Raw genomic sequence first — 144,179 nt, 5'->3', positions numbered from 1 at the left:
TTTGTGTTGCAGGCTTTGTGGTGTCTTGATCTTCCTCAACCACACTGGGTGGGCACGACAAAGTGCAGCTTCAATCAGATAAGGACCAGAACAGCGGTGGCAGAGAAACACGTAGCGCCTGCAACTGGCTGGCAGGCGGGCCAGGAAGTTGCATCATTAGTGTAAATTCAACCACCACACCAAAAACATGACTCTGTTTTACTTGGAAAACAAGGCTGTGTCAAATCTCTTCTCTTCCTCCTCCTCCTCTTCTTCTGCTGTTGTCTCTTGTCTGCACTCTGTACGATCCCACACCCTCCCCCATCCCAGGCCTTCACTCTGTCACATTTGTTAATTCTCTGCTCAAAGACATGCTCTGGAGCACGCTCGGCGGCGTGCGTGCCCACAGTGGCGCGTGCATGCCCCGTACATCACTGTTAGTCTCTGCTGCATGTCTCCCACACGCCACTGGCAGCCAGCACAGAGCGGCGTGACCTCCCACTGCCCTAAGGCGCTTTGTGTGTGAACATACATGTATGTGTTTGGATGTGTCTGTGTGTAGGAGGCGGGGGAGGAGACGGGGGTTTAGCAGACGGGTAATGGGGGTTGTCACACCAGGGAGTCGGGGATTGACGGTTGTCTGCTCCTTCATGTCCTCCAAGAGAGAACCGGTGCTATTATGAACATCATTCCTTCCCACCACTTCGCATCGCAAACCTTTAAGTAATGGACCTGCAACACAATGCTAATTTTTGTTAAATTACTAAAATCATGATGAACCTATTGATTTTGTCACACCATTTTCTATCTTGCCATTGTATATTGGAAAGATAAAAACATGTTTTGAGCTAATTTAAATATAAGAAAATCAGATGTTGAACCATTTGTAAAGTTTGATTTCCACATCATTTCACTTGCTGTGTATGTTGTGTGAGTTATTGAGCTGCAGGGTATAAATTTCATGATGCTTTTACAGTCCCATTTTATTTATTTGTTTCAAATAAATGAACTAATTAACCATGTAGGGATGAAAGTTTAACCTACTAACGCATGAGTTTTCAAATAATGACGAACTCACTTAATCCAGAAAGTACAGTTTTGTATTTGTTCCCTCTTGTGTTCATAAGGATCATTAAACTAATTTTAATATTGGACAAAGACAAGACAACCTCAGTAAAACAGTTTTGAAATCAGAATTGTATTGATTAAGTGGGAAAAAAGCCATCATGTCCAACTTGGCCCAACGCAAAAAAACAGATTTTCTTCCAGTTATGGAAAGTCAAAAAAGATTCTGAAGCTGCGAAACGTCCGAAGAACATAGCACTTCTCCTTCTATGTTACTCTTCTGAAATGCTTTATTTGTCATGTTTGGTTTGCAAAGGACTCTGGTGCAGAGATTGAACATTTGATCAAATGAAAACCAAGGACAAATGTACTTACATGGAAAACACACGACAGGCACACAGCAAACACAAACAGAACTGAGGTAGGCAATGGAAGGATCCAATAAGAAATGACTGAATGTCACTGGGGACAAATACTGGGGAGCTTGATTACTGCACAAAGGACAGAAAGCTGATTGGAACAGAGTGCAGGGGTGAAGACAGACCAGGCATGCAGACTGAGGAGAGAGGAAGAGAGAAATTGTAGGTGAGAAGCAAAGAAAGGGGAAAATAAATAAATAAATAAAATGGCTAACTAAGATTTAAACCATCCAAAAGTAAACATTAGATTGAGGGGACCAATATAAAATAAGGCATGGACAGCAGAAACAGAAAACAACTAATAATTAAAAACCAAAACAAAAAAAAATACACACATTTCAAAAGGTTTCACTTTTGTCTCATCGGTCCACAGAATATTTTCCCCAAAGTCTTGGGAAGATGCTTTTTAGAAAACCTGATCTTTTGATCAAACCTGATCAAAAGTCAAACCTTTGGCTTTTGTGATCTTTTTGCTCAGCAGTAGCTTTGGGGATTAGAGCTCACTGATGGATGACATTTTTGCACAAATGCTCAATATAATATCTATTTCTTGAACTCCATCATGAACAATAGCCTTAACTGAACTTAACTTATTGTATGGGAACAGACAATTTTTTTTTTCAGATCTAGATCTGAAAAAACAACAGTATAGCTAACTCACCTGGACCTCCATAATCCAAATCCATCTAGAAAGCAACTTCTCTCCTGGCTGCCCCAAACAACTCAGTCCAGTGCCTCCTTCACCTGCCAGCTCAGTGTCAGATTTTCAATTCAGTTTATTTTTCAAAGAATGTGGATTTTCCTTAGGGCAAATTTTTTTGTTTCCCTGCAAGTGGTTTTCTTCAAATAAAAAAACAAAACAAAACACATGTGTATATGTTCACCATGAACTGTCTTTGTTGTGAATCCCACCAACAGGTGAACCTCGTCAGCATTTTCACGGTCGCACATTTTTGGCTGCATTGTTTGTCAGTCAAAACCAGTTCAAAATGTAAGGGACTTTCCCACAACTCTTAGCAGACACCTGCAGTGCTTTGGATGTTGTTCTTTCTTTTGTGAGATCACATTTGAGTCATTGTTGCTCCATTTCGGCGGCTTTGTTAGTCTGGAAGCTCCTGGGAAAGTTTGTGAGGAGGAAAATACTTTCCTACAGCATTTTATTTCATGCTAACCTCAGTTGGAGCCACTCCATGCATTCAGCATGCTGAGGGGAGGGAACTTCCATCAACGCAGAATGACCATTTGCAAAGCTTAGTATAGGAATAGGTGACATTGTGTGCAATATTTGAGCCACACTTGCATCAAAACAGAAGTGTGACCTTTGAAGTATGTATTTTGTTTTTGATGTGACCTTATTTAATATGTGCAAATTGAGATGAGGGGGTTAAATTCAGTTGTTCATTGTTTCTGTGGGTTGGTTACTTTTGCCATGAAGTCAGCATCCTGATTTTTTAAAATTCAGGTTTCAACTTACCGTCTCAGTAGTTTGCCCATAATGTTTAAATTGGAGCCGTCAATTGTCGCACTTCTAAGCAATCAGTCTGCAGAGGTGAATGAAACATCATCAGCGCAGACAGAGGGTTTCCATATTTATAAGAGTCATTATCAGCTTACGGTGATATTTATCACATTTTCTGTGACATTTTGTAGCACTGATGCACATATTGCTGTCCAGTCTGTATAGTGTTATCCTGATAACATGAAATTTAGCGATATAGGGCAGGTTTTTAGGTAAACATGATCTATTCTAAAATCTGTGTGCCAAAATCATAGTACAGATTTTAAATCTCTTCCAGCAATATGGAGTTGTAAATACTAGTCTAGGTGATGTCTGTTATAAAAGACACCCCCAAAATCCCAGCTCGTTGCCCATTCTGGATACCCTGAATACAGAGGCAGGGTCACCAGGAGGACAGAAACCAACATGGTAGCTGGAGGTGCGTGTCATCATGCAAGGAAGATGGCTAGTGTGTTGGAGGGTGGGCAGGCTGGATTGTGATTCTGTCAGAGGAGAGGTGGGGGTGGTGCTGATATGAATAACACCACATAGAAAGTAAACATTTATTCTGTACACCCACACTGGCAAACTGGAAAAAATTGTGGGAGGAAGAAGATTTAAAAAGAGAGAGCAAGAGACAAAAAAAAAAAAAAAAAAAATTAGGAGATGCTTTACTGTGAAACATACCAAATATTTTAGGTTCCCAAAATAGGCACAGAGGGAAGCAAAATTTCAAGCTGGCATTCCTGTTGGTAGACTTATGAATGAAGTATTGTTTGGATCGCTTGTTTCTATTCTTTGCTCTTAACATCCTGATGCATAAACCCAAGGAAGCCTGTTCCCCTATGTGAACTTTACACCCGATTTAGACAAGGCTGTAAAAAAAACTCAAAAGTCTGAATGAGAGCAGTTAACTCCACAGAAAGGAGAAACATCAAAATGAGCCAACACTGCAGGATGCCATGGGGAATGCCACTGCAGGCTCCTCACTGAAAGGAAGGCTCTGCAACACGCTTACTAGCGCTTTTTTGGTTTCCTGGGGAGACAGTACAGTCTGTGGGCGTGAAGTCTGTTTTAGGACTGTAGCATCCTTTCCTCACGCTGTCTATCTCCTCGGATTTAGCTACAGTAACTAAAAATGGCTGATTTAAGGCATCAGGGTTGCTTTATTTCTAGCTGTGTGTTAGTGGATGTGTTTATGCTGCATGGAGGGAAGGCTAAGCTTTCCAGAAACTCAGTTGATGCGACCTACATATTCATTATCTTGCACCATTTTTTTCACATCGACACATGTGGAAAATCACTCACAGGACAAGAACAGTGACCGGTGTCAGGCAGCAGGCGAAGGCTACTTTACATTAGCCGCACTGTTTTCTTTGTCTGCATTCAACCGTCTTCTTCCAGAGCAGATGGCATACTGCTCTCACACATACATGTGGACATAAATAAATGTGTAATCAACCTTTTGGCTTGCAATTTACATGATGAATATATTAAAAGAAACAACTTGAATTGTAAAATCAGGCGTGCATTGCAACACGAAAATATGAAGGAAATCAAGGCAGTTGCAATGTAATTTTAATGCAGATTTGCATTGACTAGGTGTAAATGTTGTACCTTGTGGCACTTAATTGGTTTTAAGTTCTCCTCTTGGATGCAACAGGTTTTTTAACTGGATCAGGTGTGAAAAAACAACTCATTCAGGTCAAGTTAAGTGTCAGTTTGGAGATGTGCTTTATGTGAACACATACATTCGGATTTAGATTTAACGCAATGTTTTGTTTCGACTAATATGTTTCTTCTAACTGGGCGCGATCTTTGGAGTAACCCTGCCAGAGTCCTGTCGTCTTGGTTTAAGGGAAATAGATGTAGCTCAACAGCCTTTTATCTGATGCACATCTTAAAACCAAATAAAACTCTTTGTTTATGTGTTAAGTCACCAATTTCTACATTACGCTGTTTGGACACAAAATAGTGTTAAGCGAGTCAGCACAAATACATATCTTAATTACGCCATTTTAGTAAACATAAATAATTGAAGTAATCAATATTTTATAACAGCAACCTAATTCTGACCCTTGAAGGCTTCTGTCCTGCAGCATCGATATATGTCTCTGCTTCACGTGTATAAAGCCTGCTGGACTTCTGCCCTTGAGAGATCTTTTGTATTTCAGTGGAAACTTCATATGACATCTTAGTGAATAAAATTTAAAATAAAAATCATCAGGAAAAAAAAAAGAAACAGAACAATTTAGTAGTTACATATTACTACTACCTTACTTTAAAGAAGTGCACGTTTGTATTTATGCTGGATTTTTTTTTTCACAATCTACACATGTTCCAGCTTGCAGTATTTTCAGACATGGCCACAATTTGTCTGGAAGAATCTGTGAATGTCAAGTATAAAATCAACCGTGGACGACCCTTGAACCTGACTCTTTGACTTTATCCAGAGATAATATCTGACACTGGGATCGTGAGTGATTGGGTTGATGTCTGCTTACAAAGGACGAGGAAGAGTGGGGGAGGGTTGCAGACAAGCAGGAGACGGGCGAGGCGGGGCTAATTTTCATATTCATATCCCTGCATATCAAATGAACCAAGGATGCAAAACAACATTTCATCAGTCTTGAAGTACAAGGTAATCACTTTGCAGAAAACAATATGTTAGATGTAATTTTATTGAAAAGTGACATATTCTAAGACCGTCCATCTGAATATATCTTTATCTGTAGCAGCTTGTTGTATGTTACTTCAGAGAAACAGCAAGGATTTAACTTTAAATTTATCTTCAAATTTTTCTTTTGCAACAATTATAGAACCCATTTAGCTGACTTACGCTGCTACTCTGTTAAACAGGCTGAAACACAGAAGATTAGATTCACCTACTGGAGTTGGAGAACAGTAATTCATGAAAGAGACTGAAATACATGGCACCATGTATTATAATAAACAAAAATGTGTAAAATATATAAGAAAAACAAACCAAATACCATAAATTGTGTACAATTATGTGAATATAAGGTAGAAGAAATCCAGGTTCTTCAGAGTCCAATCTGGCTACAGACAAACAGGACTTGTAAGGTTTATAAATAAAGTTAATGGCAAATACTAACTTGAATTGAAGCATGGCAATGTGTACCTTATCAATCCATATAAATCCAAAACGAATCCCCAATTCTAAATAAATACATTACCATTTATAGTGGAATACTTATGTACCATGTTTGCACATTGAAGAAAGCAACAAATAATCCATAATTGTCACATGATGCATTACAAGTGATATTGGATCTGCTAAAAGTCAAGCATTATTAGCTAATGCTAAACAAATAATTCAGACTCACCAATTCCAAGATAATGAAAACATCCCGCTAGTCGTCCAGTCTACAGGTTTCACATAGTTTGTCACAAAAAAAGAAAGAAAGAAAGAACCTGGTATCAACATAATTCCCCTGGTCATCTGATTGCATCTTGTATTTTTCCTCCAATTGGTCAACTGTGGTCACATGACTTCCATGAGGGGCGAAGTATAATTCAAGAGGCATTAACAGACTGCAAAAAGTGGGAAATTAGAGGAACACATACGGGTCAAAGCGGAGTTTGAACCCATCACCAAAGCTCAACCCTTTTAATTGTTTTTTTGTGTTCAATCCACAAATAAATAATAACAGAGAGGAGCCTGTCAACATCTCCACTGCTTGTAGTCGATGTGTGAGATTAATTCTCACTGATGAGATGATAAAGTGCCAACACAAAGCAGGTCCCACCAAGGAGTACAGCAGCTGTAGGTGAGAACAGTTGGGTATCTGTTCTGTTTAATTTCACATCGATTAGAAATCTGATCATTCAATTATCTTTCTGTGCTGATATTCAAGAAACCAATTGGTTTCCGACAAACAGAAGAAAACAAGAACTTTAAACTAAAAAGACTTAAAATGTAATCATCTATAAAAACTGTTTTATGACAAAGAACACTTTTTATAGGGACTTGTTAGTGAGCATGTAATTAGTTCTGTTGAGTCCAGTTTATAATTTAGCAACTACATGACAAACAACAGTCTTGCAATCTACAGAGAAAACGTTGGTCATGGAACAACACAGAAAAATGAATCTAATAATTCACTGCCAGGGCATTGATATTTAACGACAGCGTTGACGATTTTGGTGAACAAAAATTTCCAGATCATCAAGCCTCATAATTATCTGTGGTTTTTTGATTCACCATTTTGATTTCCCAACCATGACATGATCCCTTTGTCTTGCTTTGCTTAGAAAAAGAAAACGGTTTAACACACAATTGCAACACAACAGGAGACATCTGCAGACATTTCTTAGCTCTCCGAGTTCTCTCCATTTAACCATTTCAGATCAGTAACCAGGAGGCATCCTCTCCACATCACCTCCCTTTCACTCTTTCTCCACTGCTGTTTTTTTGCTTTTTTGTCTTCTTTTTTTTTTCCAGTTATTCCCCCGCCTCGTCCTCTCCTCCCTCTCCCTCTGCAGAAAAGCCATCCCCAGGACAACTATTAATCAGAGGCAGAAATGATAGATGTTTTGCTCACCAGCACTGCCATCTATTTTGCCTAAGCACAAACAGTTGATGTGCTCTGCATATTTATTTCAGCGGGGGAAAAAAAAAAGAAAAGAGGAGTGACTCAAAGGAACACACATATTTGCACGCTGACAAATGCACTCACACAAACACACATATTCTTGTCTTCTGTAAACAACCTCTGCCAACGTGATGCAGAATCAAGACTTAACAGATTCAGCTCTCTTGAGTATCTGCTATTATAGTGTGTCATTGCACCTTCCAGTTTCTTCTGCAGGCTGATGATCGAGCTCCACAGTGAACACTGGTCACTGCCGGCATAAGACCTCTTAAAAAGACTGTAACTCGAAGCAGGCATGACTCACAGAACGGCAAAACCAGTATATAAATAGTGCAAACCAGACTTGAGCCTCCAATGAATCATTCAGTCTGAAGTGTTTTGCAAGTTGACCTGTTCTAACTTTTTCTTTTGGTGAAAAAAAAAACAACAAAAATTATTAAAAACAGAAACATCCACCCAGAAAGGTAAAATTGATCCTCAGAGGAACATTTGTTTGAAATCGTTCCCTGACAATGACACGTTTCACATGAGTAACAAAGTCAAGCCCAGTTTCTGAGATTTCAAGGTTGTTATGTTAGTATTTCTTGTTTACTTGACAATAGACTCTGCTGGCCAGAGATTTACATAGACTCATGACAATGAATGATAATAATTTGGAGCTTTGATTATGATTTTAGGGAGGCGTGATTGTAGAACACAAAACGTCAATTTTAAAGATCTTGAACATAATGTAGATTTACTCTAATGCATACAAGTTAATAAAAACTAGACAAATGTTTTCAAAGATATTTAATGTTTGATGAAATGCCCTCTGTGAAATTAAAAAGAAACTAAACTTTTTTTCTGGCCATCAAATCCTGTGATGATAAGAGCTTCTGGAGCTACTTAAAGACTTCAAAATAAATAAGTGAAATAATAGTTTTAACCCTTTGCCATGACTGACACTCTTTCCTGTTGCTCTCTATTTAAATCATTCATTCGGTGTTTATTTCTCATTTGCTCCTCTTCTTCAGAAACTAGTCAGTCATCCAGATTAAATAGAAGCACTGGAACGAAGTCACTGTCTTCTGTGAAACCAAACAGACTAAATCAATTTCCTACTCAAAATGATCTTATTGTTTATTTGTTAATTTTGCGTAGTGCACCAAATGGACCTGAGCAAGCTTTGATCAGGACAATGATCCCAAACACACTGTGAAACTGGTTTTGAAATTAATAAACCATACAAATCTTTAGTGGCTGATGACTAAAATAGAAAACATGGAACATAGAAAATGTGCTGAATATGCCGAAGAGCCAGACTTGAAACTGTTTAAAAAAGCTCCATCAGTTCTGCGAAGAAGAAGTGTATGAGTTCTCCTCAAATTGCCAGGGATCATTTTTAGATATTATTGGGACGGTATGTGTGGAGTTGAGTTATAAACCTAGTGTACCCAAAGACTTTTCCAAAAATAAAACAAAGGTGAATTAAAATTTTGTGAAAAAAAAAAAAACTTTTGAAAATTACACATGCTGATTTACAGCATGTGTAATTTTTTGGCTCTTTATGCCAAAAGTGCTTCATGTTTTTAAAATATTCAGATTGCATTCTGTGTTTTGATGGTGAAAGTAACATGAAATAACGCTGTTGTTTGCTGGCTCTTTTCTTTTTTTTTTCTTTTTTAGATTCATAGCTGGGATGCATTTGGAAAAACATTAGGGTTAGAGATAAAATGTTATACTTCCATTGGCGAGGTTACAGTAATAAATCCATGTACTGGTCAGCGTTAATGTGATGTTAAAAATCAGCTTCCATTAGGAAACATTAGTCCACAATGGACCGATTCTACTGTTGTATCTACAACACAAGCTCTTTCCTACATACAAAGGACTAGACGGCTCGTAAAATCTGATTCCCCGTTCACTTCTTTCAGCTTTAAATTAAATGCACATATATCATTTAATGGAGTTAAATAATATTCTCCAAATTGTGTGCAAAATGGAAAGAAAAACAGAATGAAGTATACGGTGCAGAAACATTTCCATGCTTCCTTAAAACCCGGTGTCTAAATATAACCCCTATTTATAATAAGAAAATATCACAATCAGAAAACAGACATTAAAATATTCATGTTGTCTACTTACTGCTTATATTACAACTGATGCCAAAAAACAAAGAACACAATGAATTATGGGGGAGTTGTAATAAATATTAAAAGCTAAATAGCACATTTAACAGCTCCAACAAATCCTTTTTTAAAACTTGGAGAGAAAATGGCACCAAAACAAGTCTGGGCACAAAAGGCAGATCAACAAAACTCACAAAGCAGGTATGGAGGGAATTACAGATAATCTTTTTCTAGAACCTCTAAGCATGTGGAAGAAGTTACTTTAATCAGAGACACATTTTGCATTGATCCACATATAAGTATCTGATGGGTGATATTAAAAGAAAAAGCTTGTGGCTTGGGCTTGTGGTACACCAGTGACTTTTTCTTAATGATGAAGCTCGGTATTTTTATAGGTTTTGTTAAAAAGGAAAAATAAAGCTTAACTAACTCTGGAGATTTACACACAGGACATAAAAGATTTTCATTGTTTGCAGATGCACAGAGGGATTAAAACCCCCTGAGTGAGGTATAAGCTTAACTCTCCCACCCCCCCAACAAAAACATCCTGACCAAAGTAAACCATGGTGGTGGCAGAATAATGCAATGGGATTTAAAATCTTTATTAATTGGAAGAAAGATTTTTCAAGGGTCACTTGTTTTCTATTTTATAGAAGTTTTCAATATAATCTCAGCAACAACATCAGGATATTTGCCACTTATTAAAAAAAAAACAATAATTGCTTTTTTGTAATTATTTTAATTATTGATTATCTTCTGGTCTGGTATTGAGTAAAGGTCCATACATAGTTGTCCAATTTGTGTTTCCTTTACTTGTGAGTAGTTTTACTTTCCATACTTGTGTTTCATGGTGAGGATAGTACATGTGTTAAATGTTGAAAATGTTTGTGATTTTCATCACATCAATGGTAATAAACATAATTAAAACGATTTATTAGCATTTATGCAATTTAGCCATATTTTCTTAATGTCTGTGTGACCTTTCACCTTCTGTACCTTCTGAAAATTATTGTACTGCATTGAACAATTATCACAAAATATAATACAGGGATTAAATGATTGAATGATGCATATCTTGACTTTGCTATAACGATTTATGACTTGTGAAATTTTCTAAATAATTCTGATTTAAATCTAGTCTACAACTTCCTTCCTGGCTTTTCTGTTGTTCTCCTCGGTTTTCATGCTGCTGCTTGTTCACACAAATTAACTCAACATTTAAAAAACATGCATTTTTCCCCCATTTTGTTACTTTGAGTTGGTTTATCACAAAATCCCAATAGAGCAAAGAGACACACGCACATTAATATATTGATAGGACTTGTAGTAATAGTGTAATAACCACTGAGCTTGTAGCTTTTTCTTAGAATAGAATAGAATAGAATAGAATAGAATAGAATAGAATAGAATAGAATAGAATAGAATAGAATAGAAATAGTCTTCTTTGGGAATACTCATTGTACCAGCAGCAAAGAGAGAGGAGAAATGGAAGGAGTCACACAAAGTAAAAAAAAAAAGTAAAATTAAAATTAAGAAATTTCACAGATGTAAAACTGAAAAAAATCACGGAAAGCTTCAGAAAAAAAGCCTCTAAGTAGTTATTAAAAAACATCCTCAGATTCAAAGAAATGTGCAACTGAATGTGATAAAATTCTCGATTTTCTATGTCTACTTGCAGTAAGCTTATTTTGCTTAGTTCGAATTACATTGGTTACATTGGACCTTGGGGTTGTGTGTTACATTTCAGTTTGGCATAAGTAGTGAGGATTAAGTGAGAGACGCATCGGACCACATGTGTTTTTACAAGAAAGTCCCAATCTCAACTAAAAGATATATCCATTGATGAACGGTCAAGGCAACACGGCACACCATGGAGAAGCGATTCCTTTCTGCCTGCCTTCCTGTATGGTTTTGCTTCATGAGGAGCTGCCTGCTTGGGAATTAATTGAATAGGCAGTTTTACATGCATCCACAAAGAATATGACACGCCGTGCGAGTCGAGTAGTATCAGTTTTCTGGGCTGGGGGTTGGGTGAAGCAGGAGAACAGCAGGATGGCAACCTGGTAAGGTCAAGGGAGAATGTGAAGGAGAACGGATAGAAAGCTGAAAAGATTATTAAATGAGCGTGTACCTCTGAAAAAATAAATGTGTCCAGTTCCAACATAGAATCACTAAGAAGCTCTGCTTTGTTCTTATCTACATTTCTATTTATATACAGACTGTATAAAATGTGGAGAACTGAGTGAAATACTACCTAAGTATCAAGGCTTTTGATATATAAAAAAATAAAAGGTACATAAATGTAATTTTATATGTAATGATTGTGTGGAGTTGTTTCCAGCAGTCAGTACTTTACCTGCAAAAGTAATAGACAATGGTTCTTACTGGAGGGTTGAGCTTATAGTTAGTTGATCAAAAGAGGACTTCTGCCTCCTTAAACAACTTTAATGTAAAAAAAAAAAACTGGAATGGAAAATGTGGGCAAAACAAATTCGGTTCAACGAGTTGCATGACGATTCCAGCTCACCAGAAATAAATGTTAGAAAATTGGCAAAACTCAAAATGTCCTTATGGTTTAGAAAACATGACCTTTATTTTTTTTTCTTTTCCAGACTGCATGCTAACACAGAAAAAAATGATGTACAAATTGTATTGTGATTTAATATTCTTGTTGGTAGATTGATGACATTGTAAACAGATGAGAATGCATTTAAGATGTGCAAAAAAAAAGAGAATTGAGACTGATGATGTTTTTTTTTGTTTGCTTTTTTTTCTGTAAAATCCAGACCTAATATTTCCAGGTTTAGTTGTCAACATTTTAACCAATGCTTGTTTGAAAGTAAGATATGCCTCAGTTTTCTTTAATCTATTTTAAGCTACTAAGATGAGGTTTACACCCTGGCATCATCCACTCCATAACTGCTTTGGGATCCCATTCGTAAACGCCATAAACATGATCGAAGACAAGCCTTGTTTGTTTTGGTTAATGTTGCTCCAAAAACATTAACACCATATTCGGAAAAGTAGACAGAAAACTAAAAGCTCCTGTCTTCAGCTTGATGGCTTCCATTACTGCTGATGGAAGCCATCACACCTTGGTTGCTGCTATGATCGACACAAACTACCTTCGGGTCACAGCTCCTGAAAGCTGTTTCAGAAAAGGTGGTCCAACCTGATCACAAGTTCTCAACCTCCAGAAGAAGAGCAGAGAAACTCTTTAAGAGACTTGAGATCTCCAGCCTGATTGGCCAGACATTCAAAGAATAAAATATATCAGTATAGTAGAAAATTGTGAAAAGTGCGACAGTGCAGTTGAAAAAATGAGATTTTTTGCTTCAACATTACACAATACGTTTCACTTAAATTTTCCCAGAATACGTCTGTAGAGGTGTATTCTAACCAGTGGTAACTTTACGTAGCCCAATGATCTGGCATCTGACTAAACATTTGGTAAATAACTCACTAATTCACTTTACCATTTTATGCTTTAGATTGCCATATGATATGTCCAATGTGGGGTAAACAGTTTTGTCTCATTTTAGGACAAAGGTCTGGACACATCGTCGCCTTTAATGACCATGATCTAATTTACATGACAGAAAATCTTCTAAAAAATTGTCACGCGGCACAGACGACAAGACTAAACTGGACATCATGAAAAATCTTTAACTGAGGCAGCAAAACACAGCGCATCAATTATGAGGACACAAACCTCAACTAGACTCCGGAGCTCTGCTCAGGATGCCCAGATTTGTCCAACTAGATACATCAGAAATAATTGCCCAGTTGTCCTGCATTCTCTGGCAACACTGAATGAGGATGAGGAGACATGACGTGATACAATAAGACAACAGTCACTTCCCTGCCTTCACAGGTCAGTGCTCGAAACCAAAGGGATCAAGGGTAATTGTTTACTATATTTTTCAGACAAAGACTATTTCTTTTTGTCCAAATCAAGAACTCAGTTTGGTCATGTGAAAAGCAAAGCTAATATGATACGCGTCTGTCTACACATCAGGTTCTGCTACTTGGAGACTAAACTCTTTACGGTACTTGTATCAGTAACAAAAGTGATCAAAAGTTTAGAAGGCACGGGCACCTGCCTGCATGATGCCAGTCACTGGCTGCAAACAAGACACTGATAGCAGACACAGCGAGCCTGTTAGCAGTCTGCAGTGGTTCAAACTGTCAAATATGTCAAAATGTCACAAAACTTAGACAAAAGTTTAGCAGAGCAGAACCAGAAAAAGCTTGTTTAAGTGACACTTGCACAACAAAAGTGTTTTACGAAGAAAATAGATTGGAGCGTGTAGGTGCATTTCATAAAACCTCACTTTTCATACTACATGAAAAAAAAAGAAGAAGAAGAAGATTTCGGTGGCCTCTGTTTTAATATGATGCGGCAGTGTTAGGTTAACAACAGCTGACCGACGGGAGCTATAAACACAGAGGGGATGGGAGAAACGTTGTATGAAGGGCTGAAATGGAGTGAATCACCTTTACGGGGTCCTGCCTCGGCGCTCTCGGGTGATTGAACAGATCAGCCGGGTTCAGCCTGACAAGAGGAAAAGAGATGTGACGACAGGAGAAAAGGCAGGAAGGGAGATTTATCAGTGTATGGCGATATTATCCTCCTACTGTACGTTCCCAAAGAGGTAAATCACAGCGTGAGCCCCCGCAGGGTGAAAGGTGGAGTTTAATGACAGCGTCACAGTAAAGCCTCCACCAACCTAATGTCATCTGTTTTCATAGATGGGAAGAGAAGAAGGTCAGAGGCTGATTCTGGCTATGTGACTGAAGGTTGCCTTGTGTCTATTGAAAAAGTTGCCAGTATCTGTGTTTGCAGAGTTAAAAAAAAGAAAGAAAAAAAAAAACAAAGCTGATCTGTAATTTGTGTTTTTTCATGAGTGTTTTGAATTAACACGCAATCAATTTCCAGACAGTTGCTTTGAAATGGGCTGAACTGAAGCTCAAGCACTGATGAGATGTTGGTGAAAAGGTGTTTATCCTTTGACAAAACAAGTGCAGGTAAAAAACCTTTGAAGCATTTGAAACCTGAGCAGGTCCAAGACAACCAAGAGTAGCGACTGCTTGGAGCCTCCAAACCAGTAGGGGGATCCAAAGAGATCTTGACTTCTCACATAGAAATAGATTTCAACACTTCAGATGTCAAATAAATTTGCTAATAAATTTGCTCAGAGATGTTGAGCTTCTAATTTAAGGTTATTATTAAATGAGCTAAACAATACAGAAAAAAAAAGAAAAAGAAATGGTCATGTTATAATTCAGTCACCACATTTTTTGCAGATACATTTCAGCAAATAACTGGCAACTCATGATGCTTTTTCTAGAGCAAGAGTCAAATCCTGCTGAAGGCTAATTTCATCACATGAAAACTAAAAATATTTGAAAGCTAAAGTATTTACAAGTTTGCAATTTCCAGTGAGACGGTACAATATATACTGAACTGCAACTAAAATTATTAGAAGTACCAACTAAAAACCTTTATTTAAAGATGTTCTAAGTGTATTATTTGTTAATATATCTATTAAAAACGTGAATCTATCTATGCAGTCCTATAGTGTTTTTGGTTTTTTCAGAAAGCTGAAAAAAGTGAAAAATTTTCATTTTCCTTCAACATTTACAATTTGTATAAAATTATTAGACACACTGAACATGTTAACCTCAGCTCCATAAATGCATTTCTATGTTGTGATGTGAATACCTGAATTACCATCTGTGCTCACAAGTAATTGAATCATTACACTAAATAAAGTGACTAGACAGTATTTTGACAGGAAATGTTTAAACTCTCCAAATTTTCAATATTGGTAGAAAATACATGAAAACCTCATAGCTCAGGATTTCCCTCAGTGCATTATAAGCCTGGCGGGCCATCAGGCTTTACTTGTGCCCCCACCAGTCTAAGCATTGCTTATTTATTTAAGTTTTTTAAATGTTTGTATATTTTTTATACTTTATAGTCAGTATTCAAGCTTTAATCTTCCAGTAACACATAATTATCAATTGCTATTCTCAAATTTCCAGTCAACTTCAAACATTTTTTAATTCAAAAACATGGCGGACCGCTGAATCAATGACTGCCCTCGTGCCTCAACCACCAGGCTTAGTAAGTTTTCTGGGGGAAACCCTGATAAGCCTGTTTTATTGGAATCTCATATCACTTCCTAAAGATTAAGACAAGTGCACAATTGTGTCCCTGACGTCCTGAAGTGGATCAATGAGAAATCCACTTGTGTTTGAGAAAAGAAAACTGCAGTCAAATATGCACGTCCACGACATGTTGCTGAAGTGTCTGGTAACATACCACAGATATGAATAATAACCAGGAGATGCGGACGTGAACATTTGTACGCTTGTGGTGAGGCTGTGTGGTAGCATAGCAACCAAATACCAAGTCCTTTTCTTCTCTGTCTGCAGGAAACATGTGAAGAAGCTTTGTTCATGATCCAAACCAGCTCCACAACATGATGACAGTCATACATCAGTTCATACATGACACATGTTGGCTGGAGCTGCGTGCGCCCTTCCTCTCCCAGAGCATCAGTGACACACTAGTCCAGGGAGTAAATTTGCCCTCTTTGTTTTGTTTTGAGGGGCTTTAATTTTGCTGCTGTTGGAAAAATTACCCATAATTGCAGCCTGCAAACGCTTATCCCTCTCGTTCTCCTCTCCAACTACTCTCTAGTGTACACTAGCAGCACATGCACACTCACAAACACAGGGAGTAAAATGGTTGCTGCTGAAGGGTAAAGCCACATTTTCTCACCGTCACACTTAGACACGTTGCAACACAGACACACGCACATTGTTGCATACAGACACACACTATCTTCACATGTCCACCCTGAGGTTGATAATGAGACTGGGGCAGCATGATTTATGTTTCCTCGTGCAATCTAATTGATTTGATTAATCACATTCTTTCCTGGCTAATTAAATTACCGCTAGAGATTACAGAATATTTAGCCACAAACACGCCCAACAGCCACGCTGTTTGTTTTAAACCGAGTTGCATTATGTATTTCTGAAAAGCACCAATCAGTGAATTTCACTGCCACTAAATCATTATGATGTGCATTACAAAATGTAATCACAAGATTTCTGCAAAAACATTTGTCCCAAAAGAAGCTCTGCATGCCAACAAGGTCTGTGTGTTAGGATTATGAAATTTCACAAAATTGAAACAGTGTTGTGTTGCATCTTTCATTTTTTACATTTGATGCACAAAAACAAGTATTTTTCGGTTTTCAGTTTTTAAATCGAGTGTAATATTTTTTGTTTTTGACATCATAATCAGATTTAATTATGGTTTCCAATCCAAAAACACAATTTTGAAATGTTTATTTATTTGATAAAAACTTTTGAATTGTAAATAAATAAAGTTACATTTCAATTGGCACAATTTAAAGCATTAGAGATGTAGAATTATAACTTAAATAGAACCAGACTGGCAATCTGAAGTGGACAAAAACATCTGATAGAAATTCAGGGCCTGACCAGAAACAAGATCCCTGACATCTATCTGTATGGAAAATGTTATAAGGTCAATTTCAAAGCTTCGGGTCGGTGAAACAAAGTATGAGACATAATCCTCAAAGGGAGAAAAGTTAAAAACAAAACCTTACCAGAAAAGACCATGCTTCTAAAATCACTTCAAGAGCGCTTTTCAATGAGGTACAAAAGAACCCAAAACATCATTTGACCTTATCTGAAGGACACTCTTCCTTCAGATAAGGTCAGTGGTCATGATTTACCAATAAGAAAGAGAAAAGGCGTCTGTGGGAAGAAAACCTCTGTGGACACAAAAGAACATAAAGATCTGCTGCAACATAATTGTCCAACATCCTCTGATGACCAGTTATGACTTTTAACAATAACTAGAACTACTTTTGAGGGATTTGTCTCTTTATGTCTGCAGTAAAACGTACAACATTTTGTAAAAATAACATCAGATGTGGTGGTGATAATGTGATGTTCTGATATTGCGCTGATGCTTCATCACGAACTGAACGAACTGATTTAATTAGTGGAACTTGAAATGTGTTTTTGACTAGGCCACTCAGAAACAATATATATTTGTGAAACTATTTTTTTTGAAGTAGCTTGTTTGCTTTCATACACATCAATTATTTATTTTTTCACTTTGTTTGGACACAACTTTAGGGTTCAATTTAGAGTCAAATTGATTTGAATCAAATATTTTTTGAGCAGTGTTAAAATCTATGCACATACATTTGGGAAGACGATAATTTGTGTAATTTGTGCATAATAAACTCATAGTCATAATGGTTTTGACTTTTGGTAATACTGTGGTCGATTGGCGTCTTTGTTGTAGTGGCATAGATATGGTTTTGATGAGTAATGATCTCCTAATTCAAAGATCATGTGCAAAATGTTCAGAGAATATTTAATTTCTTTTTAACTTAATGACAAGGATGCCAATCGTTAGTCTTCCCTCTCAGTGCACTCATAGTTTCTGCCACGTGAAGACATCAACCACCAGAAAGGTGGTGACTCGAATGCAGAAAAATGAAAATAAATTCAGTGGAGCAGGCGGAGGAAAGAACAAAAAGAAAGAGCTGGGAAAAGAAAAAAAAGGAAACTACAATGAATCAGGACTTGTGAAGTTTAGAGCTTCAGCAGTGGGACCTTATAAATTGGGTGAAAGATGGTAAAGATAGAGCACCTAAACAGAGAGCTGTGGATTGGGGAAGATTGAAAGAGAGAGCAAAGCCAAACAGAAGACAGATTGAGCTGCACATACTGGAGAGGAGAAACAGTAGGACGGGAAGAGAGAGCAGAGAGGGGCGCAGGAAGGAGAGAGAAAGAAAAATAGAAGGGAAAGAAAAATCTAACGAGAGAGGTCATGGAATGGTTACGAAACCAGCGCTGACCTAATCTGGCGTGTTCATGACCAATTTTTTCCCCTCTGGAGTTGAAATACAAACTGGAATTAGACTGAACTGTATCCTAGGATGTGCTCAAAGCAATTGGAAAACACTGATGGGAGCATTTTGTATTTAGGACAGATATAGGACTGAGGAGGACCGAATCATTCAACAAGTGACAAGGCTGGATCACTGATATCTGCTTATCATTGAGTGTCATTAAACGCAGGACGAAAAAAATCTTTGGGCAACTTCCCCTCTGAAAGCCATGGATTGTATTGAGTCACAGAACCACTGGATGTGGCTATGTTTGTAGTAACACTGGCCTTCAACTTTAATCATTACCTCAGCAGCAGAATGAGGAAACCTCTTCACTGTGAACACAGCAAACAGACACCGTTCCTCAATGAAAAACGTCATCCTAAGCAAGATGGTTTTGTTAGTTCTTGGAACCAACTGAGCCACACACAGTTTATCTTTAATATGCACCCCCACTGAAAGCTCATATTGCTGACAACCAGATTTGTATTTTTTTTTTTCATCTTTACTGACTAGAGTTTATAGAGCAGAACCCAAGTACTTTTTATAGACAGGACGACTTGTTTGAGCAAACAAATTAAATGCTTTATTGGCTTCTTTCTTGTTTCAGATCTAGCATGATTTTTGTCACTCTAGCTGTCAGATCTACTCAACTTTAAAGTTTGTGTCATCAAATGACTTGCTGGATGGGAAGTAGGAACGAGACTAAGTGTGATTGAAGTCTTTTGACGGTCGATGAGCCACTGAGAAAACTTTCGACAGTTCTGCTTTGGTGGTCTTTGAGTTGCGCTATCGAATGTCTAAAGATCCGGAATCATAACCTTGACACACTGTTCCAAGTTGAGCCCACATCCTTCACAATTGTTTCAGGATTTATCTATTTCAGGTGGACATACAGTTCACCTCAAATGTTCACCTTCTTCTCCCATCATGCCGAAACGAAATTTTATTCAACATGTGTTAAGACTCGCTTCAAAGTTCTGCAAGACAGCAATACTTCAATTATACACAGTCCACAGTGTCAGCAATATCCATGACTACATATGCAGAACAAGCTTTTCCACTGAAGAGCACACTAATTTCAAGGACACTGACAGGCATGGGCAGCTCTATCAAAGAGGATTAAGTAATGTTCGGTGTCCTCACCTTCTTTTTCAGGTCTGCATCCAGCCTGAGCATTTCGCCAGAGTTGAATGCTGTGGCTCACTGTGTTCATTTACTGACTCAGATCTTGTAAAATTAGAGCTTCTGGGGTGGGTCCTCCTGATGGAGCAAACGGAGCAAAGTGACTGCAGCCTGCACTTAAAAAGTAAAGTTGAAATAATTTTCTGACTATTTGTATTTATTCTCTTAATGTACATCACTTTGGTCAACCGTCTGTTGATTTTGCATCTACTTTATTAAAAAAATCTGACTGGATTCCTATAACCTACCAGGTTTAACAAAGTAACATGGCCGTGTACGTTTTGAGTGTAAAAACCCATTAAGAAAATACCATTTATGAATTTGGCCATGTAAAATTAAACTGAATAAACCAATTTCATTAAATGAATATACACACTTAATCACTTAAGCTTACTTGCTGTCACTGCTCTTGCTCAGACCGCTTCCAAAGCAGATGATAACTGCAGGCTTATGCCAAGGATTTACTTTTAGGGGAAAAAAAACTACAAGTCCCAATATTAGGTTTGTTTTTCACTCACCCTTTCCAAAACATCAATAAATAGACAATTACTAACGACTTAAACATTGAAAATCTAAAGGAGCTCTCTACAGCTATAAACTAATATGTTTTATTTTGACTATCAGCCATTCAGGTTGGACAATAAGAGTTAATATTCTGACAGCATGTGGAATCAAAACTAAAACACAGATGGCTACAATTTCATGCATTGTGGTTTATCCACTGCACAACTTGAAAAATGGGATTGTCTTGTATGTGTCGGTATTGGTCATACCGACACATACAAGACAATTTTTAAGTTGTAGTTTGTCACCAAACGCCTACATTCAGAGAAATAATCCAAATCAAAAGTCTTGCCATGCTCAATTAAACTTGTTTAGCGTGCCTTGGATCTCCAAAGCATTCCTATTGTCTTAATTAAGCCATTGGTATTAATTTCACTTATTGCTATCATCACTTTTAAGTTTCCTTTTTAATGTATTTATCAGGTTTCACAAGGTCAACACACAATAATATATATTTTATTTTAGGTGATGTCATAAAAGCCACCTCACTTTGGCCAAAAGCCACAGGTTGCGGATCCACTTGATCGGTTTTCACAGAAACTTAACACACCATGATCCTGACTGCTACCATTCCTGTTGCAACAAGGGAATTAAAGAAAATGCTCCTGATATGTAATATATGTTTTTACCATGACTGCAAAGTCAACGCAACATGTTAAGCAGGTTATCGTAACAGTGACACATTTTGGAGAGGGACCAGATGTTCTCTGTTCGTGTGTCATCCCAACCTCTGATCACGTTGTGATTACATCGGCTGAGTGATCATACCAGGCCGGTGTCATATAAGCCCAGCGCTGTGCCTTGCTGAAGAGCTGCTGTTCATTAACAAACTCGATGGCAGGTTTTTCTGTTTTCACATGTGTGAGAAGAGAAAAGGAGAAGAGTTTTGTTTGCATGGCCATCACGTGTCTGGCATTGCAGAGGGAGAGAGGTTCTTGTGCGAATGGGGCTGAGTGTGTGCAGCAGTTTCTGGGAGACGGTTAAGAGTCTCAGCATGTTCACAGACAGTCGGAGGGGAAAGCTGTAAACTGTTGTCATGCTTCCCTCTGTTCTCGATCGACCAAAACTGACTCCACAACTGCACCAAAGCACAGATTTGAGTGACTGCTTTAGGTCTGCTTAATGAAGACGAAACAGGTTGGTTCTATCTGAAAATAAAACACAGATTAACTGCAACGCCTGGGTAAGATGTCAGAGTGAATTGATCTTTTATTGCTGTGACATAATTTTATACCAAAAGGTGTAAAAACAAGATTTAATTTGAATACATTTCTGTTCGATTGGATCCTGTTAACAAGCAATTGTAGAAAATAATCACACAGTTATCTTTTAAAACAAATGTAACTAATGCATTTGGATATCCACTTTCTTCAGGTTACATTTCCAGGAACATCAAGTAATTCAGGATTTCTGCTCTTCTAGAGAACACGCATGACATGACAGAGGTCAGCAGCTTTGAAGCCAGCAGCCATGTACAGTGAGTTTGTTGACCATGAAATGACTGACGCAGCGGCTTTAGGCTTCCTGAAACCGTCAGGATTCCGTGTCACATGGAGATTATGAGCTGGTTTCTGCAGTTTCACAATATCCTGGAGGATACTTCCAGAACACCGGGCTCTCCATGTTTGTTCAGGAGCTGGAAATGAAAAGGTGCTGCCAGCATAGTTATAGTAAACAGAAGAGAGGATGGAGAACCGTCTTGCAAGGCTAGGTCAAGAACCGTTAAAATTAGCAATCAAAGCCTCTTCCTAACCAATGCTCCATGAAAAAAGACGAGTTGGAGTTACTTAAAACAAACGACAGGATACTGAACCGCTGTGTGATTGTCATAATGGAATCATGGATTCATGCGCTCATCCATGAAGCCACTGCTCAGTTTGCTGTATGGAGCCTGAACGACAACAGCAGAAACGTTAACCCCAGTAGCATTTTGCTTGATCTGTCCTGTTTGATCAAAAGATTCTGTAAAAATTATCTTTTTTAGGCTTTTTTACACATCTTAACTTTGGATGCCAATAGATCTGTTCGAATCCATTCTGCCCTCCAAATAACAGAACAGAAAAAAAAAGCATCATATACCCTCCAAGGAGGGGATGGCAAATTCTGTACAGTTTGATTAAAATATTTTCACCATAATAAAATGTGCAGACTCTTCACACAAAAAAAACTGCTTTGAATTTCTGTGCAAAGCTCTGTTTACTGCAGGGAAAAGGCCAACTAACTACCATCAGGTTTTCTGTCTTCTCCCTTTCAGGGCCTCTTCAACCCCCACCCCTTGTTCTTACACACAAATGCACCAGATCGCTCTCTGTCTGACACACACACACACACCGAAGTACTGACGTTTGCTGTGCAGTCTGTGTGTTTCGGCACACATGCACCCACCAAACAAAGACACACAAGAGCACACAGAATTGCATGCACACGCGCGCGCACGAGCACATGCACGTGCTTATACACAGCAACACACATGAACATTCCTACCCGCTCGGCTGAGACGGTATGTGAAGAAACCACAGGCAGGGAGAGGTGGAGAAGCCTGGGCCTCCACTCATGCTGATTACTGCAGGAGAAAAGAGGAGCGAGGAGGCTGCTGCCAGCTCCTCACACAACAGCTTTAACACAAATACACATACTTTGCAAGAACTGCGAAAGTCACACATGCACACAAAGAAGAAATTATGCATTCTTCTCCTCTAAGCTGCAATAAAAAGGGAGGACACTAAAAACAATATCAATCAGTGACGCACCCTGACTTTGTCCAGGAGTAAGCATGCAGAGGCATGTTATATGAAATCTTTTTATTTGCATAAGTAGTACAATACACATTCATACTTTAACACATCCTCCTCTTCTTCTTTACCCATCTGCACGTTTTACCTTCTGTGATAAAGGCGCCTCAGAAACTCAGTTGCGCCTCCACATTTGTCTTGTCAGACACCACAGAGTAATTTACTCACATACTGCAGTTCCTCAGAAATGTTACTCCATGAATGACCCTGAAGGTAGCAATTAGAACAAATAAAAATAGGGAAGTAAAGCTTATTTGATGTCATTGCTAGATTCTGTGTCTATTCATTGCTCATAGTAGAGTTAAAGGGATCCCTCTGCCTTTTTTTTAAAGTTTGACATCTGTAGAGTTATGACCTAACGGTTCCTTTCCTTCAGTTCACAAATCTCCAAAGAAGTTTAAAATTCCCCAAGCAATAGAAACATATGACAGTAATGTAAAGCTTGTGGCTTGGTCCATTTCAACGTTAGATTACTGCTGTAAAACCGACATGAAATACAACAGTTTCATCTAAATGCTATTCATAAACTTTCAAATAGCCATTTATTATTATTATTTTTTTTTTTTTGCATTTCATTTTAATTCTTTAAAGGTGGTACAGTTCTTGAGAAGGAAGGTGTCATTTCTTTATGTTCTCTCACCAAAAATCTTCCACCTGAAACATCAAAAACAGAATATGATGAAGCTAAACGGGTCGTGAAACTGATGCAAAAGAAATTTGTTATGAAAATCATGCAGAGTTTTGATTGGCAAATTTGGAATTCATATTTAATGCTTGTTTTCAAATTAACACACAGGTTGGCGCATCCATTGTTGGAAACATTCAAAAGAGTGTCAACGTCAAGTTTATTTATAAAGCACTTCAAAAACAGGCGTAAAACTACACCAAAGTGATGTTCGTAAATTGATAAAAACAGAGTGTCAAACACTACTTCAAATAAATGATCCAGGCTATCGGCAGATCTAATCTGGAAAGGTAAATTGTTCCATAAAGTCGGAGCAACAACAGAAAAAACCCGATCTCCTTCCCTCTTTAGTCGAGTCCGAGGAATTGTCAATAACAGCTGATTAACCAAACTTTGTGATCCTCCGTGTCGACACTTCTGAGACACTGTAGACAAAATGAGGCTTGCATTTTCATTAAGGAATAAAAGTAAAAAATACTGTCAACGTTTATTGAAAGGAATTAGTTGCCTTATGTTCTACATTTATTGCAGAAATTTAAAGTAGCTGTGTTTATGGGTTAGATGAAAAATTAAATCAGAACGGGGTTATGTGTCATCTTTCAGTTTACATTAATGCTTTATGGATTTATTACACTTATATTGAATACAGCTACTATCCGTCTTAAAGATCATGGATAAAATATTGCCAGAGGCTCAATCTGGTGCCGTGCATTTCCTCTCATTTGAGATTAATGTTCCTGTACATAGTACTAAATAAATAAATTCAAACAGTTCAAGTGAACCGCATTTCACTGCATGAGTCTTGCACTAACTTAAGCCTAGTGAAGCTGAACGCCAGGCGTAGGCATGGTGTCTTGTTTTCCACTACTGGCCTAAAGTGTACTTCAAATTGGTTGCAGATGGCAGGCCAGCAAGTTCTTCAAGATAATAGCAGACTTCAATTTCAATGAACATTTAAAGACAAATTGCTGTCAGTGGAAAGGTGTAAAAAAAAATTCATTCGGATAAAATTTTATGAAATTTCAAGTTCTGGAGCTGCTTGGCAGAAATAAGCAGTGAAACTGCTTGATCTGATTCATAATTAGCTCAAACAGCTTCTGATTCTCCAACCTGAGACAAGTCTGAGTAACAAAAGGGAATGTAAAGGTATTCCCATTCCTTTAATGGTTTTTACATTTCACATTGCAACCCAAATTTTCAAATTCTTTAACAAAAACCATCTAATACACAACCTATTTGGGTCAGTCCACGGTGGATCTACTGCATCTTTCCTCGCCTCGAGTTGGGTCTTCGTTTGTTTTACACATAAAATCCAACTACAGACTAATATTCTTGCCAATTCTTTACAAAATAGGTCCAGTTCAGTCTGGCTGATTAGAGAATGTCTGGACACCAATTTTTAAGTCCTGGCACTGATTCTTATCTGTATTAAGTTGCAGACGTTGACTGGGCCATTCGAGCACTGAATATTGTTTCATTGAAACCATTCTGTTGTCTGTTCAGAGCCAATGTCCTGCTGGAGAATAAACATCTGTCCCGGTCTCAAGTTTTTTCACATCCTCCAACAGGTTTTGCAGCCTTGCCCTGCATTCGTTCATCTGCTTAGCGTCTCTGATGAGCAACTCTCTGTCCTTGTTGAGGACAAGTGTCAATACTAGCATTATTCTCAGTTGGAATGGTGTGTTCCAGGCTAGGCGCAGTCTTCTTTCTATTAAATATAAAAATTCAGCCACCTGATTTCCATTTGTTTAATCAATGAACGTACATCACAGCATTGAGTCTACATTGGTAAAAGTTTACTGAACTGCTACACAATTATGTAGCTCACATCATGGAGTACTGCAATCTCCAGCCATTGGAGTACATACTGATGATGTACAATGATAGGTTTATGTGTCACTAAATAAAAACAGTCCTCTATAGCCACTGAGGGAGTGTGGTTGTATATCAATACCTGGATGGGTCAAAGTTTCCTCCTGTTTAATGCAGAAAAGATTTAAGTTCTTGTTTTGGTTCCTAAAACAGGTTTTACTCACTGTGTGCTTATAGTTTGATGGCCATAGATGCTTCTCCAGCCAGTGCAAAACTAAATAAAGTCTAGTTAGAAGTTTTTCTATCCACATTTATATAAAAAGGAGACGTTCCTCTAAGTAACATTTCACTGGTTTCACTGAACTACTTTTCTCCTAAAAAATATTTGTTGTTTGAATTACCGCTCCGGCTCGCTGTTTGTAAAATATTGTAGAATATTTTTAATGGCCTATGACTAAAGCAGGTTTTAAGTTCAAAGAGTTGCTTGTCAGGTATGAACCATCATGAGCCATTGGGTCATCGGCGTGCTGTTTACACAGTCTTGCCAGGACCAGAACCAAACAACTTTTAGGCAGCTCTTAGTTTGTGCTCTGTTGTTTTTGTAATGATTAACTTATTTTGAATCCTCTACTTTCAATTCCTAGTCAGCTACTTGACATTATAATCTAATCATGATTGAATCACCCCCAAAAAAACCCAAAAGTTGGCTTTGCCTTTTTAATATTTTGAAAACAATTTATGACTTATGAAGTTGGAAAATTGTTGGCAGATGCTGTTCTGTCCACTTCTAGAGACTGATGGAGAAAAATACTGAATTAAAGAGCTACATTTGTGCTGTCATCTGCAGCTCTGTGGGTTTTGTGTGCGAGTTAGGCAGGAGGTCAGCATCATTCAGGGTAACACGACTGAAAAGTAGCTCCTCTCATTGCTTTCCTATCACTCATGCATGCCACCATTTGCATGGATATTGCAGATGCAGAAATGCATATGGTTGAGAGGTTTCTAACTCCCAAATCCCCCCACCTCTGTCTGTCTCCTTCATCTTCCTTTTTCTCTGTTTCTCGCGCTCTCCACCTGGCTCAGCTTCACGTCGCCTGACTACAGCCATCGGAAAATCAGCAAAATCTCACATTGCATCTGATATGCTTTGTTTCTTTGTTTGAAATATATTAACACTCCCTTCTTTCTCTCCTGATTCTTTTGGTTTCTGGTTCTCTTTAATTTCTTACTCCCTCTCTCCTCCGACGAAGCCTTTATTGTAAGTCCTGTTCTTTTAAAAATTATTATTAGCAAGCCAGAAGCGTGACATTTATGTGGACGCCTCTCGGAGGTCGCCTTTCCTTTTTGTCTATCCGTGGAGAACCGTGGCTCCACACGAGGTCAGCTCTTGCCCTCTGTCACCATTCATAATTTTCATATCAGTCAGCAATGAAACTTAATATCCCCGTATCTTTCAATCGACAATTCTTGAGTTTTAATAATGAGGGGAAATTGCCAGTCGAGGAAGCTATTTGCAGTGAATTCTCTGAATGGACCTGCATTAACAAGATTCATTAAGTCACAGAAAGTAAAGCTGGAAAATATTTGTTTTATGAAAATATTCAATTTGTTTTTGCCAGTGATGATCATTTGTCCTGGTTACGCATTGCCTGCAGCCTTCACTGCTCACTTGCAATGCTGTGAAGACGTAGCCTTCCATGGCCAGCAAATGCTTCCGCTCCCACCTTCTAATTCTCCTCTGGAGAGCCACTTGCATGCAAGCTGAACCAGTGCATGCTCACTCTTACAGGAACAAATCCAGCTCCTGAATGATCTCCATAAAGATACACCAGCAACACTGAGTACTGTCTCCACTGCCAGCCATAAATAATGAGATTTGGCTCAATTAGGATCCTCTTGAGGTGTAAAACAAGCGAAGAGTCTGCAGTTAGTCTTTGGTAATCCACACACAGCTTCTGCTCGGCCTGCGAGTGGATTACAACCCAAGGGTCACTGTTTATCCCTTACGTAAACTCACTGAGTGTGTGGCGCTCGGTGCAAAGCAGACACCTCCTGGCCTGATAGCATCTGATCTCCAGACTACTTGACGAACAACAGGACACCATGGCTTCCAGCGACCGTACCATCACTGCCAGTGCTCCATCTATCTTCCGGCTCTCTGGATCTCTATCTTTTTTTCTGCTCAGATGTGTGGACTTAAAGGGCAATTCAATCGCAATCGTATCTGTTGAGGAACGGTTTATGCTGCTGCGTCTATGATATACAGCAGGGGGCTGGCTGCACAGCATACGTGTGTGTGCGTGTTTTCATGTTCTGAAGATTTTGAGAGTCCAAGAATCTCTGAAAATGTCTTATTGCGTCAGAGTCATGTTAAGATAAATCTCTTTCAACCAGCTGAGCACAAGTTTTTTTTTTGTTTTTTTTTGCAATAGTTCTGGTCAATTACATGTTGTGAAGTAGAATGTAGGTCTTTGAATCGTTCATCCATTCTTTATACCTGCTCCTCTATGCCTACATGACTGCAATATGGGTTGGTAATGGGCAGGCTGCTCAGAAAAACATACATAAACTCACACAGGGCAACTCAGGGTAACCAATTAGCCAAGAGGTCACGTTTTTGGACTTTGTGACGGTGCCGAAGTACACAGAGAGAATCAATGGTTGCTGAAGGAGAATCTCCACACAAATAAGGCAGCAATCACATACTGGATCTTCTTAATTCAAGGCAACGGCATGCAGAACCGCCACCAGGAGGCCATTTTGGATTTCAGTATTCTGAAGTTGTGAAAGTCACAGTGCATTGATTGCATCATCAGCACTGACATTTATTCATTTGAGTTTATTTTCAAAACACAATTGTCATCTCGAAACACTTTAAAAACAGATTTTTTTCTTAAATTTCATGTTAAAAAAAACTGTTAAATTATACAAATTCAAATTCAGTTGCATAGAGTATCCCAGTTACAGAACAATGCAGTCAAGTGGAGCTTCTTTTGCAGACTTTTGAAGTTTTCTGCAAAAGGACTTTTAGCCAATTAGATATAGAGGCTAGCAGGGGAATCCTTCATATAGAGCAAGCATGTGGTAAAGGTGGGAAGGAATGACTTAGACTTGGAAGAAAAATGCACAAGAAAAAAGCACAAAGTGGTTCAGTGTTTTTTAATAACGTGTAAAAAAAATGAGATGTCGCAGCTCATCAGTCAAAGTTTCCTCCTCCTCCAGACGTGCGAACTCGTAACAGTTCTGCTATGATCACTGTTAACTATGCTACTGTACGCCACTTATGAAAAAACACTATGACTTATGCTGCAGGAAGATGGGGTTTCACAGGAGTTCGTGTACTGTGTGTAAGTGTGTGTGAGTCAACAATTCAACTTCGGTTTGACCATGCTAGGCCCTTAAGACGGAGTCACCTATCTATCTGATCAACCCTTCCTCAAAATCCAAATGCCCTTCTTAAAAATTTTTTTACTTAGAAGATAGTTTAATGGCTACGATAAATTACAGAATTTAATATAAATCAGTTTGCATGTTATAGGTGTCCCTACTGTTGATAAATCAAAAGAAAATTATTTTTGAAAAACATGTAAGAAAAGTCAAATGAAGAATTAAAAAAATATATATTATTCAAATGTCACTTTATTTCCAGTGTATTTTGTTGCAAAATATACCAACAAAACCACATTTCTGGACAAATTTGATCTTGATTCTATCGTTCAATTCCTAAACTTATTTTGTAGTGTACTCTGTCCTCATCCACTGATGCATCCTCTTACCTCAATTTCTGTGCAACCTTTACGGACAGTATTTGCTCTGTCTCAGCAACTCGTTGACAAAGCAAGGCACTCACTGAATGTCACAAACAAACCAATCAAGTGGAACCGGTGAAAGCAATTTGCACTCTTAGCATCGAGTCACAGTTGTTTTTGCTTTAAAAATGCAACACAAACGCACCAGTCGCAAATATTACTGAAAAATGTATGTGCGGATTGCTGTAGATCAGCAAGTAATTTAGATAGTTTTGAGAAACATGCTTTGTTTGACATCACTGCTTCTTGTCTTCATTTAGGAAATGTACAAAGGCTCTTCAGGGTTTCTCCAACTAGAAGAATTGGGATTTCCTTGGCCTAAACATGACTCCTGGCTAGGTAAGATGTGTCTTATATATCACCTGAGTTATTAGCCTCTGAATGTGATACACTAAAATTTAGAAAAAATATAACTTTTGTTTTCTATGGTACCAACAAAAATGTTTTAACTTTTTGGCAATTCGCTCAAGAGATCATGGAAATATAAGAGGAGAGAAGATGAATTATACCTTGCATGATATTAGTGCAATATTTTAGTAAAGCCAGCAGTGGAACAAAGTTTTGTTCCTGTTGTGCATCCAAATTAGCAATGACTGCAAAATACTAGTCCTATTTCATTCAGCCTGTATGTCAAACAACAACTAATCTGTCTGGCTGCAATTTTTATAAATATAAAAATAAATAAATAAAAGACACAATGGATTATTCACCAGATGCAGGCACAATACACAAGAAGCCACTATCAGCGCAGCAACAACAAATATTTCTTCAGGCGAAGACTTTGTGAATTAGGCAGATAAAAAATTCTGGCATGTTTGCGTTTTGCTATGTTGCAAAAATTTTTACAGAACTAGCTTCTCAGCTTAGTCAGAAAAAATAGATAATACAATTTTTTTGAAGGTGTGTGTATAGCAAACATTTGAAATAGCTGAGACAACCCTTAACATTGAGCATTGAGGATCGCTTTTTTGGTGTGTGACTGACAGAGCAAGTAGTGGAAAGAGACGGGGAACTTCCCCTCAGACACTGAAGAACACCTGAACCCATACATGACAGAACCTCCAGTCTTACATACAGAGAATTAAATGTCTTTAACAGAGGTGTGGTCCGTCTGTCTGTGTGTCTGTTGGTCCTCTGGGCTAACATTTTATGGCGTGTTGGTGAGGCGGACTCAGGCATGGTTTCACTTGGTGGAGCCGGGCCCCGCTGCTGACAGCAGGTTTTATTTGATGTGGATGTCCCGTGTTAGGTTTCAGCGCCTGCTCCGGCATATGATCTCAATTATGACCAGAGGAGGGACGCATGCCGGTGGATGACTGGTGACTCTGGGCAGACAGGAAGGGCGGTGGGAGGGGTACTGGAAGAAGAGAGGGAGGAAGGAATAAATGTGAGACCACTGGCTTAGGTGGACAAGTCTTCTTTCTACTTTATTGTCTATTTGCACGGGGACAAGTGTTAAGTATAAACAAAAATAGAACACTTTAGCATTTATAGCCTTCACTAATTAGTAATGCACTTCCCCAGATGGGCATTTAACAACATGAAACAATTTAAGTCATGAAAAGAATATTAAACAGAGGAGTTTGAGTGCTAAGTGGAGAAAGTGAATGGATTTGGGAGTAAAAATAAGAAAAAGTTTAATCTTTTTTTCTTTTTTTTTTCAAAGATTCAACTGAATACATTGACACAAATTGTTTTTCCTTAGCTTTGTGGCTATACCAGAGTACCCAAACACCTCATTTTAAATTTGGCTCATTGCAAAGTTGTCAATTAACAGATCTCAAATGGCTTTAACGACAAAAAGAACATTCGTTTATAAATGTTCTGTACTAGAAGTGAAAAGGTCACATAGAAATGAAAATACGATAATGAAGGATGAGTGCAGACTTTTGCATGAAACAGTATGTTACCTTGAAAAATGCTAACATAAACGTTTTATTTCTTGCAACATGTTCTGACTCCTTGTTTTACTTTACATAAATTTATTTTTGCAGTTCAGTTTAGTTATTGACAGTTAAGAAAGCAGCTTAAAGACTAGAAAAAAAAAAAAAAAAACTTTTTCCATAGGTGCAAACCTATCGGTGCATAAGTTCAGTGATTCAGTCTCACGGTACCGCTACGAGGAGACAGCAGATGTGCCATATCAGAGCAACATATTGTTGATATCAGGATATCAAGTTCTGTCCTGTGGAATCGGCTCCCAGTTTTAGTCCGTGAGGATAAAAACTGCTTATATCACAAATCATCTTATAGTTAGAGCAGATTAAGTTATCCTTTGTTGTTATTCTTCTACAAGCTTTTGCTACCGAAGAACAAACTGAACTCTTTTTCTGCTCTTCTACATTCTTCTTCTCTCAAATTTTGCAATTTTCCTGTTATTTCTACATTTAGCTTTACGCTCTTTCTGTTTTTTATCCTGTCAGGCACTTTGCTTAACTACGACACCTTCTTGGAGGGTGGCTTCGCCTGAGCCGCTGACGCCAACAACTTAACATCCTCATTCTGTAGAAGATGTTTTACTGTGTTTAACCCTGTCACAAAGAATTTATGAGTGGGAAAAAATTGTATTTAAAAAAAAAAAACAATGACATAGGTTTGACATTTTTGTGACTGTTTTTTACTGGTGCAAAACAAAATATACTTACAAAACTCTGCGCTCAAGTTTCCTTTCAGAATGAATTCTAAAAAGGATTTTCTCCGTTTTAGCTGATTGGTCAGTACCATGTCAATCACAAATCTAACAATCCAATCGGATTACATAATTTGGCAGTCTCTTTGTCTCACAGAGACCAAGAGGCAGTACTCAACAACACCAAGAAACCATTTTCATTGGATAAACTTTCTCTTTCTCTCCAAATGTCAAGTTTCACTTCAGCAGTTTTACAGTTACAGTGAAGTTAGTTTTTAGTTAAATGTGTGACAGACATGATGTGATTCTCCAGAGGCAGCAATGGTTTTTCATGCCATGTGTTGTCTCAGGGCACTTGGTGAGACTCCATGTACTCGCTCTGGAATGCACTGGTTCGCGTTGGGACCGTCAAGCGATTCCAGTCGGTCGAAACACATTAACAAAAGAATGTGATCGTCCAGGTGACCCCAACACTAAGAATCAATGCTGCACGTGATTCTGCTCTCAGCTAACGAGGCACTCTTGATTGATTCCATGACAATTTCATGAATTTCCTATTTTACAATAATATTTATGCAAACTCCAGAAAATCCGAATGTAGTTATATGTCACAAATTGAATCACCTTTGAGGACAATCTTTTAAAACTTGGAGCATGTCCAAGATGGCTTTTGTTTTACGCCTGCTGTGAAAAGGTCAAAAACATAAATAACTTGAGTCAAAGTGTGCAATAAATGCCTTCATGATGACAAAATATACTAAATTAAAGAAAATTTCAGGATGAGTAATAATAGACACTAGAGTAACACTACTGTGTTACCATCTACAAAATACTTTAAAAGTTTTAGATTGACGTTTTGTTAAGTTATTCTCAGTAATACTCCTAGCAGTCGTAGAAAGATCTCGTGTCACAGCGGGTTTTGGGTTGTCATCACCGCTTTATAGCACAAAAATACAAAGGTGATTATACCTGACTCAGGTATTATCTGTTATGGTTGTGTCATTTTTTGCACCCAAATTCAGGTCAACCTTCTTCCAAAAAAGAAGGTCTTGATATAAAAAAAAGGGGGATAAACAAAAACAGAAAAAATAAAGGTTTAAATCAGAAGAATATGGGGCAGCTGGAGAATTATCTGAGCAGGGAAACTGAGGTAAGGTCAGTAATAAATATATAGAGGGAATAAAATTGTACATATAAAGGACCTTACTAAATGGGTATTCAGAAAATTAGATCAAATTGCATAACACATTTAGGACCCATATGGGTCCCACATTTTACCCAGAATGAAACCTACAGTATCTTGAGGCCATTGCGTAATTCATGGCGATTCCCATTTTGAACCCATTTTTATCTTTACAGGTCTCAAACTTGGATAGTCATATTGAGTATGTCCAGTTCACTCCAAATGTCCAGTTGTACTTTTGTAGCTTTACACTTGCAGTAAAGTCAGTTTTTAGTTAAATAAACTGAGAGGCTGAAGCTCACAGCTGATGTGGGTGGGTCAAACACCTGGTGGACATCCAACCATCTTCAAAAACAGTCTCTCCAATAAACATCGGAGAGTTCTTCTAATGTTAATGTTAAACCTAAAACTTCAATGAGATTTGCACTGGGTGGATAAATACAGAAGCTGAGAATGAATTACATGGGAGATGGAGTAAGTAGGCAAATCAAGCCATTGAATTCCACCCAATAATGAAAACCAGCAGGTAAATAGCATTCACTTAGACCTCTACAATATGTTTCCTTCTTATACCGTATTACCTTTGTAGCACTAATTTTGCCCAGGAATGCTTTACATGTCCCATTCTGAGTATGTTTCACAAAAAAAAAACAACAAACATGTAAATTGTTTCCAGTAACAGTAACTATACCATAAGTCAGAGTGTTAAAAAATTAGCAATTATCGCTCATTTACAATACTTCTATAAGTGTATGCCACCGTTCTGAACAAAAATAGCCTCAGTAATACAAAGCCCACTGTGGACAAACTCGAGTTCCCACCAAGCATCAAATTCCAACAAGGTAGCGTAATATTAGACACCATTTTATCATTGCTGTGTCATTAACAGCACAATCAGGAACCTATTTTGGCAACATGGAAATAACACTTATAGAAATCTCTCATTATATCACCTCCAGGGGGGCCTTAAAATTTCATTCCAACACTGAAAATGTGTTTTATATTATTAAATGTTCATTTGCATCAGACCTTTTTTTTTTTTTTTTTTTTAAAGAACGCTCACATATCAGGATCCAATCCAAACCACGCAGAGCGTAATTCTTCCATAAGTTCCTTAGTATACACAGTGTTGTGTCAGTAACAATTGTTACTGGCACCAATCTGTTTAATAATATGATGCAGTCGCATAGGGAGGAGTGGGGAGGTAAGAGGGGGGAGGTCGTATTTATAGGTTTAAATGTTTTGGGGGCCGAGTCATTCTATAATTCCTCCTTATCGGCCACGGGCTTTAGTTATTTACTTTAAAATGAACTAATTTCTTATTCCAGCGGAGGGGGGACAAGCCTCTGACTTCAACAGCTGCTTCATGACCCAAAAAACTGTCAGTCTTTCCCTGGAATAAATTGTGGAATGTTCCATTCAGCGCCGCGGGGGTGGCGCTAAACTAAGACCGACGCAAACCCGACTCGAACAGACTCGTTATCTTGCTTTATCGCGCTGAGCATAATTGATCAGGTCTGCTGAGCGTCTTTTTACGCCCGGTGAAATAAGAGGCGCTTCTGACCGGAACCGGTTCGGGTCCTGTCTCGTTGCGTCCCCCCCCGGCTCGGGGAGCAGAGGTTCGTGGAGGCTCATAGTAGAATCAATTCACAGAGAGGGGAGCTTGAAACCGACCTTCATGCCTGCGCGCTTAGTTTGGAGAGAGCGGAGTGTCGGACTGCTCGCAGTTTAATAGTCCAGGTAGCATCCGTGCTGTACATACGCGTCTGTGTCCGCATGTGCACCTTGCATGACTGCTGCGACTGTGAAAGGCTGAAAGATGGGGTGGGAGGGTAAAAGTGGCCGGGATTGATTGATTCTTTGTTTTGTGCGGTTTCATGACAAATATCGTGGTGAAATAAAGTTGGTGGTCCAACAAAGTCCGGGGATGGAGGGATGGATGGATGGATGGATGGATGGATGGATGGATGGATGGATGGATGGATGGATGGATGGATGGATGGATGGATGGATGGATGGATGGATGGATGGATGGATGGATGGATGGATGGATGGATGGATGGATGGATGGATGGATGGATGGATGGAAACAAAGCGCTTCACACACATATAGAGGGATGTTGATGGAGATGGTTTAACTATGTCTCATCCTCTTACAACAAGTAAACAAAACTTTCAGCCATGCCAAAAACTGATCCGACTCTAATTCAGAGTCACTTTTGCACTTCTTACTCACACTTTCCATAAGCCAAAGAACTACAGAATTGACTGGTCCATAACTAGCAAACTCTGATATCTCTTTCTTCTTCTTTTTTTTCAAAGCAAGAACTAAATCAGACTTTCTGACTTCAGATTTAGGTTACTCCGTATTTATTTGTAGTATTACGACAGGCAAACTCATCAAACAAATAAAAGTAGACCCAGGTACTTTTATTTTCCTAAAATTCAATCTAGACACATTAGGCATTTATTGCAGAGGGCCCTGCAAAAGATAGGGAGGGGATATGAAGAACAGTGGAGTGTCCCTGCTCGAGGGACTACATGATGCAGTTATTTCTTAATATTGTGATATCAATGATATTAAGTTTAAGTCTCATTTGAATAACTACTTTTTAGCATCACACTTCAGTATGAGGCACTAAGAGAGTGTAACAAAACAATCATCTTATGTAGAAATACCAAGGCTTCAGGACATTTATGCAAAAAAATTCAATAGAACGTTCAACATGATCTAGTTGCTTTCATTTAGAACGGCTACAATCTGCTAAAATACAATACAATGCTGCTAAAATAATATAATCTCTTAATTATTAAATTTGAAATAATGTTTTAATAGCATTTAGCTACTGTTTTGATTTAGATGTGTAGACTAAGACAAGAATGTAGACTATAAACACACACTGAAATGAGTCATTTTTATTTTAAATATGATACATTCTTAACATTCTGCTCTTAAAGTAACATGAGAAAATAATTTTCTCATTAATTGCCCTGGCTTCCTCTTGAGTTCAGAGCTTATTTAAAAATATTGGCCCTTGCTTGTAAAGCAGTAAACGGTCAGGCACCAGTCTGCCTGTCCAATCTCACTGAACACTCAGTCTGTCATTATCTATGTTCACAAAATCAACATTTGTTGATTATTACACACAACAGACTGATGACTAAAGGAGGTCAACCTTTACAAGTTGTGTGCGGCTGATTGACTCGATCCTTTAAAATATCAACGACCCATCGTTTGAGATTTCCCTGGGGCCTTTTACGTACATTATTGTTTTTAAAGTGAAAATAATCATGCAGAATCTTATAATTTCACTTCCTGTTGTATGCCGTGCCTTTGTGCAAAATGTGTCATGTGATTTTATGTATTTATTCTCTGTTGTTCAGCAATATATTTGTAAAAACCTTTAAATATAAGAAGCTGATGGAAGCTGCATAACTCGCTGGGAGCAGCTAGCTACCCAGGTTTGCTGGGTTGCTACCAAATGTAGCTTTAAAACGGCCTTTTGGGTGGTTCTCATTACTTTGGGTGGTTTTATTATTATTGTATGTGTTTTCCGCAACTGGGAAAATCTTCAAACAGCTAAATTGATCTTCCTTGTAAAAATGGGACATGGATCTCAGGTCAGCCAGGTGTTGGCAGAGCACAGCAACAGGTAGGCCTTCTGGTCAGTGTCTTATGGATCTCAATTGAATGTCTTTTAACTGTGAAGGAAGTGTGATTAGCTGTTTTGAAACTGTAATTTTGTCCATCTTGATAACGGTGACTGTCGTCTCAATGCCTCCTTTTCCCTGCAGTAAGCTCTGCATCAGGTGTGAGCATCAAGGGCAGTGGAAGACTGCTAGACTGGACATTTGCATGCAGCGAGTGAATCAATGTCAGTTGAACCTTTGGGTTGGTGCCCGCTTTAATACTGTGATGATGATCGTAACTCCATATATGGCGCTACGCTGTACCTCCGTCCAGGATCGGTTTCAGAACCACAGCAGGAACAGGACACCGAACAACACTCCTGACCACCGACAACAACTTTTTGAACTGCATGCTGCCATCAGAGAAGCAGTACACCTTTCAGGTGGTGAAGTGGTGCTAATTTGTATTAGGATGTTGCACTGTGCTTCGTTGCTCTTGTGTTACGCGTTGTTCTGTTTGTGTTCTAATCTGTATGGGTTTTCGATTAGCCACACAAGGATTTTTAGCATTGACATGTGGCAGATCTCAGGAGAGCGCTGTCTCGTTTTGCCACCTGCTAATAAGTACAAAAAGAAATGAAAACAGAGAGAATTGAATTGGATTTTGAGTATCAGGACCCAGTTTGTATACATCTTAATTAAAACCAACCAACGTCCGTCTCATCTTCAGGTCCCATCGTTGCGTTACGGTTTCATCATTTTTCTCTTAGTGTAAAATTTCTGATAAATTATTCACAAACATACACTACAATGTCCAATCAGGCCCCCTGATGAACTCCCCCTCCCCTTTCTTTTAACAATCTCACACTCCTTTTTCATTATTCTACTCATTTCCAAACACACACGCATACGCACACAGCTGCTGTTTTGTGTGTGTGGTTCACCTGTGTGTGTGTGTGACTTGTTTAATGCACTGCAGGTTGCCTCCTGCAGCAGGTCTGGCCAGATAAGAGCAGCACACAACTCTGTGCGGCTGGGAGGGAGGAGAGCTAGAGAGGAACATTGCCTCTTCACTCACATAAACCATTAAATTGTAATAATGGGGCCACCAGCGCTCTAACATGGTTCCATAGCGCCCCCTGAGGGTGATTAAGTGAGCGGCATGTGAAGCTGACCAGATGTGTGGATTTGAGATGTAGGAGAGCATGCAACGAGGGAGAATGATTCAACTGCCGTATGCGAGTTAAAATAACATAAAGGAATCGCAGTTCTCAAAATAATGCTTCAAAAACCTCCATGAGATAATCGAAATGAAAGGTAAATGAACAAGTTATGTAGATGAGCGATTCACATTCAGTGGGTGTATTTACAGTTGTAACTCTCATCCGGTCATAAATGTCAGCTTGCATGACACGTGTTGTCCGAGTCTCTGGCTGCAGCGGCCATAAAATCCCTGTTTGTCTTCTCCTCCGTCAACAGAGAGCGGCTGATTGTAGGAGGCAGAGGAAGAGTAGGACAACACTGCCTATTTGCATTCAGTGAGTCAACACATCAGCACAGACGGTACAACCCGAACCTGTAGTTTTTATAAACCCTTCAGAAGGATGTATTTCACCAAATCACATCAGGCTCTGTTCTGGATCTCTCTAGTTCATTATGTATGATATCCCATCACAGGCAAACCCTTTGAGAGTGCACAGAGCAAAGGCCAGTCTGGTCAAGTTACTAAAATGATGCTACAGCAGGTAATTGTGTTCTCTCCACATAAAGTGTCTGAATGTACAGCAGACAATTTTAAGCTCCAATCCTCTTCTGAATGAAGAGTTCAAAATGCATATTTGACCTTTTTACTCACACGGGTTTGAGAAGTTAACCTGCTGTAGGATTTTTTTTTTCCAAAACTTGTTGATGAGGTTGGATGATGGGGAGCTTTTCATCCAGAGAGTACCTCACTTAGGAGGATTTCTACATGTTTCCCAGAACCCACTGAAAGAACCAACCACGCTATTTCAGGCAGTGGCACTGGTAAATATTTTACAACACATAATCAGTTTCTTCATGTCCTCCTCCTCCATGTTACTGGAAGGTAAGTTTGCAGATATTCTGTATTTTCCTGCTTACTGTATATTTCTGGTCTTGGACGGATGGATGTTTTCATTTTGCCCAATTTTTGCATAATAGTCCTTTGTGACATGAACATCTTGTTCCATGTAAGCATGATGATACAGTGACACATCATGCACAGTGACCAGCTGAAGTCTCTGCCCCACTTCTGAATGTCTGTCATGACACCAAGGGGTAATGTAATGTAACACCCTCTCATGGTGCGGCTTTCACCCTTTGATTATGTGTCACAGCAAAAGGCATGTTTTGATATTTTGCTTCTGTCTTTGTGTCTTTCACACAGCCAACCAGCATGTTATGCTAATTGGACACATGCGCTGGAAGCTCTGTTGTGCTGGCCTTGTTTTGAGCTGTTTGATTAGGAATTCATTGTATCTGGTCTGTGTTTGATGCCGTGACAAAGAGGCAATTTTTTTGACTTTGTTCCGTTATTTCTCCTCAAGTTGTCGTTAATCTTTTTAACAGGTTGGGATTCTCTACATTTACAGTTTGTTGTCTGCAGCGTAAAAATTGAAATCAGGATTCCCACTCCCTCTTTGTGTCCTTTCCAGATGGAGGCCAGTGAATGCAGCATTGACGGCATTTATTTGAGTTTTGGTTGCTTTCTCACTCACTATATGTTCAACTGTTATGTTTTCTGTGAAAATGTCTCTCTCGACCGCCTTAGCGAAGATGTATATCAAAACACTACAAACAAGTTCACGAACCCTTCATGAACTCCAAATCTTCCTTTTCTGATGATTTGACTGGAAAATTGTCCACAGTTTCTTCTCTGGTCTGAACTTGTTTTGAACTCAAACGGGAGAGTTTTGCTTTAGATGTTCTCATACATGATAAAAACAGACAACACGAAGAGCGAAGCACTTGTCAGACTTCATGAACTTTGCTGCCCCCAAGTGGATTTTTTTATTTACTACGCCATTTGAATGCATTTCTGGCTGTTTGTTTTCTAAATAAGACAATTTAATTTGACAGATTACATTTTCCTACATTATGTCCTCGTGCAATAATTTTGTTGCTGAATGATTTTCAGATTTGCTTTTTGGATTTTTCTTTTTCTAATTTGTATTTTTGCAGAATGCTTTTATTACTTCAAATGAATGTTACTTCCAAATTAATATGTTCTCATATAGTGGACAAGCAGTTCTGATGAATTTTGAGAAGCTGCTAATTTTAATGTTTGAGGTGAAGGTAAAGGCTAAATTTAAGTTTCAGAGTTACACTGTTGTACTGCTTGCACATTGTATTGAACAACTAATGATCTTCTTTTAATACATAGTAAACATCTTAAGAGATTGGAGTTTTGAAACTTTTTCAACAGGTAAATCAAAATAACATTATTTTTAATTTTTAAAAAGTCTGCACAGTGCATTGCAAACTGCACTACATTATAGGATGAACATTTTACTTAGGCATAAATAAAAAAAAATCTATTATTAAATTCAATTGTTTTTTGTAGATTAAAATCCTAGGACATTCACAGTGACTAATAAAATAACTACAGCGGGGTGAAATGCTACTCTATATTTTAATGGAAACACTGACTGAAGCAAATTTAATTGACAAAATTACCTCAAAAATCTTGCAGTGACTCAGGCTGAACTTGTCGAAAGTTTGAGAACCACAACAATCTAGGAGAATGACTCAACTGCAAGAGAGGAATCTGAAAGTTGCAAGTTTGATTCCAGATTCTTCCCCTGCTACACATCAAAATGCTCTTAAGCAAGATAGTTAATACTATGCTTTGTAATACCAGGGCCACCAGTATGCAAGTGAGGGTGGCTCTAAATGGTCTTTGAATGGGTTTAGAAATTATGCATTACTTTATTTAAAAGAAACTCCAAACAAGCAAGTTAGATCTTTGCAGGGGCCTTTTTAGTTTTTTATGACATTATATTTAGACACTGTCCATCTACTCTTGATGTGTTTTTAAAACCCGGGACTTCTTCTTGGTTCTTGCAATTATCTGAACTTAAATGAGAGAAAACCTCCAATGACTTTTAAATCACAATACAGGGACGTCTGGCTTCCTGGAAGCATCACCAAATTAGGACTGAGTAAAAACTTTTGCACAGAACCATTTATTTCTCACATTTATGTAAGCAATGAATATATTGCAGGTGATAAGAAGTAGTTTAAACTTTGACAAAGGAAAAGCACAGACACTGAATCTATAATGTCAATCATCCATTTATTAAATATTCTTCTTACTAACAAAAACAAAAACCTCCGCTTGCATATTTTATTGAGTTACAGTGAAAACACTTTATTTCATCATGTTGTATCGTTCCATTGGAAATGAACAGTGAAAAGAAACAAATACAGTTTGAAATTCATATCCTGTAACTTTGAGCTCGAAGCTGCACATATACTGATCAGAAAGCTTATTTTAAAACAAGAATCTTAGCTATAAATCATTATTATACATTTTAGGTTAACTGTAAATATGAACACATAAAACAGAAACAAATTAAAAAAAAGTCACAAGTCCACAATAGAGAAGTGTCATTACTGGCATGGCGAGTGCTTAGAACAAACTATCATCTAAAAAACAAACCAAAAAATAATGATTTATCACTTGCATGCATGGTTAATTGTCATACATAGCGGGGGGGGGGGGTTAAAAGAGAGCATTACAGGACACCAAAAGCACGGAGAGGAAAAACAAAATATCTTCTCTAAGACTGTGCAATTCTGTTCAATAACAAAGGTCTATGTTCAAAGCTTTGCATTACACATTATTACAGGGGTTACCCTTCAATATTCAATATGTGCTCCTAGGACATACAAAATAGTCAGCTATTGGAAAGCACATGGCACAGGTAACAGCTACAAAGTCTTGAAGTGATGTAAGAGCCATAGTAATCATAATAATCATAGCTATATTAATACAGTATCTGGTGCCGTCTTGTCCTGTGTTTCTCTATAAGGTCTGTGCTGTAATGGTCATACATAAAGAGCATTTACACTTGTGTGATGCATTAAATGTCCACGGCACTTCAGTAACACTTCAGCGGATTACTTACGTCGATGATTCAGGATAAATAGGGGAGAAAATAAATAACAGCTTCAGCCTTTCTCGTTTCCAGTCAGCACGCCCAGATGCTGTCGTTTGAATTTGTTCTCCGCAGATGAATGAGTGCTGTTGCAGATTTATCCAAACACTCACACGCAGGAATTAGATTACAGAAAGACGCTAATTTAGTTTTTGTCTCCCCGGTAAGGATTACTCACCTGAGAACGATGTCAAGAAGAGGATTTTCAATTTCAGAGCCGTTTGCAAAGGCGATATTTCTGAAGAGCTCATAACGCTGATTATGTAAACAGATCATAAACTGCGTATTTGTTACTGTGTTTGTTTCCTGCGGTGCTGTCAAGTACTTTGCTCACCTTTCATTCATCTTCCTCTCTCCCACCGCTTCTCATCTCTCGAGTCTGAGCGAGCCATTTTAATTAATCCCAACTCTTGCAAAAGTGAGATAAATTAAATCTAACACAAATCTCTGCGTTTGTCCAAACTCAACATTAGAAATGACAGGGGAGCTCTCAGCTGTAATCTATCCTCTCTGCTCGTCTCATGTGTGGATGTGAGACGAGGCTGCATCTCTCCGTGGTGAGCGAAGCGGATCATTAATGATATTTTGAAGATGAACTTGCAGAAAAGTGGACTGTACAATGAAAACCCGAAGAAAAGAGAAAAAAAAAACCCATCTTGCTGACACAGGATGCTATTGATCTTTCTGAGTAAACAGGACATGGAGCCGTGCTTTTTATTAAACGTATTTTTAAAACTGTTGAGTGGCGCGTTGATGACAGGCCACATGTTTTAAACGTGGTTACCAAAAGTAACAAGAGACAGCAGCTTTCTCGCTAAACGCAGGTTTTGTTGAGATCAACTTTGACCGGAAGTGGTCCTGCCTCCTGCGTCTCCTCCGACTGCTTCACACTGACGGCGATCATGGAGCTCAGATGGAAAGGGTTGACCTTGTGCACATGCTCCATGAACTCCTTATCGCCATTGATGCTAAGCTGAGAAACGCAAAGAAAAGCAGACAATAGCAAAGAGGCAGCGAGAACACCGGCCAAAAACTTGTCTGGGGTTTTTCGACTGTGTTTTAAGGTGATTTTGATGTGCTGAATCCAAAAATCACATTGGTTTTTGCTCAATCGGGTCAACTTGACCGGTGCAACATGAGCATCAAAATGCACGACTTGTTCTCACATATTGATCAGTTTCCTGAAGATCTGCGATCAGCGAGTGACAAATAGATCCCAACAGGACAGAAAAGAGATGGAGAATTTTACACAGTGAGGTTGTAATGTTCAATGTACATGTACTCACCGTTATAAGTGTTTATTGTTCAATTTACAGAAATCCAAGTAGCTGACATTTAATTAATACACTCTGTTAGAAAACCTTTTTTTCTCCTATATCCTTTTTGGATGAAAAATATTAATGGAAATGAACTGATAATGTCACAAAAATGTAATCAATTTAGTCAGTCTCTAAATCAAATTAGAATAAAAATTGAACCTGATTGAGAAAAATGTATCATTTTGGGATTCAGCGGTGCAAAGCAGTCCTTATTTATCCAGTGTTTTACAGCTGCTGCACATTTTTAGCACTGCAGCTAACAATGTGCACTGCTAATACTTTGTTAGTATTTTAATAATCAACTCATAATTCAGAAGCACAAACAACATAAGCGGGTCGACATAGGGCAAGGCTTAAAACTATTTAAACGCTAAAATATATGTTGCATTACAAGAATTTGGCGATGAAAAGGGATTTAATAAACTGAACCGAAACACTGTAATTCATCTTCCTGGATTTCCTGCCATGCTATAGTTTGCTTCACTGAAACTGCAGGCAGAGGAGGAGAACACAGCAGGGGACAGAACATGGAGATACGCTTCTGAATAAGTACCTGCGTCTTGATGTGCTGCTCTGGTGCGGTGACGAGGCTGGCGCAGCTCAGCCACAACATGACCATGATCGACAGGAAGAGACAAGCAGCTAAAATCCACCGTGGAAGACCTGAGCGTCTGGAACAAGGAAGAGGGAGACTGACACTGAGACACTAAAAAAAAAAAAAAAAACTCACAGAAAAATTCATAACTAGACCTGTCAAAGATAAAAATGTACATAACATTTACTGCAAGCCAACAACTGCAGTCAAGGAAACTACAAGGCTTGGTGTCCAGAGATTGAGATAGTTCTGGTTATGATCATATGCTTTAATTTTTTCAGACAAATATTTCCACCAGGAGGCATTTCAAACTGTGGACTGATGCCACAAAGATTATCAAAATCTACAACCGAATAGGAGGAAATAGAACAAGAAATGGGTGGAAAATATCTGATCTCAAATTTAGCATAGAATAAGATTTGATACAAGCAAGTTGTGAATCATTGAATCATGTGAATCGGGTCACCAATACATATCTTTTCTCTTTCAAAGGTTTCTGACCTTGACATGCAGCCCAGGAAGTCGTGGTCAGCTGCAGTGTCATCTGCATGCTGGATGGGGTGCTTCCCTTTGATCGCTGACTTGCCTGCTCCTTTTTCTCCTCGCCCCTTAACGCCTGCCAGACAAAGCAGAAAAAGGCTCCGCTTTGCTGACATGCTCAACACTCACTAAACTCTTTCACATTTTGCCACATCACGCCGACGACGTTCAACGCAATACGTTGGGATTCCAAGCAAGGGACCAACAGGGTCAGGACGGCTCGATGGATTGGATTGTTACAGGCAAATTGTTGATCCAAGTCACATGACTGTTTGTAAGTGTTGTGAAAATGTTCCTACCATGGGGTCTCTGGGTGTGGGAGTGGACCTGAGGCCAGGGTTTGTCAGCCACGCTGGATCGAGGAGCCTGCAGCTCAGGCATGGAGTACTCCATCTCTGGCTGGCTCTGACGTCACAATACACAAGAGCAGAAAGATATTTAACCACGAGTGGAAATATAGACAGAAAACTTTCACCAATTGCATGCACAACTTTCCACATTTATTCAGTAAAATATAAATTTAAGATCTGTACCATTATTCTAGACAGAAGATGATTGATAAACCACTTAAAACAATAACTTGCATAGCAAGTAAACGATGCAAGTTATTGTTTACTTGCATGGGGGAAAATGCTAAAAACCAAACATTGTAACATTTTCAGCCTTGCTAACTTGCTAAGCACAACCCCAGATGGGCCTGTTTGCTGCAGGAGGGACAAGTGTTGGCTACTTCATAAAAGTACATTGAATCATGATGAGAAAAAACTTTTAGTTGGATACAAATGAGTCTTCTAGTTAGACAATAAATCTAAACTTGACTCGGTTACACAAGTTTTATCAAGACTGGGCCAAGATTTCAGAAAGTTCATCCAAGTCATACTGTTAAAAGGCAAAGCTACCAAATGGAAACCTACAAAAACTTGCCATTATTTTGGCATTTAGCAAAAAGAAACAACTGAAATTATGGTCGTGGTCATCTTAATGATCCTAAAAAAAGAAGTGTGGTCTGATTTAATGACAGAGAGTAGGGAGGGGGGAGAAGCTTTTTTTTCGTACATCTGGTATCTCATTTGAAATGTGCATTTCTGAAAAAAATGTTAGACGCAACCAGATTATACCAAACCATATTAAGCCAAATGTTCTACAGAATTATATAGATAATAATCTGTGGCCTTTATCTTATCCCTGAAGATCGGGTTGACAGCTTTAGCTTCTGGTGCAAAAAAATATGTCTTTTCCATTCAATTTTTTGTGTGTTTTGCTTATTAAAATGACTCTTCCAAAATTACAGCTGAGCACTGTTTTGTAACCAATGCAATGTTTCTACTTTCTAAGCCTTTAGACTTCAGTAAAACAAAGTGAAAGATGTCTACAAATGGAAAAAAATAAAAACTGAACTTTCCCTACTCTGGCGTAACTTTAAACAGGCTGGTCATGCTTGAAAGTCAATGCGTCTCAACTAAAATAATGCAAATTAACATGAGAAAACAACAGCACATTTACTTATCACAGTTACTTTTTCAGAAAGGGCCAGGTTGGTTTGAAAAAAACCCTAGATGGATTCTTGTATTAACTCGGATTACCTTTTTGGACCACAAAAATAGTTTGATGATCTGAAATGCTCACATGTGTCTAGAAACTATACAGAAGAGGGAAGGCACACATACTTTTTGAATACAATCATCTTCTGGTAAACTAAAAGTTTCCATCTAACATCAGAATTTTATGAGCACTAATAATTTTTCCTGAAGCTCATTAAGGACAGAGTTTTTATTTATTTAAGATTTTCTGTGTTCCTTCATTTCATTTCACGCACTTAAATGGGTTTTAACTTCGCACCGAGGTAGTTTCTAAAAAAAATAAATAAATAAAATAAAATAACATCTTAAACACACAGATTGCCTGTCGTCACTGTTTTCACTGTTGTGTTTTTTGGTTCACCCAGAGGACTCATTAAAAGAGGATTTTGCTTTCCCTCTGCTGACCCTCTTTTCCCTACAGCAGCAGCTGCAGTCACTTTTAATAATAGTGTTGCTGGCCTCAGCAACAACACACACATGTGTGCACCTAACGGTAAATCATCTCCCGCTGCAGCTTGAAACCTCCCAACTGTTTTTTTTTTTTTTTCCTTCCTGTTCATGTCATAATTTGTGTGTTTCATCCAGCTCTGAACCTCCTGTAGGAGCACCAGAATGTTGGTTTGCGCCAACCAAACCCAACCGCTAGTCTGAGCCGACAAAGTGCTGCAGCGTCCCGGAGTCACAGTGGAGAAATGCGAGGTTAGTTCACCTCCCAAAATGCCAAAATGAAAAGGCAGTTTTACAACTGAATTTAGGAAAGCTCTCATGAGTCATGTTTTTCTGACCGAGCACATTGAAACCAGATGTAGCACAAGTGTAAAATGCTGTGCGAGAAAAAGGTATATGGGTGATTTTGGTGTGCTGTAGGCTCTGAAATGATTAGACAGAGAGATAAATGCACTCTGTATTATAAAGAGTTGGAATAGGAGACCTTATCTGAAGGGTTCATGGCTTTTAAATGAATATTTCTTGGCTACATTTTGGACATGGTTGAGTGTCTTCCACTCCTATAAGTGAAATCATATATTTACATATATACACGCACTAGGGCAGGACAATGTGGCTGAGCAAAGTATCACAATGCAAGTCTTTCATCTCAGTCAATATTGATAATTATTGATTAGGTTTTTTTTTTGTTTTAAATATGTGAAATACTGCCAAACTGATGGTGAATCCACAGTTTTCATTTCTCTGTTATTTCTTTCTTTAACCTCAATAGTGAAATCTTAAACTACAAGTTCCTCAACAGGTTGCTGCCAGGTAACCAAAGAGCAATTGAGTTAGTTGATGCCACCAACCTTCCTCAGCTGCCTGTCAGAGGTTGCCTGTCAGAGGTTGAGCAGTCAAAGCTTTTCCTTTGCCTACATCCCCCAGCATGCTGTGCGGTTCTGGATCAGAGTTCAATGAAACTACTGAACCTTCTATCAGACGTATTATCTATTGATATTGTTTGTGTCAGGATTTTTTTCCAGTTGCTTTTTTATTTTCTTGAGGCATAAAAAAAGAGAGAAAATTAGTTTTGTAAAAAAAATTAAAATAAATAAAAAATCTTTTTTTATCTTATTGTTTTAGGTGATCAATTGTAATTTTCTCCAAATACAAAGTTGTTATTTGTAAAAAAATACACTAGCAATATTCTTCTTTAGGGGTTATCTGATGTCACAATATATTTTTTACCTGCAAGAGTCGCCTTCCGTAGAAGGAGGGAAACGGGGTCGGTTGGCATGCTTTTTTGACTGTCGGCCATTTTGGATTCGACAAAAATAATTTCTTGCATTTGCAGCTGATGGCCAGCAGTCGATATTATAAACACAATTCAGCATCAAGTGGCTGAATTGCCTCCTCAGGAAACATCCAGTGCTACGGAGCGGTGATAACAGCCTCATCGTTTAATTCAGGTGTAGTGAAACAAACGCATACGAAAGCTACGCAACACCAGTTTTTAGATCGGAGTTTGAGACTCCCGTGCTAGATGCATTACCAACAAAGGCAAATCCACACTGAATCCCACTGACTCGTTCAGCAAAAACTGCAGACTCTTTAAATCTTTTGAGTGTTCCTTCTATCTTTCCTTATTGTTTACTTGCATGGGGAAAAATGCTAAAAACCAAACATTGTAACATTTTCAGCCTTGCTAACTTGCTAAGCACAAGTACAAACAGGCTAAGCACGAACAGGCCCATGTGGGCCTGTTTGCTGCAGGAGGGACAAGTGTTGGCTACTTCATAAAAGTACATTGAATCATGATGAGAAAAAACTTTTAGTTGGATACAAATGAGTCTTCTAGTTAGACAATAAATCTAAACTTGACTCAGTTACACAAGTTTTATCAAGACTGGGCCAAGATTTCAGCAAACTATGGTCAAAGTCTTGCAGAAGGACACCCAGAAAGTTCATCCAAGCCATATTGTTAAAAGGCAAAGCTACCAAATGGAAACCTACAAAAACTTGCCATTATTTTGGCATTTAGCAAACAGAAACAACTAAAATTATGTTCATGGTCATCTTAATGATCCTAAAAAAAGAAGTGTGGTCTGATTTAATGACAGAGAGTAGGGAGGGAGTGGGGGGGAGGTTTTTTTTTCATACATCTGGTATCTCATTTGAAATGTGCATTTCTGAAAACAAAGTTAAACACAACCAGAGCAGCGGTTGCTTGTAGACTGTCAGCCCTTTGTGGATATTCTCATACTGTAATTTGTATTTCAGAGAGCGTTTCCCACCTTTGCCATCCCTCAGTGTGTTGGATTTTTTTTAGGGTTTTTATTTTTATTTTTTCTAAGTCTGAACCTGTCACATTTTTGGCAGTGTATCAACTGCAAGCTAAACATAGGCCTGATAAGTTCCCTGCAGCCCTGCTGAGGCAGGCTTCCCTTCACAGTCTTGTTCTGCATGCAAACATCCATCATCAAGTCTGGAAGCAACACCGAGAAGGATGCATTGCCTGACAGTCAAGTTAGCGGACCAATCCTCAGACTCAATTCTGAATTCCCACATGAAGAGGCCTCTTTTCATACAGAAGCTCTTCTGTGAGGGTTAAAGTACATAAACACTATCATTCCCCTCTGAAACGTTCAATTATGCAGCTAAAACTGTCATCCATGCATCCAAACAGTAAAAAGAAAAAAAAAAAACACTTGACAGAGACGCAGGATTCTGGTCAGATTTTTTTAAACTGCGCAGCCTGGTGGTTTAATCTTTTTTTACAGCTTCAATAAATAGGTGTTTTATTGTGTTGACTTTAGTTTAAGATTCTTAAAACACCTCTAGAAAGCAGTGCAACATTGCATCTTTGCAAAAAATAAATAAATAAATAAATAAATAAATAAATGAAGTTGCATGAACCTTACTTTTCAAAGTTAAACAAGGCGAAGAATGTTTTATCTCAAATGAAATGCACCTAATCGCTTAAGAACAACTGCTCAAAATGTTTCAGGGAAGTGAAACTATAACAAATTTAAGATTTTCGGTAAAAGTTTCTCTGTAGTGTGAGAATTTACTTCTAGTAAAGTAAAGTAAATTGCCACACTCACATTTTATTTTTAGCAGTCCTCCGGTTCTTAAATTCTGCATTGTGTCCCATTTTATTGTGACTTCACCAATGAGGCTATCGGAGTACAAAACTGAGTGTCAAGGCATAAAGTAAGAGGATGTTTAAAACATTTAAAGTTGTGTAGAGAATAAGAAATGAGCTTGTCACTGTCACAATTCAGCCACCTTTCCCTGCCCAGCTGCATGCTCACTCATGCTGCACATTCAGTATATGATGACTGCCAAATGGGGTGCGACAGCAGCTGGCACTCACCCAACCTTAAGAGAGGCATAGAGTCGAGGGTATAGTTCCCATTCTTAACAGGAAACAGAGTGCAGCATCAAATAATCTGCAGGGGTCTGCTGAGTTCCTTTAAACCCCAAATTACAACCATATGAAATAAAAAAAGAAAATGGCTATGGCTCATTTTGAGCCATAGAATAACTAGAGAATCTAAGGGACTGATACATTTCTATGCAAACTACAACCACAAACGTCAATGTATTTTCTACAAATAGACCAACCCAATGTAGAACATAAAATCATGAAGTGGAAGAAAATAGTTATTGAGAAAGGAAGGGAGAAGAATAAGAACCTGAAAAAAGTGGAGCTCATATACATTCAGATCACTTCTACTTTATAGAACCGCCTTCCACTGCAGGTAAAGCTGGAAATGTTTGGGATCTTTTCTTCCAACTTTTCACACTAAGAGACAGAAATCTTGAAACATGTTTTTCTCCTGCGGCATAGCTCCAGTTGAGTCAAATAAGAAGGAGAGTTCCTGTAAATTTTACATTTCAAATCTTACAGATTTAGGTTTGAACTTTGACTGGGCCAATTTTAATTCTTATCTACAGTAAGGCCCTAAACTGAGGAAACATTAAGAGACCATCACACTACCTCCACTACATTTAACAATTAATTTGATCTTTTTTTGTGTGTGAAAGTGCAGCAGTATTATGCCAGATGTGACAAGACACACACTTTTCAAAAGGTTCCCCTTTGTCTCATCTCTCTGCAGAATAGATGCACAAACATTTTAGTCATTTAGGGAAATTTTCTGGAGAATCAACATGTACTTTGGTAAATTTGAGAAGCATCCTTTGTGTTTGTATTGGTTCCCCTTTGAATACAATGGATGTAATTTCGATGCGCTGTCTTTCTTATTGTTGAATCCTGAACGCTGACATCAAATGAGACAAGTGAAGCCTGCGGAGTTTCAGATGTGGTTCTGGGTTTTACTGAGACCTCCTGACTGACTCGTCCACATACTCCCAAAGGAATTTTGGCAAACCAGCAACTCCTGGGAAGATTAATCTCAGTTCCATGTTTTCTCCATTTGTGGATGAGACTCTCATTGTGGTTCACCGGAGTGAACAAAACCGTAGAAATGGTTTGGTAAGCCTTGGATTCTCCTCTGCTCTTGAATTTCTTTAGCTCTGTGCTTGGTGGGCTGCTTTTTGACACCTTTTAGCCTACTTCATGTTGTCAGACAGGTTCTTTTGAACCAATATATTGATTATACTAGTCTGCTAGTAATCAAATTCAAAAGTGACCAAAGGAACAAAGCTAAAATTTCAGATAATAATTGTTAATTTATGATTTAATAAGGGAAGGGAAATTATATTTAAGATCATGCGGTCATTTTGGTTTGAAATCTTTTCCCTTAAAAATAAAACAACCATTATTTTGATCTAATATTAAAATGTGATTGATCATCAGAAATATTGAAGTATGAGGAAAAAGCACATAGGGAGTTTGTGAGAGCAGTGATAGTATCTTCACTTGTCTATTTCACTGCAGCATTTTTGAATTAATTCGATTGATGTGAGCTGAATATAAACCAAACCGCTCTGTTAAGAAATCAAATAAGAATTGGATGTTTCTGCCTTGCCAAGTGGCTCAGGTTTACTGAATTGAACATAATTGAAAGTTCAATTATGTTGATTTTGAGAAAGTAGAAGATAACTGAATTTTTAGTTGTAAAAAAAAAAAACGCTTTATAAAAAATATACTGCCTCGTAAATAATTACTTTGTATTAAAGTTCTCTTCTTTAAAATTAAAAAAAAAAAAATTTAATCTGGTCAGTGCCTCTTACCTGGAAAACCACAACTTTGCCATCGTCGGCCTGCAGGTAGAAGGTCCAGGTGGAGGAGATGAAGCTCTGGGCCGAGCTGACGATGTCATTGCACCAGCTGGACACGGCCTCCATCACAGAGGGGGGCTTCGGGCGCAAGGTCATGGCCCTCAGCTGCCAAAGAGACAAGAACAGGTCAAACAGTTCGACCAGAAAAGCCTGGCTGACCTCAGTGCGTATGCAAGCGTGTCTCTGATGGCAATTTTCAGCGGTGACTGGTGAGTCATGCTCGTTTTGAAAAGCAGCACGTAGGTATGGGAGTGTGAATTTATTGTGCACAGAGCTGCCTTCCCTCACCTTCCTCCTCATGATCTCAGGTTCAGGGGGTTGGCTGGCACAGCCGGTGCTGCAGGCCTCCTGCTCCAGCAGCTTGATGTATGCCTCCTGGCAAGCTGCACAGAAAAAGAGGAGGACAATTCTGAAAAAAATAAATAAATAAAAGGACAGGCTGCACAATAACGAGGGAGAATTTGCTTCTGCTGGCTCCTGCGGAGAGAATTCACTCTCCACTGAAACCGAACACCTGCGTGGATGGCAAATCACATGATTGATTTTCAATATGGCAGTTGAAAAAGGTGCGGCAAGGTAGCCTCTTGCTGCAAAAAAAAAAAAAAAAAAAAATATATATATATATATATATATATATATATATATATATATATATATATATATATATATATATATATATATATATATATATATATATATCAAGAAGGAAAACTCCAAGTTGACCCAAATGTGCGGCATTGGTCACTTACGTCTGCATTAGTGATGCAATGTCTGTGAAATTATTCTATCTGGGGACAAAAAGACAAACAGTCCCATGCGAAGATGGGCTCACTGACTCACCTCCCTGACACTCCTCCTTGCTGGTATTAAAGCCGGCGTCCCCGTTGACAAACTGGCAGATGGAGTAGAGGCGGCAGCCGCGGTGACAGGCGTTCATTATGGAGTCCTACCAGCCAGACAGAGAGGGAAACAAAATTAGAAACATCCCCTGGTAGTCTGGGAGAAAGTCCACTTAAGTTTGTTTGAGAATGTGACACGGATGGAGCACGGCATCAGTTAATGACACAGTGTGGCCGTCATATTATGGGCTGTCATATACAGTTTATAACAGACTTCTAGACACTGTCAGGGGAAACGTGGTAATGAGCGAGCTGGTTGTTTTAGACTTGTGAAAGGTTTAATGTGAAGGTGGGGGGAGGGGAGGTGGAGGGAGGCTCTCGATTTTCTCCGCTAGTTGGAGAAACAGCACCCTCTAGCGTCCACTGCGAGCACGGGAGAGACAAAGAGATCCTCTGGAATATTTGCTGCAGCTTTATCAGCATCTTTTCTGGGGGACTGTTGATGATTCGGAGAAAGCCGAGATGAGAACTGTTCGTTTTGTTTTTCAGCAAACGATATTTGGCTCGAATGCATTTCCCAAAACACGACAAAACAAAAGCAGGCCGATTAATATGCATTATAAGCCTGCATCCTGACTCTTTCGCGTTGCACAGTTCTCAAGCGTGCGAATAAAGCCCGCGTTGCAGGTCTGCTCCTCGCTGCCTTGCCGGGTGTCTCAACCACACCTGGAGGCAGCAGAGAAGCAGAGGGAGGGGAGAGCGGATTTAGCCGCATTAAATCAAAGGAACCATAAGAAAATGTCCTTCATCCCCGCTTCCCGCTCGGGTCCAGTTTGGCCTCCTTCCGTGCGCATTACCGCAGACTGTCACTAACGGGTGTCCCCTGATCCTGATCTGTCATGGTGCAGTGTTGGCTGGGCTGAATCACGGGACGAGCGTTGGATGCAGTCCTCATCTTGGACTTGCCTCCGGGGCGCAGACGGAAACGAGCCGCATCTTTTCGGCCTGATTGCGCGCGCTGTAAAGCGCAGCCGAGAAGATGCAGAGAAATGTGCGAGCCTGGATCGAGCTGCGCAGAAATGCGTCTACCTTCAGCTCCTCGTTCTTCACACTATAACCACCGAAAATAGCTCGCCGCAAAAGACGCTGGTGTCGCTGATGAAACGCGGGTCATGATAAGGATCGTGCCCGCTTTCAGCCCAGCGCACGGGAGCAACTTACTTTAGCGGGGCTCTTGTTTTTGATGGTCAGCTGGCATTGCTTTTTGCAGTAATTGATGTCACCCAGCTGGTCGTCAAACAGATCCGAGGACGTCGCGGCGGCGAGCCCGGCGAGAAGAACCGAGAGCAGGGCGGGGAACCAGCCGCGCATGCTGCCGCCGAACCGGAGCGTCTGAAGGAGCCTGGAGAGAGGAGCGGAGAGTCGGCCTTCAACCCGCACTGAGCGACCTGCGATGCTGCTGCTGCTGCTGCCTCGGCTCGGCTCGGCTCGGGTCCTGTCTGTCTGTCTGCAGCTCTTCCGATCCGCTTCTGCTCGTGGCGTCACGCGCATCATCACCATTTTTGCTCGTGCGCACGCACGCACGCACGCGTAGTTCTTCTTTAAACTGAACATGCAGCGCAGCCTTCACTGCAGTGTGAAATGTGTCTTGATGACTTTGGCACAAACTGTTAGAAGACGGTAAGAAACGATGATGTTGGCAGGAACAAATTATCCTGGAAAAAACAGTCTCTATCTATCTATCTATCTATCTATCTATCTATCTATCTATCTATCTATCTATCTATCTATCTATCTATCTATCTATCTATCTATCTATCTATCTATCTATCTATCTATCTATCTATCTATCTATCTATCTATCTATCTATCTATCTATCTATCTATCTATCTATCTATCTATCTATCTATCTATCTATCTATCTATCTATCTATCTATCTATCTATCTATCTATCTATCTATCTATCTATCTATCTATCTATCAGGATTACTCCTTGAAAATGTAACTTAGATTACTGTTTACTTGATTTGGAAAGTAACTCAGTTGCATTAAAAGTCTCTTTCTTAGTTACTTTCAGCAGCTGTTGACATTGAGCTTTGCCAATTCTTAATTAATTGCAAGTTATTGTATGATGGCAACATCAACTGTGTGTTTCGTTCTTCTTCTCTTCGCACATTTGAAATAATGTAGTTGGAGGCCCATCAACTGAAAGCAGATGAGTTTGAAGCAAAAAACAAACAAACATATAAGACATGGAAAGCAAAGTAATGACCAAGACTTGGAAATAGTGAATTAGAAAAATGATGAATTAATGACAGTATGTGGATACCTTGACTTCCTCAGGAGTTTCCCCACCAATAAACCCAAGAAATTAGTGTGTCAGAGGTTCCAGTATATGTTCTATAAAAAGTAAAGGTTCCTCTCAAATTGGTTTATGTTTGAGTTAATATGTGAGCTGTTGAATAATTGGACTTTAAAAACAACTTTTCTTTACAACACATCAGGCTATGTGTAATTGATGTCACCCAGCTGGTTGTACCAATGTAGAACATTTTCATTTGGGATGCATAAAACATATATTTCTATGTTTATGCAAATTCCTTGTTATGAGAAAAAAAAAACTACATGAATCACAACAATTATTATTTTACTACCTTCTCTTTTTTCAAAATTTAAATGAGCAGAATTGGTTGTCATTCTCTATGCCAAGGACACACACCTCTGGGGAGGTATGTGTATTTATGTGTGTGTGTGTGGGGGGGGGGGGGGGGTGTTTGTGTGTGTGCGCGCGTGTGCATGTGTGAGAGAGAGTATTTGGGAGGGAACAGGCTTGGAAACACTAAAGATCTGAGTCGGAGGAGGAAACCCAACCTAACTGTTGCAGCAGCTGGAGACGTGACGAGGTACAACTTATGTTTCTCAGATTGCAGGCAGTTATTCTTCTTTGTCACAAGAATTCAAACGGGGAAGCTGCACATCCGTCCAGTGAGTGACGAAGAGACAGATGCAGGAAAACCAGAGGGAAGCATATTCCAAACTATGATTTTCTTCATGTTTCTGCTGCTCCTCGCTCCAGACGTGCTGCTCTCCTCATCACGTAAGGGATCAGTGCTTTTCACCTTTGGCTGCTCCAAACTAGGATTCACGCAGACGGACAGAACTATGCTTCAAAAGATAAACGTTTCTGATGTTGTTTCTACCACTTCATTGTTTTTATTTGGTTCATTATCACATACTGCTCACATATAGTAGCTATCTCTATGAAAGGTAAACAAACACTGAATCGACTCCACTTTAAATGTGCAACTTTATTTTGCATGCAAGCTGTCGCATTTAAATTTTGCTTTCGGGGTTTTCTGGAAACTAATAGATTACAACGGATAACTTTTTAACAATTCATCTATATCAAAATGAAATTCAAAAAAGTTGTACAGCAAAAATATAAAACAGTATAATTTATCCTGTAAAAATCTTCTATTTACACTTTAAAGCATGAAGAAATATTTTAAGAAAGAAAGATGTACTTTTTGACTGAGCAATGATCTATTTGCATTTTCAGACTAAATCAAAATCTTTTCCAATATTTGTACTCAATGTGGAACACGTCTTATTCTTCGCTTGAATGGGTTATTATTATCAGCATTTTTTATTATTATGACCAGATTTTAAAAGTGCAGAGACACAGGAAAAAATTAACAACCGTCACAAATCTGAAGTCCGGCAAATAGAACCCAGATACATTTTTTAAAAACTCAACAAAAAGAGTTTTTCATGGACATCGATCAGGCAAGAAATCTTTATGATTTACAGGTGGTTCTAGTGTTGGAAAAAAATAAATAAAAAAAGCTAAACACTTTTTTCTGAAAAATCTGAGGAATCTTTTTGAGTAACTGCTGTGGCTCCATAAATCTTCTTTGTTATGAGCTGAATACGTAAATAAGATCTGCGCTCATGCTTTGTTGTGGGGCGGTGTGGCTATGATCTCTAAAAAAATTAAAGAAAAAAGCATTTTGCTAAAATGAATGAGCTCTTAAAATATGGTCATGTCTGCTGAGGATCCCTCTAGTTAAAAACACTGAAACCAATGAAACACTGCAGACAAAAAGCCTGTAATCCTGTAAACTAATCGTTAGTAATGAAAGGTTTTCTGGGAGCTAATCAACACTAAAGAATTCAGTGTGTAGTTTATTCCAAATGTATTTTTCTTTTTAAAAAATGCTGCTATGTTTCCAGTTGCTTGACTGCGGCCAACTGAGAAGCTACTTTATGATTTCTCTCAATGATAAAGCTTCATGTGAACTTAATGTAATTTATTTCCTATTTTGAGAAGCAGCTGAATTGGGAGTCAACATCATGTTTATAACCTTAGAGAAACATGAAGGTGCTGATAACAAAACTGAAAGGTCCTTGAAGCATTTGTTGACATAGAAGTAAACATAAAAGGTTTATCTTTTTCATAATAAATGAAAAATGTTTTACATCTGCTCATAAGTCTATCAACATATTTTACAAGGTCTGATGCAGCATTAGGCACTACTTTGTACATAGAAAAATCTCTAAATGTCCAGACATAAATACAGATAAACCAATTTTGCATTGTCTAATTCACTGAGAATCAAGTCTTGCTCACGTAGAAAGTGTTTTAAAAATTAGCTCAGCCTAAAAGCTTGTGCGCTGTGCTTCCTCCATCCAGATGTTGCCATGATCTCCCCTCAGGATCCCGTCCTGAGAACTGGCTCTGGTTTGACGGCCTCCTGCACGCTCAGCCCGGACCTGGGTCTCCACGCCAGCTCCTTGTATTGGACTCTGAACGGAGTCCGCCTGTCCAGCAGCGCCTACAGCGTCGTGTCCTCCGATGTCCTGAGCATCGAGCTCCGCAGCCTGAACGGCTCCCGGCAGAAGTCCGGGGACAACCTGATGTGTCACGCAGCAGACGGGCGGATCCTCGCTGGTTCTTGTCTCCATGTGGGAAGTGTGTATAGAGACTTGATCTTCCTTGAACTTTTGCTCATTTTGTGATATTCTGATGAAATTTATTGGAATTTTCCGCAACACAGAATGTTGTGTAATCATTAAGTAGAAGGCAACTAAGACATGGTTCAAAACTTAAATCTCTCTGTGACTAAATACAATCGAGTGTTGAATATTTATTGTCTATTTCACATCAAGAGGCCAGAAGAAAAGTATGAGAGAAAACAAAGCAGAAGTCCATGAACACCATACACCACTCTCACTGTGAATGCTGGTGGAGGCTGCATCATGCTGTGGGGATACTTATTTTCAGCAGGGGCTGGGAAGGTGATCATAGATGACCTGAAAATCAGTGATCAGATTTTCTATCTCTCCAATATTACTGAGCTTGAGAATTGTTTTTAAAACATCCGTCCGTTCAAGTTGTAACTTGATAACCTGTTGCAATGACAGTCGCAGCTGTTTTCAGATACTTGGGCCTACTTGTTTTGAATTTCTGCATTTAAATAGAAACAAGATATTTATTTGGATCAAGATGATTTTCTCAAATCCAGCATGCACTGCTGGGAAAAAACAGAAGCACTGAAAAACATGGCAAGTCTCGCTTGCATTTGGTTTAAATCTGAGTTGAAGAAATTGCTTCTGGAAAGCCGTTTGTTTTCTTCTGTTAACTTCCTGATTATAGAGCACGACCGATGCTGCCTTTCAAGTAACGAGAAATCCGGAACACATTGGTAGAAATTATTTTAAATATGAGTTCGAACTTACACGGACTGGACTCCGTTGTTAAAAAGTCCATCATTGTGTTTGGCTTTGAATTAAATTAGCTTGTAGTTTAGCACAAGGACAGCTTTATGCACCACTTTGACTGTAGGTGTGAGATTTGATCAAAACAGAAAATATAAAAACCTTAACTGCTCAAAATAAGTGTAACAGTTCACCTGAAATATTTGACCTTTCTCTTTGAGTTTACCTCTTTGCTTCTTTAACAAGAGTAACAATTTTCTTTTGCTTTTGATTTTGTAAAAGTCAAAAGAACGTCATTACAGACATGTTTGAGCATACTTCATTTTTCACTTCTTTTTTTTTTTGGATTGCTTAAAGCTAATTCTGCTCCTTTAATTATATTCCAGTGCCTCCAGAGAAGCCAGTAAATTTAACCTGCTGGTCCCACAACGCAAAGGATTTGAGCTGCAGGTGGAGCGTCGGTGGGCAAGGAGAGACCCACATCCCAACCAAATACACCCTGAAGTACAAACTGAGGTGAGGCAGCTCCTCACTTAGATAAAATGTCTGATTTGTGTAGTTCATCAGTCTTTGTGAGTCACAAGTTGGTAGATGGGGATCTCCAGAGCAAAAGACATGCGGGTGTTTTTGTGTTTCAGGTGGCATGGGAGAGAAAACGAGTGTGAAAATTACAGCTCGGAGAAGAAGGGTTACGCTTGTCGCATCTCAGCAAAAATCGCCCTCTTCACGCCGTACGAGATCTGGGTGGAGGCCACCAATCAGCTGGGCTCAGCTGCCTCCGACATCAGCTCGCTCGACGTCCTGGATGTGGGTCAGTAAGGGAACTCTTTGGCCTTCGGATGATGAAAAAATGTTTGGTACACGGAGACGCAGCAGGTGAACACGTTAACACGACAAAACATAGAAGAGAAATTAAATACGGTGAGGTTTCAAAAATGTTGTTGAAATCAGCCCAGGTACAGTGGTGTGAAAAATAATTAATCTCTTATAAATTATTGTTCTGTTTTCTCTATTTCAGCATAAAGGCTCTCACTGTGGTTCACGGGAAGATGATTTTCTAATCCTTTCTTTTAGACTGCTTTGTGTTATCAGTCAGGTTGTAGTGACTTCATTTCGATAGGTCTACCTGAGTGTAACTATTGAAAATTAAACTAAGCATAGTTAAATCTTTTCCTTTCTTCATAAATGATCTGGTATTAAAATTAGTTTGGTCATTTAATCTTTAAGGGCGGAAACACTTTTCATTTTTGTATTTTTTGTACATTGGGTACAAAAAATATTCAGACCTCTTTAAATTTTTGAGTCTTTGTTTCATTGCAGCCATTTGCCATAATAATAATTTTTTTTTTTTAAATAGTTAAATATGAGTCCCACTGCAAAGGGTTTGGGTATTTAGGACCGTGTGATATTCCAGTTGTTTTTTTTTTAATAAATTTGCAAAAATTTCTACGCTTCAAAATGGGACGCTCAGTGTACATTCATGACAAATAATATGAACTTTTTTGACATTAGCAAATGGCTGCAATGAAACCAAGAGACAGAAATACAAAGAAGTCTGAACACTTCATTTATTGCGTAGTTATTTTTCTCTTCAGCTCTTCAGATCTCCTGCCAATAAATAACAACACTCCAGTCAGGCAGGAAGAATAATTCCCGGGGTGCGACACTCTCAGAAGTTTTGTTGTAAAAGTACCGGCTCAGCAGATGCCTCCCAGTTAATGACTTCTGAGGTTTCAGGTTTACAGCCGTAATACTAAAGCGGTAATATAGTGTAGTCCCCTAACCTTCGGCAAACACCACATTCTTCTAAGCCGTGTTTGAGACCTGGAGCTCTCGCTCCACATTAAACGCCCTCTGCAAACTGCAGAGCCGTCTGGAGGTTGTAAGCTTCTTGGGGTTAAAATGGAGGATTCGTCTGCTGCATTATGCTACAGCAACGAACAGAAAAGCAAAGTGTGGATTTCCTTTGTCCTTCTGATTAGAATGAACATACCTTATAAATAACGTTACCCACCAGCAGTGGGAGCAGCAGCGGATGTGTCGAGCAGAAGTTTACAAACAGATATTTAATAGCTTCATGAATCAGCTTCGTCTTCTGTCCTGTTATCTTGTTCGTATTTCCTCTGGTTTCCTTTCCTTCAAAGTGGCTGAATTATTTTATCGCAGCCCGTTGTGTCTTAATGAGGAACATCACGCCGGCTTCGCGAGCCAAAGTCCACAAGCCACCTGACTGCCACAGAAAGACAAGATGAAATCTTTGAGATCTTCATATTTTCAGGAATCTGGGGTTTAAGATAACTTTAGACCTGCGATAACACAGCAAAGATCTGCTGCCTTTTTTACTATTTAACTTGGTTAAACATAAAATAATCTCTTATTAGCTCTTCTTTGTGTCTTCATTTGTGAAGAAGGCATGAGAGGAACTATAGATGATGGGAATCTGTCTTGGTTTATTGAAGCTCAACATCAGCTGAACTCAGATGGCCTACATATGTTTTTGTGAAGAATGTGAAAAACAAAAACACACATCATGGGTATTGCATGATGAGTGTTTCCTAACGCGTCCATTAGAGTTTTTACTTTCGTCTGTCCAGTTTCCACCCGCATGTCCTGTCAGTGTGCACAGTGAGGGAAGCCGTGTAGAAACTCTCCAACTCCCTTGCCCTGCAGTGACAACAGACCCTCCTGCTGACGTGCGGCTGAGTCGCATCGGCCGCCTCGACGACCAGCTGATGGTCCGCTGGGCCAGTCCGCCCGAGCTCAAGGACTTCCTGTTTCAGGCCGAATATCAGATCCGCTACAGAACGGAGGACGGCGGTGACTGGAAGGTGATCCTCGCACCAGCTTGATGAAGTTTCCCACTCGAGTCTTCGTTTTAATTAAACCCCGTCGTTTTTGAACCCGGGCTTTGATCGCAGTCAGCAGAAGTGAAGGTTTTTGAAGATGTCATTTCTTCAGAAGGCGTCTTTGATGTTTTCGAGACGGGGATGCTCGGCGTTTCTAAAATAGAACGCTCTCTGTCAGTGAAAAGGACTGGCAGAGAAACAAAAGCAGAGGAGATTTAGCTACCAGTCAGAGTTTGTCTGCACAGAAATATGAACGTGGTAGAACTTTAGATTGTCCTCGTGATGATGTTTAAGTATTTGACCATCGTCTGCAGTGAACGTAAATTTTTAAAGACTGTTTCAGTGAGAAGCATTTCTGTGACCTCTCAGTTCTTTAATCACGGTGATGTTTCCTCCGTCAGGCGGTGGATAACATCGGGAACTTGACGTCATGCCGGCTGGCGGGCCTCAGGCCTGGGACCGTCTACTTTGTCCAGGTCAGGTGCAGCCCGGTGGGGATCTTTGGCTCCAGGAAACCTGGAATCTGGAGCGACTGGAGCCACCCGGCTGCAGCCTCCACACCCGCCGGAGGTAAGGAGGACTTTCCAGACTTCATCACACTGCATTCACTGAGATTTATGGGAACTTTGTTATAATGTGTTCTGATGCTCAAATGACAGGACTGCAGAGTCTAAATGTTTGTTCTTTTCTAATAATCAACCTTTCGCTGGCAATTAAAGCCAGAGAAACAATGTCCCTTAAACATCCTGCGCAGGAAGATCCGAACCGCATGTGACCCTGCAGGAAACCAAACATCAGTCGGCTTGCTGGCTAGATAGAGATCTCTCCTCTCAGAGGATTAGAGGGAACTGCAGAGAGCCGGGGGGACATCTGATGAATTTCTCTCGTCCGCTTCAAAGATTGATCCAGTTACGGAGCTGGCTGTCAGTCTGTGGCACACACAGAGCCTATAAAGCTTAAGTGGAAGCAGGTTTGGGAGCAGATAATGAGCTACATAAGTTATGGTAGTATTTACTTCCCCGGGGGGAAGGGGCGAGTCGTTATCGAGCTCTGTCGTTTGCCATAAAGGATTGATTTTGGCAGATGACAAAATTCTCTTTCTGAAACCCAAATATGGAATGTCACCTCTCCATTAAGGTCGTTCCACTGCGGGAAATGTTTCTGTTTTAAGCGTCAGTGTTGTTGTGAACTCTGTATAAGAGAATGACTTGGAAAAGATTGAACCTCTATACTCTAATTTTAATTCTGCTATTAGGAACTTGTCATACATTCATAATTTGTTAATTAGACACATTAAGCTTGAAGCAGATTCTTGAAGCTGCTTCAAGCTAATGACATATTTAAAAAAAGCAAAAATGCCGATGTTAACGAAGTTCTCTCAGATGACATTTGTTTGTTTGCTCAGCATGCAGACACAGGGTTTGTGACTTTTTAAAATTTTTGCATTAGAGAAAATTAAACTCCATGTTGGATGTATCAGCAAATTTCTACAGTGGATTTGATCAGAGCTTTGGTTTTGTTTTGATTATTTTAATCTGTATATGGAGGGCCATTGCCTCACTGGAAGATCGAGCTAATACAGTTTCTCTCAATTCGTCTCTTCCCACATCATGATGCTGCCACTGCCGTGTTTCACTTGAGAGCTTTTGGTTAAAGAGATAACATCATTATTTTTCTCACGCTGCAGTAGTTTAGGATGTTTTCCAAACCTCTCGTTCTCTTTTGCACGCTGCACATCGTCCCCATTCTGCCACATGGTGGTGCAAGCATCATGCTGAGGGGATGCTTTCCTTCGACAGCAGCAGAGAACCCGATCAGAGTTTGCGGGAAGGTGGGGGATGATAAGTGGATTCACCTTTCTGGTCGACAGCCAGACACAGGCTGAAAATGGCCCAGTCCAAGTCCAAATCTTAATCTAATTAACCAGTTGTGGTGAGATCTAAAAAAATGTTTTAATGCTTAGTGAGTTTGAGGTATTTTACGACAAACAATCAATAAACACAAACGTGCACAGCTGGTAGAAACATGTCGCTCAAAAGATTTCCTAAAATTGCAGATGAAAAACACGACTTTAGAAAAAGATGTCGACTCCAATGTGCCTTCAAGCCAGACGTTTGGTTTTGTTCCAAAAATCTGTAAGCTCGCTTTAAAACCGTGGATTACTTTTTTTTCCGTTTTCAAGGCAATAAAACGAGACACTCTACCAATAATGCTCCTGACACGTTTTTCTCCCACGGTGTCCCCTCCTCAACCTCCTCCCTCCCATCAGAGCTGAGACCAGCAGGCTCCTGTCATCCTAAAGCCGGGCAGCAGAACTCCGCCCTGCGGCGGGAACTCAAGCAGTTCTTCGGCTGGGTCCGGAAGCACGCCTCGGGCTGCGGCAGCATGTCCATCAAACTGTACGATCAGTGGAGGGTGTGGCTGCAGAAAACCCACAAAACACGCAACCAGGTCGGTAAGCGGCACACACACACTTTCTCTGTTTTTTTTTTTTTCTTCTTCTGTGGGAAATGCCCTTCGCAAACACCCCACCACTCCATCAATACACGCCGAAGTGAATTTCTGACCCGGCCTCTTTTTTTTTTTTTTTTCCACTTGCCATCTGCTCTGCATTTTTTTACAAGCAAAAAGAGGAAATATTTCCTTTGAACTGGATCTGTGGAGTTTCAGTCTGCATGAGCTTTATGATCAGGTAAAAAAAAAAAAAAAAAAGAAAGAAAAAAATGTGCGGTTTGAGTTTTACGGGCTCAGAAGTGGGAGCAGAGAGGGACGTGCTCTTCGTCAGGACGCCTGATTGCGTTTCATATTTTAATGAGCAGACTTGTGATCTTCAGCTGATGGCCACAACAAAGGCCGAAGGAGGAACATTTGCACACAATTAGCGGTCCGTTCCCGTGTGCGCCTTTTTGTTTGTGCATTAGCGTGCAGATTCCGTTTCGCAAAAAAAAAATAGCTCAGCATTGTTCCTGTAGGGGGAGGTTCAGGCCCTGCAGACACACATCCTCGGTCCATGAAGTCACAGAGTCCACCTGACTCGTTTTTCTTTTCTGCTTTCTAAGACACAAACCATCTCCTGAGTAATGTCTTTGTTTGCCAAGAGTGACAGATTCTCATTGATTACCTGAAAAGTTAGTTGGAAGGAAAAGCTGAGAAAGAGATAAGAGGCTGGCAGAATAATTAGTTTTTTTTTTTTTTTAATATTTAACATATTTTTCTCATATTGTTTTCAGGATGAACCGCCTACTCTTTTCTTTGCAGGTTCCACGAAGCAGTAATTCATAGCCCGGGTCCTCAGTGCCTCTCTGGAGTCTGACTGGTCGTCGTGGTTCCAGTCAGGGGAGAATCCTCCAGGATTTGAAGAGTTGAGCCTGACTTTTAAGAAGATCTGTAGGACAGCGGAGAATAGGCGAACTAAGCAGCTACTTTATTCCCCAAGAGCACAGATTGTCAAAGGTGTTTACATTTTAAGGTGATGCTTGAGCTGGGAATCAGGAAAGTTGGACTGCAAGTTTGTTTGTTTTTTTCCTAGGCCAAATGTTTAGTTGTTGAATGGATTCATGTTTTACTAAGTAGCTGTTTGTTTGCTCTGTCTGGCTACATCATGCCGCACGGAAGAAGATACACTATTATAGGAATGATTCTGTCTGATACGGTGCTGTGAAAAACTATTTGCCTCCTTATGGATTTCTTCTGTTTTTTGTCAGATCATGAAACAGATTTTAATATCTGCCAAAGATAACATCATGCAGTTTTCAAATATGGGGGGGAAACTGTCAAAACAACCTGGCTAATTAAATGAGACTCGACTTTCCTCCAAAAAGATCCTGAAAGTCACAAATTATTTGCTAGTAGAGAAATGTTCTCAAACAGGGTCAGTTTTGTTTTGTCTTTTCTAATAAGTCATCACTGTGTGAAGATAAAAATAAGCTATGATCTTTTTTTGGTTGTTTTTTTTTACTTGGGTTATCCTTGATGTTAACATTTGGAGAGGTGTGCCCAATCAAACTTTCTTTGGTTCTCTTGCAGCTATTTGTGTTTTCTCAGTTCAGATCTGTTCTTCAGATCTCTAAATCCTCCTGATGTAGATAAACTTTAGGTAAATCTGCTCATTTTATTTTGTTTGATATAAAGGGGAATTGACTGATATAATGATCACTGTTCACTTCAGTATTTCAGAACATGTATTCAGGTAAAGCATCAGTAATTTAAAACATAATACGTCTTATTATCAGAATAAGAATAATTGTTTCCAACCTTGAAAGAAATTATATTTTTGTTTTAAGGTTGTGTATTGAGTTTTATTACTTATATAGTTCATTCAGTAAAAAAAAAATAAAAGTCTAAGCATATTTATTAATTTAAAAAAAAGTAATCACATAAGCAGAAAATAGTTGGATGAGCTCCAATAATGATTTCATCTTGGTGTTTGTAACAAACATTTCATCACATTATGAATATTCCATGTGTTGAGCAATGCAGTAAATACAAACACACAATTCCACATAAAAACACATGGAGGCGGATTGGGAGAACCCCCCTGGGGGGGATCAGACTGCAGCAGTGAGCAGGGCGGAGCCTGAGGCCAATCAATAAGAGCCGAGATGGAAGTTGCATCAGGGTGAAGTCGGCCTGTCGGCCCCGAGGTTTCATCATGAGAGAGGGCTGCTGGTGCAGACGTCCAGGGAGTCGGCTGTCAATCACACTCTTCTGAGTCGTATTTAAAGTCCTGCATGATTTCACTCAGAGCCTCTTTGTTCTTTATGATCCTGTCCAACGGCAGACAAAAAGACATTCTTTATAAACTACCGTATCAGTTGCAGCAAATGCATTTATTTCATACAGCAGTAAACAAGTGAATAAAGAAGTCAACGATGCTCGTACTCGTGCTTGAGCTCCTGAATTCTTTCTTGACATCCTTCATCCTCCGGCTGATCCTGGGCCTGCTGCTTGGCCAGCTGCAGCTTGGCCGTCTGTTCAAAGGCACCAGCAGGTTAAAAAGTCAGAGATAAGAGGAATTTAACAAGAGTAAAACATATATGCGAGAAAAAGAAAACTCTAATCATTCTTTCCAGAAAGCAGCTTGAGAAAGTGAGAATGTTTGGAAAGTAAAATCCGAGACGGAGCGTGAGGCAGGCTGAAAGAGGAAGGAATCATTTGAGAAATGCTGTGAGAACAAATAGGAAACCCCACTTTCATGCTTTTTCTCAAAGCTTCTGAAATAACTTTCTGACAGCAGTGCTGGGAACGTAATACCTTAGAAAAATGTCTGATAGACAACAAAGCAGTGAGATATGTTTTATACACAGATGGTTGAGAAGCCTGCCTCCCGGTGGTTAAACAATGACGTTCTATCAAAGAGCACTTTTTCCTCTTAGATTAACACACCAGCTTTATTATCGCTGATTTACTTACAGCAGTAACTTTGGGAGAAATAGGACAAATTTGTAGCAGAATATTGTGAGAAATTTGTCCAAAAATAATTTACCAAATTTTTGGAGCTTACAGGACAGTTCTACTAAATCGTAAAAAAAAATACAGAGGATATGCATGTCTTCTGAAGTACAAGAAGGAAATAAATAAAAGCTAACATAAAAAAGTAAATATTTTATGTCCCGTGATGAACTGGTGGCTTGTTCAGAGAGCGTTTGACCTTGCACAGACATGAGAATAGACAACAGATGTCTGAATGTTTTGTTCTTTGTGTTTAACAGCGATGTTCACCCACCAGTTCAAGTTTCTGCTTCTCTTTGCTCTGCAGCTTTTCGATGTGCTCGGAGAGGTCAGCTCGGTCAAAATCTCCATGAAGCCTCGCCTTGATCTCCAGAACTTCCTTAGAAATGCCACTGAAGGCCTGCGTTATCTCGTTGACCAACTGCTTGTAGTGCTCAAAGTCGTAATGCGGCCCAGTCCTCAAGTAGGCTTCGTGTCCCCTAAGCAGTTACAGTAGCCACAAAAAAACAAATAGTAAATTTAATACTGACATACAATTCAGATTTCTGTGAAATTCTGTGTAATATTGTCAAGATAAGTCTGATTTTTTTTTTGCTATATTGACTGTGATCACAGAAAGCAGAAATGCAGAACTGATTTATAATAAAACGTCAGGAAAACAGAATTGACTTAATTGTCCCAGTCAATCTCTGGACTTTCACAAGGGATTTCACTATTGAATGACTTGTTAATTAGGACAACAAGGATTAATAAACAAAGTAACAATTTAGCACCACATTAAAAACAATTTTAAAAATTTCCTTCTAGACCAGATAATTTCAGCCCCATGCTGCCCATAATCTGAAATCTAAATCCAAATCAGCCTCCTCACAGTCCTCAACTGTGTTAAGATACCTGCCGAAGGAGAAATCACACATCAGAGTGTATGTAAAATGCTGAAACTCGAATTTATTACATCACATAAAGCACTAAGCAGTACCTCAATTGTCCCTCCATTTCCTAAACGGGGGATTGGTTTGCAATCTGGCAGCAAATCACAAACAACCTGAGTCTCGCAAAATTCAACACAGCATCACATGGGAGAATCGCAATCTGATGCCACAACCAGATTAGAAAGACGAGTAATCTGACTAAAATAAAGGCACATTTTCCAACATTCCAATTAGTAAAACTATTGAAAAGAACTATTTGTTTTGTTTTGGAGTTATTTTTGTTTCCTTTGTTTTTAAACAGGATGCTCAAAGTGTGATGGCAGGAAATCAGTCAGGTGACATGGCCCAATTGCAGGCACTAGAATTGGTACTTAATATATGAATGATTTAATTCAAGTATTCTTGCACACTATTTTTAATAGTGTTAACATAACACTTTTTTAAACAGACTATTTTCTTCAGTGTTTACATTAAATGTTATGTCTGTCTCTGGTGCTTTAATTGCTGCATTAACTTCGATTTCCAAGAGGAAGGAGCATTTAATGAGATCCCAATACCTTCATGAATGACCCAACTAATAGCAGCAACTCATTACACTCCTGGTCCTCCATAACAAGGGCCTAAAGGAACAAGGGGTAGAACTTTGTACCCAAAAAGCATGCTCACTTGAAAACTACAAGAAAATTCTGCGTCTTCAATTTAACTGAAGTTTATGCATCACCTTCAGAAAAAGATGATGCTGTACGTGCACGATAGTGCCATGTCTTGAGACATTAAAAGAAGGTATAAACTCACTCTTCAAAGAGTTGATAGGTCTCTATCCGCTCAGACTGAAGCTGATAAAACCTCTTTATCAGAGCTTTACAGTCTGATGGAACCTGATGAATAAAGAAAGGTTACATAAAACACAAAAAGGCAAATATTGTAGTGAGAATAAACAGCTTTCAATCATCCAATGTGGACATATACATATAGTAACAAAAACTAGGCTACGTTCCTTTAAAAATTTGCTATTCAAACCACATTACCTTATTATTAGCTTGGTTAGCTTAGCATTAGCTCTCAGATGTTTAAATATATAGTCAGATGAAACGGACTCTCACCATGTTGTCTTAATCAATATGAAATAAGCGCCAACCAGCTCCAGCTGTTTTATAACAGCAGCACGTCCCATGTGGCAAACGCAGGTCGTTTCTGTTTCTCTTTCAGTGTTGCGACTCAGCAGTGTGTATGCTGAGCAAACCGGAAATGACGATTCAGTTCGGCGTAAACGACCAACCTTCAAAGTAAAAGCACGGCGGTTTTTATTCATGTATTTATTTATTCATGTATTTATTTATTTATTATTATGTGGTGGGACCGGTGTGGTTCAATAACTATTTTTAAGACAAAATTGTAATAATTTATCCCCAAAAAGTTATCTTCAAGGCACACATGCCGCTACATATGAGGCTTGAGACAATCTCACTAATTTCAATAATTTTATTTATTACATCAGTTCATGCTAATCAATAAAATACACCAAGTTAAAACCACTCACATTGAATAAATAACAGTGACGGCTCAAGTCAAGGGCGGCAGTGCAGTTCAGGGTAGTGACCTAAATAAAAGAAACACAGCAAACAAAACAACAAAACTAAAGAAAATTGTGCAGCAAATCAAAAGAGTACCACCACCCGGAAAGTCCACCACCAACACCACGAACTGGCCTTTCCTGTCAAGATAAAAGACATTCAAATTACATGAGTCATTTCATAATTGTCTTTCAGTCAACAATCAGCAGCAATTGTCAATTAAGAATTCGTCCTGGGATGCCACGCCACAGACGCCACTCAAGAGCGGCAGCAGAGTCCGTCCAAGCTGGTCGCCAGTCCGAACCAGCCAAGCTGGACAAGGGCAGGAGTCAGGTTCACGCTGACCACGACGGCTGGCAGAGAGCCAGCAACCAGAGCGACAAATGGACTGCCGACGGACAACCAAAATAACAGCTGACATCAACCAGGAACCACAGGGCAACAGGCAAACAGCCGGCCAAGGACAAACAGCAGCGTCTATAGCAAACATAAGTGTTAAACCACAAATCTAAAAGCATGCAGGTAATGAGCTTTTCACTTACCACAAGCTCTATGTGTAGTGCCTCTGGCTGGGAGGAGGATCAGGCAATTTACACAGGCCACCTAGGTGTACAGTTAAAGCTAAGCGAAGGCTAGGCTAACAAACAGCAAGTATAGGAGCGGCCTCTTACCAGAAGAAGGAGCGATCAACGTGCACACCTGAGTGTGCTACTGGCGCTGCACAGCAACAGAGGTCTAAACCGGAAACACATGTTGACCAGGTGAGGGAGGGCCCCTTATATACAAACAGCGCCACAACCAATTAAATGCCAGCACTTGTGTGGTGCGTTCAAAACCTCCAGGGCATACTGCCACAATTATTATTATTATTATTATTATTATTATATTAGTAGTAGTAGTAGTAGTAGTAGTAGTAGTAGTAGTAGTAGCCTATTCTAGTAATGTCATATTTAGTTATTTTTTATTTTTGCCTTCGTTCTTTCTCAATAAAATTAGGCCAAAGCCGCAAAATGAAGATCAGGGGTAAAATCCTGCAACTTTTATATGTGCATCTGCTTCAATCAACACACCTGGATCAAATAATGAGGTCAATCGCAGAGCAGGACTCTGAGAACATGGCTGCATACTGTGGAGGCGATTGAGCCATTTAATTCAGGTGTGATGGACCAGAGACTATCTAAAAGTTGTAGGACACCGTCTGGATTTGAAGACCTCTAAAGTCAAATAAAGTAGTCTACAATATAGCTTGTAAAATTTAAGTGAAAACTATTTCATTTCTACGGAGAGTGGTTGTAAATTCACTGAAATTGAGCTCTGTAAACCAGCCACTGTTGAACATCGAACATGGTTTTAAGATTTCATTTTCTAATTTATTGTTTTAACTGCCTTTTTATTTGAAACTCTAGTGGTACCTTGTAGTACCACTACTGCAAGGTACCATCAGGGGTCCATCACTTTCAGTTTGGTTTGTATAAAATTGGGTTTTGCAGCTGTGCAGTAGACTGGCACTATATGAACCAGAGGCGTCTTTATGAAGTTAGAACCAGTTGAAAGCTGGAGCCCACACAGGGCACCGCCTATAGACTGGTGTAGTCTTCATCCCATCCACTGGGGGCTTGTATTTTTATTATTGCGGGATTAGAAAGCATTATTCCAACATGGAGGAACCAGGTCGTTGATCCACTACAGTGTAGACTCCTACGCTCCGAGGCTCCCCCTGCAGTTCATTGGTCCATGAGCGGGTTCAGCACCACCCAGGGTGAACAGCGACACTCCGCAGTTTCGTCGGATGAGGACGCCTCGGATGCTGCTCAACGCGGTTACTATGACACCGGGTTTCTTCTTCTTTTTTTTTACTCTGCACGATACAGTTCCATCCATCCATAGGAAGTGGTCCCAGCCAGGATATTTCTCAGTTTGATCGGCGGATTCGTCTTGTCTTCAGAGGAGACCTGGCGTCGCGGATGTTCGGATGCTTCACGGATTTCCTTTATTTCGCCCGGTCTGCTCCGCTTCGAGTCCAGAGGCATGACGGACTCTACTAAAACCGTCCCTCGGCTTCAGTCCAGGCGCTTCATCTTCTCATGCACGACGCCGCTTCCGCTATCACAGCTGCCGCCGCCCGAACACCGGGTCTCCCAGCCGGCGCCCCGGTGTCCGCCGGTCCCCCAGAGCCTCTCATGACATGACAACTCCGGGCAGGAGGAGCAGGATCAAAGGTTGTGGGTAGGGGCTGCAGAAGGATGGGTCAGATCCCCAAGGAAAGGGTGCGAAGAAACTGAAAGTTTCCCTTTGACAGTGTCTATGCAGAGAAGCGCTCGACTGCTTTGGAGTCTCCAGGGGGTCAGAAAGTCCCCCGCGATCCTTATTCTGACCTGTATACCTTCAGTGTGGTGACGCCCACCTCTGCCTCCCAGTCTCGTCTGATGTACGGCATCGTAGTGTTGATACTGGTCGAGTCCCATACAGCTGCGAGGTTCCCCGGGCCTGTGAGGTTCTCCTTCTCCTGCGCAGTCATGGGCTGCATTCAGAGCATAGCCTGCAACAAGTCGCGAATCAAGCGGGAGAACATCGTGGTGCATGACCTGTCCGCCACCATAGACCACTGCCCGACTGTCATAGAGGAGAACTCCCCCATCGTGCTCCGATACAAGACGCCCTACTTCAAAGCCGCTGCGCGGATTGTCATGCCCCCCATTCCGCGCAGCGAGACCTGGGTGGTGGGTTGGATCCAGGCGTGCACTCAGATGGAGTTTTACAACACCTACGGAGACGTCGGCATGTAAGTTGGCATCCAAGTCACCAGAGTCTCCATCGCGTCCCGACTGAGTGATTTATCGCGCAAACAGTGAGCAGTTTCCCCCGCGATGCTGCGCCAGCACGCTGATGCATGGTGCATGGCTCTGGGAGTTGGGAGCATTTGTGCACACAGCAGGTTCACTGTGCTCGTCAGCCCTTCTTCATTCAGACGCCCACCGTCAGATTTTGTTCCTGTGACTCTGGCACGTAAATAGAAAAGCTGCTATTAGATGAAACAACATTTGCTGCTCGCTCTCTGGCACTCAAACTGTGCCCACGGGGACACGCCGTCCCCCACAACGCGCTCAGACACGCGTTATCAGCGAAGGCATATGTGAGGGGGTGTTAAGTCCTGCGGGCTCCGGGTCTAAGGTGGGTGTACGGCATAAACGGGGGAGAGGAGAAGGAAGGGGCTTCGGAAGTAGAGCTCGACAAGTCGTGGAGGAAGAGAGTGCAGCAAAACCGTGCAGAACAAAGAGACGATGTGCACCGACGGCATTTTGGTTTGCATTGTCAGGGTTTTGCAGTGCTTTCCATTTTTATTGGCATTGCTGGCAAAAAAGAAAAAAAAAAGGTATCAGGTGAGCACGCAGCTGTAAAAGATGGATTGATTTTAAGGCTGTTCTGTTACCTGGGGATCCAAGTAAAACAAACAAACTAACTAGTTACATTACTACTAACATCAAAATACATTTCACTCAGTCTGGAAAGGCTAAAGGGTGAACAGGATCATAACTGCCCCCTCCTCTTGCACCAGTGCTATTGATTTCAAATAAGACTGAGAATATTAACAATAAATATAAAATTATAGAAAATATGCAGGATGAAAACAGGTGCAAAACAAAATAATTACACCTTCAAGAGAAGTCTGCAGTTTTTTTTTTTCAAATTGAGTTTAGGTTTAGATGATATACAAAAAGAATTAAGGAGGAGACATTTAGTTCAGTGTTTCAAGCAACATCTGTGCTATTATTTTATGGTTTGCATGTTTTAGTGACAAAACAGCAGGTTTGACTGAGTTGCAGAGCGAGTTCAAAGTCGTTACATCAAATCAATGAGATATTGTTTCCAGTAAATTGTAGTACATAGCAAAGTTGCATAAAATGATAAGCAGAGCTCTTTGTCTTTAAGTCATTTTCTGCATTTTCATCTGTTTACAGAAAAAGTGACTTTGACCCCAGTGTCAAACTTGTTCCTGTAAAAGAAAAAAAAAAAAACAATCATTTTTACAATAAATGTGGATCCAGCAGAGCCCTCCAAATATCCATGTAGTTTTTTTTTTAAATTATTTATCTTGAGGTTTTCTACAGCTCTAGTGGCCACCAATTTAACAGCAGTCAGACAGAAAGCGGGCTAATAGAGAGAGGGAAGACATGCGGAGAAGGTCAAGAGGTCAGGGCTCAAACCCATGACAGCCATGTTGCCATGTTGTCCATGTTCTCATGTTGGCCATGTAAGTCTTCTGCAAGGGTCGCCCACTTTACACCCGCGCCACCGCCGCGCCTGCATGTCTAAATTTTTTAGCATTGAATGGGACTTTCGACTTTCGACTCCATGTTTTACAAAAGTTCAACGTCCCCTGTTTTTGTTTTTATTGGGTTTTTTCACCCAGATAGACAGAAGGTTTTTTTGTTTTTGTTTTTTTTACTTGCTTTGTCGTACTCTTGAGCTTGTGAAACCAAAGCTCGGTTACCCAGAAGGGGATTTCATTTCTGTGTCCCTGCAGGTCGAGCTGGGAGCTGCCTCAGCTGCGCGAAGGTCTGGTGAGGGCCATCAGCGACTCCGATGGCATCAGCTACCCCTGGTACGGAAACACAACAGAGACCGTCACCATAGTGGGGCCCACCTCCAAACCGTCCCGCTTCACAGTCAGCATGAACGACAACTTTTACCCCAGCGTCACCTGGGCCGTGCCGGTCAGCGAGTCCAACACGCCCTTGCTGACCAACATCAAGAGGGACCAGAGCTTCACCACCTGGCTGGTGGCGCTGAACACCACGTCCAAGGAGAAGATCCTGCTACACACCATCAAGTGGCGGATGAGGGTGGACATAGTTGTGGATCCAGCCCAGCCTCTGGGCTCCAGAGCCCGGCTGGTGGGCCGGCTGTACCAGGAACAACCTCGGGTGCTGAGCCGCATGGAGCCCATCCCTCCGAACGCCATGGGGAGGCCGAACGCCAACGACGCCCAGGTTCTGATGTGGAGGCCAAGGAGAGGTCCTCCGCTTGTTGTCATACCGCCTAAATAGAGCCAAGGGAGGCTCTTCAGGACTGTTCCTTTTTGCTACAGCATCACAGAGACCCGCATACGACTGAAAATAATGACGATGAAAGACCCGAAGCAGAGTTAAGTATTTAATTGCTGAGTCAGTGTTAAAACTCTGCCTTAATTCCCCACCGCTGCCTTTGACCATCCAGAAGGTTTCAGCCTCTGGTGCTGCAGAACTGCGGCGCGTACGGAGGTGCACTCTGACCCAGCACACCCGAGCAGAGCGCCGCTTAACTCTGAGAAAACACCGTCAGTGCTGGGATGTATCATTAATCTTCAATGTAGCTCCTCACGCTCAGGAGGATGTGATCAAGCCTTTGACACGGGCAGACGCACACAAAAAGGTCTACAGCCTTAAAGATCCTCCAGAGGAAAAGTTTTGGAGGTGAAGGTGAAGGAAAGACAACTCTATTGAGGGGAGTAATTGATCGTTTTCATTTCTGATGGATGATGTGAATGTACGTATTCAGGTGTTTTCGTCTGTGCAGATGTGTTTTTATAACGGCTGCGTTCGGGCTCGCTGCTGTCACACCAGACTGCCTCAAAATCGCCAGAGGCCTCGTTCAGGTTAGTTTCAGATTCAACTTTCAGATCGCAGGAAAACACGGACTCGACACGTACACCTCCTCACAGACACAATGACACACGAATGAAGCCTACAGAGAGATTCTCCTTTTCTAACAGTGACTTCATCCAAGCTTCCCAGTTGCTCCAGTTCTGCCTTCGCAAAGCCAGAGATGCCTGCCGATATCGACAGTAAAGCCGGATTTTTTAAAAAAAATTTATTTTATTTTTTGGTGGGATTTTCAGGCCCCTCCTTTTAGATTTGGAGAGAATGAAGATGTAGGAGGCAAACGTACCCCAAAATGATTTGACTGTTTGTTAGAAAGGGAAACCAGTATAACACCATGTTGAATCACAACTACATGCCACATCATCAAACCCTCTGTCCCCCTTTTTAACCTCCACAAAAGGTAAAAAGGGGTAAGTAATACTGGTCCTTCAGTATTACTTTCAGGGGCTTTATGCTGCTTTTGGCTCCCAGTGGGAACTGTGTTCAGACTGGTATCGTGACATAGACGGGGTTTAGTAGAGTTTGGGGTTGGGAGTGGCATATAGGATCTCTTAACTCTTCATTTTTCATCTCTACCTTGATTGTCGCTGTTAAGCTTTGCATTCCGTCTTAAAACGCGGTTTTAAAATTTGTCTCTAGAATCGACTAATTGTTTTAAAAGCGCGTTATCGTAGCTTTTATTTCTCAGAAGGCGAACCAGAGAGTGCATTCCAACTACTGAGGAATTACATTTCTCCTGCCTCTCTGGGAAAATGTGCTCTTCCCACTTTTGCAGCAAGATAAGACTGATTGTTGAACTTGGGAACAGTGCGGCTCTCATCCAGGCAGAGGACAGACCTTAACCCTTCCCTGGGTGTGAAGCTTAATTAGCAGAGTATCAAGGTTTGGGTCATGGATTCAGTTTACAGTGTTACCCTACAGATTTTTGTGCTTTTAGCCAATAATGAATAATTTCCACGTGCAACCGGTTACTGACTGCAAAGTAAATAGAAATACAATGTAAAATGATAAAGAATATTTCTTTTTCTTTTGTCATACAAAGACATTATTTTAAAGGCTGAAGCTGAAACACATTCAAGACGAGAGGCAAATGTATCTTTTTCTTTTTTTTTTTTTACAACACAAAGCATTTAAAAACATGGCAGAAACAGCAGCTGGGGTGTTAAAAGTCAAAGGTGTCTGATTCTTCTGTGAATTAAGGGGTTTTGTTTCTCTGTGGTTTAATGTTCTTGTATTTTTGTTCCATCTTGTTGCGTCAGCTCTGACGTCCGGGTGGATGGATTTTTTTTTCTTTTTTTTTTCCTGTACTAGAGATATTTGCTAAAAACATTTGAAACAGGGGTCAACATTATCAGTAAGGGTTGCACCAGTACATGAATGCATGCATCAGTCGGTATTATTGGTGCCTTCTCTGCTTGGTAAGTTGCGTATCTCGTGTGTGTACTCGCACATTTCACCTGTGGTGGTTTCATTCTGTGGTCAGGGACGTCCCGGTTTCTCCTCAGCCTGAAAGACACAGAGTAAGCAACTTTATTTTTTGTTGTAATATTTGAGTAAAACTTAAAAGTTTTTTTCAAAATCATGTCCATAAACACTTTACCTCCAACCTTTAATACATTTTGTTTTAAGGTTTTTTTTTTTGTTTTTCTTTTAGTTTTTGTAATTATAGTAGTTGTATTCTCTTTACAGACTTTGGTCAGTTTGGAAGTGTCTCTGTGGCGACCAAAAATATTTCTTTTACAGACCAGTGTTTTTGATACGTACAGTGTCGTCAGCTGGAAGAGTTTTTAATTTTGTTTTGCAACCCCTCCACCCCCTCACACCCCTCCTGTAGTGTAGAAAAGTCTTAAGATTTTCTGAATCTTTCTATGGAGATTGAAAAAGGGAAATGCTCCTTTTTTTAAAAAAAAAAAAAACACATTCATCTTTGAGGATTTCCCACAAACCTTTGCTGTCAAAATGCAAAAGTACTCAAGTGTTATAGGAATATATTAATATTTACCACGCTCCCCATCTCAGTTTAACCACTGAATACTTCAAAGAAACTAAAAATGAGAAAATTACTGGAAAATTCGCTCTTGACTCATTTCACGATGCCTAGCAAAATATTTCAATCTGTCAATGTCTTATTTTTTTTATTTTGTCATGTGACGATGAGAAATGAGATTCAAAATTCATGTTGACAAATCATGTGCAATCAACATAATCTATTGAACAAAATGTAGCTGCGTGCCTCACTCCACAGCGGTCCCTAATCAATAATCAATGTTCACATGAAAGGTAAACGCCCAGCCTGACCACAAGGATTGTGACACAGCCACAAACCTTGACATGTTTTATTGGGATCGTATTTATATGAAACGTCACCTTTGACCTCAGAAGGTCGCACTGGATTTTATTTAAAGGTATCAAAATAAAGGAGGCTGAATGCAAATGCATGTCACATCTCTTTTGGATTTATGGTACCAAAGATACACTCAAATTTTACTGGTGTATCATAAAAATCAAGTAACAAAATGGGAACAATATGACAGTGTGGGAATAATTTTGAAAGGCATTTTAAGGCTGGTTGTACATTCGTGACATTCAAAATTGCTGCTCAAAACCCAAACAGATAAATTTTAAAAATACATCCTAGTGAATTAGAAAGTCATAGTGCCTCTTCTGGTGTCATGCCTTTTTCTAAACTGCTATTAAAAAAAACAGAGAAGGAAGGCTGAAAGTGAAACTAGTGCAGCACAGCTGTAATGCCGCTGGTTTGCCAGGTCGGTCCGTCTGTTGTTCAATCAGTCCGTTCTGCCTCATCGACACAAAAAACTGGACAGATCACAGAAGAGCGCGGAGCCCAGCCAGAGGAGGAATGGATGACGTTCCCACATAATCGCCCCCATGCTGCTTCTTCACCGTGGCGCCAGCTGAACGAGGCTTCATGCACAGACCAACACACACCTCACTATCAGGGAGGCGGGCAAGCCGGGTGTTTTGGAAAATGAATACGCCTACCTTAACCTGGACCCGGGAGCGGTCGGTGAAAAATCTGAGGATTCGGTCTTCTGAAGTCACGCTGACAATCAGGAAAAAATAAATCAACAGAGCAGCACTTGTGACAGAGGAATTCATTATTGTTCAACGAATTGTGGCTTTTCTAGTGTGAAAATAGTGAAGACTGTAATGTTTTAATGAGGAAAAATAAATTGAAATATATTTATATCTGATCATATCTGCTGTCTGTGTGTACGAGGGTTTCAAAAGTATCCCTTTCTCTGTAAAGGAGTCTTCAGAAGGAGATTTATTGGTTGATTATTTTTTTATTTACAGTGCAGTGATGTCAACTCAGAATATCAACCTTTTGTTCTTGAATTTCTTCCCATTTTACCCCCCAAAAAACCAAAACAATTCTCCATATTGTCACCTTTATATTTTGTTTTAATACATTCCAGTCTGAATATACCTGTTATTGTGTTGCACAGCAGAAAGGTTCAAACAGGAGCCACACAACAACCCATAATCATAAGTTACAGAAAAGCTTCACATGTAGATAATTAAGATAAACTTAATATTTATACCCGCTTTATCCCAACGTAGCTCAGAAAACAAAAACAAACAAACATATTAAATCATAAATTCCCTAAAAAGACTCTGTGTTTGATTGTTTGGCCATAGAGTCAATACAATATACTGCAAAAAATAAAATATAAATCAAAGAGCTTCACCATCATCATTGGCCCAAACAGAACAATGTAAACCTAAGCCAAATTACTGCAGTTAAACTAAGGACTGGTTACTGATTTAAAGATTATTTCAAGTTCCAAAATGAACCAAATCACCAGTTTTTATTTTAAGTGGTGTCACTGAAGCTGCTCGGTTCATTCATCAAACATTTTACTCCAAATTACAAACGTTTGACTCCAGCTGGCTGAGACAACGGCGGAGCAATCTCATCACAGAATCTCTCTGAGTTTGATAACAACAAGATGTTTTACTGACCGCGTCTGAAGAAAGAAAGCAGTCATTTAGAAAACACAAGTTGTAGTCAATGAAACCATCAGTGTCTTAACTCGTTCTCTAAAATGTGTTTGTAGAACCGTTCACACTGACTGGCACCCCTGGTAAAGCTGAGAGAAAGCTAACCTTTCGTTCAGGCGAGCTTACACACAAGGAAATATTAAGAATATTGAGAAATAATTATTTTTTACTAAACTGACTTTTGCCACATGTGATGCTTATATTTGGCACCTGGACAAAAGAGGGCAGCTCTACGTTTTCTTCTTCTCAGTGCAGCAAACGGGTTTTCCCGTAGGAATAAGGGTTGGATCTGTCTGGTGATCCATATCCGTTTAGATTTGAACATACAGTTTCCACCATTACCATGTGGGAAGCAATCTAACGAGGTTCCCACAAGCTGTTTTTTTTCACCCTGGGAATGGGAAACTAAGTACTCCAAAAATATTAAATGATGTCCCTCAGATCAACTTTAACTCACACAGTCCCAGGAGGATGGAAATAACCTGCAGCCTTAATTTAAGATTTTAATTACTGTTGTTGGGAAGCTATTTTTCTGTAGCATTGCAGTAGCGAATGACAATGAATGCACATCTGTCTTCACTAACTGAACATGTTTTTCAGTATTTCCCATTTTGAAGAGTCAGATTTAAATGTCAGGGAAACAGGAAAAAAAACTTCTCCTGTTGCAATGTGGAATAAATCAGCTTAAAGGATAGATTTTCTAAAAAAAAAATGCTCAGTGAATTTATATTTATACTTCAGCAATAACGGCTTAATTTAAGTTGAGCCCCCATCTTTATTAGGGGTGCCATAAAGTGTGCAGGCCACTACAGTTCAAGTGTGTGGTTAGGGCGTATAACACCTGAGCTACACTGGACCCTTTTCAGCCAGTTTGAGTTTAGCGATCTGTTAGTATCTCAAATGAGGTTCTAATGTTTGCTTAAAACAGACAAAAGTAGCGAAAAAATAAAATACTATGGCTGTAGAGGTGCTCTCTTCCTTTGCAATCATTTACTGCATGGGCGTGACTGGTGTGGCAGTAAACGGTTACTGGTTGTCAAACTGGTCCTTCAGGAACGCAATCAGTCCGTCCTCTTCCTGCAGACGTGGCAGCCAGGACCTCTCTGCCACAGTAAAGACAGAAAAACACACTCTTGTGTTTTCTCTCTCCCTTCCACCCCCCAAAATCGCTTCTCCTTCAGAAGTGAGGCACTTTCGGTGTGAGACCAACGACAGTGTTGTGCTTGCATTTCTGTCCTCTGCTCACAATATATGAGGAAGGCCTTCCCCCTCCCCCTCCTTCCCTCCTTTTTTCTGTCCCTCTCAGCGCTCTCGTCTGTCCTTTTTCCTCCCCGCAGTCTTGAGGCTTCAACTGGACCTCATGAAGTCACCGTAGAGTCGGCTTATGCCCTACTGGGGTTGGCGGGCGGCTTGCCTTCATAGCCGTATAGGAAAGTGGCAGTGATGACCAAAACTGCCCCGAGGAAGAACACACTGTGGAAACGAAACAATGAGCTCCGGAAACAAGAAGAAAAACATCCATATATATGAAAAAAATGCAGGTTCTTCTACCTTGAGGGGTCAAAGTCCTGTAGCAGGAAGTAAGATATAAGAGTGGACAGGATGATGGAGAGTGACGTGGCGAAACCTTTTAGGATGTTGTCCGCATACTTGATGACCGCTGCTATGACCAGACCACCCAGCGCCTAAAGAAACAACAAACACACAGGCGCAGATGGACAAAGGCACGATCTGAAGGGGCTCAAAGAGCAGAACTGGTTGGGCTGGAAGGGAAATGACATCAGATCCCGTGGTAGTGGAGGAGGAGTTACCTGCAGGGCTACCACCGTCCAGGTGATTGTGTTGTATCCCTGAAACATCCCAGACTCTCTCACCCGCTCCCCGTCGTATGCAAGCATGCCAAAGAGGCCAAACACAAGGCCAAACATTCCTGGAAGGAGAAACACACAAATAAAACGAGATAACCCAAACAGAACAGAACAAAACACACCTGGTGCTAAAACAGCATAAATACAGCAATCCACATTTCACAGGAAGTGTGAATGTGGTAGATCTGCTGTACTTGGTTGCTTCTGGGCCCTTTACCGTAGCTGCTAGCTTCTTATCTTTAGCACCCCTAGTGTTCAACTTGTAGTGGGATTCTTTTCCAAACGTAAACTTTTAAAGTTATTGTACTATCCACTGAGAAGGACTCTCACAGTAATCTAATGTAACTGACCTAAATGGTTTTAAAAATTCTTAGAAAAGATTAATTCACAGAGGGTAAACTGCATCACGTTCAGACACACAAAAAAATTATGCTGAAAACCAGAAAATCAGGAAAAACAAGTCTTTTTATGGGAAAATTTCAAAGTAAAGTTCTGTATGTTGTAGCGCCACCTAGTGTTGCATGCTTCCTAAATTGGTCGGTCACCATCTCAGGATAAAGAATGCAGTTTGATAAGACATCTTATCTAATGCTCTGCTGCAATGTTTGTCGGGATAATTCAGCTAGCTAGCAGCAGTGTGTTTGCGCAGACTTCATTTTCAAAAAACAAATCATAAAACAGTTTCTCTAAAAAATAGAAAGTTGAAGTTGTATGTTATTCAGACATAATTTTTGGCATTCACAGCTTTAGAAGCGCTATAATTTATAGCTCAGGGGTTTTAAACTCTAGAATTGGGTTTGCCTAATGACTAAAGCCACCTCCTGATGGAAAGAAGCTAATTCAAACTGCCTTAAGGTTTGAGGAATGTCTCAAAACTCTTAGCAGTTTAGGCTTTCGTATGAGTTTTAAAGAAGAGAATGACGTAAAAAAACCAATAAAAATTGCATTATATCGTTGCATATCCCAAAGGTTGTGTACCTGAAGTGTTGATGGCTGCTAAATGCTCTTAAGTCTATGGATCGTAAACAAGATTTGCCCTTAGAGAGAACTGAATTATGTTTAGCATAGTTTTGCTTGAGTCAAAATAAGTAAGTTAGCTTTAACAGTCTTAAAACAGAAAAAGATGTCTCTCAAATGTTTAACGCAGGTGAAAAAGCTTTGAGCTCGCAGGAGGAGTCACAGGGGGCCGAGTACATGCCTCACATGTTCCAAGGTAAAAATAAACGCAAACAGGAACATTTGTCTTCACAGAAATTCACAAGAGGGAGAGAAAACCCAGCTGCCTCTGTTCTCACTTTGGAAACATCAGCACACACAACGCCACGCAGTAACGCCCCGATCTAACGTCTCTGTTGACCACTGACCGAGCTGGATGTTGCGGACCCACACGCTCTGTTTGCTCTCCTTCAGGATCTTCTCGAAGTAGACGCCGGCAAAGCCGCTGGAGCAGCACGCCACCAGGACCGCCGTGACCCCGACGAACTGGGAGCCCGCGGAGCGGGCCTCCTTCTCTGGGGCCGCCGCGGACTCAGAGGGCCACTGTGAGCAAACACAGAAAACACTTTGGTTTTACGCATCAGTTTAAGAAGTTAATAATAGGAACACTGAGAACTCATGTCAAAGTGGGTCAAACGTGTGGCTGTGCATCTGAGATGATGTTCACTTCAGCATTAGCTTAAAAATTTTTCAATCCTTTCAAATGGATGGATGAAGAGCAGGAGTTTTAATCTTTGTTATGACGCCAAACTGGGATGCTATTCATTTATTGCAGGGTTTGTAAATAATTGAAAACTAACATCATGGAAATTTGTAGAAAAAAAGGTCATCATAAGAGGAAAGCACAAAAAAACATATCCACATGTAATCTAAAGCTTTGATTAAAGTTTCCTACTTTGAACACCAGAAGCAGACGGATTCACTCACTGCTTGGTCCATCAGCTTGCAGTCCAACTTCACTAAGTAACAGAGTCAGCCCGAGTACGCCTTATGCTCATCTTCTTCAACTTCTGTTTTCATTTTAATTTCGCAAGCTGACAAGTTGAGCTGACAGATTTGCAGATGGTAGAGAATGACCTCGTTTTCTGACGGCAAGTCAAAAAAGGAGAAGGAAAGAACCCACCAATGCAAATGATCATATATGAAATTTAACTAGTTGACTTTTAGTAACACCTTGCCAATATGAAGAAAGACGAGAAGACTTAAACGACCCTGAATGAGTCATAAATCTGGGCTTTTGGATCAACTATATCAACACATATATAACACAATATTTAGAAAAAAAAGGCTCAAACGCTAGTCATTAATTTTCGCAGTCAGGTCTGTAGATTTATAACACTAAGGGTCTGAAATCCATACGCTGGCATCTTCACAGTTTTGCTGAGTTGTGAGAAACTTGTTCTTGTGCTCTTTGTGCTGCCGTAAGCTGGAAAAAAGGTGGCAACACAAAAAGGGAAAGGATGAGCCGTGGTGGTGCAGAGAGATGACAGATAAAGGAATTTGTTTAATAGACCGCAAGGTTTGTTTTAGATACAAACATTATTTCCTTGAATTGCAGGATTAGATGTAATATCCAGACAGTTGCATTAAAAAAAACTACGCGAACGGAGAGAAACTGAAAGCAAGACAGTTGCTCCGTTTAGTGTTTTCTTTTTCCTTCTCTGAATCTGGAATCTGCTGCCAAACGCAAACACAGTAAAACCTTGAAGTGAAGAGCTGAGACAGATGACAGCTAACACTGTTATCTTTTAAGGTCTAGAGATTTAAAAGATGTTAAAAACTGAAATATTATCAGTGACACAAAAATATTTATTCTGCATTTTTAATCAAATATCAGTAGATTTAAGCACCACAGTCTTGAAACTTGTTTGGTTGATTATTACTTTGTTGCTACAGAGGGTCCAGGCAGTTCTTACACAGCTTAAAAGCTTTATTTTCCTCTTTAGATGGAGCCTCATTTGTAAAAGAAATGTATTTGTTGGCTGATATGCATGACTCTGCTAGTAATTCTTGAGTTTTATTGATTTTTTAATCATCAGTATGGGTTGATATTTGAAGCAACTAGACATTTTGGCAATTCAAAATTTCTCATTTAACAAGCAGGGGAGACACAACCACTTCCTGGAAGCACCTCGTTATTCTGGTCACACACTGCTGTAGGACACCATCGTGTTCTTCAAAATGCTTCACCCAGCATTTGTTCCAAACCAGCCACCTTGGTTGTGTTGATAGCTTAAGGGTGTTTGGCTCCAATAACAACAAAACCCTGTTGTTCAAGTAACGAAGAGCAAGGACCACATACTCATAGTTCCTTTTTTTTCTTTTGGCCTGCGGCACAATAATACTTCCAGCTCTGAAATTTCAGAGCTATTCCTCCAAAATTAGTAAAGATAGCACAACAAAGCCACTGCCTAGCTTTATCTCTGACATCTTAAACTGAAGCAATCTTATTCCTGTTCATTCAAACAATCTAAAACCAAACAATGCACCTCACCTGCACAAGAGCTACTCCGGCCATCAGGATCAGCAAGGAGAGCCACTGGTAGACCCCCAGCCTGCGGCCAAGCATGGAGACAGAGAACAGGGCTGTGGTCAGGATCTTCAGCTGGTACGTCACCTGAGGTAAAAAAAAAAAAAAAAAGAAGAAGGAGGGAAATGTTTTTAATTTAAAAGCAAATATTCGTCAGCAACTACCACTGTCCTCTGGACGTACCTGATAAGTGGCGGCGTCCAGGTTGGACAGGGCGACGTACAGCAGGTTGTTCTGCAGCGTGTAGATCCCCGAGGGGATGGCCAGCTTCAGCGTCTCCACGGGTTTATGGAGGATTTCCTGCCGCAGGATGCTGTTCAGAGCTCGCATGCTGTAACCTGTAGCAGAGCAGGGAGAGACATTAAACAGATGAGCTCCTCAATCACACATGTTGCTGCTGTATGTTGACACCTGCCATGCACAGCTGCATGAGGAAATGAATGGTATTTTAACTGTTTTCTTTATAAATAGAGACAATCCGTCACGTCTGTGTGATGATGGAAACTGAGCTCACTTCAAATCGGGGACCGTATCGGCTCTGGTTGGAGGTTGTGATTCATGCTTAACGGCTGACATTCTATTTTTTTATGCAAACCAAAGAATTCATTTCTGGGGACTGTGATGGCCAAATCCATGGCCACTCCCCTATGTTGTGAAACCCTCTGGTTGTCGGTGTGAAGACCGCACATCTCGCAATTCTAACAACATCCATGCAGTATAATGGAAATGTTAAAGTTGCGTCATAATACTCTCTCATATTTTGCATTTGCAAGTCTTTAACAAACAAAAATATACATACTTTCCAATGTTATTATCAAAATGTCACCAGTTCAGACAGGATTCAGTCCAAAAACACAAAATTTTACAAAGTATGTTTGGTCTAATTTCTAGAGCAAATATCTTAATGCACTTGAAAGAAGACAAAACCAAGTTACAGGAAATATAATCTTGCTTTAAGTGAATAATTCCTTGATATTGATTTAAAAAAATGTAAAAAGTTCTTGTTATAAGTGAAATACTCTATCTGTGAAACGAGTACATTTTTATCTGTCTAGAGCCCCCAAAAGGCTGCAACATCGGTCCTGCGTTCAGATCGATTTGGCCCCCAAATCAAGGACTACGTAGGACCCTAAACATCCTGGGATCGGCCCTGGAAGGACCAGTACTTCCATGCCGGCGAAGCCCAGCCGGTCCACTCACTGTGCTCCTTGAAAACGAGCAGCACACAGGCGAGAATCTTCATGACCTCGGCCACCACCACGGCCGAGGACGCCAGGTACCGCGGGCCCTCGGCCTGCAGGGTGCGGGAGTACCGCATCGTGAGCACCAGCGAGGTGGTCTGGAACACCAGCACGCCCAGGGAGAGGTACTTCAGCCGGGCTGAAGCCATGGTGGGAGCCTGAGGACAAACCGGAGAGTCAGACTGACGTGGAGGAGGGAGGACGTGGAACCAGAGCCAGGTGAGCAACAGACAGGTGAGCTCACCTTTTCTTTACCCCCTCAGGTTCCCCTCAGCATGAAGAGTCCTGCTCTATTTGAAGTTGTTACCCCAGTTCGGTTCGGATTGTCTCTTTGAGGCAGACAGCAGGACAGTGGAGGATAATCCCAGCTGTCAAAACAGCAGCTCCTCTCTCTCTCTCTCTCTCTCTCTATCTCTATCTCCCGTCCGTCCGTCCGTCCGTCTCTTTAAGTCTTCCCCCGGCTCTCCGCGCCGACCGTCGGGAAGCTCCCAGCCATTTCGGTTCAACCTCGCTTCAGCAGAGACGCACACAACCCGCAGGAGAGCGCTTCACTGGAGGAATCTCATGCCTCTGAAGGTGCGGGATCACTTCCTCGTTCGCGTCTCTTCCTTGTCTTTTTTTTTTTTTCCCCGCTTCCTTAACGACTGACTGCTGCATATTGCGCCATCTGCTGGTTCGAGTCTAAACGTGTCACAGTTTAAAATGAGAAAAAATCAGAAATACTAGAAAAAAACAATTGTGTTTCAGTAATTGGAGTCAGATCGTGGAGTAATCTGAAAACTGAATTAGACGATGTCCGAAAATAATTGTCATATAAACATATGATTATTGTATAACATTACTGTTCAAATTTTTTTGTACTTTTGTTGTTAATACTAGTTTTTTTTGCAATTTAAAGAAACAATGCTTATTCATCGACTTTTGTAATTGAAATGAAATGAAGACTGCTGATGGGTTAACTATTAAATGTAGTCAACCCATTAGTTGTAGATGTATGGATTGTGCATGTAATAAATGTCATGTAATGTAGGTGGATAAGGAGTGGGAATATTGTTAAATTTATTCCGCCCACTTTCTTGAGTATGTAAAGATAATTTTAATTGCGCTGAATTTTTTTGTGCATATTGAAAAAAATAAATAAATAGGTCAGGGGAATTATATTTAATGACATCAAGTAATGTGCCATATTTGTAGGAGTTTTGATTCTATAGATGACTCTACTTATTTATTTTTGATCTACAGGAAACGTTTATTTTCATTTAGTCACAGTATCAAGAACACACTATATATTTAACATATTATTAAATGCACAAATGGACTCTATTTAACTTCTGAAGGGAACTGGATGTTTTAGGAGCATCAGAGCAAAGTAGGTACAGTTGAAATCAGTTTACATGCATATTTACATACTAATTCTTTCTCTTATTATCCATTTCCCCTGTGCACATTTCTTGTTTGTTTGTTTTTATCCCATCTGATTTCTTTTTTATTTACATGAGACAGAGACAACCTATGGTAAATTTGAAAACTGTTTCATATTGAAAAGGTTTTCAAACATAACCAGGTTCTATGTGGACATTATAAAACCTTGTTTCAGTTTTTTTTTTTTTGTAGATATTTCAATGTGAATTTACTGGTGAACTTTGGATTACTGTCCCGCTGCATTACCCAAGTTTGTTTGAGCTTCAGGTCACGAACGGAAGGCCAGATGTCTCCTCCTGGATTTTCTGGCAGTGAGCAGAACTCATGGTCTCTGCAGATTACAGCAACATGTCCAGGTTCTGAACCAGTTCTGTTCTGGTGCATAGCAGCAGCACCGGAACATCACAATACCACCATAATGTTCTTTTTTTCCCCCCTGAAACATCAGAAACATCTAGTTTTACTCTGTAACAAGATGCACACTTTCCTAAAAGTTTCACTTTTGTGTCACTAGTGCACAGATTGTTTTCTCAAAATAATTGGGGAATCATCAAGATGTTTTTGTTTTTTTTGCAAATATGTAACAGGACTTTATATTATTTTTGCCCAGCAGATTTTCACCATGGAACTTTCCCATTTTTGTCGTCTTTTTCTTACTGTTGACACATAAACTCTGACCTTAGCTGAGGGACGACCTTTTGTGCTTTACATTTTTTTCTTGGTTCTTTTATGAACCTTCTGCATGAGTCACTAATGCGCTCCTGTAGTCATTTTTTCTCCATTTGTACATGATGGCTTTCACTCAGTCCTAATTTGACATTATAAGCTTTTTTGACTCTAATAAAGACATGTTTTTAACAGCTTCAAATTCAATTCAAAAACACATTATGTTAACATGTTGTGTTGCTTTTTGAGACCTTTTAGCCTACTTTATGTTTTCAGACAAGTTCCACATTATTCAAGTCTTTCAGGTTCTACAGGCGTGGCAGTAATGAGTGATAGGAAACAAAATCTGTCTCAAAATGGTGCTTAATCACAATTCATGATTAAACAAGGCGTGAGAGATGCTTTTGTTCCCTTAATAAATGAATTGATCATCTGGAAGCTGTCTTAGTATTTTATTATGTTTGTTTGATGATGTGAGCCATTTAAGGGATGTCACACGTTTAGGAAACAACAGCAAATTATGCCTTTTTTTTTCTCCTTTCTTCTTTATAATTATGCACTACTTTGTGTTGGTGCGTCACATAAAATCCCAATAAAAGTGGAAACGTGAATACTTTTGCGATAGGCTATAAAATGACAGAATATTCCAGCTTAGATGAGAAAAATGGGCAAACATGCAAAGGTCTATGAAGATCAGGGCTTTATTTAAGTAAACACATTTGGTTCATTATTGTTTTTTTTCTGAACAGATTACCTCCTGAATCGAAGTTGGTTCTACATTTAACAAAACATGGTGACAACTACTTCATACTGCATGGATAATATAGGCTATTTGGTTAACATAAAAAAGAATGGTAAACATACAAAAAAACATTTTATATACACAAAGCAGACAGCCTTGAATAGGTACCAGATGATTATGACTATGAAAAATACAGACTGACATCTCATTGTACAGTACATGGGTTTGTGAAACTAAAGAGACTGGGTGTACAGAAACGGAGGTGAAGGTCGGGAATATTGATCAGCTCGACCTCACTGACGGTGATTCGACGTTTCAGCTGGTGCAGGACATAAGCACTCCGTCTCTTACCGTTGAGCAGATGCAAAACTTTCTAAAGCAACAAATATATGTACACGGTGAGCAATTTTGGCTAAACAAAACACAATTTGGTCTCCCACTCCTTTTTGAAAATAATCAACAATTTTATGATTGTCTGACAGAGCAGAAACGATACTCACCATCTGCTTTGAGACAGAGGACAGAAAACAACAACAAAAAACATATTTTACTGCTTGTGGTCAGACTTGGTTATGAATTATGACAAACATTGATTGTAGATAAACAAATCTTACACATTTTTGGAAGACAACTGCGTAGAGCAGTTTAACGGTAAAAACATACACCTTTGTAACATTCAAAATCATTCAGGAAGTGCAGATATTTATATAAAAAAACAGGCACTTTAAGAAGGCAACAACACCACATTTACCTCAACTAAAACAAGCAGAAATTGCTTTAAGTGTATGTACATTTCTTCTTACAGAATAATAGCAATGGAGACGGCAACGACGGACAAAACCAACACAAACGGCTTTATAGCAACAGAATGAATCCCTCCGATACTTCTCAAGAGTGGAAACGGACAAAACATAAATATCTCAACACCTGCTTTTGACTGTAAATCCCCATTTGAAGAACTTCGATGTACTTGAACAGACAGAAAATGTAAAACTATTATACAACAAAAGCTAAAAACCTCGCCATTGGCACAATAAACAGGAATAAAAAAACAACAACAACAACAAAAGAGGAACCAACAAGCAGTTTTTTTAGTTAATGAAAGCATCAGCTGATTGAGACTCGTTAAATTAAAAGATTTAGAGTGAACGTGTCAACCAGAAGTTAGTATCGGCAAGTTTATAACACTGAAGAACACATAAAGGTAGCATCTTGCGAACAGATTTAACAGACTTTTGGAGAATAGAAATAGAGTGTCAGTGTGGAGGATTTCTGATGAACTGTCTCATTTTTCTGTTGTTTAAGCAAGTAGAGCTGAACTTCTTCTATTCAACAGTTTTTCTTCGTGATCCCTCGGGAATTGCAAAACCAGTTCGTGATGCACCTGGATGACGTAGCAGTGGTTATTATTGTGCAAATTTGGTTCCAAATTTAGAGGAAAAGTCTTGGCTGATGAATGTAAATATATGGAAAAGTTTTTAGAGCCAAGCTTCTGCTCCAGAGAATGTGATTTTGGCTGAAAGTACCAAATTACACGACACAAACTATAAACTGTTGTCTTAGTTGGAAACAGAAGGGGAGGTGGGTGACTAGGATTTTAGAGGACAGAGAGTGTACGAAAAAGGCACTGGGTGTGTGTTTTCTGAGTCAGTCTGTTTCTGCTCTCCTCTGGCGCCTTCATGCAAACACCTGCATGTTTCCGAGCTGAGGTTGCTGCGCAGGCGGCTGCATCTGCTGCGACGGCGGCTGCATCTGCGCCTGCTCTGGAATGTGTGTGTGGCGTGATGATGGCAGTGCGTGGTGGGAGTTCCCCAGCGGGGTGGGGCTAGTGGTGACGTCAGACCAGTCCGAGTTAGAGTGTGGAGAGGAGGAGGACCAAGGGTCCGGGGATTCGGGGGAGGGGGTGAGGTACGGGTGCTCGTTCTGTGGGTGGGTGGAGTGGCCCGGGGTGGTGCCCTCTGACCCAGCGGGGACATGGCTGTGCTGGGAGGGAGGGGTAGGGTATTTATCCACCGGGCTTTGCATGGGCGTGTAGGGCGGCAGCGGTCGAGACTGGCCCTCCATCCCGTTGGGGTGGCTGATGTTGTGGGGATGCTGCAGGGTGTGGGAGGGGCCCTGCACCACATTCATCTGGTCCGGGTAGATCATCCCCTGGCTGCAGTGGACGTGTCCCGGTACTGGCTGGGTGTGACACAGACTCTGGTTCTGGCCCTGGCTCTGGCTAACTTGTACCTGCCCTGATTGGGGCTGCTTCAGCATGGCCTGGCCCGTTCCTGTGGGAACCATCTGGAAGGTGACGATGGGGGGCAGCTGCTCCCTGATCATGGTGACGTTCATGGGGGTCATCATGGTGCCCTGGCCGTGGCTCATGCCGGGATGCCCTCCTCTCATGCCGTGCTGGAGGAGACCGAACATGTGACCGTTGTAGCCGTGCTTGGCCACTCCCCCCCAGCCCTGCTGCTGCCCCAGCATGTGGCTAACCGGGGGCAGCATTGCTCTGGACGTGGGACTGCTCAGGAGGGGAGGAGAGTTGGCAGTGTTGGAGCCTGCGGCGGACACGTCGCCTGCGTAGGAGTGAGGCGACTCCAGGGAGTCGACAGGCGACATGGTGACCGAGCTCTCCGGAGGAAGCGCTCCTGCTGCCTTTACTCCATTAGTGCTGCCTCCGCCTGCACCTCCTGCGCCTCCTCCACCTGCCGCAGCCAGACCCGGACCCTCTCCTCCAGCAGGTTTCTTCCTTCTCTTTACTTTGATGTCTTTTAGCTCCTTTGGCCCCCCGCCGACTCCCCCGGCCTTCGCCCCAGCTCCTCTGCTTCTGCTCTTCTTGCCTTGGGGTCCAGGCCGCATGCCGATGAAGCCTCCACCGTTTGCCCCACACATCACAGAGTTTCCACCTCCACCCATGTGGTTGGGACCATTGTGTGGGCTGTGAACCAGGTTGTACTGGTCCAGCAGGCGGACTATGTCATGGTGCATGCGCTCTTGAGCCGTGTCGCGGGGCAGCCGGTCCAGGTGATCGGTGATGTCGCGGTTGGAGTAGTGATCGAGAAGAACCTGAGCCGCCTCAAAGCTGCCTTCTCGTGCTGCGAGGAACAAGGGAGTCTCCTCCTGAAACAAACACCGTATGCAGCCTGTTAATTTATGTCAGGCTGCAATGATCCAACAGAAACACTCCTCAGTATTTATACACTAAAATGTGTAGCAGCAAGTGCATCACATGACGATAGATATATTTATCTGTCAGAAAAAACAGCTTTTAAATCACTTATTGGACATAACAACACACACAAAATATAACTATGATAACAATGATACCAACATACCTTATTGTCTTGCATGTCGCGGTTGGCTCCATTCTTCAGAAGTACAAGAGTAGCCTCCACATTGTTAACTGCAGCTGCCCAGTGCAAAGCAGATTTACCTAAACATTGATTTAAGAAAAATTGTTAAATAGATGTCATTTTTTCAGATGACATTTCAAATCAGATTGCCATTTCTACTCTTAGCTTTTTAAAAATTCAGCCAAAATATGAACAAAATGACTCAAAAAGGGGTATAAATGACCACAATGTTTATATTTTCCTGGTTTTTCTGAGATTTCTGTAGTGAAGTCCTTGACTCCTGATTTCAGCAGCATGCTTTTATTTGTTTAGCTTAGACTTTCTGTCTAACAGGGTGGCTGCAGTAGTTTGTTCTCCCTAAATATGGCAGTAATTCCAGTAGGACTCAGAACTGGTACATTTTGAGTACAACTCAGATTTGGCCACTTGTTGCATCGACAGTAATCCCTCTGAAGTCGCATTGATGATACTAATGTTGTAACCCGCCCTTGTTCACAATGATAATTATCATTTGTTGTCTTACCGTGGTCATCTACAGCATTGATGTCGGCGTGGCAGTGGATCAGCTCTTCTACCATGCCCTCCACAGCGAGCCGTGCTGCCAGGATCAGCGGTGTCGTACCGTCGTTCATCCTGGCGTCCAGTTCTGTGGCGCGGTTACGGATCAGAATCTGGAAAAACAAACATAATACGAGAAGAAAATAAACCTGGGGAAATATTTCTCGGACTATACAAAGCTGATACCACAATTAAATACACTGCAACACTGCAATTAATAGCATACATTAAAATGAGCTTGATAATTTCCATTCTGATAATCAAATTTTTTTTTAAGGAAAATTTTATTTTAAGAGACTTTGAAATCCATTTTCTATGCTTTCAGTTGTTAGTTTTAATTTCCATTTTATTTGTTAGTTTTGGCTGTGTATTATTTTGGATACATTCCAGTTCTAGTGTTATGCGTTCCTTATAAAATTTACATTCACTGGTCTTCAGGAGGGCAAACTTGCATTATTACACAACTATTATATACATATTACTTGAAAATAGTCTCAAAACAAAATGATAATTTTTTGGAACAATGACTCTAATGACTGTCATTCTTCACTTTTGTGTTGACTTGCAAATACTTTTCCACATTACAGACAAACACTACGGTGTGTTTTATTGGGATATTTTGTGATAAAATCAGTGCATGCATTTGTCACGAGTCCCCTACCATATCTAGGGAATATAATTAAAATTCAGTGAAACAAATTTCCTTCAGATCTCACCTAATTAGTAAAAAGAGTCCATCTGTTTCAGCAATTCTGAAGTTCTATATTCAGCTATTAGAGCAACTAAAATGAACAGAATTTTGTGGTTGCATCATCACAAAATCTAAAAAAGTGTTTGGCTTTGCCAGGACTTCCATTCCCTCAGGGTAAGTCAGGAAGCTGATTTACCTGAAAGACTCCTTGTGCGTCGGCTGCCACGGCGGCGTGAAGCGGGGTTCTGCCCATGTTGTCATGAGCGTTGGGATCCGCTCCGGCGTCCAGCAGTCTTTTGGCGGCGTCGGCCCGGGCGTAGCGGGCGGCCAGGTGGAGAGCGGTTTCGCCTGTGCGGTCAGTCTGAGCCATCAGATTCGCGCCCTGGGCGATCAGATCTGAAATGACACTCGGTCCCGGTTCGTCTCCTCCGCTCTCGTCTTCCTCGTCTCCATGCAGGCTGCAGTCCGGACCTCCACCGTTACGCAGGGACGCCACCATCAGAGGGGTGAAGCCATCTGAGTGAGGAAAGAGAAAATGAAGAACTAAATACACTTGCTCATACGTCAACTTGTAAAATGATAGAAAAAGCGCCATCTCACCAGGTCCTTTGACATTAACATCCAAACAGTCAGCATCTAAGTCAGCCTGGGGAGGAGTGAGAGTGATGTCTGCAGCTTTGCGATGCTGCAGGGTCCACTCTCTACGGTCGATGCCTCCATCCATTGGGATGGAAAGTAGAGGCTTGTCTTCAGTCTGGAAAAAAATTCAAAGTTTGACACAAAACCCACACCTTAACCCTCCACGAACTGTTACGTAAGAGTCATCATCCACATACTCTTGGCTTTTTGGATGGAGTTTCATCATCGAGCCATCTCTGACTCTGACCTCCATCAGCCATGCTTCCATCATGGGTCTTGAAATTCCTAACACGAGATGAAAACATATTTTATAAAAATCAGCAATGCTGTTACTGAAATGAATCACAAGTTTCTCATATGTTGGGTTTCACTTGTACTTGATGTGAATATTGACTCACTTCATGTCAAAGTCGTCCTGTCCAACAGGCTCTCTCCTCTTGTCATTTTTAGTGGCCAGGAAGCCATCGGGCAGCCACAGAACGCCATGTTTATGTTTCTTCTTGGCTGCCAGCATCCCCAGCACCAGAATCAGCAGAACGATGAAAGCAGCAACTCCAATCAGGTACTTATATATCGAGGACTCCTCCTCTGTTGGAGAACCTGTTTTTAAGAGGAAGGTAGATATGGTTGTAATTTTTAATCATCCATTTCAGGCTAATCAGAGATATGATTAAAGGAGTTACGTTACTCCTCTCATAAAACGAGAAAGTGAAGACACTTTACTAAAAAAGAACAGAAAATGTGAGATGTAGAGAAGCAAAAACACATTATAGAGGAAGTGTTTTTCAAAAGAGAAACTGTTCAATCATATTTGCACATGTGTGATGGTAGATCTACTTACTCTTAACAGACACCAGTGGGTAAGGCAGGTCTGCCTTGATGTGAGCCGCTGCAATAAAGGAGGCGGCTGTAGAAGTGTTGGAGAAGCAGTTGGAGGTGGAGCTCTTGGAGCATTCACGGTTATCGATGTCCAGGTGCACCTCAGAGCTGCATCGACAAAGATCAAAATACCAAACTAGTTAGCAATTAAACAAACAAGTGATTATTTTAACCCATTGATTAGGGAACTACAAAGTTCCTACACACACTGTCATGTAAAAGTTCAACAGTTTTCCAAACTGAACTTTTCACAGCTCTCCTCAGCGTCCATTCAGAAACATAAAGCGAATCATTTATGGCAGATAACTACAGAAGGAAGTATATGAGGAAGTTAAGGAGGGAAAGAAAAAGAAAATGATAGAAGGAAAGAAATGTTGTGGGAGTGAGAAGGAAAGTCTATGAGATTTGAAAGATCTCAGACAAAAACATAGGAGGAAGAAACAGTAGGCAAGCAATTGCAAATATAAGAGGATATTATTGATATTATTATTATTATCATTATTAAATTATTATATTGATATTATCATTACTTATAAGGATACAAAGATGGGAGGCAAAATAGAACATTTACACAAAGAGAGAAGAAATTGTGGGGAAAAATAACCTATTTCTCCAAAATACTTTTTTATTTTCTAATTTAACCAGATGTTTGTACTGAAAATAAACTCTGTATTTTTCTGTTATTGCCAGACTGAGCAGAAACCCCAGATAGTGGCGTTTCCCATTATAACCATTCTTACCCAATAATCTCTCTGGCCAGCTCCCGCTTGCTTCTGCTTTGGTCAGTCTGTCTCTGCTCTCCAAAGTAAGGGTACACCATCGGCTTCTTGTTCTCGTTCAGCCTCACCCTCACGTTGGTGTGGAGCAGGGCTCCCAGGGAGCGCAGGAAAGCCTTCAGGTCTCTAAGCAGCTCGTCTGGCTGCAGCAGGACCACAATGACCAGCGTGCCGGCTGCCAAATCAGCCGGTACATTGTTAGAGCAGTCCAGTCCGTCCCATCCACAGGCCTCTGTGTAGCAGCTCTGGTCACAGACACCATTTCCAAAGTGGTCTTTGCAGTACATGTCATACCTTAAAAACACATGGAATGTTTTTTTTAATTGCTTTAAATAATTTTGGTGCTTTTTGTAGATCATCAAGAGAACAAGGAGTAGAGTGACATACTTGCATGGGCTTGTGTGGACCTCCATGCATTCAAAGCTGTCAAAGAGACAACCAGGGTTGTCACACTCCTTGTCACACTGTCCGTTCTTAAAGAGATCCCAGCAGGGAACACTGGCTGTGCAGTTGGCCCACGGCTGCGGCCAGTTGAGCGAGCAATCGCCTCCATCCCACTGGCATTCATGGTTGTTGCATTGCTCGTCACACACGTTATCCTTTAGTCGTGCCTCACACTGTACATAAGGGCATCTCAGAGGCCCACGCACACGTGCTTTTTTCTCACAGAATCGTCCGAAGAAGTTGTCGGGACACCGGCAGCTGTGCAGAAAAGGGTTGGATGGGTCTTTGACACAGACGCCTCCGTTCTGGCAGGGCACTGAGCACATCTGCTCCTTCTCACAGTGTGACCCACTGAAGCCCGGCTGGCACTGGCAATACAGTTGTCCTACTGGTGACTTCATGCAGCGGCCGCCGTTTTGGCAGCTCAGTCTTGCACAGTTGAAATCCTCTATTTCACCACAGCTGAATCCAGAAAAGCCCTGTGAAACACAATGTCACCTCTGAGTTATTAAACTGACATTTCATAGGCTCAGAAAGCACAGAATAAGCTTGTAGAGTAGTTTACTATGACTACCACTACTCGGTCCTACAAAAGAGAGTCTACTTTACCTGAGCCATGGTTTAGCCCTCTGAAGCAAATATGAAAATATAGAGGCAGCAAGAAGTTAAGGTAGTAAAAAGAGAGAGAATGACAAATAGCAGCAAAAGAAAAGAAAACAGCTGAGCGCATTGTCACCTTTAGCCTGAACTCATGATACACAAACAGAAAGTAGTAGTGTTGCTAGTGCTGAACACAATAAAGATCTTTAGTTATGTACTTGATTTTAATGTAGAATTTTTAGAATTCACACAGAAATACTAAGGAAATAATAAAAAACCTTTTTGCTTTCTTAAAACACAAGACTGTGAATTGTATTCAGTTCATATTTTGAATGTTGGATGTCTTGAAAATTAAACATTGCTCCATCCCATTAAATACATTTAATAAATTAGTTTATGAGCATTGAAAATGTGCAATATCTATATCGCACAATGATGGAAATAGAAGCAAAATTAAGGATGACTTACAGTGGGGCAAGTGCAGGCGTAGCCGTGTACTGAGCTCATGTTCATGGTGCAAACGCCGCCGTTACGGCATGGCTTCGACACGCACAGATCCACCATGGATTCACAATGGCGACCTAAAGGAACGAGGAGGGGAGAAACAGATCCACGAGACGGTTAAGAAATAATCAGCAACAAAAAGCAGAAACATCAATAGGGTCTTGCATGATGCTCTCACATCAACAACAGAAAATCTCTTTACTTGTGTACCACCAGTTTGAACAGGTAAGATGCACGTACCTGTGTATCCAAGGCGACAGAGACACTGATAATCATTGACCAGCTCGATGCAGTCGAGGCTGCCAGCAGCACTACAGGGTCCAGACTGGCATTCATTGACGTCGCCCTCGCAGTGTTCCCCGACGAACCCCGGAGGACAGGAGCAGGTGTAACGGCCCACGCCGTCAACACACTGTCCTCCGTTTCTGCAGCGCGGCTCAGAGGAGCCTGGGCTGGGGGCGCAGTCATCCTCATTCACCTCACATTGGACTCCTGCAGAACAGCGAAAAGATCTTACTTGACACATGCACTGTGTAAAGCAAATCTTTCAGAGAAGATTTTACACAAATGTAAGTGTCAAAGCTCCAGACACCAGCAGAAGGTGATGTAGTTGAACTTTTCTCCCATCACATTCAAACAGAAGAAATGCAATGAATCCACTTAAGATAAAGTCCTAACAATATTAGTTGTGAGATAATCTATAAAGACATAAGGCTTTCAAAAAAAACATATAGCTGAAATCATATATTTCCATAGACTATATTAGTAAATACAAAGTTTCTTTATTCCACTACAAAACATTATATCAGGCAAAATTTCTAATTTTTTAGGTCAATTGAGATTACCAAAATTATTTCTATTTCTTAAACAGAATAATAATGAGTACAATATTTTGTTAGTTTTTTGTTGTTGTTTTTTTTTACTTTATTTTTTCAAATTCACAATTTTAGAAAACAAACTTTTAAATTTTGATTACAGCTTGCAAAAACTCTCAGGGAACAATACCTTCACTTTCTAATGAGACTCAAACTAAAATGTTTGGAAAACATCTTTTTTAGCCCGAGAAACGTCTGAAACCTTCTGATTTTAAAAGTAATTAACAATTCCCCTGCTCCTTATTCTGGGATTTAGCTAAAATAAATAATTTAGCTAAAACAATCGAGCAGGGTCTACACCTACCGTGTGTTCCTGGTGGGCAGATACATGTAAAGCGGTTGATGAGGTTGATACATCTTCCTCCGTTGAGGCAGGGCTTAGAGTGACATTCGTCAACGTCATACTCACAGTTCACTCCTTGGAAGCCTGGTTTACACTGGATACAATGAAACGAGATTTATTTATTTATTTTCACCCAACAACCACTTTCAGAGACGTGCAGAGAAAAAAAAAGGAGGAATATACTCACTACACATTCGTATGTGCCCTGATAATCCTTGCATGTAGCGCCATTTCTACAGGGATTCGACTGACACTCGTCCACCATCTCCTCACAGTAGCTGCCAGTGTATCCTGACTGGCACTTGCACTGATGGGAGTTCCCCACGTTAACACAGTGACCCGCATTCTTACATACACGTTCCACCACCAAACCTGCAGTAATGTAGACAAGGACCGAAATGTTTCGAATGTAACTTAGAACAATGATATTGAGCAGAAACATCAGATTTAGATTTTCATAGAAAACGGGTAGTTCGCAGATAAAACAGTTGTTCGTGCATAACACTGGCATAAATTGCCAATTGTTTTGAAACTGAAATAATCTCTCACCGCTCCTGGCAGCATAGTCTTGACAGGACATGTTGGGGACATCGCAGTAAAGTCCTGTCCACCCCATCGGACAGCGGCAGGTCCAGGATGTAGCTGTCTGAGAGCAGGTGCCACCGTTCTTACATTTCACCTGGGTGCACAAGTTTACATAGTTCTGCAGAAAAAAAAAAAACTTGTTTAAATGTAAATATGACAGCACAAAGTCAACAAAAAATACCTATGGACATGAAATATTTTGGAAAAAACTAACCATTCCTTTATAACTGACAAAATATTCATTATCCAAACAAAAACCGAACAAACATTTCTTATAGTACATCCTAACCATTACAAAACGTTCATTTTTTTTGTTATTCTCAGCACTGAAGCTAAAGTTTTTGCAGCACCTCATTTTCAAACAAAGCACTTTACCTGACAGTTCTGTCCGCTGTATCCCACAGGACAGGTGCAGCGGTAAGTCCCCAGGCCGTCTGTGCAAGTGCCTCCATGTTCACAGGGCTGAGAATCACATTCGTTGTGCTCAAACTCACAGAACGTTCCGTAAAAACCGTGCCGGCAGCGGCAGGAAAAGGTATTAATGTCATCAATGCAAGTTCCGTTATTGAGGCAGGAGCTGGAGGGAAAAATGACAGGAACGTAATATTTTCTTAAATATACATTTAATGTAAATTTGATGTCTGTGAAGGATTAACAGCAGAACATTTCTTCTCTATTGTAACATCCCTTTTGTATGGATAAAAGGTTGATCAACTGGCTCACCTCTCTGTGCATTCAAGAATGTTGTGTTCACACTGGATTCCATTGAAGCCCGGCAGGCACCTGCACACGAAGCTGTTCACGTAGTCCTGGCAGACGCCTCCATTCCTGCAGGGCTCGCTGGCGCATTCATTCACATCGGTCTCACAGCGATCCCCTTCAAAACCCGCGCGGCAATCACAGGAGAAACTCGCCACTTTGTCCACACACTGGCCTCCATTCAGGCAGGGGTCTAGTCAGGGCAGAATCAGGGAAATAGAGGTGATTTATGACAAAAATGATCATTTAAATACCATCTAGATTCTAGAATTCACTTCAGCCTTCAATTATTCCAATATCCGTATGCTACTCTTGCATAAAAATATTAAAAGACTATTGCTCAAATCTGAAAGACTGCTTAAAAAAGTCTGTTTAAAGTGACACAAATATAAATAAATAATGTTTATAACACACTTTTGTCCTCTTTCTTAGAATTGAAATGACATTTTTCATCCTACATGTATGATGCTCTTGTTTCAGTTTTATGCACACAAAATTAAAAAATGAGAAATTACCAGTACAAGTTTTATTTAGCTAACTGTGTACTTGAGGGGAATACATTAGCTTGAGTGAAACTCACTTGGTGAGCAGTCATCTACGTTTATCTGACAGTTGTGTCCACTGTATCCACGTTGACATTGACACACGTAGCTTCCTGGGGTGTTAATGCAGCGGCCACCGTTCAGGCAGGGGTTCGTCATGCATTCATTCAAGTCTTCATTGCAGTGTTTTCCTATTTGTATAAATAAACGGCGTTAGCAAAGCCAGCAGCATTTAAGTTGTGCACCACATCACATGTCTGTCTCAGACAGGTACCTTGCCAGCCAGGGCGACATCGGCAGGTATAAGAGGTGTAATCTTGAGACGGGAGGCAAACCCCTCCCTTCTCACATGGATGGGAGGCACAAGGAACTTGCTCCACCTCACAGTGTTTTCCTGTTGTGGCACAAAATATGTACAATCAAACACTTTTCACACAATAATAAAGAATCTCCAGCTGCCTCATTTGCTTCTGACAAAGCTAGGATTTACATGCTGATGTAAATGTAACATTTCTAACCTGTGAACGGAGGATGACACTGACACGTGTAACTGTTGATTCCATCTCTACAAATGCCGTGGTTCAGACATGGCCCTGACGCACACTCATCTATATTCTTCTCACAGTTCACCCCTAATGAGGCGAGAAATAATTCTGCTCAGTTTTCGCATCTCCTTGTAGTGACCGTTTTAGAACAACGCTTTCATCTAACAACTACTTTATAAAGCCTTCATTGACTATCCTGAAATACACACTGGTTAATGGGAACATCATTCCCAGGTTTTAGGGAAGTAATATTTGCCTAATCTATTCATAGCTCTACCTCTGAATCCTGGTTTGCATTGACAGGTGTAGCCATTGAGCAGATCCTGGCAGATGGCCCCATTTAAGCAAGGATTCAGCAGACAGTCGTTCTTCTGCTGCTCACAGTGTTGCCCGACCCAACCGGGCTTGCACTCGCATCGGTACCTTGATGAGAGAAAAACCAATAAATCAGACTGTGAAGTCAGTTAAAGGCATCAGTTATCTGTTTCCTTAGCTATCAGTCTGATTAGCATGTGTGAATATAAAGTCAGTTTAATGTAAAAATGCAAAAGTGTGGAAAATATTGAAAGCTTAAGAAATAAATTGCTATTTGAATCAATAGCAAGAAAAGGTACAATCAAAACATCTAGACAAGACGGGATGATGGACAGACGCTTCCTTTAGATGGGACAGACTCATTGTTCAAGTCTCTTTACCCTCATCATGTCCATGGTAAAGACATCTATGTCCTAAATGTTTGATTTTACGTCTTTCATTTAATGACAAATGATGATGAGATTAATTTGAAATTAATAAATGTTTTTACAAGGTGTTTTTGTTTGCAAGAACAACCAAAAAGAAAAACAGAACTTCAAAAAATGTCAGAAAATCTGTGCCGACATTGGTTTTTGCTGTAAATATTAACTCGAATGAAGAAAACAGACAATAAATTAATAATAGAATAAAAACCTTAATCCCAAATCATAAAAAAATGACCATATTACAGGAGGACTATTCTCTACTGAAATGACTTCAGAAGGCAACTGGATGCACTTGGATAAAATAACCTGAATCTCCCTCTTGATCTCAATGTGAGGAGAAGAGCCAATACATGTTCAGGTTGTTGTAATTAATATTTTAAAAAAGATTACTATAATTTAGTAAAATAAATTTACTCTTATTTCTGCTTTCAATCAATCATTACTTTCAGACATAATTTTCATGTGTAAAGACAGCATATAACACAACTATAACATTTACAACAAGAAAGCAAATTTAGTGTACAACTAATGTTCCTATTGACATTGAAGACCAGGAATCAGTGGTTTTGAGTACCCGTGTTGCTGCTCGATGCAATCTCCTTGAACACAAGGCTGGGAAGCACAGTGATCAGATCCTGACAGGCACAGCGGGCCGTAGGTGCCGGGTGGGCACAGGCACTGGAACCCATTCACGATGTCCACACAGGTTCCCCCACTCATGCATGGGTTTGAGTTACACTCATTGATGTTGACATCACACTGATCTCCTGTTGAAGAGTTATGCAGGTGTAAGCCATATTGAAAAGTTCAGTAGCATACTTGGACTAAAACAAAATTGATTATTGTGAGGGATTTTACTCAGACACAGAGCAAACACATACCTGTGTATCCAGGGGAACACACACATTTGTACTCATTGATGCCATCTTGGCATTCTCCATGCTTACAAGGGTTGCTGGCACAGTCATTCTCATTGATCTCACAGTTCACACCTGAAGAGAAAAGAAATGCAAAGATGAGGACAGTTTAATATATTACTGCTGTTCCTGCAAAAGCTTCATGCTGATTGCCTGGTGACCAACTCAAATAAAGATTGGAGTTTGAGAAAACACTAACAATCTTACTGTGGAAACAGACTTTATCTAAGATTACACCAGTAGGGGGCGTTGGACTCAAAGTAAAGCACATTTAGCAAAACTTATAAAAGGAGAACTGAGACAGACTAAGTAGCACACAGGAATGTTGCAAGCACAACATAAGTGCTTAACATTATTAAAATGCTTACTAAAGGTGAAGTGAGAAATGGGATAGAGAAAGAAGGGGAAGGAACAGCAGAGAGGAAGTGGAGCATAAAATCTATTAGGGTGACCTGACACTAGGCTTAGTAAAAACAGTACCAGTTTTAAGGGTGGTACTGAACCCAATAATCCATGAAGCTTTTACATTGGTGGCACTTGTTTCAAGCAACAGACATTTAGATTTCAAAACATCCAAAATGCACTACAAAGTTTTGAGTTTTCCAAAAACAAATTGGGAACACAATTTCATAAAGTTAGCATTTAACAAAGTTTTATATTAAACTCTTCAAGACAGAATGCATAAAGTGAATTTGTGAATGTGAGCTTTAAATGGAAAGAAATATATTATTTACTTAGGGGCAACAGGACTTTCATCAATGTTTTCTATGCTTAAGGATTAATAATCCATTAAATTCTAATAGCATTTTTCTAACAAAGATGACTCAATCATCTAATTATAACATACTACTATAAAGATAATCAAGGGTTTGGTGTGGATTTGGGCAAATAATGTTTAAAATACCTTCATTTTAAAAAGAAAATATGATACAATATTAACTACAAACCTTACTTAAAAGCCAACTATAAAGAATTTAGGGCCATAAAAACTAACCAATACTTAAAGTATTAAACATTAATAAATCAGAATATGCATTTCTCTTGGTTTTCAAAGTATATATGTAATTGAAAAAAAACAACAAAAAAACAACATTTTTGACACAAACCAAATATTTTGTGCAGCCCATTGCTAATAGTACCATTCACCAGTCTGACTGGCAGAAAACCAGCAGGTGAAGCTGGGAAGCATCTTTCCCCACACTATCAGGGCCGAGAGCACAGTTCCTCAGGGCTGTGCTCTCTCCCCACTCTTCTTTTATCCCTTCAAAACAGACTACACCTCAGTGGCGTAATCTATAAAACTCTCAAAGTTTCCAGATGACTCCACTGTTAGTGGTGTGATCCAGGATGGTGATGAGTCTGCATACATACAGGGAGGAGGTGGATCTACTGGTCAAAAAGAGCAACTAAACACTCTGCAGACCCCATTCAACTTAACATAACACTGTCTGTAAAGTTGCGGCAGAGACAGTTTCTTCCTCCAGGCTGTTTATCTGATGAACAATTAACAGTGGAAGTGCCCAGACAAATACATTGCATATTCATATGGATCAAACCATGTCTTCTTTGTTTGTAAAAACACTGTATGTACACAAAATCACTTTTCATATACTTTCATATACTCACTGAGGAAAAAGTGGAAGTCAAAATCAAATTTCTTATTTGTATTCACCAACTTGGGGAATAAAGCTGATTCTGAATAACTACAGATAGCTTTTTCTAATAAAAACAAGATATTAGGTAACTCTTCAAATGTGCAAATCACTTACCTGAGGTCCCTGATGGACAGTTACACTGGTACGCATCAACCAAGTCGATGCAGCGCCCTCGATTTTGGCACGGGTTGCTGAGGCACTCCTGGACCTGGATGTTGCAGATGGAGCCTGTGTAGCCAGAGGAGCAATCACAAGAGTAGGTGGCAATGCCATCCTTACAGACACCGTGATGACAAGGTGGTGGATCGCAGTCATCGATGTTCTCCTCACAGAGCAGACCAGTGAAGCCTATGAAGAAAAGTTCTTGTTAAAGGGAAGACACAAGGAATTAAAATAGTTTTTCAACTGAAGCCAAACGCGGTATTCGCCTTCACCTTCTGCACATTCACAATCATATCCATTGGGTCGATCGATACACTTGGCTCCATTTAAACAAGGCGTACTGGAGCACTCATCTATGTCTATTTGGCACATATCTCCGCTGAAACCTGAGGACATTTTACAGAAAAACAAGCTGAAGTAGGCAACGAAAGAAAGAAAATTCTAGAAGATTTGGATCTGTCAGAGAAATAAGTGAAAGCAGGTTTGTGCCAAACTGACCTGCTGGGCACTGGCAAACAAAACGGCTGACCTGGTCCACACATTTACCCTGGTTCAGACAGGGAGAGCTCAAACACTCATTCACGTCAATCTCACAATGAGTCCCCTCAAATCCTGTAGGTATTAGGGGAAGCAAAAAACAATAATTATGTGAGAGGATTTACATCAAGTTGGCTCAAAAATAGGCACAAAAACAAACAAAAATACTGTGTTTTTTATTATTATTTTTCCTTATTTCTTTTTTAAATTAATCACTTCACCTGTATCACTTTACTGTTGCAAACAACATTAAAATGGTTTCATTGCGTTTACTAATGTAACCCAGTTAAAAGTACTATCTTGGCAGACTTATGTTGTCTGGAGGATTTCTAAGCAAAAATATGACTGTGTTGCCGATTTCATTGATTCCTTTAAAATCAGCTTAGGACACTTTTATTTAGTTAAATGTTCTACTTCTTGTTTTTATCAGTTGTTCCTACTGTCTTAAGGCCACGTCAGAATCTCCATAAACCACCTTGTGATTTTATCTATGAAAAGTCTAGCATAAATAATTGTATTACTTACAAACAAAAAAAAACAAAGTGAAAAAGCTTCATTTAGGGTTTCTTTTTGAATTTGTGTGGTAATTTTCAGCTTCTTAAGAAGTTACCGGGCATGCAGATACAGGTGTATTCCCCGATGCGATCCAGACATGTGCCATCGTTCAGGCAGGGGTTGGAGGCACATTCATTGACATCTTGTTCACACCGAGGCCCTGAGTAACCTTTGACACAGTTACAAGTGAAGGAGCCGTCAGTGTTCACACACTGACCGCCATGCTCACATGGGTTAGGACCTGTTAATGAAAGAAAAAACAAAAACAAAATAATTAAAACCACACAAAAAAAACAAAGATCAGAAAGCTAAGCAGGAAAATATTTCGAGTCGCTGTCTCACCAATGCTGCATTCATCTCTGTCTTTGTTGCAGGTATTGCCTATGTATCCCGGTGGACAGTTACAGTTGAACATCCCAGTGATGGGGTTGGTGTCGCAATGTGAGCCCTCTCTGCAGGGGTTACTGATGCAGGCATCGTCTCTATGGCAGAGCAAACCTGACAAAAACAACATGGTAGAAACATTTAGTGAAAATTGTTTATTCCCATGTGAAGAAAAAAACAAGAAAACCTTTGAAACAACTGCTGAAACTCCTGCTCTAATGGGGCTTTTGTACAGAAACATCCTGCATTATTTTTAAGGTCAAACTCCAAGAAATGAGCCATTAGTTAAGATCACAAAGATGTAAGTAAACACTGCGTTATGTAATTTCTCTATTTGGCATGGGCTGGTCGCCAGTATTAAGCTTATCACACAAGGTTTTGTAGTGATGCATCTGCATCTCATCTGACTGAAACAAGATTTATGACTTGATTACAGAAGGACAAATTTGGAAATTATTTTCTGTTTAAAATAAAAGAATGTAGCTCATGTTATACAATATATAGATAAACCTTTTATAATTTTTACAATAATGTTGTTTATTGGTTCCACTAAGTAGACAGGAATACTATTTCAATATCTCCAAGAAAAAAAAAATCAGTATCAGGTTGAAGTGACAGAATACTTTTTTCAAAGAAAGAGTGAAAATCCATATCAAAGTATTTCTTTCACTGCCTTCTTAATATATAAGCGCACCTGTCTTTCCTGGGGGACAGACACAGATAAAAGACGCAACACGGTCGATACACGTGGAGCCCTGGCTGCATGCGGCTGTGGCGCAGTCATCAATGTTCTCCGAGCAGTCGGGGCCACTCCAGCCGTTGACGCACACGCAGACGTAGCCACCAAACAAGTTGCTACAGGTTCCGCCATTCTGGCAAGTATTTGGCTGCAGCCGACACTCGTCCACGTCCTCTGTGCAATGCTGACCTGTGGATGGGAAATGAACACAGAAGAAGACGTGTTAAAATAACACTTTGGATACCTGCTTTCATCATAAGTGAGCTAGGTGGATTTCTGGTGAAACAGCATAACCCACTTCCAGAGGGAAGTCACTTTGGACAGAAATTGAAAATATAAAATGATTGAACTTTCCCACAGTGTCCAACTTTCTTTTATTTATTCCTTTGATTGTGTTTCTGCAGGCTGGTTTTAAACTCATGACAGGCACTTGAAAACAGATTCAGATAAATAAATATATATATATATATTTTCACTAACAGAGGACACGTTTCACTTAGAATATCTTTGTACAGATATTTTAAATTACTACAAATGTATAGTTTTAAGTAAATATTTAAAGCCATGAGCCCAAAAGGACATATCTAGTCACATACCAGATCTAGGAATGAGATTAATTTTATCCCAACTACAATTAAATATAAGAATCTCTTACCAGTCCACTCTGGAGGACATTGACAGTTGTAGGTATTGACTCCATCTATGCATGTTCCTCCATTGGCACACTGATGGCCAGGACAGTCGTCAATGTTGTTCTCACAGTTAGTTCCATTAAAACCTGGGATCAATGAAAAACAGAGTCATTTGTAAAGATATGGCGCACATCTATCAATGTCCATGAAGACAAACAAACAACTGTTTTGAATATTGATTTTAGAATAAAGTACGTCCTGTTGCAGTATAAACTGTACAGGAGTGTGTTTGCTGTTTCCACCAGCTAAATGTAACAGGCTGCTATGTGGCTAATACAACAAAGATCAAGGTCAAACTGTTTGCACTGCAAACAGCATAGAGTAACTATTAAAACATTCAAATGACTTATTTTTTTTATAAATACCAATTATAGTGTAACAGTTTTTAGTTCTTTCTTCCAATGTTTCCATCTCAATAAGAGTGTGGCGGCAGGCACCTGGAAGGCAGTGACATGAGTAGGTGGTTTCAGATGTCTGGTGGCAGGTGCCTCCATTTAGACATGGCGAAGGTGAGCAGGGGATGTATGAACTCTCACATTGAAGGCCCGTGAAGCCTGGCTTACAGACACACCTGTAGCAAAAGCACAGCTCATTTCACTCAATAAACTTCTTCAAACTCAGCACAATCCGTCTGCTATTCCTTCAAGAGAAAACATGTGGAAGTAGCGACGTTTCTCACGTGATCGCTGGAAACTCACTTGTAAGAGCCAGGGGTGTTGACACATTCGCCTTCATTCTGGCAGGGAGAGGGTGTGTCTGCACATTCATTTGTGTCATTAAGGCAGCGCGGGCCTTGATAGCCGGCAAGGCAGGAACAGGTGTAGCTGCCACCAGGCAGAGAGCTGCACCTTCCTCTGTTGGCACAGGGACTGGAGAGACAACTGTCCTCATGCTCACAGCGTGGACCTGGAAATTGGGGGAACAAAGCGGTTAACGTTGGTGCTTTAGCTGTCCTTGGTTTCGTTAGAAAAAGTGACACGACAGATAATGAGGAATTAGACATCAAACCTGCATACAGTTCCTCAGGCTTAGAGGGGCAATATTATGTATTTTCTATGCACATAATGCCATTTTACGGCACAATCACATAATAATGTTACCTTCAGTTGTTTTAAAATGTTTCAAAGCAACACTTTAGTTATGTCTTTGATGAGATCATAACATTATAAGATTATGTAAAGCTCAAAAAGTCGATTTTGCGTAACACCCCTCCTGGCATTAAACTCATTTCAAAGAGATAGATGGGAAAGCGCTGACAACCTGAGTAAATAGCCCATTAATTAAGAGGCAATGTCACATATCGATCAAACGGACTTGTTCTGCTCTATGATAAGCAGAATACCAAAAAGTTTACATTTTCTGTACAACAAACTTGTTTATTTAAAAATTCTAACAAAAATTGGATCGAATTTATTCCATATTGCCATATTGAGTTTTCCAATTCTGCTGGAGAACTCTAAGCAATAAATAAATGTTTATTTACTATACTATTATGAAGTTAATTATTAAATATATGTCACACTGTTACAGCAGTAGTGGGAGTAATTATCATATTGTTTGATGTGAAAGTTTTACATGTATCGTGGTACTTTTATGAAACACTCTCAGAAACACCAGTTGCCCATGACTAATTTGTACCCATTAGCATGTTCTAGATTTCTCAGTAACTTTGTATTGAAGTTGATGTAAGTGGTGAAGATGGGCAGATTGTGAGATTGTGTGCTTTGACGGGGCCTAATGCAAAAGAAAGTCAGATTTTTTCAGCCAGATATTAGGCATAGCGATGACTCAACAGTGTGACACTAAAGGGGAAAAATGCAATCGATTAGGCAATCAGAGCAGTTTCAAAATGTTTGATGGAATTTCCTGAGCTGAATCTTTGCTAATAAAGCCCTTTTTCACTTCATAAACTCCCTTCTTCTTGTGACACTGCCAAAAAAACACAGCTGAAACAATTTAGGGAAGTTATCCTTATGAAGGGAGCAATGCCACAATCAGCAAGTTAAAAACTAGTATTCCAGAATAAACTGCTTTGATGCTTCAGAAGCAACAAAAACTAAACAAAAATAGGCAGCTGGGTTACCTTTCCTTGTACCAAATAATTCTGGGAAGTGATGAAAGAGTTGATTAAACATCATCTCACCTGTCCATCCTCTGGTGCACTCACACTTGTACTTGACAAGGGACAGCAGGGTGCAGACCCCCTTGTTGGCACATGGGTTGTTTGGATAACACGTGGAGTTTAGGGGAGTTTGGCAGTGCTGTCCAGTGTAGCCGAGAGGACAGGTGCAGGAGGCGCTACCGGGAACAGGAACCCCAGCTGACATGGACACAGAACAGTTCCCCCCATTCAGGCAGTATCCTGGTTGACAGGGGTCCTTGTGCTGACAGTACTCTCCCAAAAAACCTGGAGCACATCTGTGCACAGAGAAAAAAAAAACATAGAAATTATCGATCAAACGGACAAAATCACAAAGGAATTAAAGCTAACTAGCACTCAGTGCAGACAATGCAACAAGAAAGCATGAATTGAAGAAGCAGACAATCGTGTGTGTGCTTTAAAGAGACGCAAACAGACAAAACAAGAGTGAGTTTCAATGAGGTGGATGTAGGACACCACATCAGACAACTGCTGCCAAATGCTGCAAGTATCATCTGCAAAACAAATCCTGTTCTAAAACACATCAAAGAGCACCAGTGAATACTTGTGTCTAATTACTCTCTGCTGCTATAAAGTAGCCTAAAGAGCAGTATGTGGGGAACCACATCCCTCGAGGACAGTTAGAAAGAAAGTGGTGTTCAGTTAGTTCAGATATTTAAGGGGTAACTGATTTTGCTTCTTAAAAGTCTTCTTATGTTTGTTTTAATAGTTTGCATCTTGCTACACAAAGTTCATTCAAACCCCAATTCCTGAATAAGCTGACAGGAATAGGTATCCTAATCCAAAAATTGCAACAGGTAGTGTTTTGAACCCAGAGCTATTGCCCCAAGAACCCCTCTTACAGAAACTAGGGAGGCAGAGTTCTGTGAAAGGGTTGAATCTTGGTCATTGATGACAAGGAGAAGTACAAAAGCAGAAGGATGTGGAGTAAGGTTATATGGAAGTTGTTGTACGTGCCTGGCAGAAACTATAAACAACAGCAAGAAAACATTTCTGAAGAGTGATCGGGCCGCAGCATGAATCCCAACATTAACACTTCATAGCAAGTTTCTCACCACAATGTATTTGGCTCAACCTAAAAAAGCGTTGCCTTTTACTCATTACAGCTTACAAAATCACATTCATCATCCTTTTTGGTTTGATTTTTCTCTTCTTCAGTAAAGTGATTCATCCACATGCAGGGCAGCTTGAAGACATTTATAATATTGCGCAATGTGTCCACCAGGGATCTTATCTGAGACAATGTTCCCTTTGTGACTTTCTATTCCACTGTTTTTTCACAGTAACTCCCACTCCCCACTCTCACTCATCACTTCTCTATGCAAGGCTGTTTTTGGTCATAGATAATACACTGAAAGTGGCAAAAATGTCTGCAGTCAGGTAGTTTCCTGTGTGCTGCATAGATTCGTCATCTTTGTGTCGGCAGTGGCACATGGCAGACATGCTGTCTGGGGACTGTGGGCGACGGCGCGACCTCCTGCCTCTCTCTGAGGCCTCTAAACTTTCCTCCCTTGAGGAGCTGAGGAAATACAATAGAGGGCAGACATACACATCGCAGGAACTAACACGCACATGTACACAAGGACACATTAATATGTAATTTTAAATAATTTTACAAATAAACTGGTTTATGAAATGTAAAAAAAATATATATAATAATAAGAAGAAAAAGGAAGAAAAGCCGAAAACAGCACTGTAACGTTTAAATGAGGTATTGGAGAAGAGAATTGTGTGAAATTCAATCTCACACTTAACTTATAGTTAGAATTTGCTGCTCCACCCCAAAGCAGCTTGAAGCTATTAGGTTGTAAGCGCATGAGAAAGGAGGGGAGCCATGAATCACGTCAAACTGAAGGCCCACAGATCGATCACATCCTAGAAGCTTCTGCCTATTACCATGTGTGAGTCACCAGAAAAATCTTCATAACAACAAACATCTGACACTGAAGACCCAGTCTAAAGGAGCTTGTTTTCAGATGAAATGCACAAACAGACACATTGACAGACCTAAAAGAAAAAAGTACAAAGCTATATGGTTATTTCGATGGTTTTCAGTCTCTTTAGGTATGGATGCCCAGATAAATCAAAGACGGTAATCAGATCATTTTTAATTAATTAGCTCTCAGTTATCAGCAGTTAAACTAGAAAGCACTTATGCGAGTGCGTTTACTCATAAGGCGATTGTAAGTACATTCCTGGCAGATTAAGAAAGACGTTCTCAGGCATAGCTGCAAAACAAATCTATAATTGTAATAAAAATGGAATTTTGGATAAAATAGCTAAAAAGTTAAGAGAAACACAACCATGTGGAAAAATATCACACCTCATTAAATATTATTTTCATCCATTAAACATGGAGGCAACAAACCCTCAGAGGCCTGATAGCTGGTGTTTCCCTTTTTGGCTGAAATCAATTCCATCTATGAGTTTCTGACATTGGTCAAGGCCCCGGTGGCACATCTGGCTTTGACTGGACCCTTTCGGTTTCTTACTTTTCAGCCAGTCCTTGATGGGTTCACTGGTGTAAATTAGGTCATGTTGTAGGGTTCAGTTCTGCTCTAGCTTTTTTGACAGATTTTTACAATCTCTTCAGAAAACCTCAAATATGATATAGATTTTAAAGGTAGATTTTATGCTGAACGGGTGACAAAATGATTCAGTTTTAGACTTGTCTATACAAAAAAGTTAAATGTGATTTTTTCAGATTCTACAGACGTACTTTTATGTCAACAACAGTAAGAGTCTGCTGTATCGGTTGAGCTATGTTGACATAATCTGCTACGATCTTCCTTATAAACACCTCAGACCATGAAGGTCACTCTTACTTCATCGGTCAGGAGCACATCAAACTGTGTGTCTGAGGTTTACTGGGCAAGACGCACAGTAATGACGTTCTAATCATGTGAATCTATTGTGAGAGGCCTGTGTGTGATTTTAGCTACTTTACGTGGGAATACAAGTTTTGGTGTCCAAACGTATCCTTCATCAGAAATTTCATTACTTTGTTAGATTTTACTGAATGTTCTAGCCTTTTTGAATTATTTACATTTCTCATTAATGCTAAAATTAATATAAAATATCCATATGTCGAAAACTCTACAAGCTGACAAGCCAAGAAATAAAACAAAATCCTAGAAAGTTGTATTTGTCTTGTGTCAAAAAATTTGGGGCCTATCAATAATAATTCAAAGCACATCATCAGCGGTATTTGCGGAAATATGAAAGTCTAAACAATTCCCTTGGAATGTAAATAGTGTTGTGAGTCAGCATACAGGCAGACAAGATGATAAATTAAAGATGTGAAATCTTCAAAAAGAGGACAAACTTCAAATTAGACATGGTCACACTCAATCTTCCCCATCTGTATCAGCTGGTCTGCAGCGCAACTCCTCCACAACACGAGTATTCAAGATGACACATAAACACACTTTCCTCCCCAGTCTGGCTCCCCACTGTAAACACAAACACAGTTTCATCGCAAGAAGACAGCCGTCCTGGGAAATAAGCTTGCTAGTTTTTATTCGGACCACCTCTGTGCCCTCTGTCCCAGAGTAATGACACGGTCTTCTGCCCTGCAACATATCTCACATTAGCAGACTGTCACACAAAGAGCCCCGTGTCCTGGTTAATACAAGGTTTACCTTTCATCACTGAAAATATATATTTTCTGTTTCGTTTTTTTAAAGGTGGGAAACAGCCAAAATCTTTAAAGTGGGACAATACCACCTCATCAGACCTAATAAAATAAAATATGCTTTAAATCACTGGATTTGATGGTGATTTATTGTGTTTTAATAGTTTTTTTTCAGGGAGCAGAGCTCAATTGCTAAAACATCTGTTCTGGAGGTCTCTTTGAACTCAGGCCCACCTGTCAAGAATTAGTTGCTTGTCGTGGATTTTTGTGAAAATGTAAAAGTGCTGACAGGAAAGATGCATGGTAGGCTCTATTAAAATTCAATCGCTGCTATCTAACCAGTGTTGACAGAGCTAAACGCAGTGGCGTCAGGAAGCGATACCCTGTCCTTCAGGTTTCGCTGCCAGATAGAGAGCTCATTATTAGCCGCTGGCTGTATCACCAGAGCCCGAGGCAAACAGACAAGGCTGTGCATGATTCACATTATTGTCAGGGAGTGGTGTCTCACAGAGGAAGCTCTAACCAAATACTCTGTCAAACACTCTGTGTTTAAAAACAACACAGGCCCCAATGTGATTCTTTTGACAAATTTCGAAGTCAAATATTTTCTCACAAATCATTAGTCAGAAATCTTTACAATACCTTTACTTTTATAAAACAGCCTGCCAGAGAAAGACTTTGCTGCCTCACTCATCTATGGCTCTCTTTGTTGTACTTCATGAGGACTTTTTTCCCCCCTCTTCTTTTCTCCGTCCCTCGTCTCATGCCGTTTCCTGCAGCCCCTCTTTCCCTCTCTTTCTCAGTCCTCCACCTCTCCTTTCAAACCCATTCTTGGGGTGTCAGGTTTCTACAGCTGGTTCACATTAACGCCCCCATCTCATGCGCACCCTTCTCCCTTTTTCTGTGCTCCTTCATTTTCTTCATTCCCCTCCTCTACCTCATGCTGACCTCTGCCTATCCTGGCAAGCAGTGGGGGGTTTTCAGTGAGCAGTGAACTAACCCATCTAATATCAAAATTTCTTTGTTTCTCACTCCTTTGTCCTAAGATTTTCTTCAGCCTAATTATGTTTTTGTTGCTGCCAAATCTTCCCACCTACGTCTGCATTCTCAGCTACAGTAATGTCACCACAACCTCCTCTTGCTACTTTTCCTTTCTCAGCTACGGTTAATAACTTGTTCAACCCCTGCGGCCATCGTGAAGACTCGGGTGTTAGGGAAACAAGACGGAGTAAAAACCAGCTCAAATTTCAATCCCCGGATCATCCCCTTACTTGGCTGGAGCAGAGGTGGCCTATTCACTGCATGTTTGTAGAAGAATGCATGGAGACCGAGCTTTGTACAATATTTCATTTCGTTTAGAAAAACACTAATAAAGCAAGTATTAGAGACGAGGCAATCAACCAATGATCAGAGCCAGTCAGTTTCCTCAACCAGCTCTGACTGGTGATCAGCAAATATTTGTATCTTTTTTTTTATAGAATAATAAATGCAGCAAAAGCAAACAGTTTCACCCTTTTGATCCATAAATTAATTAAAAACAACTGTATTCAGTGCTGTTTTTGAGAAACAAGCTCATTATTTTAGTGAATTAAGCCTCTTTACTGGCTTTGGTTGTTAATCAGCAAGTCAAGCACTGAGAAATCAGATTTTCTATCCAATTCATAAAATGCACCACAACTAAAACCTTAATTATTGATTAATAAAAAGTTTGCATCACATGAGATTCTTCACTTAAAGACAAATCCCATTCCGGTAAAAACTGGAAATGGCACAACAGACCTCAAACAACACCCACAAGAGTGCAAGACATGAAATGTGTGATTGGTGAATCAACACGTCCAGCTACACTCACAATGTGATGCTGTTGTTAAAAAGTTACTGGTGACGTAAAACATTTTGAAGGACTTGCGCTAAATCATGCTGAGTTCATAGAGAGACGAAGAGTTATCTTTTTCAATCAAGATATAAATGTTAAGCCCAGTAAATAAGTAATTGCATACAAATCAGTGATAGACTTTTTTTCTTAGTGTATCACCCGAGAATTTTTACTGTCCTAGTCTGTGCTTAAAAACAGGGCAGACATAATAAAATTTCCAACAACAAAATAATTTTAAAACTTCAAAGTTGCATCTAAAAGGCCTTGAGTGGTTAAATTCAGACATCAGGGCCTGCTGAATAAATGAAGAAACAAAATGTAATTTTACTTTTGCATTGAACTTCAACTGTAAGTCTTTTTTTATGATTTGGAGGTGAATTACCACCACATTGTGTTCTTCCAATATTTTCTTTTTATTGTGACACAAAGGGGAGGAGGGTTATTCAAAGTTACACAGATCAAATGACAGTGAAAAATGAGGTGGAACTAAAGAGCCAAGTAAAGTAAAGAGAGCGCCGAGACATACCAGAAAGAGAAGGAAGTCGGGCAGGCACACTAAAACCATCAGTGTTGACCGAAAAAAGGAGTGTCGCGCTGGGTGGAGTCCACACAAGCATCAAGTGGTAAAATCACAGGCCATGTTTAGAAATGCATCCATAAAGACTCATCCAATCTGCCATGGTACACAGCACAAGTCCCGCTCAGCCTGCGAATGTTCCTACTGCCTGTTTCTGTATGCTGCTCTCTCATTATGCTGTTCCTGTGGTTGCTTAAAGTCAGGTTTCCAACAATGGGCCGGTCGACATATAAAAGCGCCACATCTAGCTCTACACTATGCATAGTACACCAGTGACTAATTTGGAAGTACGGTACAAAAACTGTTGTAACTAACACAGAATAATGACAGCCTATGATAGGTTAGAAACTGAAAAAAGCAGGACGTTTTGAGATACTGTCTGGCTGAATGCTTGCCTGTGATTCCTTGAACAGAAAAAGGTACCTCTCAGTTTTTACATTTTGTTTATTAACCTGGAAGATGTGTTTTTGGTACTGCTTTTTCAGGATATACATTGAAGGAAAGTATTTATGACTAACAATTTAAAAATGTCAGATCCTGGGTTGTTTTGATTATTTGGTTCTAGTTTTATTATTATTATGTGTTCTTTAGTCTTTCTTTGATTAGATGAGCCTCGTTTCGGTTTTGCCTTTGTTCAGTTCTTCTGAGTGATTCTAATTTATTATGTGTGTCTAGTCATTCCTTGTTTTTCTTAGACACATTTGTGTACTCTCCCTCACCCACTTTCTTTCTCTCTCTCTCTATACTCAGCTTCTGTTTGCTCTCTCCCCTCACACCTGTAACCCGTTAGCTAATCGGCCCAGGCCTTTTGTTCCAGCATGAACCCTCAGTATTTAAACCCTTATCCTGCTCACACTCCTTGCTGGCTCTTCCCATTTAATCCTATTATTTCTCTGTTGCTTCTCCATTTTACCATGCTGGCTTTTGGTTAATGGTCCCTGCTTTTGTTCTACTCTGGCTCCTTACCTTCCCTTTGATTTCTGTAAATTTTCAGTTTCACCAATGAAGAAAATTCAACATGATCCGTGCTCCTAGCTCCTGTGTGAATTTTGAGCCATCAACAAACTCACATCTCATGACAAAAAGTGAGATGTTCTATTGAAATTTTTGTTTAACCAAATTTGTCATAAATGCCTAATTTACTTCAGAAAGCAGTCAGGTGTGTGGGTGGATAAACTGTTTGTGTTGTTGCCACACAGATTTAGAATTTAAAATAAATTTTCAGAATCTCTCGAAGATAAACTCAATAACGTACAAGTATACAGTTTCCTCAAATTTGAAATAAGGATTTGCTTGTTAATTAGCTCCTTTCAATGAGACCACGGTGGCGCAATCAGTTCAGAAGGGAGTGGCTCCAGTTGGGAGTATTGTCTTAAGACTTTTAAACTTAATGGTGAAATTGTATCAAATAGTGGGTCATATCTGTGTCAGCTTATCAAGGGTTCATTTTTTACCTTAAGATTTTTGTTCTGAGACTGTAGGGGTAGCATTTTGCTTTCTTGTGAAAACTACCTATGAATTAAAAGACTGAGAAATGTTGATATTTTAGCTTAATGCAAGTTATTTTAAATACAATGTGTCAAGTAAGGACTCATCATCACTATGTTTGTGCGGACAATATGTGTATGTCCTTAAGACACAGCAGATGTACATTTAACTTCATAGTGTGACATTCATGTGTGACAGGGGACACTTGCCACTCCACCGTATGTGGGTTATGGTCTGGTTGCTACATTCCCCAATGCTTTGAAAGGCTTCCCCTTTCTGAGGAATCCAAATTTCTTTACAGCTTCCAGTCCACTGAACTGTGCAAGAAAAAGGAGTTAAGGGCAAACAATACAGCAACACAAGGTTGGTGTAATAATGTCCTGTACTAATGAAGTGTCATGCACCCCATGAGTCATGCAAAGCTTAAACCCACTCATCCAAATATTGATTTTATGCGCTGACTGAGAACTAGCTATTTAAAGTGGCAGCATGTGAGCCTGCACTCAGCTCTGGTTGGCCTGGACTTCCAGATAAAACAGCAAAGAAGAGTTCAAACACACATTCACAATAAAACTCTTATCACTGTGGTTCCAGTCTGAACCACAACTACACTGCTGTTGGCTGAGCTGTGGGAAGAAGATAAATCTTTGGAGTGTAAGATTGGGAAATCACTGCTTTGGCTTATAGTCCCCCACATCTGGGTAAGGGGAGCTTAGAATCTTGTGCTGAAACCATTCCCAAAACTCAAGAGTGGATGTCTTGAACGTGTGTGCGTGCGCGCATGTGTGTTTGAGAGCCTTTTTAAATCATAAAGGTGTTCTGTGATTCTACAAGGTGACTAATAGGAAACATGAGTGAGGAAGGGAAAGTTCAGAACAAAGCTCACAAAGCCTTGAGATTCTAAATAGAGATCAAGTAATGATTATTAAAACAAAGACTAATGATTTATGACCTCCAAACCTCATCTAGAATTAGGAAATAGTCATGAAAAGATTAACAGACCAGGTGGCTTGTCTAGAGGCATCTAAATCCCTTCAGCAGTGGGCTGGACTGGGAAATGGATGGATGAGTGACAGTTTGATGAAGGAGGCAAAGCAAGAAGGGAAATTACACTCCTCTCTCCACTTCTTCCGAGCCTCCCATCTCCCATCCCCCCCCCACTCGACAGTCTCTCATCATTAGTAAGGAGTTGTGCTCTGAGGTATTCCTTCTCAAATTACCTAAAAAGAGACATCCTCTTTTGTTTTGGCCCTTTCTCTTCCTCTGCCTCCCCTGCAGGTTAATTCTACCTGTCAGATCAAACAGGCAGCAGATCCACACAACACCGTAAATCTCTTCAAAAATGCTGGAGAAGAACTTTGCAAAGAAAAACTGCTGCACAAAGTGAGAGAGGAAGGAAGACGTAATCAGTTTGCTCCGAAGCCAACACAAGACAAAAAGCTCTTGTTCAGAGGATCTGGACAACATGGTGTTCAACCTCATGCTTACGTTAAACATGAATCATCACAGGCTGGAAAACAACACCATGACTTTAGTTCTGTTACCAGGTAACTTGTTTAATGTGCTGCAACTTACAAATACCTACCATTCAGGATAACACAGACAGATCCTCACAGGGATTGACTCGTAGCTTGCACCTCACACACCTAAAGCCGATGGTTTGCAGTTTCACCGGTTAGACAGCTTTTCTGAACCCTGCCCTGCAAAAGCAGCCAATTGACATCTCCCACGGACATTCACTTCATCTGACAAGATCTTTCAGTCCACGAAGACGTGGATGTGCAAGAAAATCCCACGATATTGTCTTTGAGAAAATAGTTACAGTTTATGCTGCTGTTTCGTAGACACATATCTTATTAACTTGTTATGGAAGTGAAAATGTTTAGTTAATTTAAATAGAAGTTTAAAGAAAAAAGATTTGAAATTCTGATGACTAAAATTAGATTTGCAGAATTTAGAGAATGTGCCGTATTTCTGCAGGTCAGTGAAGTCATGAACTGTGAGCAGCAGCTTCTTCTGCCTCCACTTTAGCAGGCAGGCATATGAGATAATCATGCTCCACACAACATTCAGGAATATTCAGTTATTTTTTATGCAAAAGAGCAGCACGGACTCAGCAATACAAAATGGTAGATAATTGTGAAATATCTGGTTTTCAAGCTATTGTTTTTAAAAGCATGATGTCAATTTGCACTTCTTTACACACATTTTCTGTTTTCCATACAAGGTTTGTGGCAAACTTTAAATTGTTTTCTTTTGGCTTTCTTTCTTTCATAGAGGCCATATTTGGGGATTGCACAACGAAGATTTTTCCTGTCAACAGAATCTTTCAACTAAGCAGTGGATCTATGCATCTCATGCACAGTTAGTAATGGATGATTCAGCTGGTTCACTGAATAAACCACTCCTTACCTATCCTGTCAGACAACTCTCCTTGGCAAGTTTGAGGTTTCCCATGTTTTCCCATCATAAGAAGATGAATAGAAAAGCCCTTTGTGTGACTTTCAAAGCTTCAGAAATAGCAAAACCAAACTCTGCTTAAAAACTTGCTCTAAACTTGTCAAATGTCTTCCTTAGTACTTATTATACTCTTTGTGCAGTAATGTTCAAACACAAATAGGGAGTTTATTTATTGACTAAAGGACATCTGAAGACATTTGGTTAAACTGGATTTAAATTATGCTGAACAAATGTGCTTTCCAGTCTTAAAAATTTGTATTCATAAAAATAAAAAATCATTTTCTATCCACTTCATAGTTATGCCCCATTTTGTAAAATCCATATAAAATCTGGGAAGTCGAAGGTGTACAATTATATCTGAATAGAGTGTGAATTACTAAACTGGACATCAGTTCCCCTCAATTGTTCTGTCACTTTCTGTCCAATACAACCTTTCAATAGTAGAGATTGAGATAATAAAATAAGATAAAAAAAAACACACGTGCAACCAACAGACATCAGCAATCCAAATGGCTTAATATGCCACAACAGGTGAACATGTCTGATCAAAACACCAACACTGAGTGACACATGTGATTCAACAGTGCAGCTTTAGCAGCATTAGTTTCTAAAGGTTTGGTGATATAAAAACCAGGGAGGGAATACATCAAAATGGGAAACAATTCAAAGCTAATCTTGAAATTAACCAGAAAAAAAAACTGCAGCTCGGTGTTCATTTCTCTGTGCTTTCAGTTTATAAAAGCTAGCACAAAACATCAATTTCTAACATGCTGTTCTTTCATTAATACCAAACAGATAGTATAAATGTTTGCATTTTATAGCTCCAGCTTTTCCTAATAAGGATTTATTTAATTATTCAGCAACTCAGTTTGACCCCCACAAGGATCCATGTGATGTAGCTGGTTGATGTCAAAAGGCCACAATGACTGTTTATTTGAGTTTAACTTGCAGCAGAGCTTAATAAATGTGTAATCAGATTTTTGGACAATGTGTCTTTTGAATGACAACATTATAGAAACAGAAGCCAAGAGGTTCAACAGAGGCCACTATGCACACATAGGAAAAAAATCGGCAACTGAATCAGTCTAACACTAGGCCTGCTCTCTGTCAGCTGACTCTTCTAAAAACTCATGTATGACCTCAGGGGCTGCTAGCCCTTCTACCAATATTTTAGCATTTCAAAACGTTTTTTTTTCTAGTATTTCTGTTGTGAGTAATCATTCATCATTTAAATAGGGGAAGTGCATAATTAAAAAATCCCTATATTTTAAAGAAATCCCCATTTACACCAAATACTTTCCCACACACAAACAACATAATGCCACCACTTACCACTTTGTTGTAAAAAAAAAGACAAAATGTTTACCAAGCCAACATTTTAATCTGGGTTTGCCATCTCCTATTAGCAATACAAGGCCAACATCACTAAAACCATAACATTGTGGAGTAAGGCGACTAAAGATGGTACACGTAGCACAGCATCTTGACGGGACATGAACATAGTCTACCAATATACAACCAAAAAAGACATTTATGGTCATTATCATAAATTTCAGTGTCGGTTCATTTTTGAACCGACACTGAAATTCGTATTGACTTCAATTGTCTTTCTCATCATCAGTTACTGAGTGGTAACTAATCTAAATGTTGCTTAGCATATTTACTTTTTAATCTATATCCAGAAAATAATATCCATAGTGAAAAACGTTGGTTCCCTAAAACTCTGCTCATGTTTGTGTTAACTGCACACACAGTTCCACATTTAAAGTCAGGTCTAAAATTGGGTTCCTGAAAAAATTTCTATAATATTACAGTTCTCACACTATGTACATCCTTTAAGTGGCCACTACAAGCTTCTCTTATCTCTTGAAATATAACAACTTGAATGAAGACCACAGAATATCATTTCAAAACCAACCATCTTTCACACATTGCTCACCGTGATTTCAATTCAAAATCCAATTCATTTTTTGCCTTAAACAATGCAAAGCCTTGATTAGAGAAATTACAAAGCCTAACTGACTCCAACAAAACTTTATTCTCACACACATGCAAACTGACAACGGTGTGCATGTGTCAAACTGAAATGCACCTGCAGGAAAAATGTTTACTTGACCTTCAGTTAAACAGAGAAAATGTTTAATAGTGATTAAGAGCTGTTGGTTTTATCTTCACTTTCTACAACGGCAGCCAAGTACTTACATTCCAAAAGCTCTGGGAACAGACACGTTTCAGCATTCTCATCACATCTGATGAAACACGATCAGGTTCATGAACTAGCTATGGTGTGTTTTTTGTTGGGAATTGGGCTTGGGAGTGGCAACAGAATTATAAAGAAAGCTCAGGCCTAATTACAAACTAGGATAAATCATCAAAAAATAGTAGTTGCACTCTTTACGTTGCAGTCCTTTTCCTGCATGGTTTGATTACTCCAGTAGCAGAAAAAAAATGTTATTTTTAGCTTTTAGCTGACATGGTCTTGGCACTCTTCAATAACTTCAATTTCCTTGGGATTTTGACAGTTTCCTTTCATTCTGTTCACACTAAATGTGTGTGTGCGTGTTGTTCTGGACTCATTACGAGTAATAACACGGAGAGAGGAAATATGTCTGCTGCTTCTTAAAATAAAATGTAATCGCAACAAACCTGAGACATGATGCTGATAAAAAGGCATGAAATAAAAAATGTTCATAGTTTTTTTTAATTTACTAATGGAAAAGTAGTTAATCAAACAAAGCAGGCTGTCAATCAAACAAAACCTCTTGATCCCCTGAAGTGACTGTGGTTGACCTAGAAGCCATATTTTTGGCTTGGCCTTTCATATCCAACTATCACATAAGCGCATGTATACCTCTGTGCTCATATCTTAATACATCTCAGATCACAGTGTGACCTGGTGAAATGAAACTGCAAAGCTCGTGATTGGTTGTGAATCTTGATCTTACCTGCAGTATTCTGTGCCATTATTAAAGGTCAGGCATGTTGCGTTGTTAATACAAGGCGCCTTTTCATCCACACACTGCAGGCCTGCAAGAGACGTGAATCATGTTAGACAATTAGAGTAACAGTCGTTAATTTGCTGCTAAACTTTCGATCAAAATATCAAAAATGGATCAGAAATCAGAACAAGATATCTTGAAAATAATTAAACAGACCCCTCCTAACTTTGGAAATGTCTGCTTTAGACATTTTACAGGTCAGATTTGATAATTCTCACAGTATCACAGAGTAATAAAAAATAACAGTGGCAAAAATATTGATTTTCTTATTGAACTGCATTTGTGTTGGTAGAATGACTTAATTGTTGTCTACTCTGAATAAATGAAATGAAATTAGAATATATGCTACAACTTGTGTTTAGAAAACCAATCATTAAGATTATGACAATTTTGCTTTCTTACTCAGTTAAATAACATTATTTTATGAATACCAATTTAAATGTGAGATGCTGTCACTTCAAAGCTTCAGTATGCAATTTGCATAAAAAGAAGTACTTTTTTTTCATCTGGTGAAACTGTTATTATGTCATGACAGTAGAGACACATAACCGGTGGGGAAAAATCAAACTCGTCTGCCTTCTCAAAATACTCCAAGTGCTAACTAGATACAACCAATAAGAACCAGTCAATCAAAATCTCGTGCTGCTCATCTCTCTCTCCCTTCCCTCTGCTTTCTGCTTCGCTGTGGCTTCTCCCCAGTCGTGAATGCTCAGGCTAATTAGCAAGACCACAGATGATGGTGGATAAACAGTTTTCCTAATGTTAAGGTGTTTCTCTGTCATCAGCACATCAAGCAGCAAGTACACGTGTTTGATTGACAGTGCTAAGACCCTCCTCCTGACTCTGATAGGTTATTCTTGGTTGGGAGTGGAGCATTTCTTCAGATATCAATAAAAAGCTCAGGAAAGAGGTGGAGAAAATTGATCTTTTCACAGATTATGTGTTTTCTATTATACTATCAAAAAATAGTGATACTTTTAAAAAAGTATAACAAAGGTAAAAGTTACATACTACAGCTTTAAGAGAAAAAATGTTTCTACAAGGAGGAACATGCAAGCTAAAATTGAGTTAAAATTAAACTTAGCTTTGCCCATTAATCCTGGAAATCTTTCACAGGTTCTTACCAAAGGAGATGGTAAGAACCCAAAAGCTTGCTCTAAATATCCCCTCTTTGCTTATTTTAGCAGTAACATTAGGCAGTTGACTCTGTACTCTCTTTTCTAACTTGGCAAAGCCATCCTGGAACAAGTCAACGGCCACGAGCAAGCCGGATGGCAAGGCAGGGAGAAAAAAAAAATCATCCATCCTGCAGAAGACAACAAAGGCCAACTATTCCCCTTCCAATGAAACACTTATTGCCAGACACATCAGCCATTGTGCCTTCAAGCCACCAGAGACACATGGCTCAAGAGGTCCTCACGCGCACCAGGCCAAGACAACATGCCAAGCAGAAGTGGAGTTTTCACATTTTATTTATTACAGCTGGAAAGCAAAGTTTAACGGATGTTTTTTTTTATTAAGAAAACTGGCATGAGTTATTGCCAGTAGTTAAAGAATATTTTCTTCTTAAATAGCCTCTAATGTATTAAGATGCTTTTTTCAAAACACGGGGCAGGTCAGCTGATTTTGAAGAAACGGTGTCTTCGCAAAACAGTCATTGCATTACAGGAAGTGCACTCAGCAGTAGTGTTACTTCCTGCACCTAGTTTAATCTCAATGTCACTCAACTTAGGAAGTCCCTTTGATGACACAAACACCAATATTTAGACTACTTCATGTGCTTATGAAGTAACAGACGTTAATTGCAAATTGTTGTGTTTGAAGTATCTCTGAACTGCTGAGGCAAGAGAGCAACTGCAAACTCATGTTTTAGAGTGTGGCAAGCAGGCATACCCATTTAGACATGGAGATACAATACGCAAACCCCTGTGAAATTTATAATCCTACAGGCATCCACACACACATACACACAGACACACTCAGCCTTTGCTACTATTGGATATCTTTTGAATAAAAGTAAAAAAAAGAAAAAAGTGTAGGCTGCTGCATAATGAAAACCACAGAAAATGCTTAGCTATTTTAGGACTGCAGAAGTAGATCATGCAAATACTGCAACAAGAATTTCTTCATCCTGGCAAAAGTAGGTACAATTCAAGTTCACTTTAATGTTTTCTACAGCAGGACATGACAAGCACATGAATCTATTAAACACAAATTTTGATAAATAGTAACAATTAGCATTACACTAACATAAATAAACCACATTGTTGAAGTATTGAGTGAAATTATGGTTTCCATAAGTAAGTAGAAATTAAGTTTTGTTCCATTTATTAACTTATCATCATGTATGTTAAAAAGAAAAGTCCTGATATGTTGCTACTCTCAGACAATGAGGAATGTGGTAATTCAATAGCAAAATGGAAAATGCAGGAAACATGTTTTTCCTGGGTGACAGTGAGCTTTAGGTCTGGTCTGCTCATACGGGTTAGGGCGATAACCAATAAAACAAAAATAAAAATAACTACTTCACGGGTTCTTTAACAAAGTTATTAGTTCTAAGTCTAAGAGAAACCTAAACCATTTAAGAACATTTCACTAAACTTTATCTATCTCTCAATAAACTCAGAACTGCATCAAAATACACAATATTTGATTTTTTTACAGGTCAAACATAGTGGCAGTTCTGAGTTTTGATATATTAAATGCAAATGAACCTTGGCTATAATGCAGTTCACCTTTCACAACCTCACTGCTTCACGGATGTTTTTGTGCAGTATTTTTTCACAGTGCATTGTATTCTGCGTCCTGATTGGCTAACCAGTCTCCCCACTTCTTCTCTACCTGTGTGCAAATAACGTTACGTTTTTTAAACATACGTAAAACAGCTTGGCAAAATTTGGTAAATGTTTCTTCCCCAGAAGAAAAAAAAGAGTGACAACTATCGATAACTATGTTCTTCTCTTGAAAAAAACATACCTGCACCACAGGCTTCAGAAGAAAAAGACACTAAAGAGCGGAATCAAGCCACAACGTCACAGTCAGAGGCACAGTGAAATACGCAAGTCACAATTTGTCCTACTGTACCTCGTATTGATGATTAAAGTGATTATTTTACTGTAATTATTTGTAAGAAAGTATTATGTTCAAAAAATACTTGGGCCTGAAAACAGGTTTTGTTCTTTGGTTTCAATGTAGAGTATTTAATTATGCTGTATAGTAGTTGTAAAAAAATAAAGGTAACTACTTCACGGATTTCGCCTATCACAGGTTTTTTTCGGAACTGAGAAACGAGAGTTCTGATTTTCTGAATTTGATCTGCTTATTACTTAATCACTGCTGATCACTACCAATCAGCATGAATAATAGCTGAACAAACATTGCTTCTTTGGATGTGTTACTTTGAGAGAGCATTCCCTGAGATTTTCAAAGCTCTGTTTGAAAAAAATGTCCAAAAATGTGCTTCAGAAATACAACGCTAATGTGAACATTTTCAAGAGGTAACTATTCATTCCAACAGGAGGGATAACATTTCTTGCCTTTTTTTTTTTTTTTTTACAGTCACAGCATCCAACCATATGACAATTACTGAGTCAGGGGTCAAATTTCAGACTATTTGACTAATATATCCTCTCCTCGAAACTGCATCGCAAAACACAATAAACCCACAATAACTAATAGACATAGCTAGTAAACCCCCCCAGTAAAGCTAATTAAAAAATACAAATTAACTTTAAAACCCATGTGCATAAACACACGTCCACAAACCTGACTGCTCTTCAATTTGGTCCTTGGAGAAATATCAAACGCTGATGTAGTCATGCAGAATATTCTTTTGTTGAAATGACCAACTTGAAATATGTATGGATCCGCAGCAACACAAAATCTCATCTAGACAGAAATTCTTCCGGTAAAACCTTTATAGATTTTGAATTAACATTAGTCCTCTTTAAGTCGTGTAGCATTTCAAACTTGCTTTTCAAATGCATGTTGTTGTTGCTGACTACACAGACGCTAGCCAGAAAGCTAAAAACACCCTAAGTAAGCCGCACAGCAAAAGATCCAAAATAGACCTGGATCTCACGAGCAAAGAAAAAAATCAGAATGAAGAAAAACGCTTTATTTCAGACACGTATACTTTTAAGTCTGTAAGTGGTTGGCTCTGCAACATGAAATTCACTCTGGCCTTACAACATTTTTTTACTTATTACTTTTAACTTAACATAGTTCATCCATTTAATTAAACGTAGATAAACAAAGAACAGAAGCTCAGACCAAAGGCATTTGTTACCCCAGCAGGTTTGACAAGCTTCCGATTCTACCTGTTGTAACCACAGATGCGATAGCCTTACCAAATTTGGGACATCCTGCACAATACCACATCAGCAGACACATAAAGGTCAACGACCTCATCCTGCAGGGGTTACAAACACTATGACTGAACAATTGGAAAATGTTTCCAAAACAAACTTACTGAAAAATAAAACAAGCAGGAAGTTCACACACATCCAGATTGTGCTCCTGAATGTGAACACCAGCATTAGGGCTTTTTTGCATGGCTATTCTAACATCTCACTGTCAATGGAGCACAGACAGAAATATTTCCCAGGCGTGAGAACCTACATTTGCCCCATCGACCACGTCAACAGTAAAACAAAAACCAGACTGTGTGGACATTACCTGTCCGACTGACTTCAACCATGAATTGGATCCTTGTCATTTCAATAAAAGTCTCCATTTCTGTTTAACTTTCAGCTCACCTTTTAGCTTTGTGTGCTTTTGGTCTGCACAAGTATGATCAACATGAAAGGTTTACTCGTAAAAACAAACTCAGTGAAAAGTGAATTTGCAATTTGATGAGACAGAAGAGCCTTGAAGGAAGCCGACTGATAGTAGCTGGATCTTGACAGATATTATCAGACTGCAAATAACAGATTACGGTTTGCAGTTTTCAATAACCTCCAGACGATAACATCAATGAACACACAGGATGTCAGGGTGGTCTGCTAAACTCCATCAGATGTTTTGACGACCGTAGGAAGGACATGAACACAAACAGTAGCATTAAAATGTTTTTGTCCTGTTTCACTACAAGTGCGCTTTGTTTAGAGCATAAAATCTAATCATATTGTGTGCGTAAAGATTCCTTTTCACTCAAGTAACACATTCCTGTTCAAATTTAAACTTTAAAATATATCATGCAGGGTGTATTATAAGACTAACGAGCCACTAGGCTTTACTTGTGGCCCCACCTGGCTAAGCATTGCTTATTTATTTAAGTCTTTTTAAAATGTGCATTTTTTAAGACTTTATAGTTGGTGTTCAGGTATTAGTCTTCCAATCTTTTAATAACAAATAATTATCAAGCGATATTTTCAAATTTCCTGCCGTTAAACATTTTCTAACTCAAAAACACAACAGACTGCTGAATGAATGACTGCCCTGCACCCAACCCAGAAAACTTATAATCAAGTTTTCTGGGAGAAATCTTGATTATAATTATAACTTGTAGAACGTATGGTACTGCTTTTTCATTGCAGAACAATAAGTCCTCCACAATTTCTTGAAAAGGAAACAAATCCTTCCGCTTGAAACATAAAAACAAAAGAAAAGGTGCAATAACCTGGTGTAATAACTTTGCACCCCCTTTAACTATCACTTCCTAGAGCACATTTTGATTCAAATTCAGCATTCAGTCTTATTTTGTTGAAGTCTATCAGCATGAAACATCTGAACTTGACAATATTTGTCCACTTGAGTCTACAAAAGTTCTGCATTTCTATCAGATTGTGAGGCGAATTCTTGCCCCAAGCTCTCTTGAGATGACCTCCAAAATTTCCTATCAGATTTAGTTCTGGACTCTAACAAGGCAACTTCAAAGCTCCCCATTTCTTTAGTGAATTCATTTTTGTGTTGATTTGGATATTTGATTGGACTCAACGTGATGCCGAAAAGCTAAATACATCTTGAGTCTTCTAGCACATACCTGAAGTTACATCTGACAGAAAACATGACAGCAATATTGTCACCGTGGTGTCATTTTCTCTAAAAACCTTTTTTCCAGAGCTGGTGTTTGAATGAAAATGTTTTGCTTTTGTGTATGTGTGTGTGGTACGTCCAGTCAGTTTAAAATCACATCATGACTTTTATCTTGTATCTTTCTACAACCAGGCTATTTTGATGCTCTGCAACCTCTCTGCAAGAAAACACTGGATACTAGGACATGTGAACATTATTTCAGGTTTATCAAATGAACTAAAGTTAAAGGCAAGTGCAAAATAAATTAATTAAAAACAATTTCAGTAGAAAAGCTTTACAGATGATTTATTTCCTTAGTTTCAAAACCAAGCATTTTAAAAGGGGTGTGAATGCGCGAGAGTCACTATATATCATCTGATTACTTCAACAACTGCATCCTGAAAGCGGCTAATATTAGGGAACAGGAATGAAAACTACACACATATCACCCCAAAACCATAACACTGGAAACAAGTTTGCTTACAGTTAAAATAAACCAGAAATGGCAGATGAAGAAAAATGTTCACTCTTGTTTCTATCATCAATTTATTTCAGTGTGACATTGAAATTATTGACGTCCTTCATTTACCACCAACTATTCCCATAATGCGGATAATAGCAGAGGGAGGTTTAGCAAAACCGCATGGCCCCTGTTTTCTGATGGAGGGCTTTTCTGTGAAGCTGGAGTTGCAATTGCATCAGAAAGCAGTTGTTCATTTTGGTAACAAAGGTAACCAATCAAAAATGGCTACATGTAGAAAGTCCTGTACATGTTCTAAAAACCTTCAAAAGCTAAAAATCAACAGAGCTGTATTTTTATAAGTTTTGGGTGAAAAAAAATACAGGAAAAGAAGTTAGTACGACAAAGCCCTGTGTCAACAATATAGTTAATCCATGTTTACCTAATACAATCAAACCGGGCCCCTGCCCTTAATATTACAACACCTTTTCCAGCAGCTAAAAGACAGAGACGCAACACAATTTTTGTTTAAAAGATTTTGTTTTCGTTTCCATCATTTCAAATACGAATCACACTGATTAACTAGGCTGTGTCATGAATGAATTTCAAGAGCTGTGTGTTAAAATAGCAATTGCACGTCTTTAAATACTTCAGTAGCTCTTGGAGAAGAAATCAATCTGATTACACTATGCAAGTATTAAAAACGTGCCACAACCTGTGCGATATATCTGCAAGGTGGCATGCTGGTATATCACAGATACGCTGAAATACATGTGACGAATGTTTGTGGTATGAATTCTTCTATGGAGTGGAGATGCTTGTGATAATTCAGCAAAGCAGCTTGGCTTACATTGAAAAAAGATACCCTACACTGTGTGCAGCACTTTCAACACAGACAAATCACAGCTGAGCAGTTACCGTAGTCTTCACAGTAGTCTGTAGTTTGAACCACACACGACTCAGGACTGCATTAAAAATGCATTAGGGTAACAGCAGTTCAAGACAACAGCTGTTTCATTTGCTCCTTCTTGTTTGTTAACATTTTTGGTGTTTTACAGCAATGTGACACCAGAATGTCTCCAGCAGAACAGTAGGATGAACATCCTTTGCTGTTAAAAACAATAAAAGCAAACAAGCTCTGGTTTGCTCAATCCACAAAGAAATTAAAGTCATGAATTTAGCAGAATGAAGAAAAGAGGTTTTGAGCTAAAAGCTGTGGATTGATAAGAGGAAGTAATTACGAAACTGGAGTCAAAAGGCAGCGCACTGGCGGCTGTCGCCGACGACTGGCAAATATCCATACAGGAGAGGGCAGGAAGTTGTTGGCGCTGAGTGAGGAAGTAACCCCATTTCCTGGAATTGCTCCACAAGCCTCTTTATCTAGCAAGGTAAAAAAAAAATGTTGCCATGGTAATTTGCAATAAAATACTTTTAGCTCAGCATGAAGTAGAGAGAGAGTATGAGAGCGAAACCTCTAACTAAACAGCATTACCCCGAAGGGATCTTTGCTGGCCCACACAAACAGCACTGGGTCCAAGTGGACAATCTCAGTCTAAACCTCACACAGTTTGCTTCAAGGTCTGCTTCAGATTCAGGGTGGTGTCTTAACTGTACAGGTAGTTGAGTGTCAGTAAAAATAAGTAAATTATGTGATTAACTGAGATGTCTTAAGCTAATTCTCCAGAATTTTTTTCTGAACTCCAAATCCTAATGTATTGCAGACTCAGAGTACAAAGGGGCTCAAGAATATCACAGCCTTTTGTCACAGAGTCTGTGATAATTCACCAGTAACAATCACAATACATAAAATTAAGTCTGTAGTTTTTAAAAACTAAAAGACTAAAAGTGTGGTTGAAACAAAGAACTAAAAAAAAAAACTTAATAGATCAAAGTAAAAAGATCTGAAGTGTCAGCGGTGGCCCTGCAAAATGCTTGGAAAACTAGGGAGAGTCTTAGCAGAATGTAACGTTGGGCTGAGCTGTTTTTGAAACACCAGGAGACCAGAGCATACTGTTGTGCACATGTTACAGTCAGCGTGCGTCAGAATGTGATTGGAAAAAAAGACAAAAACAAGGTGAGCAGTCCAGAGAAGGCAAGTCTCGGGACTTTCCCCACCCTTTTTTCATATTCAGAATTCTCCTCCACTCAAAGCATTACATCTAATCATTTCTACTCTGTTTCAATCACGGTGGCTACAGATGATACATAAAAGTCTGCTATCTTATTGTTTGGATGTTTTGATAGATTTTCACACACTCTGCCTACTCAGTTACTGCATTCCTCACCCAAACAGCTAAATGTATTAATATTTCAGTAAATATTTCTAAATAGCCAGGACGACAGGCTGTGAGAAAATATCCAAGGCATAATTGTTACTGTCTAGTTATCAGTATTGAACACTTTACATTGAAGTAGATCATAAAAATTAATGTTTAATTGTACTTTTGTGATGAGAACTATTAGCTACATCAGAAAGCATTCTTGTCTGTGGGAAAGCTTTTTGTCTTAAAGATATCCCATTCTCCTCCATACTACAATCTGATGGGTAAGTCTGGTCTAAATTTCACTACCTTTAATAAAATTAACTCATTTGTAATCAAATAAGCTTTCGAAATATGTGAAGGAAGATCCAACATGCATGTTGTTTCTGGATTTTTGTATAATTACTGATAAATAAAAATACTAAGAGAACAAAATAGCAGTATTTTTTATTGTGGCTTCTGGTGTTAAATTGACGATGCAAAAGCAACGAATCAAGCCCAACCTGATGTCAGTGTGGAGTTCAGAGAGGATAGAGATGATATTTTATATTATAACAAACAGCCACAATGTTACGCTCCAATCTGTAGGTCAGTAAATAATGCTGTCTTGTGGGCTGTTCAATGAAAATCTTTGTCTTAGGCCAAAGCTTGATGGAGATAAATCACATTTCACACCACGCTCCAGCTTGGGTCAAATGGAAGTAAACCATTGATGGCACAATTGCTGGCCTTTGTCGATCTGCACAAGCAGCGCCAACAGATACACACACGCATGGTGGCTTGTCTACAGTTCACACTAGGCTAAAATATGTAGCCATCCACATGCCCACACCCAAAGAGTGGCACTATGTCGTGTGGCACAACAATGACACCGACGCTTGTTCAAGAAGGTCGTCAGTCAAAGTGCTTGTCCTCTGCCTTGCTGAGCTCTGAGGCACTCAGCTTTAATCGCCTTGTTTTGTGTAATTATCGAAGTAATGACGGCATTAATCTCAGACTTTTCCAAATAGTCTCAGCCATCAAACTTAAATGCTTTGAGACTGATTCCTTTTTAATCTATGCCACACATATGTTCTCTCGAAGATGCACCAGAAAGCTTTTATATGCCACAACGCAATGAATCAACAGTATGATATAAAAACTCCACACCAGGGCTTCAGTTCACATAGAAAGATTTAAGCAGTGTTGTTTATGACACCAGAAGATGACCTAATATTCACACATGATTACATATGATCTTAATTTAGTTTGCTCATGGGGGGGGTTGCAGTTTTCACTAATGAGAATAAGAGATCTTCACAATTTAGTAATGACAATTCAAACTGTTGCTATTCCTGCATAAACTTCAAAAATGTCAGATGAATTTATAAGGAAAGCTTGGGAAGCTTTGGTCGGAATGCACAAGAGGATGAAATGAATCTGTGTTACTTTCAATAAATACAACAATGGCCTTTAAGGACTGTTTCAGAATTTCTGTAACTGAAGTCATTCACATGATCCCCCTGTGAGGGAAAAGAAACATACATCCTGGCAGCCACAGTACAAAAGTTTGAAGGAGCAACTCTTTAATAGCCTGCACACCAAGTGACTCTCTGTATGTTGCAGAAAACATTCATATTATCTTGCAAACCTACTGCGGACGTTTTACTTTGCTGGTGCCACACCCCAAATACAAAGCAAGTCTTTTACAGGCTGACCTTGTTGGATCTCTACAAACCACATATGACCATTCTAACAACAGAAAGACAATATATGTGTTATTGTGACCGTATTATAAAAAAATAAATAACTGTCACATTCCTAAATAACAGTGAATATTCCAGAAATGTAAAACCCACAGTTGAATACCTGAAAAGCTGAATCGAAGAATGATAAATTATGACATGTTTCCATAATTTGATATTATTTTTCTCTTTCTAAGGATTGACATGTTGTTTGTTACTTACCACAAAAACTACACACGACTACACAGCTACCTCTTTGTCTACATCTTTGCTCATAAAGAGCAAACATGCCTCATTAGAATGAGGCACGTATGAAGCTATAATTTCATTTTACCAAGTGCTTTTAATGGGATGTCAGAGAAATTGCTGAAGTAACTGAAGTTTATCTCCAGATTTATGAAACACTGTTTAACACAGCATCCCACCCGTTGCTATGCACAGCAAGTCGGCTTGCTGAATGTCGGACTTTAGTGTTTAAAAATATTTCCAGTCTCAAAAAGCGCAGACAGTCGTGGTGTGGACATTAAAGGAGTGCAACGCATCACTACTACAAAGTAACTGTGTAAAATCCCACAGTTTTGAATCTACAAGTGTCATGTGTATATAAGTCTGGCTACCGAAGCACACAACCCGACTAACTAACCAGATAATAAAGTTTGTTCTTTTTTTGTTACTCTTAAAAACACAACAGCATGTATAATAGTTTTCAAATTGGCAGTAATAAATTATACAAGTCTGCTTGTGCCTAAATCAATAAATCAAATTCACCAAAATAAATCAATGTTGTAGAAAACTGCAATATTGTATATGTGACCCACTTTGAATACCTTGCAGGGTTGTTTTTTTTTTTTTTTTTTTTTTTTTTTTTTTTTTTTTTCAAATAAAGGCAATTAAACCGAGACTGACATTTAACTTTAAGAATTTATGACATGGTCTAATTACTTAAAACAGTAAGAATCTCAGTCGGGCCCATGTCTTGCACAGATATGCAAGACATTTTTAACTCTACAAGATAGCAAAGCACAGTGGCTGACGAGAATGTTTTAATCACAATTAAGGAGCCACTTCACATGTTTTTTTGCCGTTTCCAAAAAATAACACACTGTTCCATTAGGGGTTAAAATCTAAAGGCTGCGATAGTTTTAAATGGGACAGAACAGCGCAGAGCCTCAAACAATCATTAGCAGGTAAAAACACAGAAAATAGAAAGAAAAGAAAATCCCTGTGCAACGAGTGTAAGTGTGTGTGTGTGCTTAAGAGAAAGAAGGGAGGGAAACAACAGAGAAGAGAGGAATGTCAAACACCAACAGCATTCCAGTGTTTCTCCTTGCACAGCCTCCAGCACTTCTACATTGTGTTTTCGTCCTTTGTGTGATATCACCATTCACAAGTAACTTACGGTGCATGGAAAAAAAAACAGCATGACCGAGGAGAAAAAAAAAAAAGAAAACACCAACAAACATTAATCAAATATGAGCTAAATAGTTTCACAGACCTTTGATGTAAAATATATTTTACCACTTTGGTACATTTGCATGAAAACTGCACAGCGACGTTTTAACTCATGTCCACAGCAGAATGTCACACTACAGTCTGTGAAAATAAAAGCTGGTATCATTGCAAATATAAGAAAAATAGCAAATTAACACAGTATAAGTCAATTTCACACAAGAAGGCCCAATACTTGCATTATTATTATTATCCATAGATCAGCCCCACAGTGTTCTGATGTGTTACCATTCTGGACCTGGACAAACCCTTTTTTGACCATGTACTAAACCAAGTTTATTTTCCATTGTAATTAGGGACCTCGCAAAAAGTAAGAACATACAATGATTCAATCTAACTGTAATGAAATTTTCTTGTATAATTGAATTATAACTAAGTTTAAACTGAACTCTCCTTCCTCTGAATGTGGTTCTGACTCATGGATGGACCCGATAATGCTTCAGGATTATGAGCTCTGATCAAACCAAAATAACTCTCTGTAATCTATATCTTATCGACAACACTTAATCAGAGTGGCATAATCTCATTTCCTTACAGTAGACTATGATCAGATTTTAGAAAATTACTCTAAATCAGTGATTGCTAAAGAGGTACCAAACCTTCCCCCATAGGAACAAGTCAAAAGACTTGGGTATAAAACAGCCAATTACAAAAGTATGAAATTACTGAATTTCACAGATACTGACGATATTTTGTTATAAATGTTTCTATTCATGGAACCAGCTAATTCCAGTAGTAAATATCTCCTTTCCCAGCATGTGCCTGAGGCATGCATCTTAGGGAAACATGCAATTTTGATCATGTCATTTAATATTGCAATAATATCAGTTGCAATTACTCCACATTTCCCCCAATTTTCTCTTTGTTTTCCCATCTTCATCATCATCATCATTTCTCCACCACTTTCCATGAGTTGAAGTTTTTTTCTATCCAATGTATGGGAAAGCAGACCCATACACAATGAGAGTTGTTTCAACTGGCCAAATATGTTATTTGCATACAGAGAATTAATGCATGTCACCTGAAATATAATAGCCGAAACAACATTGCATCCTTTACAACTGCAATAGTGCACACACTGTTGTTGCTATAATGACGTATAGCGCAGATTTGCTGTGATCGCATTAATATCATAAAAGTTTTTTTTTTTTTTTAAGAAGGGAAAAGTCTTTTCCTCTATTTACTGCTTGATTGATATGAGAATACATATTACTTGCAAGACACAATTTGAAGTTGGGGAGTGAAAGGTTTCTAACCTGACCCAATATCAGAATCCAATATGGCTGCTCTGTTTATGAAATCTAGTGATAGCCAATAAGTAATGATGAACAGACACTTTGTTTTGATTTGTGTCAAAAACACACTAGTCTACATCAATCCTTTGGAAGCCATTTTGGGATTATTTATTTAATTGCTCATTAAATACATCAAAATTCTGCATTCCCTATTTACAATCAATAACTCATAAACAAACAGCATTTTGTTTTTGTTTTTTTAACTTCTGAAAAAACTGATTAAAGGTTCAGGCCATGGATATATGCTTTGACTGATGAATGGGGATAATCTTATAATTTCTCAACTTGAAATGGCTACCTGTGTTACAGTACTTAAAATAAAAGGAACCCGAATTGGTAAAAAATCAGAAATCGACAACTCAGACAATAACAAACCTGTATTCAAAAGTAAAAGACTGATCCCCAAGTCCAACTGTTCTCTATAAAGCTGTGTGCAATCGACTGAATGCATAAATATCTTTTTTTTTTAAATACAGCAATCTGAATCAGTCAAAATCTGAATCAGTCAAAATCTGAAATCAGACGGTCAGATCAAACCAGGTCAAGAGTGCATCTCTACAGTTCACCCTTCCTGCCCTTTTTCTCCCACACACTGTGAAGATGTGCACTTGACATTTAACCCAGCAGGTTGATAACCTTACAATGGCAGCTAGCTCACTGTCTTTGATAAAAGAGAAAAGGCAGGGATTTTGCAGCATATAAAACATGAAACTCAAACAAGTATCATTACTGACAGCTCCACTCATTCAGCACAGCAGCCTAATGAATGCTAAGTGTCCATTTTGAGGTTTTCGCTCTGCTTGAAAACATCTGGACAGTGGTGCAAGTAATGACCATATTATCAGAATTAAACTGCTCACATTCCTTAAACATTTTAGGAAGAAGGCAACCATTTTACGCATGAGTAGGAGGTAAAAAAAAAGAAGAAAAAAAAGAAAAAAAGGTAAAAGGTGTTACTATAAAGCCACGCTCGCACCTATTCTTAGGCAAACAGGACCACATTCACCGAAACGTGAACTTCCCTTAAAGTTAGAGGGTTTTCTTAACTTTAGCTCAACTTCTTCTTCGCGTAACCATGAAGTCAGGCGGCGGCACCGAGGCGGCGAGCGAGGCAAGTGATGCTACGCCTGCCCCGCGTCTCGCAGATGCCGAGGCAACAAAACGTGTTTCACAAAAAACCCGTGAACGACTGTACAGTTTCAACAAGTAGAAAACTCACCAAGAGTCAGCCGAGCGAAGTAGAAGACCAAGACTAGGGCCTTGCCCAGGCAGAAACCGGGTATGTGTTCCATATTTGCTGTAAAATCCACATAGGGCAGCCAGCCCAAAAGCTGAGCTGTCCCCCTTCAACGGTTACTTCTCCAAAAAAAAAAAAATTTACAAAAAAAAGGTCTCAGCGGAGGATTAACGCGAAATGTAAGTGGTTCAAAATCAGCTTCAGCGGCTACTTACAAAACCCCATTACTCGTCTACATGTGTTCTACGGGTTGTTACTCTAAAACTGTGAAGAAGAAGAAAAAAAAATACCCCCGTCAAAAAAGTTAACTTCATCTGCGTCGCCGCAGCGCTGAAAAAAAAAGCCTCGCACCTCTCTACGCTGCCAGAGCGCTCGAGTCACTACCGCCGAACAAAACCATATCCTTCCGCTGAAACCCAAGGGATCTATTCGTTAGATTAAAATATATGGCTCGTCTTTAAAATAACGGGCTTCATGTATTTAAGGCAGCATTCATCGGCATTTTTCTTTAAATCACGCGGGAGAAGAGAGATTTTGTCGTGGATAGGGTGCGTGAAAGGTAAAAAAATATATATATAGAAGTAGTCGCTCTTAGTGTCGTTGTGGCGGAGGAATTTTTTTCTCTCATTTTTCTACTTCTGGCGGAGTCTGGTATGACTCAAAGTTAACCCGTTCAATGAGTTTTCTTTCTTCTCTGCTCACCGTGAAATGCACGTTTTCCCTCGGTGTTTCTTTTAACACCTACGCCTTAAATGTCTGCTCTTAAAGTGGCCTTCAGTTCCCCTGATCATCACCATTAATGCGCAGCCGGGGTTCATATCCACAGTGAGGTGTCAATCACTGCTTCCAGGTAATCTGAGCTGGAAAAAAAAAAAAAACAAAACTGGAGTTTACACACAAAGTAGTGGTGGATTAGCAGACCAGAACATCTATAACATGCAAGCAATGGTTGACGACTGCATTACTAGAGTCAACAAGGCTGTCCTCACACTAATAAAATAACTTTAAAACATTTGCATGGCATTAAAATGCACATTTCTGAATAGGTTAAAAAGACAGTTATAGTGAGTTTCAAAAGCATAAACGTCCACTATTACAGAGATGCCTTATTTTAAAACCGCCTCTCTTTCCAGACATATTAATGAATGACAAATAACTACGAAACAAACAAACCTGCTCCAGGGAAAATGAAAAAAAAATAAATAAATAAATAAAATGCCTCCATTAATAGTGCAAATCTTTAGACTGACGCTTTGTTGGGGAACTTTGTTATTCTGCTTCAGCGTTCTTTCATATGTGACTAGAAAGAAACAATCCCTGGTATTTGCTACAGAGCCCTTTTTGGGTTGCTGCACAAAGTTTCTGTCTAATTAAGTTTGGGGGAACTGGACGAGTGTCGCTCTCACTTTAATAAAGCAACATTCTCTTAAGCTTTCTCACAAACACCTGAAGGCTGTGGGTCTAAACTGATATGGACCTGTCTATAATTTTAACTACAACCAGTACCTTCTGAAGAAAGGTGATCCAAGACAATAAATCTGCTCCATCCTGTCTCACCATGGGTAGGTTGTTGTTTCTGTACTAAAAAACAATGTGTTTTAGCTTAAAGCGCAGCACCTTTATGTTTTATTGGAAGAAACAAAACATAGAGCTACTTTCAGAAGTGTATGAAGACTTTCATCACATGAGGCGATATTTGTGATAAACTTCTGCAGTTTCTGTTGCTATTGGCACGTTGGGAGCCTTTTCGATCAACTTTCCTCATATCTTTTCATCAGTTTTGGAATTTTGTAAAAATGTCCAATAACCTCAGAAATATATCACACTTTCTCCAAATGCTGATGACTGGCTCCAGTGTTGTAGGCTGGAAAAATACTTTTGCTTTTGCCGTTTAAAAAGACATAACTTTTTTCCTCACTGTGTGACATTAAATAAGAATACATCATATTCTTCTGTAAGTAATTCGCCATTGCAGAAATCATAGGTGTTTGCTAAATCCTAGAATAATGGGTAAGATCACTTTTCGTTAATAGTTTCGACCTATTAACCAAGAGTTAATAGGCAACTTTTAACTTTTGGTTAAAAGTTACCGAAAGTTAACTTTTGGTTACCAAAGTTATCTATTTATAAACTCAGAGATATAAATAGATTTCCTTGGTATTTGGTTGAATTGCCTTATAAACTGTGTTACTGTAATTTTGTCCCATTACGTCCAATGAATTTTGTGTAACTATGTCAGGTTTGTAATCTGCCTTGCATTTCAGCTCTTCTCACAAGGTTTTGTGGTGGCCATTCCAAAAACATTGACTTTGCTGTCCCTAAAACCAATCTGCACTGCAACTAAAACAGAGGTAGGATTAAGATCATTGCCCACTTGGAAGAGCCTTTTGTGCCCATGCAGGCTTTAAGTTGCTGTGATGCATAATGAGCCATTATGTTCCTTCCTTTTTAAGCAAAACACCCCCACAACAAGACGCTGACACCACAGGACTTCACATTTGGGATGGTCATCTCAATATTCCAAGTTTTCCTCCTTTTCTTCCAAATGTAATGGTAATGACTCTTAATTATGGCCAAACACTTCAAAAAAAATGAAGACCCTTTGTCCCTCTGTCAAGGCCAAGCAGACCTCTGGCCTGGTATGCTTTTGGAGTCTTATGTTCTTCGTTTCTGAGTGTCTGGGCGTGGGTTGTTTCACTATGCATGGGGACTTTTACCAATTTCAGCCAGAATCTTTTCTCAAGGTCTTTTTGGCAGTATTTGGGGTTGATTCACACATTTAACAGATATGATTGTTCATCGCTGGACCAGGAAAACCCCCTCTGCCTCCTGAACACTGTGACATTCCAATGGTTTTCATGATTCAATGAAACATACTTGCTTGGGGAGATGGCATTTTCAGGAATCTGAAAACTGCACCTAGAGATGAATCGAACCTCTGGAGATCCACAATTTTCTTCCTAATATCTTGTCGAATTTCTTTATCACACATACACCATCCTGATATAACGATTGAAGCCATTTTTTGCCAAAAGTTTTTTCTTTTCCTCAATCATCTTTTGGAAATAAAACCAAAAGATGATTTTGCCAAAAAAAGAGAGAAACTTTTTCAACAAAAAATTACTAGACCATTATTTTAGTTAGGTGATGATTTTTCTTTATGTAAAAAAAAAAAAGCCTCGGTGAGTAACATTTTTTGATTTGTTATCCCTGAGATCCTGCATTCAAGTATAATTATAGGACTCACTGTCACTTATACTTTATAAGCCGCGATAGATCTCAGTAAACTCAGACTCATAATCCCTTATCAAGGTGAATAATCCCGGTGTAAATCACAGGTTCCTCCAAAATGTCTGGGATGTCCTCATGTCTCTTCCTGGTCATTTGTTTATCTTTACACCCCATTAGGAAAACATTGCTGAACCTCCTGCTGCTGCAAGCTGCCCTTTGTCCTCTATTCAACCCCGTTGAATAGCCTGGAACCAGAGGAGAGCAAATTGATCTCCTTAGGGGGTTCGTACCAAGAGTGCTTTTGTTGCTCTGGCCAGTGTCAGACGTTTGCTCTTCATGTGTGGTTTGTTATCAGGTGCTGGCACAGCAGCGGTGCTCAGATGTTTGGTTAGACGCACTTCATGTTCAAAAGGTCTGCATTTTGGCCTTGTGTTTGCTTTCCTCCCCTACTATCTGCTCACTGATTTGTTTTGTAGGGTCATGAATGAACCTTCGGTGGATCCAATCTCAGTCTTAAGAGTGCGCAGTAATGTGAGATGCATCTGGTCAGAGGATCACTCTGTCTACAGGGCTGTTTTCTTAGTGATGTCACTCCAGATGTGGGCTTCTGTAGTTTGGGAGAGACGGGTTGAGAGCAGGGCGCGGCTCTGCCGCATAGGCAGAAAATACTGATTAGTTCCTCCTTGGCATTGCACTGATGAAAGACCGTAGAGTCTGTGAGAAAACACTTGAAAACAAGGTGCTAAGAAAGTGTTATATTTCTTTAAGCAGTCATATTGAATTCACTAAAACACCATTTTCTGGATTTACATGAAAAAAAAATTCTATACACTTTCACAGAAGACTTTCAATCCATTTAACTTTTAAAATTGTGTCATGTCACAAGCACAAACCTCAATGTGGTTTATGGTTTTTTTTATGTGACAAGCCAGCACTTAAAATAATAAAATAAAGCTATGCAGATGATGTTCAAGCAATCAATATTGAAAGCAATAACAAAAAGAATTTGAGGCGGCTATAAAACATCCCATAACATGATCGTCCACCTAAATGGACAGGCACAGGAAAGAGAGCATTATTTAGAGAAGTGGCCAAGGTAACTCTGGAGGAGACGAAGAGATCCTCGGATCAGGTGGAATAATCGGTAAAAAGAAAAAGTTTTACACTCCACAAATCAGCCGTTTATGAAAAAGTTGCAAGAAGTCAGCCAATGTTAGATGTTCTCAGTTTGGCATAAGTCACTTTGGAGGTACAGAAAATGTGTGGTGAAAAGCTATTGTAGTCAAATGTGGCGCAGTTGGTAGCAACTTGGTCTTTCTGCATGGTGTTTGCATGTTCTCCCTATGCATGCTCGGGTTCTCTCCAGGTACTCCGGCTTCCCTCCACAGTCCAAAACATGACTGTTAGGTAAATTGGTCTCTCTAAATTCTCCCAGGTGTGAACGTGCGTTCATGGCTGTTTGTCCTGTTTGTTTCTGTGTTGCCCTGCGATAGGCTGGCGACCTGTCCAGGGTATTTTGTCCCCAAAACTAGTTGCAACTGAAAATTACCCAGAAATATAAAATATTAACTTGTTGCAGTTCATCCATGATCCCCTCTGTGCTCTATCCAGATCCGTTTACCAGTTTCGGGACACGAGCAAAACTCCTCCGCGTTATTACCTTGAGAAATAATGAGATTAGGTTCAGTATAAAACAGCCTTTAATGCCGAAAAATAATCAAATGTTGCAAGTCATACAAATGGAGCAGAGACAGAGTGACATTTACCGTCCAGGAACAGGTCTCACTCAGCTCACCCGAGGGCTGACACCAATTGAAGCAAAGATTATTATAATACAAGTTCTGCTTTTATTCTTCTCCTCACTCTGTAAGGGTAATGTAATCAGTTTCAGTTTGTTTATATGTAACTGTCACCAGTCTTATGTCATATGGTTATGTGAACAGCAGCAGTTAAGCAGATAAAAGATAGAGGAAAGTCAAAGAATCCATACCGTACTCATACGCATGCCAAACTTTTCACATTTTTACTAGGAAAATATTTGTTATTTGAAATGTATTCATGAACTGAGACATCCCAGTTTTGCACTATTTTGTGTTGACGATTCATATGAATTTCTTCAACAAAAGGACCTATGTTTCTGGCTGCGAAGCAGCAAAATGTGACAAAGTTTGATCTGTGGGAATACACAGTGCCTTTTTGCAAGGCACTGTAAATATACCTTGATGTGAAGTCCTTTTATTGAAAAGAAAGAAAACCAAATCTGTGACCTCACCACTTCAGCTTTAACGCGGTTCATTTTAAATCACCTCCTGCCAGTATTAAGCCTTTGTATATCAGGTGTACTGCGGAGCAGTAATAAAACTTGGCCTGGATCACAGCCATCAGCAGCTGCCATGCTGGTGAGAGAGCTGCCTTCATCAGTGTCGGGGGGCTCTTCACACTGATATGGAGCTTCATCAGTCAGGGTGACTCCAGCTGTCAGACTGTAGATTTATTCTCTCTCACGGCTCTCACAGGGCAGATAGTATTGACTGATTACGCTGGGGAGGATATGTGTGCTCCCCCCGACCATAAACATGCCATCCTCCCACAGTCCCATAGCCATGGGAAACCACAACCATACCTGCTGCTCAGGAAGAATCTCTGCTTTTACGTTTTGGACATCAGAGCCAGTGTGAAGTGTGCATCTGATGCCTTTCTATAATTAGCGGCAGCCGGGAATGATACACTTTTCATTACTTGGCTTTGGCAGCTGATTTGCACGCATCAGCAGCAGTACAGAGCAGAGGTTCTGGTTTCCTTTAGCTTCAAAGACCCTTTATGCTCTTCATGCACTCACTGAGTTAATTCAGTTTCTTGTTGCTGTTCTTTTTGCAGCTTTGTAGAGATTTGCGAACCTCAGACAGCCCAGAGCAAGTCTTTAGTAACTCATGTGCATTCATCAAGACTTCTGTTCCAAACAGACTCTGATGCTTTGCCTCATACACAGGAAACTAGAGAATGCATATTTAGGTTTGATAATCACCTCTTCCCTTTTTAGTGATATGCTAGGGCCTCTGCAAAAGTGAAAGAAAAAAAGTAGTCAGTATGTCGTTTTTTGCACTAGCGTCCTGTTTGCAAAAATATCATATCCTTATCAATGCCTCAGCAGCTTAAAGTAAAAAACTTGCGTAAGATTCGAAGTTGATGCCCTGATAGGTTTAGAGTCAAATTTCTCCATCAGCAACATAAGCATCTAGTTGACAAGAAGCCACATCGCCTCTAATTTAGAGAGTGATGTAAATCAGACTCAAAAGTTTCCAGGTATTTAATCGGCTTAAATAATTTTCCTGTGTGAACTTCAGGTTTTATGACTCAAGTGTCAACACTGGGGACAGTAACGCTATCATAGGCGAAAAACAAAAAGCTCACCAATCCACTCAGTGTCGGTGTAATCATTCACTCGGCTAGGCATGGGATAATCTCCAATGAAGGTAAACATACCTGTGGAAGTTTTTGAAGAGCTTCAGCTTCAATGTTTATTATACAGATTGCAGCCAAGTCATAAATCTGAAAGAAAAAAAAAGAAAAAAAAATTCTCAGATTCATTTCTCGCAATTTAGCTTGCTGGTGATTTACTCTGTTTGTACAATCTGTTGACATACACCTCAGGTCATCTGCAAAGGTCATACTCATGGAGTGAAGTGCATGTTCCAGAGCTTGATTCACTAACTTAGTGTCTGACGGTTTCCTGCTGGAAAGAGGGAACTGTATCAGTATGTTTGTGTCAGAAGCTAAGAAAGCGTCCACGAGTGAATGTTTGCGTCACAGCGTTCCACCACGGTCAAAAGGTGGAGAGTCAGTGACCGCCACGGCATGACACGACGCTGGCAGAGACGTCCCTCGATGGCGGATGTCTTGAGGAGAGGAGGGGTGACCGAACAGGTGAGAAGGAGGAGCAGAAAGAGAAAGGGCGTCTGAATACGAACACATCCTGTAAGCTGACCTGCAGCAGGGCCAGGTGGACAGGAATGTGCTGTTGTGTGTGGATGGGATCCTCCCTTGAGCGCCCCAGCATGCCCGCCATCACCCCACACCAGCGGGCTATTTATACCGCGCTGTGGGAAAATAACATCCCCAGCAGTGCAGTCTGGGTCCTGCACCACCCACATGCACACATGCAAAACACCACCCTGGCTCCCAACTCCCTCGGTCACAAACAGCTCCAACACATAACCACATTGAGGGATGAAGCGCCGGCATGGTTACGAACCCATGCGTCGCTCAAACACTCTGCTCAGCCATGATCGCTTTTCAGAGGATGGGTGAGCGCCAGGACAATGGAGCCACCTCAGACTACAATATCCTGATCAGATTATGAAAAGCAAAGATTAACCTGCAGCACAAAAATAAATGATAAACACTATTCAACACATCTTTTTTTTTTCCTGGTAGGGATTGAGCACATGACCATGTGAAAGTATTCCGAACTCAAACT

At 39.7% G+C, this 144,179-nt stretch overlaps 6 protein-coding genes and 1 long non-coding RNA gene across 11 annotated transcripts; 2 read left to right on the top strand and 5 right to left on the bottom strand.

Moving 5' to 3' along the window:
* Window positions 1-41,221: 41,221 nt before the first annotated feature.
* On the bottom strand, window positions 41,222-54,217 carry tmem59l (transmembrane protein 59-like). Its single transcript, XM_055054210.1, has 8 exons — window positions 53,879-54,217; window positions 52,659-52,764; window positions 52,107-52,201; window positions 51,771-51,923; window positions 44,859-44,964; window positions 44,521-44,635; window positions 43,978-44,095; window positions 41,222-43,078 (listed from the first exon to the last, which is right to left on the bottom strand). The coding sequence occupies exons 1-8, from the start codon at window positions 54,215-54,217 to the stop codon at window positions 42,920-42,922; spliced, it is 1,191 nt and encodes a 396-aa protein (XP_054910185.1). The 3' UTR covers window positions 41,222-42,919.
* A 50-nt stretch (window positions 54,218-54,267) lies between these two features.
* On the top strand, window positions 54,268-65,496 carry crlf1b (cytokine receptor-like factor 1b). Of its 4 annotated transcripts, none has more exons than XM_055054195.1 (8): window positions 54,268-54,337; window positions 57,353-57,631; window positions 58,764-58,893; window positions 59,016-59,188; window positions 61,048-61,205; window positions 61,625-61,793; window positions 63,493-63,674; window positions 64,454-65,496. In XM_055054195.1, exons 2-8 carry the CDS (start codon window positions 57,361-57,363, stop codon window positions 64,496-64,498), a joined length of 1,128 nt encoding a protein of 375 aa, XP_054910170.1. In that variant the 5' UTR covers window positions 54,268-54,337; window positions 57,353-57,360; the 3' UTR covers window positions 64,499-65,496. The 4 variants fall into 4 exon arrangements, with proteins under 4 accessions (XP_054910170.1, XP_054910152.1, XP_054910143.1 ...); XM_055054177.1 differs by lacking the exon at window positions 54,268-54,337 and adding an exon at window positions 55,442-55,756 and having other exon boundaries at window positions 64,482-65,496; XM_055054168.1 differs by lacking the exon at window positions 54,268-54,337 and adding an exon at window positions 55,442-55,756.
* Window positions 65,497-65,556: 60 nt separating this feature from the next.
* rex1bd (required for excision 1-B domain containing) lies at window positions 65,557-68,882 on the bottom strand. Its single transcript, XM_055054221.1, has 5 exons — window positions 68,710-68,882; window positions 68,402-68,484; window positions 66,949-67,153; window positions 66,105-66,193; window positions 65,557-65,989 (listed from the first exon to the last, which is right to left on the bottom strand). Exons 1-5 carry the CDS (start codon window positions 68,710-68,712, stop codon window positions 65,917-65,919), a joined length of 453 nt encoding a protein of 150 aa, XP_054910196.1. The 5' UTR covers window positions 68,713-68,882; the 3' UTR covers window positions 65,557-65,916.
* Window positions 68,883-69,197: 315 nt separating this feature from the next.
* Window positions 69,198-69,952, bottom strand: LOC129377854 (uncharacterized). Of its 2 annotated transcripts, none has more exons than XR_008607983.1 (3): window positions 69,852-69,952; window positions 69,723-69,783; window positions 69,198-69,320 (listed from the first exon to the last, which is right to left on the bottom strand). It is a non-coding gene; the product is annotated as an uncharacterized LOC129377854 (long non-coding RNA). The 2 variants fall into 2 exon arrangements; XR_008607982.1 differs by lacking the exon at window positions 69,198-69,320 and adding an exon at window positions 69,509-69,657.
* A 1,652-nt stretch (window positions 69,953-71,604) lies between these two features.
* On the top strand, window positions 71,605-76,406 carry fam78bb (family with sequence similarity 78 member Bb). Its single transcript, XM_055060412.1, has 2 exons — window positions 71,605-71,962; window positions 73,706-76,406. Exons 1-2 carry the CDS (start codon window positions 71,607-71,609, stop codon window positions 74,226-74,228), a joined length of 879 nt encoding a protein of 292 aa, XP_054916387.1. The 5' UTR covers window positions 71,605-71,606; the 3' UTR covers window positions 74,229-76,406.
* Window positions 76,407-78,123: 1,717 nt separating this feature from the next.
* Window positions 78,124-86,107, bottom strand: slc35a3a (solute carrier family 35 member A3a). The gene is made up of 8 exons (XM_055044329.1): window positions 85,728-86,107; window positions 85,443-85,641; window positions 84,426-84,580; window positions 84,207-84,329; window positions 82,081-82,255; window positions 80,660-80,778; window positions 80,400-80,533; window positions 78,124-80,321 (listed from the first exon to the last, which is right to left on the bottom strand). The coding sequence occupies exons 2-8, from the start codon at window positions 85,630-85,632 to the stop codon at window positions 80,231-80,233; spliced, it is 987 nt and encodes a 328-aa protein (XP_054900304.1). The 5' UTR covers window positions 85,633-85,641; window positions 85,728-86,107; the 3' UTR covers window positions 78,124-80,230.
* A 2,147-nt stretch (window positions 86,108-88,254) lies between these two features.
* notch2 (notch receptor 2) lies at window positions 88,255-136,830 on the bottom strand. The gene is made up of 35 exons (XM_055044317.1): window positions 136,454-136,830; window positions 121,917-121,998; window positions 108,919-109,193; window positions 107,474-107,681; window positions 107,213-107,346; window positions 106,739-106,861; window positions 106,039-106,272; window positions 105,303-105,458; window positions 105,016-105,201; window positions 104,367-104,480; window positions 104,141-104,254; window positions 103,821-104,054; window positions 102,016-102,126; window positions 101,709-101,901; window positions 100,672-100,817; window positions 100,368-100,481; window positions 100,124-100,243; window positions 99,888-100,040; window positions 99,272-99,500; window positions 98,924-99,125; window positions 98,513-98,666; window positions 98,151-98,335; window positions 97,925-98,057; window positions 96,986-97,237; window positions 96,710-96,822; window positions 95,585-96,120; window positions 95,162-95,491; window positions 94,384-94,529; window positions 93,941-94,142; window positions 93,740-93,827; window positions 93,504-93,657; window positions 93,100-93,419; window positions 92,178-92,325; window positions 91,637-91,734; window positions 88,255-91,421 (listed from the first exon to the last, which is right to left on the bottom strand). Exons 1-35 carry the CDS (start codon window positions 136,524-136,526, stop codon window positions 89,991-89,993), a joined length of 7,491 nt encoding a protein of 2,496 aa, XP_054900292.1. The 5' UTR covers window positions 136,527-136,830; the 3' UTR covers window positions 88,255-89,990.
* Window positions 136,831-144,179: the final 7,349 nt, after the last annotated feature.

The sequence above is a fragment of the Poeciliopsis prolifica genome, unplaced genomic scaffold (genome assembly GCF_027474105.1).
Source record: "Poeciliopsis prolifica strain line A6 unplaced genomic scaffold, Auburn_PproV2 SCAFFOLD002, whole genome shotgun sequence".
In the NCBI taxonomy this organism is placed as follows: Eukaryota; Metazoa; Chordata; class Actinopteri; order Cyprinodontiformes; family Poeciliidae; genus Poeciliopsis; species Poeciliopsis prolifica.
This window is presented reverse-complemented; position numbering and strand designations above follow the sequence as displayed.

What these genes read in the sequence shown, in the direction of transcription:
- tmem59l (XM_055054210.1), bottom strand. Translation starts at nt 54,217, where the DNA reads ATGGTGATGATGCGCGTGACGCCACGAGCAGAAGCGGATCGGAAGAGC. An exon ending in GCAAAGTTGTGGTTTTCCAG is followed by an intron (nt 44,965 to 51,770) that starts GTAAGAGGCACT and finishes TTGTGACGTCAG; the next exon opens with AGCCAGCCAGAGATGGAGTA. An exon ending in TTCCTGGGCTGCATGTCAAG is followed by an intron (nt 44,096 to 44,520) that starts GTCAGAAACCTT and finishes TCCTTGTTCCAG; the next exon opens with ACGCTCAGGTCTTCCACGGT.
- crlf1b (XM_055054168.1), top strand. Translation starts at nt 55,456, where the DNA reads ATGTGTGAGAGAGAGTATTTGGGAGGGAACAGGCTTGGAAACACTAAA. An exon ending in TTCTTGTCTCCATGTGGGAA is followed by an intron (nt 57,632 to 58,763) that starts GTGTGTATAGAG and finishes ATTATATTCCAG; the next exon opens with TGCCTCCAGAGAAGCCAGTA. An exon ending in AGGACGGCGGTGACTGGAAG is followed by an intron (nt 61,206 to 61,624) that starts GTGATCCTCGCA and finishes TTCCTCCGTCAG; the next exon opens with GCGGTGGATAACATCGGGAA.
- rex1bd (XM_055054221.1), bottom strand. An exon ending in ACCTATCAACTCTTTGAAGA is followed by an intron (nt 67,154 to 68,401) that starts GTGAGTTTATAC and finishes GTAACTGCTTAG; the next exon opens with GGGACACGAAGCCTACTTGA. An exon ending in ATTCAGGAGCTCAAGCACGA is followed by an intron (nt 65,990 to 66,104) that starts GTACGAGCATCG and finishes GCCGTTGGACAG; the next exon opens with GATCATAAAGAACAAAGAGG.
- fam78bb (XM_055060412.1), top strand. Translation starts at nt 71,607, where the DNA reads ATGTACGGCATCGTAGTGTTGATACTGGTCGAGTCCCATACAGCTGCG. An exon ending in ACCTACGGAGACGTCGGCAT is followed by an intron (nt 71,963 to 73,705) that starts GTAAGTTGGCAT and finishes GTGTCCCTGCAG; the next exon opens with GTCGAGCTGGGAGCTGCCTC.
- slc35a3a (XM_055044329.1), bottom strand. Translation starts at nt 85,632, where the DNA reads ATGGCTTCAGCCCGGCTGAAGTACCTCTCCCTGGGCGTGCTGGTGTTC. An exon ending in GCTCGTTTTCAAGGAGCACA is followed by an intron (nt 84,581 to 85,442) that starts GTGAGTGGACCG and finishes GCTCTGCTACAG; the next exon opens with GTTACAGCATGCGAGCTCTG. An exon ending in GGACGGTGGTAGCCCTGCAG is followed by an intron (nt 80,534 to 80,659) that starts GTAACTCCTCCT and finishes TTGTTTCTTTAG; the next exon opens with GCGCTGGGTGGTCTGGTCAT.
- notch2 (XM_055044317.1), bottom strand. Translation starts at nt 136,526, where the DNA reads ATGGAACACATACCCGGTTTCTGCCTGGGCAAGGCCCTAGTCTTGGTC. An exon ending in CTGTCCCCCAGGAAAGACAG is followed by an intron (nt 105,459 to 106,038) that starts GTGCGCTTATAT and finishes TGTTTTTGTCAG; the next exon opens with GTTTGCTCTGCCATAGAGAC. An exon ending in TGTTAATGTCAAAGGACCTG is followed by an intron (nt 93,420 to 93,503) that starts GTGAGATGGCGC and finishes TTCCTCACTCAG; the next exon opens with ATGGCTTCACCCCTCTGATG.